The 144,179-nt window shown below is 41.0% G+C and overlaps 1 protein-coding gene across 1 annotated transcript; it reads left to right on the top strand.

The window, feature by feature from the left end:
• The first annotated feature begins 640 nt into the window (after positions 1 to 640).
• On the top strand, positions 641 to 5,550 carry LOC308473998 (uncharacterized protein). Its single transcript, XM_080999927.1, has 2 exons — positions 641 to 959; positions 4,345 to 5,550. The coding sequence occupies exons 1-2, from the start codon at positions 842 to 844 to the stop codon at positions 4,917 to 4,919; spliced, it is 693 nt and encodes a 230-aa protein (XP_080856053.1). The 5' UTR covers positions 641 to 841; the 3' UTR covers positions 4,920 to 5,550.
• The last annotated feature ends 138,629 nt before the right edge of the window (positions 5,551 to 144,179 follow it).

The following is a 144,179-nucleotide window of genomic DNA, read 5'->3' as shown; positions in this document are numbered from 1 at the left end:
GCCGGGACATTGCATTCAATTTATATAAATAATAATTTAAATAGCTTGCTGTTTTGCAATTGATTTTATTTCTTTAGGGTTTTGATCATCGGCTGCTTGGATAAGGGGACACTTCCGCTAACTGGGCCTGTGCTAGCTGCCTCCCCTGCTGGCGGCTCTGAGGAAGTGCAATTGAAGTTCAATCTCTTTCTTAATTTATTTAATTGCTAAATTCTGGTTCCTCAAGGGACAAAGTGGTGGTCGTTTCTGGGCTTTTGTGGAGCACTAATTTCATTTAATTTTCCCAACTAGCAGGTATGGCCCCGAAGAAAGCTTCGGCCCGAACTGGCCAGTCTACCACTGCAAAACGGCCTATCAGGGGTCCATCCCAGGCACTGCGCTCACCTGCCCCGAGTCAATCGGCGGGGCGGGTTCAGTCATTGGTGGCAAGCATGGCTGGTGATCCAGCGGCCTTGTCTCGTTTTGCGGCTGAAATGGATGGTTTTCTCCAACGTTGTTCCAATCGGCCTTCTACGTCTGCAAGGCCACCTCAGCCGCTGGTGCCATCGTCGCCAGCCTCATCACCGTCTAGCGGGAATGAGGGAGAAGGGCTGTTAGTTGGTGGTGCGCGGGTGGGTTTACCCAACCCTCCTACTTACCTGCCACTCGTGCACGTCCGCGAAGGACAAGGCTGTCTTCCAGGAGGGCCTCTCGGGGAAAGACCCCTTCGGCACCTGCTTCCCGTCGGAGCGGGGCTGTCCAGCCTTTAGCTGGGGTGGCTTCGGGTTCGGGCACCTCACATGTTGTATCTTCTTCTGTGGCTGCAGGACCTTCACAGCCGGACCTTGACTCGGGATCCTCCATGGAGGACAGCCTACCAGTTCCTGCCAGGAGATCTTTGGGCGGAAAACGTCGCCGCAAAAGATCTTCCCGGAAGCATGACAAACGCAGAAGGGGGGACTCTTCTTCCTCTTATACCGGTACGTCTTCTAGTTCTGACGATGAGGTGGTTGGCTCAATGGAACTTTACTGGGGTTTCGGCGAAACGGCTTCGGGGCTCCCGAGGTGGGCTTGGGAAAGGAGAGCCAATGCTCACCGGGCGAAGTACGGGGCAGTACAAGAGTGTAGGGACGGCGTGCTGGTACCAGACGTTAAGGTCTCTACCAACTCAGCCAGAGATATCATCCCAGGTTCACACCTGGCGACGAAGCTGCGGTCTAGGATATTGAACGGCCGTTATGTAGATATGTTTAAATTGGCCCCACCTTCCGAGGACCAGGAGAAAGGAAATTTCTCCAAAAAGCGCTCGGGTGCCCCTTTAATTGACAGAACATTCGAACACTGGCTTGATTGTTTCCAAGTCTTCGCCGGCGTAGTGGTGGCAGCTTATCCACGGAGATCTCTTCATTTGTTTGTTTATTTATCCATCGTTCGCTCCGCCTTCACCAAAGCTGGTGAAAAGGCGGCAATAAAATACGATGAGAATTTCAGGCGTCGGGCGGCCAGGATTCCGTCAGCTCGCTGGGATCGTAAGGATCTCGATGTGTGGACCACCCACGTGGCCCCATTCATCGACAAAAAAGTGCTGGAACAGCAGAAGTCCAAGCCGGCGGCTTTTAGAACTAGCCGCCGTATGCTATGCTGGGATTTTAATAAGGGCTCATGTCAGCGCCAAGGGTGTAAGTACGCCCACATTTGCGAGAGATGCGGTGGCGCGCATGCAGCTTCCGCTTGCTTTGGTGGCCGGCGGCCCTTTCGTGGAGGCAGAGGGGGTTCTCAGCAGAGCCCAAAACCAACCCCCTCTCCTGCAACTCCAGCACCAGGAAAGTAATGTATTGACATCCTTGGCTTACACTCCTATTCGCTTACAGGTCCTACAATTCTGGCTCCAGTCTTACCCCAACAGGGAGGCTGCGGTTTATTTGAGCAATGGTTTCTCTGTTGGCTTTAGGATTCCGGTAGCCATGACTCCCGTGGCACGGAATCCTGCTAACCAGAAATCAATTCGTGAGCTGCCTCAGGTCGCCCGCAAGAAAATAGCAAAGGAGGTGGCTATGCATCGCATGGCTGGTCCCTTTGACGCACCCCCCTTTCACAATTTGCATGTATCCCCATTGGGTATCGTGCCAAAAAAGGCCCCAGGTGAATTTCGTTTAATTCATAACCTATCACACCCCGAGGGTACGTCAGTTAATGACGTTATTCCAGCGGAGCTCTGCTCCGTGAAGTATGCTTCTCTTGATCAAGCGATCAAGATGATTCGGAAGTTCGGTCACGGCGCCTTATTGGCAAAATGTGATATTGAATCGGCATTTCGCCTTTTGCCAATCCATCCAGATGATTTTTGGCTGCTAGGTTTCCAGTTTGAGGGCAATTATTACTTTGACAAAGCTATGCCTATGGGCTGTTCAATAGCGTGTGCCGCTTTTGAATCTTTTAGCACATTTTTGGAATGGGCCCTGAAGTTTAACACTGGACTGGGTGGAGTCACGCATTATCTCGATGATTTTTTACTGGCTTCTGCGAACAATACCGGCGATTGCTTGGTGCTGTTGCAAGCCTTTGCCGACCTTACGCAAGAATTGGGGGTCCCGCTCGCTGCTGACAAGACAGAGGGTCCTTCGACCCAGCTCACTTACCTGGGTATCCTTTTGGATACGGTGGAGCAAACATCTAGCCTCCCTGCGGACAAGTTAGCAGCCTTGAGGAAGGTTATAGAGGAACTGCTTCCTCTGAGAAAAGTGTCTCTCAGGCAACTCCAGTCGCTTTTGGGGCACTTGAATTTCGCCTGCAGGGTGGTGGCTCCTGGGCGCCCCTTCTGTTCACGCCTAGCGCGTCTCACTGCTGGGTTGAAGTTTCCGCATCATCGGGTTCGCCTCTCCAGTGAGGTGAAGGCTGATCTTCGCATCTGGTTGGAATTCCTGGAGGAATTCAACGGAGTTTCATTATGGCAAGACACCTTGAACTTGCATAATGATTTCCAGGTGCAATCAGATGCCGCCGGTTCCTTAGGTTTCGGCCTTTATTGGAAAGGTCGCTGGTGTGCTCAGCGTTGGCCACCTGGGTGGCAGGGAGGCGAGATCACGCGTGACCTAACTTTTCTCGAGTTTTTTCCAATTGCAGTGGCAGTGCATTTGTGGGTCGAGGAGTTCAGGAACCGTCGTGTCTGCTTCTGGACTGATAACCAAGCAGTGGTGAATGTCCTGGCCAAATTGTCATCGCGCTCCCCCAGGGTCTCTGCCCTGTTGCGGGCCTTTGTGTTGCATTGTTTACGTTGTAATATAGTTTTTTCGGCACGTTTTATTCCTGGGGTGTCTAACGAAATTGCTGATGCTCTGTCCCGTTTTCAGATGGAGCGGTTCAGGTTCCTGGTTCCAGAGGCGCGGATACGTCCGGAATATTTCCCGGATCATCTCTGGAACCTTGGCAGCAATTAGTTTTTCAGGGAGTAGCGGCATCGGTTTCCCCTTCTACCCTGAGATCTTATAAAAAAGCTTGGGCAGATTTCCTGGCATTTATCCGCCAGCCAGACTGTATATCGTCTGGGGTCCCACCCACCTCTTCACAGGTGTTGAAATACTTGGCACATTTATTTCAATTGGGGCGTGCAGCCAGGACACTTAGAATGCAAGCAGCTGCTATAGCCTTTTTCTGTAAGACATATTTTGATAAGGACCCTTGCGCGAAGTTTGTGATTCGCAGGGCACTGGAAGGTTGGGGTAGAATTTGCCCCTCTCGGCCGGCTAACCGGCGCCCCATTTCTTTCGACTTACTGAGCAGGTTACGTAAAAAGCTCCGGGTGGTTTGTTGGTCAAGGTATGAGGCTCGCCTGTTCTCGGCCGCCTTTTCCATCGCATTTTTTGGAGCGTTGAGAGTGGGTGAGCTAGTAGTAGAAGATCTCGGAGATGGTCGTTCAAGGGGCCTTCTACTCCAGGACATACAGCTATCCCCTGCCGAATTGAGAATTACTATTAGGCATTCAAAGACGGATCAGGGGGGCAGGGGTGCCCTAATTCGTCTCCCTGCCACGGGGGAGGCGGGCCCTTGCTCGGTAAAAGATGTCAACAAATACCTGGCGTTGCGAACGCAAGGGGATGGGCCGCTGCTTCGGCATGAGAATGGGTTGCCATTATCTAGGCACCAATTTGCAAGGGTATTGCGTAAAGCTATTGTGGCCTGTGGTGGCACGGCTCGCGATTTTGCCCCCCATTCCTTTAGGATAGGGGCTGCCACGACGGCTGCTCATTGGGGCTTGTCAGCTGCCAGAATAAAGGACTTGGGTCGTTGGAAGTCGAATGCCTATAGGGGATATGTTCGTTAATGGTTTGGTATCTTACGCTATTTCTTTTGTTCGTTTTGTCCCAGGTCTAGCTACTGTGCGCATATGGATGGTGGGGCACAGCATCATCCACTGGGCTGGTGTCGCAGCACGGCAGTCGGGAATGGGTCCAGGTCTCGGTCTTCCTTCCCACATACGGTTGTCCTGGCTATCCAGAAGGGGAATGCGCTGGGCAGAGTTTTTGCCACGGATGCGGAGCCAGCTGCTCTTGGAAGGGCCGCCAGCTGCTATCGTGGTGCAGCTGGGGGAGAACGACCTGGTTTCAATGGACTGTTTCTCACTACGTGCTGCTATCCTGGGTGACCTGGAGACGCTGCGGGCAATGGTGCCCACAGCGAAATTGTTTTGGTCCAAGCTTTTGCAACGACGTGCCTGGGTGGGTAGTCGTTGCCCAGCAGCCATTGAAAGGGCTAGAAAACGCATCAATGCTGCTGTTTCCAAAAGGATTTTGGAGTTGGGTGGAGAGGTGATTTTTCATCCCGAAATCACCTTTCAAGCGGCAGCCCTTTTTAGGGCTGATGGGGTGCACCTGTCGGCTTCTGGGAATGAGGCTTGGATAGGTGCGGTGGTGGCCAAGCTGAGGTCTTGGCTGGGGCTGTGAGTGGTTGGCGGGGAGCTGAGGGCTCCATGGCGGTTAGGCATTGGTTAAATGGTGCTTGGAGGGGTAAGTGCCTACCCCTCCAAATGATGCGAATGGGAATTCCGTTAAAGGAAATCCAGGGGCTTGCCATTCTTTCGTCCTTGTCCCCGGAGTCGGACTTGGGCCGGGCAAGCCCCACCGGAACATGAGGGTGAGAGGTGTTAGTCTGATACCCAGCTTCATCCTCACCCAATACTTGTTTCCCACGCTGGCTTCCGTTGGTGTCCGGAAGGCCAGCTCTGTCCCTGAGGGCAAGGACAGATAGTCATAACCAATGCCTAAGCAACCACTCACGTATTTTGTATTTGAATAAAGTTGTGGCCAAAATTATGCCAAAAACCTTAAACAAAAATTGAAGTGTGAAGTGTGAGTTATTTGGTGGGTGGCTTGTGGGACTCAACACGCAAAGCGTGTTCTCCTTAACAGAGAGCACGTGTTGCGGTTGGGGAAACAGGCCACCCTACAGTGACTCGGCAAATTGTCAGCAACCCAGGCACTAAAAGGTTAATTGGGTTGCTGGGGAGTTCTAATTTGGCAATTTGGAGGAGGGGCCAGAGGCTATAAATACAGGGGCCAGACGAGGGAACGTCCTCCTGGCCGTTTTGAACCGGATCACCCGCCCTCCCGCCCTTTTATAGGGTGGTTTTGATCGCTTGACCTTGCTATGCCTGTCATGGGGTCATTCGCCTTTGAGCGGGGGCCTGGTAGGAATTTTGCCATTTGGCTGATTGGCTGGTGCCATTTGGTTTTCGCCTACTGCGTAGCAAATCGTCACAACTTGTAAGGTTGGCGGTTAGGCATTGGTTAAATGGTGCTTGGAGGGGTAAGTGCCTACCCCTCCAAATGATGCGAATGGGAATTCCGTTAAAGGAAATCCAGGGGCTTGCCATTCTTTCGTCCTTGTCCCCGGAGTCGGACTTGGGCCGGGCAAGCCCCACCGGAACATGAGGGTGAGAGGTGTTAGTCTGATACCCAGCTTCATCCTCACCCAATACTTGTTTCCCACGCTGGCTTCCGTTGGTGTCCGGAAGGCCAGCTCTGTCCCTGAGGGCAAGGACAGATAGTCATAACCAATGCCTAAGCAACCACTCACGTATTTTGTATTTGAATAAAGTTGTGGCCAAAATTATGCCAAAAACCTTAAACAAAAATTGAAGTGTGAAGTGTGAGTTATTTGGTGGGTGGCTTGTGGGACTCAACACGCAAAGATTACAAGCTTGGCAAAATAACATGATGAACCTCCCTAGGGAACTACATGCTAATGGTGGGATGGATGCACACTACATTCCAGGAAGCTCCATTAAGTCCTTCAGGGCAAAAGTGATGTTACCAGCCACAGAAGGGCAAGCACTAGGTTAAATCCAAGTGATGTTACCAGTGATTGACCCCATTAAAAGTTATGGCCATTATATGCCTCACAGCAAAGTTGCTTGACAAGTGTCAAAGGGACACAGTTACTTCTGATGTTATTTGGATCAGGGTCAATAATGAGCTACATTTCTGTTCCAGATAATGTGACACTTACAATACTTGATCCTCATGAGCAGCCTGAAGCACTTTTTCACATGGTTTGTCCACACACTTTCCTCCCACACCCATGAGTATTTAAAAGTGTACTAGTTTCTGGCACAAGTTATATTAAGATGGAGTTTGTTTCCAAAGGCCATTTGTGGAAATACAGGTTTAATACAAGGGAACACAGAAACTACCTCCAACATCTGCCCACCAAACCAATGGTGGGTCTGTCCTTTTTCCAACATGAAATACGGCACATATCTACAGCACAGTCCTGTGCATGTTTACTCAGAAGTATATTCTAGTGAACTGAACAAGACCTACTGCAATTAAATATTGTAGCCTTGACTTTATTTCAGCCTGTGTGTTAAGCGCATGGTATCAATGACAATAAAATATAATCACATCAGAGGGTGCTGAGAACTAACAAAAAAAAGAAGAAAATGTGGGTGGATGTGGAGACAAATATCTGGCATTGCAGAAAATTGTTCTTTTGATGTATCCACCTTTATCCTCAAGATTTGAGATTTTGCCAGAATGTAGCAGGTGCACTACAAGTTGTGGGGGAAATCATGTGGTTACGAATGTACACTGCAGGAAAATGTGGCTGTGTGTGCACGCCTGTGTTTTGTCCCCACATATAATCCCAAATTAACCTGAAAAGGTCTGAAATTAGGCCTCTTAACATTAGCAGTATTAAATTTTAATTTAGCTCCTCATTGTATAAATACACTGCTGGCAGTGTTATACAAATGCACAGCAGCACATTAGTACTCAATACAAGATCTAATTTAAAAGCAAAATGCTTTTTAAAAAAAGACTTCAAGTCAGCAACTTTTTGTGGAGGCAGGATCAGTTCACTTATGTAAATGTGGCATTTATACCACTTCATAAGACTGAAGTTTCTTTTCAGAGGCTTCTTAAGACTGCTGCTTCTCTTTTGTGTGCATCATGCATCCAAGAGTGAGCCTGGACTGGTACTGTACTTTTATCATAATATGGTGCCTGCAGTGCACTATTCCTTTCTTGTCTTGTCTTGCTTTACTGCATCTCTGCTTCTTTTGACTCCTTGCCATCACTTTGTTAGTTCATTTCAGAGCCAAATAAGTGCATTTAGCACATGGGGATAGGCTTTGCTAGATGCAGTCTGTTCACAACTCAGGATGCTTAATATAGGACAAAGCCTTGACTCCAACACTTTCTGGTACTCTATGAACCAAGCTCCATGTTATACTTAAAGCACAAAATAACCAGACACTGGCTGGCTCTACTCCCCTGCCATCTGCGTATGGATTGCCCTAACACAGGACTAGGGAACCTGTGGCCCCCCAGAAGTTGTTGGGCTACAATTCGCTTCTTCCCTGACCACTGGCTATGTTGGTTGGGGTTAATGAGAGTTGGAGTCCAACATATATTTAGCTGGTTAGTGAATTTATATACCACTTCACGTTTCAACATACATCTCTATGCAACTTACAATCCCACCAATATGGAATCAATAAAAGACATACAAAACACTTTCAAAACTGAACAATACTACAACTACTACTATTACTACAAATTCCACATTTTAAGTAACACAATTAAATGCACCTCCCTTCCAGTTTGGCAGTTCTGTAATTCTATGAAACAATGTAAAACAGTTAAGTACCACAAAAACAAATCATATACAAAATATAAAAACCTATTATGAACCACCAAAATGCAACTGAAAGCATCATAAAACTTTCATATATGTTACAAAAAGTACATAATACAATGACCCAAATCATTTATCTACATGTTCACACTACACAAAATTAATTTCAACACACAATGCTCACATACATAATTACTCAATTCCCTTACACCCACCATAGTCTAGCGACTCAATTCTCGCTTCAGTAAAACACTCCAGTGTTGAACATACTATAATAATGTCTTCCAAAATAATCCTTCCATACTACCTTTCCTGTGGCACCCTTCTGATCATGAAACATGCCCAGAGGCTGTGGGTTGCACCAGCTAGTGAAACTCCACAGTTACCTTTTTTTCTTTAATTAGTTATCGATGCAGGGCTTGAATATTATTGGGATCAAAGCAGACAGGGAGGGAGGTTTCATTCTTTTCCTCCCTAGCCTTGTGTAGATGTCGGGTTTGCAGCCACCAGTGTGCTAGTTCTCCTGACAATGGTGGTTATTTATATATATAGCGGCAGATATGCATAATCAAAGAGCAGGAAACCTGGCAAAGATAAGGAACCAGTAATCCTCTTTTTTTTCTCCTGGACTCCAGTTTTGATCAGCCACACAGCCAGCATAACAAATTGTTATTTGTTTAAGATCCATGACAGGCATGAGGCAGGAGTATTCTTTTAGAAATAAAAATGGTGTGAGGTACTTTTTCCTACAGAATGTGCCAAAGTGCATTATAAGAAGTTGGATCCAACCCATCGTATAAGGGTATGTGTACAGTCTAAAGACATCTGACGGCTAATTATATGACAGAGTATTGAAGGAAGGCTTGGAGAGGTCACATAATCCTATTTTGCTTTGGTCTTTCACCCCTCCCCTTGAATGGTAGAGGAAACCTCTAACTGATTGTTTCATTTTGTCAAACCACTTTTCATAATCATCCATAAGCAGAATAGAGATGGTGTTGTGCTATTGAGGCAAAAAGGGGAAAGAAAGAGAGAAACTAAGACAAAGGAGGGGGAAAGACAGATGGGATGGTGTAGGCTGCAATGAACAACAACAAACGCATCCAAAGTAACAATTACATATACTGATGAGGCGGATCTTCTGTCTCTTCAACCTGGCAAGTCAATGAAGGGAAAACATCTTCCTCCCTGGAGATGAGGAGTTGCTCGCCTTCTCCTTCTCATCAGGGACCACAAAAGCTATTACCATCTTTCTGGTGTCATTGTAATCATGCCCAGTGATATCATTATTCTGACTGCAAATGCTGTGACAGCATCTATAAATATGAAGTGACAGCCCCGTCCTTCTTCCTTTTTTCATTCATTTGGTTCCCACAACACTTTACAATACAGTGAACCCACTCTCATTTGTGAAATTCTGCAGGGTTGTTTCTTTTCCATTTAATTTTTAATCAGCTTTTTGTGGATTAGTAAAGAAAACCGAAAGGCCTGATCAACACGTCAACTGACAATTATAACTTGGCATGCCTTCGGCTAAAATGATTTAACCCCAGTGAAGTCAAACAGGGTGAATGAACTATAAATCCAAGCATTTCAGCTTAACTGGTTTACGCAGCTTTCCCTTCTTCTGCATGTGAGATGCAAATGCAAAAGAGTTGGCACAAATTATTTAGATTGTTCTCCCGAATATTTTAGTATCTATTCATGATGGTACTACTTGTAACATTGTTCCAAAATTCCATGCATATTTTGTTAGGTCCGCTCATGTAAGTTCGCAGAAAGCGACCTTGCAACTACTGGCCCTGCCCTTTAATTCCTATCAATCAACTAATGATGTCACCAGGAACACATCTGAGCCTATCCTGACGGGTGAACCTGAAAGTAAACCGGTTTAATAAATATACAGGTTAGGCCCCAAATATCTGAAAGACCGTCTCCATCCCTATAGACCTTTTCGGGTACTAAGATCTGCAGAATGGGCTCGCTTGGTAATTTGTGGCACAGAAGAGGTGAATCAAGTGAATCACAGGAGAAGTGCATCAAGTATCTTCATTGCACAGCTATTGCCATATGCTGAAAATGTACCTCTTTGCCTTTGAGACATTTAAGGCAATGTATTTTGTGGGACCCACCTCTTTTGCTGAATTTATATTGGGACAATTTTACATGTGTTATAAACTAATTTTTTTATTATTATTAAAAGAACCAATAATTGCATATTCTATTGTTATAACCCTCCCTGGGACCTTATGATGAAGGGCAACTAGTAAATCAAATCAAATCCCACAGCGCTCTTGCTGCAGTGCTAATTGAAACAGAAGATCAAGACTATTACCAAATATGAGAAGCAGGTGGAGCTTCTGGCCTAATTCCTTTCTCACCAATACTGTTGTATAACTCTACAGAGGCACAGTATAATTTGGAGAGACAGTCAGTGCAGTGTAGTGGTCAATGTGTTGGGCTAGGAGATCAGAGTTCGAATCCCCACTTAACCTTGAAGATCACTGGGTGACTCTGGGCCAGTCAAGATCCAACAGCATAACAACATCTATAGTGTGACAGGTTCCACATCCATGCCCCAGACAAAGCAATGGAGAAGCACATCTGTTGCCTAGAGATCTGTTCTGAATGTAGTTGCACATTATAAGCAGTCACGTCTAGCTTTTCTCCAACCTTCTTAGGGAAGAGCTTCTTAAATAGCAGCTAGGGCAGGTTACAGTCAGGAGCAGGTAAAGGGCAGGTCCTTCCAAACCATTATTCACTCAACATCACCCCCACAATGCTTTCCCCACAGCAGCAGAAACAATACAGGTCTGAGTATCTCTTCCTCTTCAAAGATTAATGCAGCTTGTAGAAGAATAATTTGCAATACAAAAAACAAAACAAAGCCAATTGGAGGCGAAAGAGTTAGGCAGCTACTCTGCTGAACTTAAGGTCACTACTTTTCATTAGAGGGGGAAAACCCACAAACATCAGTGTTACCCATAATGTGTGACTTGGCATTGAGCCAAAATTAAACAGACGATGTACTGATTATCAGCCACAGTTAGAGGGGAAATAATTGAAATATATTGTAAAGGAAGAAGCCTAGGCCATCAATTAATGGAACATGAAACATTGTGTGAAAAAAAATTGTTTGTCAGCCTGTGCCATACAGAATTGAAAAAATAAGGACAAAGAAGAGGGAACATCATTTTTAAACATTTTTTTTTTAAAAAAAGACATACAAGTCTGATAAAGCAGAATGAAATGAGGAGAAATCACCTTTGTGAAGAATAGTAAATATTTCTGATAGGAGTAGACTAGTGTTGAGAAAATGTTACTTTGAAGAGTCTTTGAAAATGTTGCTTTGAAACTCATAACAGCTCATCATTCCCACTGGGAAATTGTGCATGTGGTGGCCGTGAGGCAGGGTATGTATTTCAGCGGAGAGTCCATGGCAGAGGAGCCATCTAAGGTAACCACTTACAGTATGTCACCTGATGACAAAAGGACAGTAAGTGCAGGTGTGGGTGGGTGTCAGAGTGTTTGACCCAAAGAGTTGTCCCTGATGGCCCGTCTCAGACTCCACAAGCGTATATGTGAAATTAGAAGAAAAAATCACCCCAATGCACATCAGCCTATGTCTGCTTACACTGAATTGCATCTGCCACCTGTCCATTCACCCAATCTGAAGAGATTCCTTCAAAGCTCATCACAATCTTTTTTTGTTTTAGCCACCCTAAACAACTTAATATCAATTCAATTCATAAACTTTATCACGCTAGCCAAAGGCCATGGCATTGTTCACAGGGGGAACAAAAGGAAAAACAACAATAACCATAAAAACATTTTAAAAAAAATTAGCACTACCGGTGCAATAAACCACGACAAGTCTCCTAGAGATTATTTGTTGCATAAACTAGAATAGCAGAGAAATCTCAGGTAAAATATGCCAGCTTAACTGTCCGAATCCCCTTTGCAGTTGACTGCTATTTTATCTAGCTCTTTTCTCCTGATCTTTTTAGCTGCCAGCGCAAATAATGCTACTTTATAAGTTACAAAGTCATCAGTATCAGCAGCCATTTCACCCTTTCCACCCTGTTAGAGTATGTTCCATTCGTAAGCAGGGGTAATTTAATATCACCAACAAATTTGGCTACCTCACTGTTCACCTCTTATTCTAGATCATTTATGCAAAAGGCCTCTGTGCTGAACCGTTGGGACTCCACTTTCTACATACCTCCATCAAGAGAACTGTCAGTTTAATCCTATTCTTTGCTTCCAGCTAGTCCTGCTCCATAAGAGGACCTCTTCTACTCCTATGAAGCTTACTGTTTGGTAAGGAATATCATCAACTGCTTTTAGAAAGTCAACTGGACACAATGTCAATTGGATTGTCTATGCAGTCCCTTTGGGGGTACTCAAGAGTACGCAGTACCAGCACTGTTTCAGTATCATACTCTGATATTTAAATTGCAAACAGTTTATACTTGCAATTTAAATACCAGAGTAGCTACTTGTATGTGACTATTTCATCTGTTGCCAGAAAGTAGAGACTTCAATCACACACTAAAAAGTAAAAAACTTATCTCTGGCAAAAGGAAAGCAGGCATGGATTGGCACAGTGATATTTTTTATTCCACTCATATGACCTGCAAATGACTGCTTAAAATAAATAACAGTAGACAACAGTTAGCGCTTTTCACTCTATTTCTTTCTGTTCCTACCCCTACTTCTTTTAAAAAGAAACTGAATAGTCAAGAGAGAGAGAGAAATAGCAGGCAAGTAGCTGCTTTTTTATTATGATTGCAACAGCTCTTTTCCCTTAATTTTCTTTTCACAGCCTTTAGAATACTTCTGCTCCCAGTCTTTGCCATTCCTAGAGATCTCCTCAGGCATATGACTGCAATCATCTGGCACACCTCATACACCTTCAAACATTACTTTTTCTGGAGGGTCTTGAGGGAAATATTCTTTTTCTTATTCCACTTCAATCCAAATTGTCAACAGTGCCATATCGATTACAGACATCACAAAGACTAACCATGCAGTGAAATAAGGTAAGTGCCACAGGAATACCTCTCTGGCATGCTGTATTTACTGCTTCATAGCCAAGTCATCGAGAGAAGCCTCATGGTGAACCGTTTAGAGCTTGCTTCAGATATTTACAATGTTTCTACTCAGCAGGCTGGAAAAAGAAAAAGAAACCATTTCATCACTCTTTGTCTGTCTCTCTGTGTGTGCATGTGTTGTTGTTGTTTTTAAAAAGCTGCTATCTCTCACATGACACTTTCCAGTTTTGTTTTTAAAGTTTTTAATTTAAGATTTTGGAATTTTGAATTGCTTAGTGTTAGGAAGAAAGGTGTGGTGGAGAATTAAGAACCTGCATTCTCCTTTTACTAGTATTGTAAGATGCCCACTCCTAAGACGCAGACATGTTATACATGAATGGAAGTGGGGGGAGATGTGAATGAACTCATCATGTGAACACATCTTCTTCAGAAGCTATTGATGTTTAGATCTGAAGAAGTCAGTGAAGTTACAAGCTTTCATCCAGGGATGGGGAATCTACAGCCCTCCAGATGTGGTTGTACTACAGTTCCCATCATTCCTGACCATTGGCTATCTTGCCTGGTTATAAAGGGGGCTGAAGTTGAACAACATCTAGAAGACCACAGGCTCCTCAAAGACGGTTTAAATCCACGAACAAAAGGTTGTGGTTAGGGATGGACAATTCATTCAATGTTCCTTTTGCTCACTTTCTTATTTTTTCAATTTTAATGTCACTTCTCCACATTTCCACATCAGTTTGCTTTTTTTAAAAAAAGTGGTCATGAAAAATCCTCAGCATTTTTTGAAGATATCTCCTAAGATACACATTTTTAAATGCAATTTGCCCAATATAGCCACACACAAGGATCCAAAATGGATCTTCTAGAAAATGCATATTTCCCCCTCAATGGACCCCACCCCAACTACTGTTAAATCACAGATAATTCCTGTGTCCATTGACTGAGCCATTAAAACTATGGACCAAGTTATTTCTAGCACTACTACGGTACAAAAACATGGATTGACAACACATAACACCCAGTGATGCATTTTGCTTCAGGTAGTGCACAGGAAGCAGCTCACAGGTAACAGCAGTAGTCCTAGAATCACAATCTTTCAGCAGTCCAAAGTCTGGACCAAGAGGCAGCACAAGAAGCAGTCTAAGGTTCAAACATGGGGAGTTAAATTAATATCATAACCTATCAGGGAGCCAGTGTGAACCCAGCCACTGTATGAGGGCAGGATAAGGTGATGTTAAGAAGAGTAAGATAATTATTGTTTTATTCTATGACTGGGATTCTGTTTATAAATCTCCACCCTTTTTTCTTGTGTGAAATTCTGTTAGCTCCAGATCTTCCCCTTCCCTCTCTTTTGGTAGTATCTTCATGAGATTTAACCTCTCCATTTAAAGCCATGAGAACCATTTTTGCATGATTGATTGGTGTAATTAGGCGTCTAGAGGAGTGGCGGCAATGCCTTGTTGCTTCCAAGGAGGAGAGGTCTGGGCTTTTGAATGCTGCCTGCCAGGACTGGGTGACAATGGATTTGCCATGGGTAAGACAGGCTTGACCTCTCAAGAAGGTAGTGAACAATGTGTCACTAAAAGTGCAAACCTGCTGACTGTCAACTACTCTGCTGTCTCTACTAGTCGTAAGGAATCGTAAAGCCTAAGAAGAGCTAAACATAACACACACAGAGAGAAATAATGGGACACTGTCCATTAATATAAAGATGAGATAAAGTGTTTTGGATAATGTGGCCTGGGCAAATGGCTCTGCAGAAATGCGTCCAAAATTGTGAACTTCCTAGATGAAGAGATCCTAAAAGAAAAGCCAATCATTTCATAGCATTGAAGCTGAACACAAAATGGTGGAACAGTTGCATTCTTTCACATAATCTCTTTGGGGGATGAAAGACTTCTATTGCAACATTTACAGTGCCAAATCATTTTTGTTAAGTCACAAGAACCAAATCAATTATCTTGGCACTTTAACACACTTGGTTATTTGCAACAACAGACAATCCCTTGGTTTTCTTCATTATAGGCAGCATACAGCCATATTCACTTGTGCCAGAGTCTCTGGATAGGTTATTATGGAACTGGTGGAGATGAATATGTTTGTTCCAACAAAGAGTTTGATGTGCCCAAACACAGGGCTGGTACATCCATTGCACAAATGAGTAATTTGTCCCTAATATGACCAGAACAGCCATGCTGTGTTTATTTCTCTCAACACCTGGAAGTTTAGTGGAAGTTTCTAATGGCTACTAATGCTGCCTGTCAGAGGTAGGAGATGTATCAGAAAGACAGTAAGAAAAATAAGGTAGGAAAGGGAGAGTAGTGCAACAACAGAGCTAACAAAGGGAAGAAAAGTTGTACAGGCCACATAATTAGGGTCTGCAAAGACTTCAGCAATACAGGCCTAGCTCAGAGTATTCATTCAATGTCTATTTTTAGTTGAGCATTATATATATTTTTCCAAATATTATTAAGGAAGTTGGTGAATGTTGCTGAACAGTCAGCCAGCTGTGTCTGAATCCTTAGACATCCCCCTCCATGCACCTTCTGACTCCATGGAGCAAACCTCTGATTCGGGCCATAGTCATAATTAATTTGCATTCAAAGCATTGGGATAGGACTTTGTTATGATGAAGTCTAATCCTACTTAGTCATAACCATCTTGGGCTAGATTGCAATCTATACCTATTAAATTATAATATTAATCTTGCAATTTGCAGGTAAGAAAAGAAAGGTTAGTTGGTCCCTTTTAAAATAATACATTTAAAATACATATTATTCGAAGGATGAAGACTGATTAAATGTTTTCAGACCACTGAGCTCTATTTCAAAGTGCCTTTGTCACACTTAAGGCAAACAAACATTTCATTTTCAAAGTCAAAGTCTACCAGAAAAAAGCCTGCATCTTTAGGGAATCTCTGCACATTACTCCTTGGCCGGTGATTGCAATTTCACACACACAAAAACCCTCTCCCCACTCCCAAGACCCTAGGACAATTTGCCACTTTTAAAAGGTCTCTCTGATTTTTAAAAATTAAGGTAATAAATGAACCTATCTTGGTATAAAGTTACAATGAGTACTTAAAAAGAAAATCAAAACTGAGCAGCCAACATAAAACATAATGAAAAGGCAAGATTGATGGGTGTATGGTGTTCAATTCACAGATGCGCACACCTGTCATTTGCAAAACTGAGAGGAGCCCAAGCTCATTCCAGAGTTGAGGGACTAACTGTAAGTTCATGTCTTCACTCTCTTTCCTGCTTGGAAGGAAAGAGCCAATGGAAATAGCTATGGATCCTGATGAAACAGCAGCTAACAAAGTGTGTGTTTTCATCACACGCTTTGCCCATTAGGTATTAATATATTTGATAAAGAGAAAATAAAAATAAATAAAACCCTGCCTTCTTTATGTGAATGACAATATGGTAGCTTTAAAAAAAAAAAAAATCCCTGCCAAAAACGTCTATATCACAGCTGCCCAGAGAGCATAACAAGGAGAATATTAGCAATGTCCAGATGCACATAAATCTACAGGGATACCTCTTGCCAACAGCAAAAAATGAAAGGGATGACAGTGTCAATCACATCCAATAGTCTATGTTAATGCTTTTCAAACAGGCCTTTCACAGCGGAAAATGGGGCTCATTAATAATGTATGGTCCAGTCGGAAGAAGGAGAGGAATGTGGTCGGAGAGAATGCATTGTTCCTTATCCAGAGACTCTTCCTAACAATGCCAAGCCCATTGCTGAAGGACATTTTTTTTCTTTTCTTTTTTCTTTTGGTCTTTAGGACTGCACTGAAACAATTTCAAACCTATTATCCTAATTGGCCCTTTAGTTTGTAGGCGCATGTTGCAAATGTTGCACTTTTAAGAGCCATTCTTTATTTCCCCCTCCTCTCCACTTCTCTCCGTCCGTCCGCCCCCTCCCTCTCTGACAGGCATCCCCCCCCCCCACTGTATGAGTAACTTACCAAGCTTTCAAAACTGCCGGGTGGGTGATAATGCAGAACAGGGCATCTTTCTCTCCCCCCCTCCCTCTCCATCACCTCCTCTCTGTTATTTGAGCAGCTGTCAAGAAGGTGGCTTGTGGGTTTGCAGGTATGTATTTTGAAGCCAGCAGATTGGAAGCTCACACAGGAGAACGAAGAGAAAGGAAAGGCTTAGGATGTCAAAATATATTTCCCTCCTGGCATGGAGAATCATCTCCCAGCGATTTGGTCAAAAGCACCTAATTGCTTCAAACAAGTCCATTAGTGTTGCCTCCTGGACCATCTGGAGTCTAAAATTGCTTTGTTTAAGAAAAAAAATCATCTTGCCTGCACCTGTACTTACTATGAAATATGTTCTCATTTGTATTTAGCCAGGTGCCGGTTTGGAGTGTGGAAGTAGGGACTGGTAAGAAATAATTGTTTCTTCTTATATACAAGTGAGAGGACATACCGGTAAATATAAAGTGAAGACACTTTTTGTGTCTCATTGGCATGACATTTGACTCATTTGGAGATGAGGACTTGGTTTGGGGGTACGGATTTTTCTGAAATGAAAAACAGTGAGTAAGGTTTGGCACTGTGCGATGTGAGCTCTGTCCAAATTATTTAGTCTATCATTTCAATCCACAGGACCCTGAATTGTCATTGTGTGTCAACTAGGGAGAGGACAGCAGATGCAAGGTGCACAGTTTTTTTATTCTATCAGAAACCAGACGTTTTGGCAAGCCTTGGCAGGAACAAATGGTTGGATAGATATTCCATCTCATGTGGTGGCATTGGAGAGATGTATACCTGCCAGCTCAACTTCTGGTTGGGAAGATGATGTTACAGGATGCTTTATCTTGCCATCCCCTGGGAATGTCATTTCCCCTCCCTCTCAAATCCTATGACTTTCAAGGTCCTTTTTCTAGTAGCGATTCACCACAGCTGGGAGCCAATTCAGATGTAGAATTACTGGCAATAATGTGGGATGGCCTTTCATTGGGAAGCAGTGATATTATACGTAGTTAATCAACTGCAGTAAATGAGATTCCATCTGTAGATACCATTTGTTGTTGTTGTTTAGTTGTTTAGTCGTGTCTGACTCTTCGTGACCCCATGGACCAAAGCACGCCATGAATTAATTAATAAACATCAGTGATAACATTCAATTCTCATGAGTAGGTGTTGCATTCAGGCAAATGTACCCTTTCAAGCTATTGTTCAGTTTGCATGATACCACACATGTGATAATTGCTATTTACAGTGACATAAGCATACGATGAAAAGCCCTAGAATACAGTTGTTTCATCGTTATTGTGAAGTTAATAAAGGGGTTCCTCATTTGAAAGACCATGGAGAAAACTCTTCTATCAACAAGCTAGGTATTTTCTCTCCTACAAGTTAATCTTTGGAATGAAGGACTACTTTGAAATTCTGAAAAATCATTTCTCTAATCAGGCCAGGCACATTCAAAACCAGTGAACAGCATAGCAGTTTAAACTGAGAGACCATCCAGGGGCTTCCTTTCAGGAAACCCTTCATTCTCAGAAAATCATTCTCAGTGTGGCAAAATCACAGTGCATTCTGGCTCCTTCCCAGCAGTGGCGGAGCAACATGCTGCAGCCCCAGGAGCGGAAAACAGGCTGGGGCGTGGCTGGCGTGTCGCCCACGGGGGCGTGCCACGTGTCCCAAGGTTGCTCAGCATGCAGCATGCGTCCCAGGAGGGCGTGGCGTGCATCCTGGGAGGGAGTGGCCACGATGGCACCCTTTCCCCAAATGGTACCCAGTGCAGCATGCTCCCCCCACCCCCCTTCATATGCCAGTGCTTCCCAGAGGCGTCAGCTTGGGCCCCAGATCGTGGGTACCTAGTGCTGCATGCTGCAATGTGAGGTGATGACATCACAATGCAGTGCGACATGATAACCTGATGATGTTACACCATAGTGCAATGTGATGACACCATGGCATGATGCACAATGATGATGCTCTCCACTGCCACTTCTAGGCTTCCAGGCGGGGGCAGGGGACCATGGGTACATGTCCGCGGCCACAGTGAGCCCCAATGGAAGCCCCGCAGTGGAGGCCCAGCTCAGTCATTGCCATGGCAACAGAGAGCCAGAGGTAGGGCAATGGGCAACAGGCAATGGATGCAGGCCAGGCTCCCACAGTTACAATTTTGTATGTGCCTAGGCACCAGGGCCCCCTGCAGTTGGCGCCAGTGCCCCTTCATGTGTCTTGCAAGTTCTGACATAAAACTTGAAGAATATTTTACTCTGGTTATTTTATACAGAATTTTAAACACCAGTTTTTCCTGGCCACATACATACAATAAGCTCAGAGAGGTGTTAAAAAATTCAGCTGCAAAGTAAGCATAAGCAGGAAATCAGAAATAGACTTGTTTAGGTGCATTTTGCACAAACACTTCCGAGTGTTCTACCTGAAATAAAATCGGACTTTAGAAAGACAAGTGAACATGCTTTGAATTAATACTTCTGGCGTGGATTTTTAAGTCTTTAAAAACACACATTTAGGAAGTTCAAGCAGTAGCATAAAAAAAAGTGTTTGTCTGGGTTCTGGTGAGGGTAAACCCTCAGTGGAGTCTGAAGGAAACAAGTCAGATAGGAGTCTGAATTACTGCTAAATAGGAAGCTGTCTTATACTAAGTTAGACCACTGGTCCAATTATGTAAGGATTGTCCACACTGACTGCCAGTCAGTCAACAACAGTGATAACCTGCAGCAGGATTGTTTTAATTGTATTTTAATTTGAATCCCCATGAATATTCATACACCTAGACAAGACTTAACTCCTTGGCACACAGCTTTTAAAAGAAAACCCTCCTGTAGAATTATGTGGATTCCCTCCTCTGCTCCAACCTGCATTTTCCTGGCTTTGTTAGCTCAGGGAAAGAAATTTAACTTGATGCTACATTTCCTCCCAAAGGAGGCGGAGGTATTTGTTTTCCCTGGTACCTGGCTGCCTGAGACAGCAATACCTCAGGTTGCGAGACAGTCTGTGCTGATGGTCCCAACTAATCATAGTTATGTCCAGCAATAACCAGACTATAAAATTGTGTTTAATGTCCCCTGCTGTTGTTTCTAAGCAGCAGCTTCAATTTTGCCATAGCACTGTGGACCGCTTTCTCTAAAAGGTAAAATGAGTTTAGCAGTTTGACTTCAGCTTTGGAAATACTTTTCTGACAAATTGCTGGAAGTATTCTGGAGAAACAAATGTATTGTGTCAGATGCCTTGATCAGTTGTGTTGACAGACTGAATCCTGTCAAATCCATGATTACCACATTGCCCCCATAAGAACATAACAGGAGCTCTGCGCTGACAGACCAAAAGCCCATCTATTCCACCATTATGTTCTCACAGTGGCTAATGAGGTGCCTTTGGGAAGCCCATAAGCAGGACAGGAGATCAATGGCCTTCTCCCACTTGTGATTCCCAGAAATTAGAATTCAGAGGCTTACCATACTGACGGTAGCACTAATAGCCATTGATAATATTTATCCTTCATGAATTTGTCTAATTCCTTTTTGAAGCCATCCAAGTTAGTGACCATCATCACAACTTGTGGAAACAGAGGCGGATTTAGGGGAGTGTGATCAGATTGAGAGACTCAAAGATGCCACAGGCAACACCACAACTATGACATAGAATGAAAGGTGGGAGGTGGGGCCACCGAATTTTGGTGTCTCACAAGGTGTGACTGAAATTTGAGACCCCTAGGACCTCTACTGATGGCAGTGTATTCTGTAGTTTTAAAAAACACAGTCTGTGTTGCCTCTTCCAACCTTCAGCTTCATTGGAGTGAACCTGGTTTCTAATATTATGAAAGAGGGAGGAAAACCTTTCTCTGTCCACATTTTGTGTACCATGACTAATTTTAAGAACCTCCATCATGTCTCCCCTACTCACCCTTTTTCTAAGCTGAAAAGGTCCACGTCATCCAATCCTTCTGATGCTGAAGGCCATCTTCATAAGAGGCATAAGGTGAAATACACTGGCACCGAATCCACTTTAGGATAATGCTTGTATATTGATTACATACTTTTGCATCCTCCTTAAATAAAATTAAAACCTTTTCATCATGGTGAATTATGACCCCCGCACTCCAAGTGTGATTAGGTTTGAAATTACTATCAGTTGCTTCTCAAATTTGTCTGCAAGAATTCTGTCCACTTCTCATGTTACATTTCAAAGGCCTTAATGCCCTTTTATGTGTCACCACAGATAAGCAGAAATTCACCGGGGAAATGAATGCACATTTCTTCCCACTCCTGGCTGGCAACATTTCGACTTGGTAGGGCTGTAAAGTTTAACCTTGCTGTTTTCATCACAAGTACAACACTTATTTAAGAAAGTGTGCCATTACACACATACAGAGTGCCATTGTCTCCTCATGAAAAAACACATCTATGGATAGAATAAGATTTAAAGAAAAAGAAAAAGAAATTAAGCCATACCAATGGAAACTGCTCTGAATATCCTCCAGAACAGATGTATTGATTCCGAAAGGATACCAGAAACTGGTATACCACCGATGGCTGTATCCTCTGGTTGGATTGACCTCATGATAACAGGAGGGAGCAGGAATCTGCACAACTGAGGCTAAGTAGCTAGCAGTCCAACAATATAAAATTTTTACTTCTGTTTGTTGTTGTTGTTGGCCTGGAGACGCATGGAGGGGACCTCTTTGCCATAGCAATACTTTTGGATTGGGATTGGTTGAGTAGTACAGAGAGCTGACTGGACAGAGAACAGAAAATTGACCCAACTGTCTCCATGAGCCTCTCTAACTTCAAATTGAGATTGAACTTGAGAGTCATTCTTTCCTAATTGTCCTTGTTCTTTGAACCAAATCCCTAAACTGTTTTCTTTAAATAGTGTGTGTACCTGTGTGTCTGTGCGTGTATGTGAGAGAGAGAGAGGATTCAAGAACACTATGGAGTGGTTTGTAAGAATGTGTTTTCAGGTGACGGAAAATAGGGGCCTGTAATATCAAAGCCTATACGTTTACAATTTTTGTAGGATAATTAATGCATGTTTATGTGTGCAAGCATATGGATGTGCTCACATCTGTGAATAATATATAGGTAGATGCAAAGTTTGTGAGCATTTACAGGCACTCTCAGCCCCCCCACACACACTTATGCACATCCCACTTGCGTGCAAGCATGTTTACACGGGTCACTGCAACAATCTAAATAAAATAACCACCAAAAATATATACAAAATAGCAAAGTCACAAAGTAGCTGATAGTGGTCTTCCTACATGATGAATCAACCAAAATCTGATGGTGGTTGACTACCCGTTCAGTGTCTTTCATTTCAGTCATTATCCTCCCTTTGCTATGGCAGGGAAAACAAACAAAACACCATGCTTAGTTCATCAATCCACTGGTGGTCCTCCCTCCCCTTATGCTACTACAGGACCTTGACAATCCAGTTTCACAACACAGGAGCCCCAAAATGTCACTATCAAGTCTCAGGTGCTGTATTTAATGGAAATAAACTGAATAATTTAATGACCAGCTAATGTAGTGACTTAGACCGGGTCTATTATTGTTCACATTTACAATGCTCTTCCAGGATGTGGAAATGAAAACTGATATCTTGTAAGCTACAGAGCTTTAGGGACCTAAACAAATGTATATTCCCGGAACCTTTGTCCACAGAGTATGATTTACAAGCAAGTGGATAAAGATGGCCAACATCTGCTGCTAAATTACAGACTTAATGAGACTTCATGAGTGTTTTGATATGTGATTACATTTCATTCCCACAAATTAGGCATGTGTTTGACCAAGACATCACTTATGCAAGCCCAGGAATGAAGGATAAAGAATTCCAGGGTTTAAGGTTAGTCCAGATCAACAATTATTAGGAATGCAGTGACAGATTCTAATTTCAGAATCCATACAAAATGCATGCCATTCATCAAGTATTAGCAGAAGTTTGAACTAGCTACACGCTGAATCATCAACACGCTTATTTCCGACTTTTTGGTCTCAAAAAACTGCAGTTGAAATTTGCCAGGACATTTTCCTAAGAAATTTGCCAGGGCCTTTTTCTCTTCCTATCTTTCTCTCATACCATTGAACAGGAAGAATTTTCCCCTAATATTCCCCTTCTGCTTCTTTTTCTTTTTTGTAGTAGTCACCATTTCCTTCACACAATGCCTCAGAATGATGCTAGGATGATGGAGGATACAAAATGGTGGCTAGGCCTGCCCACACAGTTGTTGATGCTGCAGGGCAGCAGCAGCCACAATGGCAAAAAAACCCAACAACTGAGCAGGCTGTTGCACTGAAGTCCTTCTGAACGTGGTCCAAAAGCACTGTTTCAAAAACACCATAATAGGGCACCAAGTGATCCATGAGATTGACAGTGGGGTGGGCTTGGGGAGTTTGTAACTGTGCACAGTTGTAGCACAATGTGGTGTGACGATGCTGCTTTAGTATAGTGGAATGGGTGGATGTTTCTCCAAGGACTCACATTAAGTATTAACATCTCTGTCTTTCATCCCTACACTGAACAGAGCAGCTGCAATATAATAGAGATAAGGCAAAAAACAGCTGATCAAATGTAGGGTCTGTGTTAAAATGAGATCCCTCCCCCCCCCCACTGTTCAACTATTTATGCTGTTACGGAAGCACTTATAGCCCAAACTAGCCCAAAATTGGTACATAATAAGTGTAATGAAATGCAACAGTCCCTTCTACTCTGATCTTGTCGAGGAAGCCAATCGGTTTTATATCCACCAGCTGAGTTGAATGCAAAGGCATTTACAGCCATAATTTCTTCCTACGTACTGTACAATGGAACGTCATTTAGAAACCCAATAGCCAGGAAAACACACCAGAGGAACTTAATAGGGAAAGCCGTTTGCACTTTAACTATTGCACTATACCTTACAGAAAGATAATTAAGCTGAAACCACCAGCTTCTTAACACAATATAAAGAACATTGAGTGGGCTATGAGCCACAGTGGGTTAGAGGGTTTTTTTTAAGAAAAAAGAAAAAAACCTCACTGCTGCAGTTTCCTTCAGTATAAGCATTAAGTGAAGATGACTTGCTGAAAGCGTTACCTTAGAAGAATGTTTGAAAATGTTTGTTTCCGTTGTTTCAAGATGGTTTTTTTTAAGCAGTTGACTAAGGAGTGCGTTAGGTCAGAACAGCCACTTAAAATGGTGACTCACACCTCCACTTTAAGAAAAATATATATACTTTGTATTTTGCATATGTGTGTGCGCGCACACACACACACACACACACACACACAGAGTCTTGAATAATGGTGTCGAAAGCCAGTCATGCAATATTGAAGATAATGAGGTGCATGTATGCTGCCCTCACAATGCCAGGGGAAAAATGGCAGCAGGAAACAGTGTGGCAGTGGTATCCTTATGGGTCTGCCAATGAGTGGGTGGGCAGTGGCAATGGCTTGCTTCCCTTCAGCTAGGAGCTCAAAGGGGAACTCAAATTGGCTTGGAAGGACCCAATTCCATCACCCCACCCCATCCACATAAAGGACCATGTCCTCTTGCTCACCATCTTTACAAAACTTCCAGCAGGCAATAGGGTTTGACATGGATCAAGCGCAGCTCTGTGACTCAGGTTCAGGGAAGAGGTGGGTAGGAGAGACATGGAACTGGTGAAGGAAGACAGGAAAGGAAATGTTTCAAGGGTAATATCTGGGGGAATGAAGGTGAGTGGAATGAGATTATAGATGAGAGGCAGGAAAAGGGAAACAAACAGGAGCAGATAGAGAAAAGGCAATGGGAGAAGAGCAAAGGTCTTTGCTTCCCCAATTTGCTCGTTATTCCCATACCATCTGAGCTCATTTTCACCACCTCCTAAAAGTACTCTTTAAAAAAAGGAAATTAGCTGTGTATGTTGGATTTTGGTGTGGTGGTGGTATTTTCCCTCCTATAGCATGCAACACACCACAGTACAGGGAGTTTTCTTGTTTGTTGGACCCCATTTGCATTATATCCAGGCATGCACACAGCCAAAGAAATCATTAAGCATTACTGGAAATGAGAAAAAGGCATTTCCCTGTATTGATTATGTAATTCATCTTATAAGGTGGGGGAAAGGGAAGTTGCAGGGCATCATATGTGATTTAAGTAGCTGGAAAGGTTAGACAAATCATGAGCAGGAATTCATTAACTTCTTTGAACAATGAGTGTTCCAAGCAAGAAAATCAAAGGAGATATTAGACACAAAGAAACTATTTGCCTTGGCAGTGCAAGTAAAGCGACAAAGATAATTCTCAAAGCCAATGGTAATGATGCTTTCTTCGGAAATGAACTGGATGCTATCTTCAACAGAAGGCACACAGTGCTGATTTCTTCTTTAGTTAAAAGAGGAGGGGGAGGAGAACAAATGTTAGCAAAAAACCCAAATACATTTTTAGCATCATTCCAGGCTCTGGAGATATGTATTAAAGTTCTGTTTAGGTTTAGGCAGTACACAAAAGGGGTTTGGGGGACTTAGTGAAAGACGAACAGCCAGTGTTACAGTTGAAACTAATTAAGATAAAGATGGTCTGAAAACAGGTCTTATAAATATTCTTTTGGCCTTTGATATGCCAGTGGCTGGGACAAAATATGTCACTTTCTGGCATAGCTTTAATTGAAATATTTGGCCATTACCCACAAAGACATGAAAGAGCCTCAGAAATGCAAGGGTCTCGGTTCCAACACATACCCAGCATACCTATTTTATTTTATTTTATTTTATTTTATTTTATTTTATTTTATTTTATTTTATTTTATTTTATTATTTTAGTGAGTGTTAAGCAGATTTACTCCTTAGCTGTGGCACTTCAGTGGATGATTATGACATCAAAGTGTGACAGACAGTGATTATGTTCTGCAGGGGGAGAAGGAGGATAAAAACAGACAATTAATTCCCATTGCTTAAAGGGACATTATCTTGGGATTGTGCTTTTTTTAAAAAAAAATAATATTCTGAATCCTTAAAAAAAATGAAGAAGAAGTAATTTATCTGTCCTGCCTTGTTTCAAGATTTTTAGAATTAAGCTTCTTTCTTCTGGAAATGACTTTTAATTTGTCTTTTGACTTCAGGTTTTTTTTTATGTAATGAATTTTGTTTTTCTCTTTCAGAACTTTACTTAAATCAGCCCCTGGAATATTTTTCATTCAGGGATTTCAGCACTTTGTGCTTTTCTGCATATCTATCACTTGCTTTCCTTTTACTTAGTCCGTGTACAATTCTGTCCTCCTTCATATGATCTTTCTAGAAGAAATCTATAGCCATTTTATTAAAAGAAATCAGATATTATTTTATTAATTTAAAACTTTTCTTTTATGCTCTTCATTGCAAAATGCATTTCCTGAGAAATGAACATCAAATCTGGATATATAATACAAGTAGCAAAAACAAGGCAGGTAATCACTACCAGTGAACTAAATGAACATTGACACTGGCACACTAAATTCTTCCCAAAGCCTATGCAAATAACTTTGTCTTCAGCTGGTTTCAAAGGGTTAAAAGTGTAGGTGCCAGCCATTATTTCAAAGGACATGCAGTTCCAGAGTTAGGGTGCCACCACTGAGAAGGCTATCCTTCACATTAATGTATTGTCAGTCTTGGCAGAGCTATAAAAACTGGACAATCTTTTGTTTTGTTTTGTTTTGTTTTGTTTTGTTTTGTTTTGTTTTGTTTTGTTTTGTTTTGTTTTGTTTTTAAGGCATACTCTCTGGTATCCAAGCCCAAAACTGTTTAGACCTTTCTGCGTCAACACAAATACCATGAAGCAGGCTCAGTAACATATACACAGCCACTGCAGTTCTTTCAGAACTGGTGTAATATGTTCATGGCAGACACCCCTCAGAGAAACCTAGCTAGCTGCCACATTCTGCACTAGTTGTAGCTTCCAAGCTGACTTCAAGGGCAACCCCATGCGGAATGGATTACAATAGTCCAGTCTTGAGGTTACCAATGAAGAAATCATTGCATCAACATTCTACCTGTCCAGGAACAATTGTACCTGGCAAACCAGCTGGACTGTTTATAGGCTTTCCTTGCCATGGATGCCTCTTGAAACTCCAGTGACAATGCTGGCTCTATGAGCAGCCACATACTGTAGATGTTCCTTCAGAGGAAGTGCAAGCCCATTCACAACAGTTAACCTTTCCATTCCTGGATCTGGGAAACCTCTTCCTTATCAGGATTCAGCTTCAACCTTTTGGCTCTCATCCAGGCCACTACTGAATCTAAGCACTAGTCCAAGAAGAACATTTTATAAAGCGATAGATATAGTTAGTGACAATGGTTTCAGGCCAGAGTAATCCATCCACAAATAGAAAGATTCCTTATGTTTGTAAAAGCGTACTGCAATCTAGCAGAACCACCCTCTCACAGAACAGGGAGAGGAATTGATTTCTTATTTTTCTGTCTGCCTTCAATCTGCCCTATGCCATGTCTCACACTGTTCCAGAGAATTCTTCCAACCCACCAGACAACATTTTCTGGGCTGCAGGTAAAATCAAGACTCTTCACTGTGTAGAACTGTAATCACAGAATCTCTGTATTCAATGCATAATGTACATCTAAGTAACAAATGAAATTCTGAGTCAGGTTGTTGTGGCTCACAAAAATATTAATACCAATTCTGTTTATCCAGTGTCTCCCCAAGCTACCATCACTTTTTAAGAAATAACAAATGCAATCTTACAATTAAACAATGCCAAATGTTAAATTGAAAGCATTTATTTGGTTTTTAATCAGATAATACATTCACTGTCCCATAATAGGTACAACTTTAACTTGGGGAATTTCCTTGGAGGAACAGCCTTGTTCTGATGCCATTTATATGACTACTGAGTGCTAGACATCAAACATGTACAGTTTACAAACATGTAAACATTTATCTTTATTTATCTTTGGGCCAAATTGAAAAGAGAGAAATAGGAATACAATAAGCCTCCAATATTAAATTCTCTCTAATGGTAGAAAGAGGTGGGTGGGAAGATTTATTTAAAAGAAAACCCAGAACTTTGCACAATTGTATCATAAGTAACTATTGTATGCAACATGCAGGTTTTCATCCATTATAGCTAAATGAATGGATGAAAAATGTGCTAATTGTTTTCGGCAGAGTTTTTACAGATGTCTTTAACTAGAGCAATCTTTATATAGAAGAAAAAGAACCATCAACAGTAGCACCTGATATAGCTACCACAAGGGATTATTTTTATCATTTTTGTGTTGACGTTTTCATGTTTTTCAGAAAGACACAATCTTCAAAGAAGATTGGACTTAGGCAGGAAAGAGGAACTATTGATCATTGTCTTGTGCTTGATCATTTGATCCCTAAATATGCCTCTGGCTCTAAAAAGTTTTTATTCTCAGCTCTTGTTGACTTATCGCCGGCTTTTGATTCTGTATATCATGATCAGTTATGGGCAAAATGGCAATCTAACATTGACAGGTGTCTCCTGATTCATATTAGGGGCTTGTACAAGACGGGTCCCAATGCTCAACTTACAAAGGAGATTTCTGTTACAAGAGGTGTTTGCTAATTGTCTATTTGGTTTCTAGATAACAACGCTATTGAGGCGCTCCTGGACAATACAAATTGGGCAGAGATAATCCTGGATGAAAGACAATTTTGTTATGAATGTAAGGAATCATGTAGCTGAAATACAAATCACAGCGTTTCACATGCAGGAAAGGAGGCACTCATATATCCTCAGTGGTTCCAACTAGAGATGTCCCATTTAGGCACACATTTTTTCCACTGTTTTTTTTCCATTCTATTTCATTTGCACACCAATCAGCTGCTTTAAAAAACTGCACTTATAAACCTATGCATGTTTGATATTTGCAAGTGTAGTTCTTTAAATATATGCATTTTCATGCACTGTAATGCATTTTGTGCATTTTTGAAGCAAGAATCACATACAGTGTACACCAGTATGATATTCAATAGATTATTGTGCTGTGTTCCACACATTCATTCAGTGGGAGGGTACTGACTTCCTATGTTAGCAGAGATTTCTGAGATAATCTAATCACAATCTCATCACTTCTCTGTTCTGCAATAAATAGGGGGAGAGAAAAAAAAAGAATTTAAAAACTCCACTACGCCATCCAAAACTTTTTGGAGAGGTAAAGCAGGCCCTGGGAAATCAGTTGCAGCTAATGAACCATGATGTGGAGATGTCTTATATCTATTCTGCATATTTATATTTAAGAAGTAAATTCTGTAGAAATTCAGGTTTATTTTATTTTCTTATTTGCAATGGGCTGACCCAACACCTGACACTCTTGTGGATCAGCACATAATTCCTAGTCAGATTATTCAGTAGATGTTGCAATGATTTTTTGTGCAAAAACAACTGTACCAAAAATGTATATTACATTAAAGACACATAAATATGTATTTTACTGGTGAGTGAATTGAAAAATGTGCATGGTATGTAAAAAGTGTGTGTGATATATTGAAAGTGTGCACAAAATGCATACAACAAGATGGAATGGGACAGAAGGGAATGCAAAGGGATGGACCAGGATGTAATAACAGAACAAGATGGAAGAGACATTTTACTAAGTTTCTGAAATACTGAAATGAAATGGAATTAGCTGCTCAACCCATCCCTATTGATATTGCACAATTAAAGAGGAGGTAGATAAGTTATGGAAAATTCAATGGAAGCCAAAGTGCTTCTTAAGGAGACAGCAGCTGTCACCCCCATCTCAGTAGTGTTTTTACTTGTTCAGATGACATTCTCTGCTTTATTGCAAAAAAATACCCAAATCATCCAGTTGCCTCACAATCTGTTTTTTATATTACAACCCATATCATATACAAAAACCAGACTGTCACACCACACAGGTGGAAAGGTGAGTCTAAAGACTAGTGAATGTTGGGATTACCAACAATAATGAAATCACATAAACATCTGTGCCAGCGGTTTCTGCTGATGAAGTGTGAACATTAGGAGGGGTGCCGCCAGCTGCCTTCAGACAGGCTGCAGCACAGAAATTACTAAAGGCATTCAGTTTGCACCTCTTTGAAGACACGTCCTGCTAAGTGCAAATGCATTGCTTTGCTTTGAGTGAAAGCTTCGGAGGGCTGTGATAAAGCATTAAAATCAAAGGGGTGGAAATGATATCAAGATCCTGGTAGACTGAAAAAATCAATGGACTAATAGGAGACATCATCTGTGTATGTGAAGCAAGGGTGCATACCTCAAAGCACCTTGAAGGCCACTTCCATGTTTGTTTGTTTGTTTTGCAAAAGGGCTGCATCCCAATAGCATTTTTATTACAATTTTAACTCAGTGTTTATATGCAACCTATTCTCTGTTAACCTGTTTTTCTCTTTGTGCCCCACAGAAGTCTTCTCTCTTTCTGAACTATTTTGGGTCTCACAGTAACCCTTTCTCTATTAGCCTTCTTTCCGTATGCCTTTCCACTATGGCAGGGGGAGCCTGGGGCTCTGCTGATTGTTGGACTACAATTCCTATGAATCCCAGCCAGCATGGTCAGGGATGACAGCAGCATCTGGAGGGTCAAGCATCAGCCATCACTGATAGAAGGCTCTTTCCCCTCTCTGCATACTGGAGAATACTGCATGCTATAGCTCATGTTCTTCTTTCTCTCTTTGTTCCACCCTTTCCCACTGGAGTTTAACTGTGGAACTTGCTCCCACAGAAGGCAGTGATGACCACCAACTTGGACTGCTTTAAAAGAAGACTAGACAAATCCATGCAGGAGAGGCCTATGGATGCCTACTGGTCATGTTGGCTTTGCTCTGTCACCACAGTAGGAGGCAGAAATGCTTCTGAATACCAGTTGCTGAAAACTACAGGAGGAGAGAGCACTCTTGTGCTTGATTCCTGCTTGCTGGTTGGCCATTGTAAGAACAGGATGCTGGACAAGATGGACCATTGGCCTGATCCTGCAGGTTCTTGCCATGTACTACTGTACCTATGTTCTGTCTATGCAATCAGACTGATCAGAACTCATAAGGATTGAAGCTTACACAGGATCCTAAGCAGGCTGCTAAGTCGGACAGAACTGCTAAACTAGTTTCTCAGTAGGGAACTGGACATGGGCGTAGCATTGAAAGTAATCAATTATCTGAGGTTCTGCCCCACCACCACCACCACAGAAGCCCACAATGTTGATTTCCTTTTAAAAAGCTCAAAAACTTTGGCTGCCCTCTCCCCCTGGCTACACCCATGAAACGGGCATGATCTAACTGCACCAGCAGGAGCATTGGATTGGCTCCACTGGTGCCTTTGCACTTTTCCAACCTTCCTGTGGCCTCCCCTCTGGTGAGCATCAGCAACCCACCTGCCAAGAATCTAGCTTCACTGCGAGTCACTTGAGATGTTGGTACAATGTAGAACAGTCATGCTTTGGTATGGGTAGGTTTCACTGAGTCCTCTGATTTCTTCAGGCTGAGGAACTTGACAGAGCTGCCTGGGTTTTGTTTGTCAGATCTTACATTTACTTGGGAAACAAGTTCCATTCAGTTCCATTTGCCCCTCTTTAAAATTTTCACCCGTGTCCCAACTTTGAACAAAGAAGCAGCTAGATGACATTTTCCATTTAAGTCTCACTTCTCCCAAGTCGCTTTTCTTTCCCCCTTCTTTTTTTTAGGGTTATGCAATTTTTAGTTTGTGAGAACATCCGAACAGGAAGCAAAATGAAATGTTTCTATCTGAATCGCCTTTGTCCTCCCCACACAATGCCTGCAAAGTCCACCTGCTGGAGGTTGGGTGGCTTATAGAAAGAGATGTCATGGTAATTTGGAAAAATGCTAAATGCGGGAAAGAGACTTTTGCTGTCCCCAAGCTTACCATACCAGTTTGTCTAGCTCATTACATGCCAAAACATTTGATTGATGTACTCCCTTCAGTCACGGGTAATTTTAACTCATATATTTAAATAGCTCTTGCTTCCACTCTATTATAATTCATTGTATGGGGCAAATCAGAGCTCAGGCTTGGCCCACACTGGGTTGACCTGGACACCAGAGTGAGCCTTTGTTTTGTGTTGTGTAGGAGGCAAGCCAATATTTCAAAATCCTCTCGCTTACAGAGTCTCTCCTTGTCTTAATTGTAGAGATCTATCCATATGATAAGTAGCTCTTTATTGCAACTGATTGTAGCTTTTCAAGTCATTCAGAGAAGTTCAGAAATGCAGTTAAAAGCTTCCTAGATAACACTTGCCTTTGAAATGTGGGAGTTTGCTATGAATTAATAACGTGAAAAAGAAGTGGTGCTCTTTTTCTGTTAGCAGCTACAGACATATTCATCAATATTCTTGACCTCCTTGTAATTTGAGTCCAAAATTGCCACACCAATGTTGTAGAATTGTGGAACAATTTGGAGCTACTTAATACCTATTTAGCTATGTGGAGAGAGAGCCCACATACAGATCCTGCCCCTGCCCCTGAGTCTTGCCACTGCCACTATCCCAGAAGTCATTGTAAGGGGAGCTCGTCTGTAAAGGAGAAACACGCTCGGTGTGCATATGTTGTCGCCACAAATGGGAACCCAACAAAATCAGGATTCCCAATTATAGGGAGCACCTATGCACATGCAACAGGCAGTTGTTTAAGTATTTATTTATTGCAGGTATATCCCATCCTACCTCCCAAAGGAGTCCAGAGCAGCAAAGAGCAAGTAATAAAACAATTTTAAAATCTTTTAAAATCTATTCAAAATTATTCCAATACAGATGCAAACCAGGGACGTTTTCAACTTAAAAGTTTTGTTAAATGAGGAAGGTCTCCAGTAGGAATTGAAAAGATGACAGAAATGGCACCTGTTTAATATTTGAGGGCAGATTTTACAGGCTAGCAACGGGTACATGAACCAGCATGAGGTTGGGCCAACAGTAGACCCAACAGCAAGCTTCTCTCTGTGTCTGTCTCTTTCTCTTTTTCTCTCTGTAGCCCTGCTGCCTCTGTTTCCCCTATCCAATTTTAAATCAGGTGAAATGATTATTCACCTTAAAATTCTCATAAGCAAATGGACAGAGAAACCCCAGTGCACTGCTAAACCAGAAAAACTCTGGAGTTTCAAGACCATATGGGTGGTATCGAACTAAACAAATTTGTGATTGGAACAACTGCCACCTTTAGTTATTTGTTAGCTATTAGAGAAAAATTGGAGACTGAAACCTGATTAATATAGCATCTTCTAAAGGTGTCTGTGGACCAATGCATCCATTGGTGATATCAGAATCTGCAGCATTGTTTCTTGGGATCACATAAACTCAATGTGCCTAAGCAATAATGTGTGTCTAAGCATATGTGACATCTTCAACACCTTAAATGGTTTCAGGTTATTCTTTTAACTGAATATACCACATAGTTTTGCAAGGGATATACAAAGAGGTCATCATGCTTCATTGTCCCTTAGCTAACCTGATGTCATGGACTGGCTGGAGGGAGAAGTGTGGTGGGAGGCACCAGCTGGGGAAGCCCCATAGGAACCCCCAAGGGAAGGAGGCTCAGAGCCAGAGGATTGGTGGTGGGATGACGATGAGTGGTCAGAGGGTGAAGTGGGAACAGACTGGGAGGAGGAGGTGTTGGGAGCTGAAGAGGCAACCGGTTTTTAGTGAGCAGGAAGAGGCTAAGGCAGAAAGCAGTACAAATTCGAAGGCAGGAGGGGAGGTGGGCCAGGACACAGAGATGAGGCAGGCTGCTGAGGAAGCCAGGGAGTCTCCCCCTCCTGCTGTGACCAGCTTCCCTCTTTCCTAGTCTCCCAGGGAAGAGGAACACAAAGAGGAATGAAAAGGGTGGAGCAAAAAAAGAGAAGATGAAGGATCCTCAGGTTGGTGGGGAAGGACCCAGGAGAACAGGAGCCTTAGAAAGTGGAGAGAAGGTGGGGAACCTTTAATTCTCGCAACTGCCTCATTGGAACAAGACATACAGGGAAGAGTTGCTATGATCACTAGGCGTAAGCTGTTTTGTTTCTTTGAATAAAGAGATAACTTCACCAAAAGTTATTGTAAATTATTGCTGACTCCCTTCTTGACAGAAAATTATCGGAACGGCTGAAGTCTGATCGTGTGGGAGCCGCTATTTCCCACCGCCAGAAACAGGAAGCTCCTTATTATTATTATTTTTAAAAGAATATATTGTAGCCTTTTGTTGTCACTGATGGTAGGGTATCCTAGCTGATGCCCTAGGAAACATGTGACACAACCACAGGACACACACGTTTTACTCCCCTTCGAAAAGTGCGCCTCCAGTTTGCTCTATATAAAAAAGAATATTTTCACCTAAGCTTCATTTCTCATTAGTAGCAATTCCAAAGAACAGTGGAATGATCCCAGTTGTGATCTCCAGGAGCTGTGTTGTGAGTTAGGTGTATATTTCTTGGTCAAAAGAAATATACATTTTGACCTACTTTGGATTCCATCGTTGTCTTTATTAGGAATGCAGAGCTGTTTTTAAAGGTCTGCCGTCATTAATGCAAATGCAGCTTGAAGCCAGCTTTCTTCCATTAGCGCTTTCCTTCAGGAAAGGGATGTGTGTCACCCTCCTCCCAATCTTAAACATAATGTGATTCAAAAACACCAAGCAACGGATGTACATAAAATGCCTGGCAATAGGCTAGAATTGCATGTCATACATAAAACCCTAGAAGACGGAGCTGCTGCTTTTGCCCTGGCTATGTCGCATTAGTGTTATTTTATTACCATTACTTAATACCTTTTTATGCTACTAAACATATGTGAAAATGCATGCAAGTACCATATTTTGTGGCCATCATTCTGTTTATAGTGAATTATCACACTCTCAAAAAGCTGTTTCAGACTTTACAGGGCAGTTGGACTTGCCATGATTGCCATCTTTGTCGCACTTGGTGCCTGTTGGGATAAAGACATAAAGTGTGAAAGGGAAATGTGCTTTCTCCAAACAAGCTATGGACATGTGTCAGAGAGCCAAATGCAACTCTCCAGCTATGTCCACTGCATGTCCCAGAGTGTCTGGAGATACATATCTCCATTAGATCGCCACAAACAGCCAGTGGGATAGCAATGCAAACTCAACTGCGTCCAAAATGATCTCTCGCAAACACATAAAATTGTAAGCACTGAAACTCTGCAACTGCTCTGAGTACATAGCCCAGAATTCTGATGTCCTAGGGAGCCATGTAATTTAGCATTTTTATTTTACTTGTATTTTTGGGGGGGGGGGCAGTGGCCAGAATATTCAGGTTGTAGCTGTAGCTTTTGGAAGCAACTAGATCTATTTCAGCACTATTCCATGTCTTTCGAATTCAACTCATTATTCAGAATGGAATTAGTTCTGTATTCTATTCACTATAATGGGAAGCATAAAAATAACTATAACCCCTCCACACACACTTTTTGCAGAACTAGATGAAATTTTGTAGGAATCTCAATGTCAAGAGTAGATTGGGCCTGAATACCATAGAAATATACATCAGCAGGTGGTGTTGAAGGTGTTGGGGGCTCTTAACCTTTATCCAAAGGCTGAAAAAAAGATCACACTAATGGTTTTGGTTTTTTGTGTGTGTTTTTTGAGGGGGGTGTTTTTCTACCCCAGTGTGTTTTCCAATATATGTGGGGTGGAGAATGTAGATCCCGAATAATATTTGTGTCTGTAGTGTAAGATGAAGTATGCTTGTCAATACCCAAACAGCCAGTGCCAGAAAACACTTATTCAGAGGAGGGATAATTGGTCTGTGTAGTACAGTAAATGTTGGCTTCTGCCTCTGCAAATTATGTAAACAACAGAATTTCCTGATCTTTTAATAATCTTTGGTTTTTATTTTCAGTTACAACAAGCAAGTACAAACAATGAAAAATATCTTTTACAAGAATGTAATAGAATAGTGTAAACCTTCAAGGAAAACACTGTGCCAACTGAAAACTAATGTTTTGGGAGTGATTTTCTAATCCCAGTAAGAAACCTGCGTGAAAGCTGTTCTTGGTGAGAGAACTGACTTCAGGCGACATTATATAGTTCATGCAAACCTACTGGCACTGTCTAGATGCTTCCCTGACCATTTGTCTATTTTAAAATTGAGGGGGTGTTTTACTATCTGAAACCACTAATATTGGCTGAGGTAATAAACACATTTTAATGAAAACTTCAAAGCATTTCTGGGGTATTTTGTGTTGAATGTGTGTAGATTTTGTTAATGGCAATTGGCAAAGGTTGCCGGAAGCAAAAGGTACGGGGCTGCAATTTTCTACTGCAGGCTCATTTTTTTAAAAAAAAGGGGGGGGGGACCTGGATGTGTATATGAACATGCATAGCATCATTCCAAAATGGTTAATATTATTTTACACAATGAGGTCCTATGAAAAAGGTGTTGATTTGAAGGATAATATCAAGTGTCCTGTCTTACCAGATAGTTCTTTAAAGGACTATATTGAATGCCATTGGAAAGGATTTTTTAAAAAGGATTGCTAGGAATATTTGGATTAAATCATCAAGTATTATTCTTGTTGTTTGTTGGCATCTCGAGCCAGTGCATAAAACTGTTTTTCAAGCAACAAATAAGTTCTTCCCAAGGTTAGCAGCTACACACTGTAGCTGGTTAATTAAGCCATCATGTGCAAAGAATGCTGTAGTAAGCATTCAATTAGGGCACCTCTTGACAGAGCTCTCCTCTCTGTTCTCCTCAATTTACTCCGCTTGCCTCCTTATTATGGTAGAGAAAATAACGGGGAAAATAACGTGTGAAAACCACATCAGGTCTGACAGTCTCCTCTGAGTGCAGCACAGTTTGGCATTTATTTCCTTTGTTTAAAAAGAACAACTGGATACATCCCACACAATTCCTCCTGTAGCAGCCCACATCATTTGCCTTCCTGGCTTCTTTGAAGATTACAGGCAAAGTTTCAATCACGCTGGATGCAAGCTTTGCAAAATATTTGACAGGCAGAGAAAGATATCCTGTGTGGAAAGCTTGTCACCACGGTTTCTAATCTTCCAGTGCCCGATATTAAATATTTACTATGCACAGGTTATCTAAAAAGGTTCCAAATAGGTTTACTGTAATTAGTGATTGTGTATTTGTTTAATAACGGGCTCTCAAGCTGTCCATTTCTTGAGAAGAAAACACTTTCCTTTTGAGAAATGTGTGAAGGTGCCGTCAATTTTAGAAGGGATCGTTTTGATAGGGATATTTTCAAATTTAGTTTTATGCCCCCAAAATTTCAGAGGGTTTACCTCAAGTGCCATCCAGTTACTAGTCAAGCATAGGTATGCATTTTCAGTGTTCAAAATGGGATGATGCCAGGCAGATCATGAAATTTTGCTGATGACATGCTGCTTCAATGGATTTTAAAAGAACATTCGCATGTCAGAAATAGACATAAAAGTTTAACATTTTAACTTGACAATAGAGGCCCCTGATCTCAGAATTGTTTCAAATATCATGTACACCCATGCACACAGCCATGCTTTTCTGAGCAAATGAACTGACTCCTTTCCCTGCACCCTGCCTGTTACATCTCCCATAATAACAAATCACGTTTCTCTCTTTCCACTTACGAAAGCCTGCAGAATACACACGTCTAGCTAAGGTTCCAGCACTCATGGGCTAAGAAGAGCTTTAAAATGTGATATCGAGAAAGATGGTTGAGAGTGAGAAACTGCAGGAAGGGGCAAGCTGGTGAAAGACTGGAAGCAATGCAAGCTAGTGAATCCCAATGAGCCCTGGCAATTAATAGCTTGATTTTTTTTTTTATTTTTTGCATTTTAGCAATAGTTATTATGCTTCCTGAATCGTCATGCTTTTATGGGGTGTTTTTTTTGGTAGCATTAATTAGTTGCTTTTTCAGTTAACTTTGATTTCATGTATTCAGATCTTCAAAGGAAATTGGAGAGAGCAGTGATATATACACAGTTTTTCATTCTGTGAGGCTCTAGTCTAAGCAATTCTTTCCCCATGGCTAATGCCCTGAGTTGCAAGTTGTTTTTAAATCAGTGGCAGAACACTTGTTTTGCCTGCAAAAGGTCCCAGGGTCAATCACTACCATATCCAGGTAGGACTTAGGAGTGAAGTGAGGAAGAGACCTGTCTGAAAGTCAAGAGAGCTGTTATCAATAAATGTAGAAACCACTGAGTTAGAAATATTATTAGCTCTTATTCAAACATACAGCAGTGTTGACTCTGAACGTGAAAGATCCCCCAGTGTCAGGAAATTCAAAGTGTGGTCTTTGACAATTTGCCATCTTTTTGTGAATATTACTATTACTTGTAGTCTGTATTATCAATCATTCACTTTTTCTTTTAAACCACAGGTCATATCAAGGCAGGAAAATGTGAGCGCAGTATTCAATATGGTTTGTCCCCCCACAAAAAAAGATTCATATACAAAATATATACTACAAAAGTCAGTGATTGAAAGGACCATCACTCAAGAGTTTACATTATACATTATTATTATTATTATACATCAAATATTTTTTAAAGGTGCATCTTTTGTTATTCTTGTAAATTTAAGATATTAGTATATAACTTGAGTATGTTAATTGGCACTGCAACATTACATTTTAGTTTTTCTTTCATTACTGCCTAACTCCTCTGAACACACTGAAGATCACAAAAATCTCTTGCCCATCTTTAAAAAGGAGCGTGCTCTTCTGAACGACCTACGTTAAAAGACATTCTTTCACAACACCTAGTTCACCATTTCTGACATCATATAAATGTTAAATAGCAGTAACACTATGCGACTGCAAAAATAAAAGATTTCTGTCCAGTGCTGACTTGTATACATTTCACACCTGAAGTGAAAAATCAAAACGACACTCTGCTCTGGACTGAATATCTTTTCTTTCTTTTTTTAAAATGGAGATCAGAGGCAGTAAAATGCTTCCCCTCTGGAATTGACTGTCTGAAGCGGACTATTTCACACCGCTCGCTTCATGGTAAGTCCAATCCTGCTTTTGTCTCTTAATTTTCATTGTGCTTGGATTTGCTTTTTTTTTTTTTTTTTTTTTGCTTTTTAAAAATATAGATAGCTATTTTCCGCTCAAAAAAAAAAAAAAAAGTTTTCATATTTCAGCTTCAAATAGAATTGCCTATATATGATGCATTGCACCTGAGAAACACAGCAGCTCCTTAACCTCCTGACAATAGTGAAGACGATCGGGCAGAGTTTGTCTCGGGTTTTGACCTCACTCTAACCCTTCTCCTTCCAAATCCCCATCTTATCTCATTGCCCTTACTGGAATTTCTCATTGAAATGATCCGGGAACAGGATGTCACATCCTGGTGGCTGTCGTGCTGAATAAATGCAGCTGCAGCAGCTGTGCAATAACATAACAAAGTATAGTGATTAAAACGGGCAGCTTAGGAAGCTTACATTTTGTGAGATGTTCTCCAATGGAAACAGGAGAGAAAATCCAGTAATTAAATTCTATTCTCAACTGTGTTATTTGAAGTGTGTGTGTGTGTGTGTGTCACCGTCATAGAATTATTCCCATTCATCGATTATTCATGCCTGCAAAATACTTCAGGTCAAATGGCTTCCTTGACACCACATATCTGGGGCAAGGGGAGAGAAGTTTTTCAAAAATAACTGTAAGCTACCAATTGTGTTGAATGCTCACATCAGTGTTGCAGATGGAATTACTAGCTCATCTAAGAAAATTTAGCAACCGTGGTCCCATCATTTGAAAGCATAATACCTCATCTTTGAGAAAACCTTTACATTCACTTTTTCTCTGTGATAAAAATAAGACATAACAGCATTGAGCTTGTCCTTTCCTGTAAGAAACTCTGAATAAATAGCTTTTTTCCACAATAACTGGAGAAGAAAAGTTCATTCCCTTCATCCCCTCCAACTCTGTTCCATTTGTCTTTGAAGTTTACTTTCTGCCTTTAATTACCTTTGATGGAGTGGTAGGAGTCTTTCCCCAGAACACTTTATATACTTAGGCTGATATATCATAAGTGAGAAATCTTCCGCTTGAAGCAGCACTTTAAACTGTACGGACACATCACAGTGACATACACTCAATAATAATGTTTCACAGCTTTTAACTAAGCTGGTAAGAACTCTTCCCCCCCCCCCCAAGAGACAGCTGCCCCCTTCCTGTCCTGCACTGTTCCTTTGCAAATAGACTGACGTCTTTATTTAGGAAGTTAGAAAGAATTGGTTGGAGTCATTGGTGGTTTCAAGAACTAGCCGTCGAAAGAGGGATAAAGTCTATTCAGGAGATGGATGACAGGTTCTCATTTGGGAATTATACAGAACAATACTTTCCCATATAAAAATAGTTACTTCAGTAGCCACATTACCCCAAAGACCATCACTTCCCTACTTTAAAAAAATAAAATGAAACAAAATAAACTGAAATCTATGAGGTCGGCCCACAATTCTCTTTGAGACAAATTGAGATTACATTTTCTTCTTCTGCTTAAAATAAAATAAAATAAAGGAAGACAGCTACTACAGGATTATGATTTTTCATGCAAAATCTCTAAAGGTTTTATGGGGAAGTATTGTTCATCAACTGACATTTAGAATCACGCTTGCCAGTGTATCTTGCCAGTGTACCTTCTCTCTGGAATTTGGACAGAAAAATGAATGGGTTCACTGTTGTCACATTAATACCAGCTCCAGTTAGCTGAATGAAAAGACTGCAAAAATTAGTTGTAGCCATTTGTGTATAGTTTGTATTTTGCATGGCTCACAGTGAATAATTCTTTGGCTCTTGTCATGTTTCACAGACTAATGTACCTAGCAGACTCTGCCCAATCCTGTGAGTCTTGCACTGGCAATTATGTATGCTAACTCCAGCACATGAATGAATGTCCTTGTAGGATATCACAAGTTGTAGGGTGGACTAAAGCAATTTCCACCACCGTAGGAAAAACATCCACATCCCATTATGCCACAGAGCAGCCTTTCTCAACCTTGGATCCCCAGTTGTTGTTGGATTACAACTTCCATCATCCCTAGCTAGCAGGACCAGTGGTCAATGGTGATGGGAGTTGTAGTCCAACTATATCTGGGGACCCAAGGTTGAGAAAGGCTACCAGAGAGGAACAAACAGAGGGGTATGTGGCAGTGAGCAGAGACAGATTTCACATGCCTGTCTCCGAGGTCCTGTAGCCTTTTAGGTCCTGTGCCTGTCTCCAAGATCCTGTAGCCATCCTGAGATCTGTCACAATCTAATGTGAATCAGAAATGCTTATGATACTATACATACAGGAGCAGACTCAGTTTTCAATAAAGCCACATAAATTATAAGGGAGAAACTGAATAGAGTAAGATTCACTCCTCAAAAAAATATTTCTGCCCCTTGCCTCAAATACACCTTCTAACCAGGCAAGTGACCAGTCATTCTCATGGTGCAGGAGAGGACTTCTCTGTGGTGGCCCCCAAGCTGTGCAATGACCATCTGGCTCCATTTCTATATGCTTTTCAACAGCAGGTCAAGATGCATATTTTTTGCCCAGGCTCTTGGGGCTGGAGAATGAAATTCAGGCGCCCCCTATTGCAGTCCTGGCCTAGACTGCTGTTTAATATGGTTTTAATTATTGGATTAATTAAGATATGTATTGTATTCAACCACATGTAACCTGCCCAGGGACTAGTGAAGTGTGGGCTATAAACGCTTATAATAAGCAAGCGAGCAAACAATGTTTCTGAGTACACCTCTTTACATTCCCCACACTGCTGTGTGACAGCTCTTCACTCCTAAGGGGGGAAGAGGTATACCTCAGGACACCATCACCAAGATGGCAAGACTGACCCTGACAGTGGTTGACCCAGTCTCCAGTGAGAGAGACCCATAGCAGCCGTAACAGTAAGTGGAGATTTTTAGTTTGCATTATAGTTCAGAGCTATTATGGGATTTGCAATGCAGGGTGCATTCAGACATGGAAATTATTGTATTAGTTTCCCTGGTTATAACGCTGACACTTCTGTCCTGGTTTCTAATGTCTCTTTTACACTTCAGTAGCTGGTTGTGTTATGGAATTGTGGCATTTTTATTAATTGCTTAATTTTGTTCACATCTGTGAACACGCTACAGCACAGCAATGGACTTTACTGGACCAATTGCTACCTTATAGGCACATGCATGGTGTGAAAATAGATTGGAAGCAATTAACGTGGAAATGAATTCCAAACTTCTGCTAGATTCCACTAGATTTCCAGAAGTAGATTTTACATTATGTGAAAAAACACATAAAATGAGGGAAATAAGCATGTAAGTAAACATCAAGAAAATGGAATAAAGTGGTGTCTGAATGCAGCCATGATTGAAATACCCACTTGCCTTTTCCATGATACTATTTTGTATGTTGCTCTTGTAAATCTCTGGCTCATCACAGATATGTACATTTGTAAAATTCACTGGTGATTTGCTTTGTTAACAGAAGCAGCATTTAATACATTTAATATAAAAACCTGCAACACGGACCTGGCTTGACATACCTGTCAACCTATAGAGGCTGAACTTGGTTGTTTTCGTTTAGTTGTTTAGTCGTGTCCAACTCTTCGTGACCCCATGGACCAGAGCACACCAGGCACTCCTGTCTTCCACTGCCTCCCGCAGTTTGGTCAGACTCATGTTTGTAGCTTCGAGAACACTGTCCAACCATCTCGTCCTCTGTCGTCCCCTTCTTCTTGTGCCCTCAATCTTTCTCAACATCAGGGTCTTTTCCAGGGAACGTGGTACGCAATCTATTTAGAGCTGAATCAAAACAATCCAAGTCAAGTTCCACCTTTATGTAGTGGACTGGGATGTGTAACAAGTAACAGGACATTTCTTTTTCTAAAAAGATGCACCACCTGTTTCATCAATGAAAGTTTTACAGGAATTTTCTTCTTGGGGGAGGGGGAGTTTTCTACAGTGACAGTTACCTTGGCACAAAGCATTTGCAATCATTATTCTTGATGCATTGCTTGTCACAGCTCAGTCTTCAGATAAACAAAATAACGACTCATGTTGCCTCTCACAACAAGGAATAAACCCCAGATAACAATGATCCAGAGGATTTGAAAATTGTGCTAAATTCATATGATAATGAACAGCTGTGATGCATCAGTGACTCACTTGCAAAGCAGGATCCAATCCCCCAGATCCAATACTGCTTTTCTAAAGTTTCAGGATGTCCCAAATGGGCCTCAGTCATATTTTGTGGTAAGGTTCAAAACACTTGTGGGCTATTTCATAATACAGAAAGCATCTGTTCAAATGCAGAACGACCATGATGATTTTGAGTCTTAATGCCACCTTTTGAACACTAACACATGCAAGCCGAATGCTCACTTTGTCCAGTGCTGCAATTTCTCCCTCCCTCCCCTTGATTCAGTTGCTGAACTAGCACAAATTGAGCCATCTGCTAAGGGAAATCTCTTTGGAATTGTTTGATTCCTTTGCCCCTCTGCAGATAAGATTTCTTCGAGTGAGCTCTGAGAATTTGGGAACATTCCTCTCCCCTCCCCCCATCTATATCTAACTGATTGAGAGGCTCAGCTACTGACTCTGGGGATATCACTTTTGTATAATGTGGGAGGCTTCCCTCCCAATCAATTTTGCTACCAAGTTGCACCAACAATATCTCAAGGCACTAGATAAATTCAGTGTAGAGAACAACACTGATAAGGGCTTCAGAACAGAATGGAACACAATGCTTTCTATTCACAGGGCTTATGCAGTGGTGCAGGTCAGAAAATATTAGGGAGCCAGGTGTGTGCTTTCTCTTCAGGGCACAGACGAAAGACAAACCATTTTTAAGCTGTGAAAAACAAGGCTGTGGGTTATTTTTAATACATATTCTGGATGTTATTTTCTTCTTTCCACACAAAGGTATCTGTATGCAAGCATTCTACCTCCAGTGGCATGAATGTTCCACATCTATATCAGAGCCTCTTGTGTTCATAAATTTTTTGGGGGATTGGTCATTTTCCTGTCTACAGTACTTACAACATATTTTAGGATTCAGGGCTTAGCACATTCACTTTATTCCAAATGGTAAATTTCATTTAGCCTTGCTACTAGAGAAGCAGTTGGCAGATCCACAGATCCTCGTGTGCAGGACAGGGTGAATGTCCTGTTATATCTTTGGTAGTTGCTTCTGTAGATAGTTGATGCAGCTAGCTTTCAGAAGGTGCATTCAGACAGCACTTTATTCCATTTCCCCAATGTTTCCTTACATGATGTAAAAGCCATTTCTGGAAGTCTAGTGGAATTCTGAAAGAAAGAAAGAAAAAGTCTTATTCCTTGGTTCCAGAGGGGAAAAAATCCAATTGCAACCCCTTCAACCTGGAAAAATCATGGAAGATTTGCATTGCAGTTTTCATGGGCCATGCAGCCACTGCTCAACTGAAAAAAATATGAGGTGGTATTCTGGCATACAGTTCTTTCCCACCATTTTCATGAGTGAAACATGGGGTAACAGGAGCATGCATGCATATAAAAGGAGGTGACATGTCCAATGGCAGCTGCTGCTGTGAATGAAATTTAGTGCAACATAGTGTTCTACTGATCAAATGCTGCAATTCCATTATGCAACTAGCAGTGTAGTTTAAAAGGAATGTTAGAAGCAGAGACTGAAGCAGAAGCATTATAACCAGGAAAACTAAGGCAATAATCCTCATGTCTGAATACAATCATAGTTAGCATTCTAGTCTCTGATTGTCTCTTAGAATCACAGAGGGTGGAGTGACATTTATAGGAGTGTTCACACATTACATTGAATAAGTGTGTGATCTGTGTACCTGTGTGTGCAGATAGTTGAGCATAAACACTTTTGCATATAACAAACAATCAGGGAGCACACTCTCTGTAAACAGGATTTGAGCTGTGCAAATAAAGCATACCCCTTTTCACGGAAACTCTTGTGCAAGTGTAGAGACAGCTTGTACCTGCCTTCAGTACAATGTGTGAAGAAGGCTGCAGTCTACTGCTGCCACACAAACAACTAGCGGTTGGCACTATCAAAAAGCAGAGTGACAACGTCCCAATTCAGCAGCAGGGTCATGCTTAGAGTCCAGTGTCCTGGAAATGAGGAATCCAGCAAGGGCAAATGCTATGATTTCAACTGCAAAGGACCTAATACAAAAAGGAACCTGCCTGTGGGAATAAACCTATTTCCATGTAGGAATCTTGCCTGATGAATTATTAAAAGAAGTAGAAATCACACTTATAGGTAACATTGGAACATGTTATGAGAAAGCAGCATTACATTTCTATTTTGCTAGTAGTACTTACTTTTTCCTTACTCTAAGCCCGTGTGTGTGTGTGTGTGTGTGTGCATGCGCATGTTTCTTCATCAACCCATGAATCTTGCTTCCAATTTCCTCACTCTCTTCAGCTTAAATTGTTCCAAACATCTTTGGGGGAATTATATTTTTAATTGTGGCGGTACAATGAATATTTGATGATCTACATTCATAGGGTAATCATGGAAAAAAATTATAATCCTAAATAATATGTTGAATAATAATTAAAACTACTGAAGACTTGATTAAGGGTGTTAGGGGATTAGAAATGGGAATTAAAGATGGCCAAGAGCCCTGGGGTAAATTCAAGGACTTCAAACACCTTTTTAAAAAATCATGGTTTTTAAAAAGATTAAGAAAATTATTGGACTAGAGATTTCCCCCTAGGAAACAATCTGTGAAAAAGATGTAACAAATGTCAGAGTGTAGTTTCCTAAATCTATGAATGGAGAGTTCAATCTACAGCCAAGTTAAATCGAAGTGCTTCTATTCAAGCATATATAAGGAAGTAGGGCAGGAGTCAGCTTAAGTTCCTTTGCCCCATTTTACTGGGTCATCAGTCTCCAAAAAGAAGGCAGGACATAAATGGACATAAATTAAGAATGATTTTCAAAATGTGCTTTGATATCTAATTTATACAGTGATACAGGGCAGTAGCCTCACAACATTTTGAATACTGAATAAAGAAAACGAGAAGTTTGCAGTGGATTCCGTAGCACAAGCATAAGAGTGGCTCTGTATGCAGGTTTGGCTTATGATACCTGCTATCCTATGTTCCCTTCTTGATGGCTGCATTTCCAAAATACCTTCAGTTTAATGTGACAAAGAATAATGCAGTGTAAAAGGCTTAACTTTCAGGGCTGTATGTTTCAACATTTATACTGCGGTATACTTTCTTTTTAAAAAACCTCACATTAGTATCTAGCTTCCTACGATTTTAAAGCATATATACTTTGTGGATAAATGCTCTTGTGCAATACAAGTAGGTAAAATATGCTGATGGCACCTTTTCTTCTTCTGAATTTGAATAGTAACTGTAAACCATATCCATCGTAATATTACTTTTGTTTGTTTTGCATAAATGAACAGTCAGATATGTGAAGATTGCAGCAGCAATCATTTTGAAGCTCAGACATAATTTTTCTGTGTTTTATTTTATTTTATCATAGCTTTAGTTCCAGCACTGTCCCTCATGTAAGACAGAGAGAGAGAGAGAGAGAGAGAGAGCATGAGAGAGAGAGAGAAAATGCTTCGTCTAAGAGTAGACAGCCTTTCAAGACTGAAGGGAACACATCTAAGGGAAGGGTTATAAGTCAGTAGAGCAGCTGTATTGTATCAGGTTCAAATCCCCAGCATCTTTCAGAGATGTCCCTCTCTGAAAGCCTGGAGAGCTGTGGAGCTAGCTGGGCCAATAGTCTTATAGAAAACAGTTTCCAATTATCCTATGTAGGCAAGAGTGGTATCACGCATGGTGACCCAAACCCCACATAGCCATGTAAAGGTCCTACATAGGATCATTGGAAACTGTTTTCTATAAGACCATTGGCCCAGCAAGCGCCCCGGCTCTCCAGGGTTTCAGACAAGCTATGCTGATATAATTTCAGGGATCCTGATTATGAAAGAGTCTCTAATCAGTCCATATATGGGCCTTCCGGGGGTTGGGAATCTTTTCCAGCAACCTTCTGGAGGCCAGAAGCAAAAGTGGGTGGAGTAAATAATATTAATTTTACCTAATTTTACATCCTAACCAGGCCAAAGTCATCAAGGAAGGTGCCACTGGAGGGTTCTAGAGCAGGATGGCTTGCAGCTTATGTAGAGTCCCAAGAAACACATTAGTTTCTGGGCCCAATTCAAAGTGCTGGCTTTGACCTATAATGCCTTAAATGGCTCAGGACTGCAATACCTCACGTACTGCTTCTTCTCATATGAACTGACCCAGACCCTGTGCTCATCATCTGAGGCTCTTCTTTGTGAGCTTCCTCCACGAGAGGCCTGGAGGGTGGCAACAGAAGAACGGGCCTTTTCTGCCGTGGCTTCCCATTTGAGGAATGCCCTCACCAGGAAGGCTTACCTTGCGCCTTCATTACATGTCTTTAGGTGCCAGGCCTTTGGCTTATTAAACAATCTATGACCTTTTCAATTGTGTTTGCGGTGGTATTCTTTTACTTTATTTGATCAAGTTTCGTTGCCCCTTTAATTGGCATAAGATTTACAACAACCTTCTTCAGTCCAAATGCGCTAATGGAATCACATTAGTGTCATGGTAGGCTGAGAAAATCAACACTCCCATGCTAACTAAAGTCCAAGTCGCTGGAAGTGTTGCTTAGAGAGAAACCCATGTTTGCCATTATTGGTAGTGAGCTCTTTGATTGCAAAATTGGATGCAGAGTTATTTATTTATTGTTTTCTTTAAAAATCACTTCCCATGAGACATCATGAAGCAATTTAAGGATGAAAAGAACAACATATATAAAAACCACAATTTTTAGTTCAACAATATTGTACAAAGCATTGCAGTTGGAAATTAAAATTCAGCAGAATCCTGCCATCAGTTGAGAACCCTGACATTGGCTGTGATTGAAAAGAAGGAGTCTCAGGCACCCATTAAGCAACACCTGAGGTGTCTATTCAAATAAGGCCTTAAAAAATAATTCTGTATAAATGATTTATTCATTATTTTCTTCTCTTCCCACCCAGCAACACTTGTGTGTTTGCCTATATTAGTTTCATAATTACTTGTTTTTTTCCGTGCATCATCAACTCAAGCATGGTTATTCTTGTAATGCCTAATATGCAGAAAAATAGATGCTCATTGTGGACCATTTAAATCAATTGATAATACTTGCATAAAGCAATTATCCCAACATTATTATCTCTGAGAATTTCCAACAGCTCTTTCACAACCAGATGACTAAATTTTGGCTCAGGAAAAGCAAAACAAAAACCATACACGTCCTGTCCCATCTTTTCTGAGATCAGCTATTATCTATGTGTACCAACAGGTGTCTGCAGATGTGATATTACAAACGAGCTGTAATCTGCTATGCAAGTGGCTCTAAAGTTAGCAATTTGAAGGCTTCAAGTAAATTTATGAATCCAAAAAAATTGTAGGAGCGGGAAACAACAGTGACCTTACTGTGGGTGTCTGCTATACAGTCTGCCTAAGCCAGACTGAAGACTTAGATGATGCCTTCCTACAGCAGATTACCAAGCATTCAAAAAGTTAAGACATTGTAGTCATGGGAGAGTTCATCTACACCAATATCTCTTGGAACTCCAACTCTGCCAAGAGTGTAAGGTCCAACAAATTCATTAATTGCTGTGCCAACAATTTCATTTCCCAGAAGGTGGAAGAAGCAACAAGGGGGTCATCTCTCTTGGACCTGGTCCTCACCAACTGTGGGAGAAACTAATCGACGAAGTGGCAGTCCAGAGAACCTTAAAATGAGGTTTGATTTTGTGGCAGTGAATTCTATACATGATGTGACATTTATAAGTCATGATCAACCACCACCACTTTGAAAGAAACCTAGTGATTTGGACAAAAGGAAGGGGGAAGCTGTGCAACCCTTCTTTTTTTTCATCTGGCAATTCTGGCAGTCGTAAAAACAAGCAGAGAGCAAATACTCCATATAACAGGAGTGGGGAAACATTCTTTTTTCAGCCCAAGGGCTACATTTACTTGTAAGCAACCTTCCAGCAACTGCTTTGTAAGAGTCTAAGTTGTACCCTCTGCTGCCTAGTGGTGGGTATAGTCAGAGACAAACATGCATAGAACAACAGGTATAACTCTCGCTTTTGTGCAGCAGGCTACATACTACCCTGTCAGAAGTCAGTGGTTTCTACACAGAGGTGCTTATATCCATTCAGGCAGGCAAGAGGCATGATGATATCTCAAGGGCACATGCCAGGCAGGTAAAAGTTCTCATGGAGAGTGCAGAGCAGGGCCCTTGAGGGACATGGTCCGGAGAGGAATGTGGTATGGGGAGAATCTTGAGGGTCAGACAGAGAGGACTAGGAGTCCACATTTGACCCCTGGCCCCGGGGTTTCCCATTTTCAGGCATGTTCAGTGATGAGTGCTCCCCCTTGCAGTGCAGAATGCCCAGGAAGATGGCCTTTGATCTTATCCAGCAGGGATCTTATTCCATTATTCTCCACACTGGAGTTTCGATTGTACCCACAAATTATCATTCAGAAGCTGCCACTGAATTCCTCTCTAGAAATAGAATTTCCAAAATATGTATTTTTTAATATGTAAAGATCTGTGTTAACAGCACCTATGCATGACCTTGCATGCAGGATTTGATGCAACAACACAGAAAATGTCATTAAAAGAATTCCAGATCTAGAAATCACTTTGACCTAGCCTCTACATTATCTTTCAAAGCTGTGTTGTGTAAAGAGCTGGGCATCTCTTAGGAAGTATCTGTCAACAATAAATTTAAAAAGAGGCAAGAACCACAATAATATTGTTATGAGTTGAAAGGGTAGACTGTATGCCTGTGACCCCTTTAATTCCCGGCTCCAGCAAGATTCAATTCCTGGAATAGCCAGGCTAGCTTCCTGGTCAGGTAATGGCCCTCAGCTCACGGGTAGTTAGAAAGACTAAGGCCAGAGTTGAGAGTTGAGGTTTATAGGAAGGCTGCAGAACCATGCCTGCTTTTTACTGGAATCCAAGGCTGTGGCTATGGGAGAAGCAATACCTTCTTCCAGTGTGAATGCTGTGAGCCCCTCCACTGTAGACTCAGGTTGTATATATGTACAGTATAAATAAACCATATTTTCATAAGGACACCATAGTCTCCACTGTCGCTCATTCTGAGGAAACTGCACCACTTGGAGATTGGGTTGGCATGCCACAGTATATATCAGTGTGGCCTTTTAAATCTAACTTTATTCTTTTCCCAGCTAGAGAGCTATTTCACAGGGAGTACCGATCAGTGTAACCTATAAAATTAGTATCAGCTTTACCTCTCAGACGACAACTATACGCCCACAGCTCCATTTCTCCTGCAAAATGTTTGAGTGTGATTAACTTGAATTCAGAGAGCAGATGTACACATTTCCAGAACATTTTGAATACCTTTGTCACCTGGCTCATAAAATATGTATGTAAAAGTATTACTATTTGCAGTGATGTAAAACTTCCCCTCTGCTTCACATTGTGAAGTCAGCGAGAATTAGTTCGTTTTATGTGAGAGACTACCCCTGTAATTGCAGCCTGCGGTCATCTCCTTGTTCTGATGAATCACAATTTCAGAGGTCCCTCCAAAAGCAAAGTTTTCATGGAGAGCCAAATAGGCCTGTTTCCTCACCACTATCACAGCTGCCCATTCACTTACCTTCTTCATCTGGGTCTGTTTGCACTACTGCCCAGAGGGAGAATACAAAGGAAGGCAAGGGGAAGATGCTCCTCCTTTTCCCTCTCACCATTGTCACATTTTTAATGCTCTGAAAGGGTAGCTGAGTAGGGGGCAAAAAGGAGGAGGAAGAGGACCAGGATGCTCTGAGGGTCAGCAGTGCACCCCTTTGGAAGGTGTGGGATTTGGTAGCTATTCAGCCATGTCAACCACAAGGGTGCTGTTGAGCTCCGGTCCTGCTGGGGGCCTCCCCTAGGCCTCTGGTTGGCCACTGTGAGAAAAGGATGGTAGACTAGACAGTCTTTCGTCTCATCAAGCAGAGCACTTGCTAGGGCCTGATGAACTTAATAACCTGATGGTCCAGGGGTAGGAAAACTGTTGGAGCTTGAGGGCCACACTCCTTCTTGGGGAACTTTTTGGGTGGGAGCACATGCCAGTGGCAAGTTTGGTCAGTGCAAAAGTGGATTGAACAATGAATGAGACTGTACCCTTTGGGTAGCACAAATTAGAGGCTTATACACACACACACACCATCCAGATGAGCATGCAACATCATCACAGTTCAAGGACACCCTTCAGCCAGCCAAAAGCACTCAAGAAGGGTGTGGAGCAGGATAGGGGAGGGGCATGTTCTAGGAATGGAGTGTCGCCTAAGGAGATTCATAAGGACTAGGTAGAGAAGCATGGAGGGCTGTATTGGGTCCCTGAGCCTGAGGTTCCACACTGCTGCCCTAGAGGATAGTACATCTCCTCACCTAGGCCTTTTGGATCCAAACTTAGGCGCTACTGGTATAAAGAAACAGGAGCCCACATGCTTCATTTGTCAGATTTGGGAACATTAAGGTTGCAATCGCTGAATTCAAAGTAGGCTAGTCTCCTGAACTAACAACTATATAAAGTACCTATCATGAAGCGGAGCGAGTATGTTTTAACAATTAGCAGATTTCCAGAGAGAAGTGATATCTGATGACATTAAGGACTGTGACATGAGATTATGACAATTTAAGTATTTAATGAGCTGATTAGTAATCTTAGAAGAGTGCACTTTTAAAACTTCAGAGTACCGCTGCAGCCACCAGTCATTATTGCCACAAGTTACAAACAGCTAGCGTATATTACTGCACCCAAGTCAGGAGTGGAAAATTTTGGGGTGTGGGGTAGTTAATAGTATTAGTATTGGGGATTGGTTGTTGTTACTGCTGAAAATGATTCTAGAGAGCTGGATTTAGTAGCAAGCTATGATAGCCATTTTTCAAAAAGTCCCACTTCTCAGAATTGTGCATCCTCTTGCTGTCTAACATAGGGTGATTTCAGCCATGGCTGTGGCTGGCCAAAAAGTTTGAATCTCACTCCCTGGAAATGACCTCCCTTTCTTGTCCCAGTACATAAATCCTAAAATGAGAAAATGATCCCAAAAGATGCCCAATGGTTGCAGCTTCTTCTATCCTGGGTCAAATCACCTTTAGAATCATTTTCAGCAATAAAAATTATTTCGATTTGAAACGATTCTAGCCCATTTTTGCTAACTCTAAGCAAAAAAATATCCTCCTCCCCAGTTCTTTGCATTGCTCAGAACATAATGGAGGCAATTCTGCTGAATGTAGACACATGTAGACATAATATGGAGAAAGAGAAAGAGAAGGATGGGCAGGGGAGTTGTGTATACATTAGCAGCTTAGAATGCCGCAATGCTGTTTTTCCTCACTGTTTCAAGTAGGATTTTTATGTTGCTGTAAACAGTAATGAAAGGGTACAGATGTCTTCACCCAATGCATATTACCTGATTTGCTTCCCCACACCTGCAACCCACCTAACCTCCTTTGGTTAAAGGACAAGCCCCTCTTGAATCCCCCTAAAGCAAGATCAGATTCAGTTTGCAGCTGATTCTGATTCTAAATGTTCTTGCAGCATACCTTAAGATAATTTGAGGAGGCCGTCTCTAGGCTGTCTGAAGCACAGCATGAGACTTGGCATCTTCACTATGGCATCTTCTGGGATGGTTCTTCACAGTCGTTGTCCAACCCATCTGCCCCATGGTCCTGATCTGCGGCCCACAAATCAGGCTTATTTATCCTGTGCCATGCTAAGGACCACCTGCTGTGTCTTGGATTTGTGCCTGAAGCAATTCAATGGTTGGGCTAAGGGTTTTGAAGGTTTTTATTGTTGTTATCCAGAAAAACCACTGAATTTTGAGCCAGTTCTTAATCACTGCTGGCTGATTTGTTGTTGTTTCATATAGAGGAGGCCGAGAAGTGTTTTATAACATTGGTGTTAGAAACACTATTGGCTTTGCTGATTTATAACGGATGTTTTTAAATTTATGGGCATGTTTTTTGTATTTATTCTGTGCTTACTCTGCAGTTTAATAACAATTGCATATGCTGCAAAAAAGAGAGAGTAAAAAATGGGCAAGTCCACTAAGATCAACGACAACCAATGTTCTAATTATTTGCAAACAATGCAACTGTAGAGAGATGCTACCAATTGCACTTTATGGCTATTGACTGGATAAACACTAGAGAAATGATACTGCAATTCCTAAACTACAAGGCTCTCTAAGGAGAACCAAAGCAAAGATGAGTCCATACCAATTAAATGAATTATATCTGCTCCATTTGTGCAAATTGAGAAACAGTAAATACAAGCTGGTGTTTAAATAAATCGTTAGAGGTCATTTTTGTTTGCTGTATCCGTAGTATCAAAGACTCCAGAGTTAGTCACTGTTGGGCCATAGAGGAAGACGTGCTTAGTTCAATATCCCTATTACACTAACAAAAGTGTTATTTGCAGAATGATTTTGCCCATTAATTTGGTAGTGTGGCCGAAGTTCAGCTGGTTTAGCGGCTCCTGCTGTTGTTGGGGGAATTCAGCGGACATTTTATGCTGACATTAAGTTGGCAATAAATGCTGCGAGCACATCCTGATGACTGGCTTGAGTTTGCTAATGAACAAATTCTGCTCTAGAGTTGGCAGGCTGGCTGGTCAGCTGGATACTTAGAGACGGAGCAGTTGTCTCCCTTATAACTGGTTACTCTGAATATCACAGGAGGCTCATAAGGATGGCAAATTGTCAGACAGTTCATTAAACGTTTCTCTGTGTCATCGGTATAGGACACCACATCGAGTTCTCAGCTTCTATAAGAATATAGAAATCTGGCACGTCCTGACTCTGGCGATGCCCGCTTTGCATGCAATAAATCTCCATGGTGAGGTTTTAGACCAAGACGGTACAACTTGGGACCCAACAAACTGAACACAATACATCAACCACATCCACTTTGCCTACAGATGAGAAAGGTGAGAAAGGGGTTAGGGGAGGTGTGCTTTTCTTGGAAAGAATGGTCTACAGGGGTTAAGCACAAACACCAGCACTAGCACGTGAGGGGAAGGGCAGTGTGGCAGTGGTGACACCTTGGTTGTTGCCAGCCAGGATGGAGGTGTGAAGAAATACTTTGTTTTGTCTTGATTTAAACATTGAAGAGTACAAGGCATCTGTACCTACTGTTACAGTCTGTGTGTGTGTGTGTGTGTGTGTGAGAGAGAGAGAGAGAGAGAATGGGGGAGGTACGTAAAATGTGAAAGGGCTCTTTCTCCAATCCAGGCAACCATGAGCTATCTGTAGAAAATTGTGCAACAACTGTTATAAAGACCAGGCTATTGTGGAAAAGGAAATAGCCAGAACCCAGTCACAAACCACTGCTTGCCACTGCTGCTGTTCATAGAATCATAGAACTGTAGAGTTGGAAGGGGTCCTTTGGGTCATCTAGTCCAACCCCCTGCAGGTGAAGCAGAGGAAGCCTGCCAAAGCAGGAGGGTGCCTGTCGGGGTGGCATTCTGCCAATAGGCCCATCAACACTGGAACAAGCCCTGGCATTTATGCTTTGAACTTTGTGCTCAACTACTTAGACTGCAAAAAGCAGAAGGTTCTCAACGTTCCATTCAATTGACAAGCGTGTTGTGATTTGGGGAAAGTGATCTGACTAGACCCAGTTATGCAGTCCCTGTGTGTTGGATCAGTGGTGGAATTTGTGAGTGATACCCCTCATAACTGTACAGATCTGAAAGTCCTGTCCTTTCACAATCACAGGCAATGAAACTGAGTGAAGAGACTCGGGTTCCAGACATTGGGGAAAGGACCAGAAAGCTTTGAAAGGAAGACTAGAGGAGGACTCCCTTCCTTCCTATATTCCTGCACCATGCTGAACTGAAGGCAAAAGAACTCAATACTGTAAGGGTTTTCTCCTAAGTACCTAAGGAGCACCAAGCTGGATTTGGCCAAAGATTGATCAAGTCCAACATCCTGTTTCTTACAGATGCATCTGCAAAACCCACTGGCTCTAACATGATATGTGTATGCACTTTAACTAAATATAACAGGATAATGCAGAGACTGTTTTCCCCTACATTTTGTTCCAAGCATGATGGCAGACTGAAGGATTTTGTTTTCCAGGCTCCCCAAACTAATACAGAGCCATACGTGGAAGCCTCGTCCCATGTGTGAATTGGTCTATTTTGACTGTGCCTTGGCTTAAAACACTCAATGCAGCCAAAATGTAGACGTACAAATGCAGACATGGATTAACATATAATTAACCGCATTTTGACTTCTAGTAAATTGGCTTTTGCTCCATATTTCTGTGATTACACTTGAACTAATTTTGAACCCAGCTCTTAAAAAAAAAAAAAAGCATTATAATGTACGAGCATCTGTACCATTCTGAGGTTCATTTGGGACTCGAGGCATCAAAATGACAATATCTTTTCCTTGTGATGTTCCTAAACCCAAGTGCAATATTTTTTTAAAAGCAGATAATTACCTGCTAATCTTCAGAAAAAGCATCCAGACATCTGAAAGAATCCATTATGCCTTTAGGGTCTTTTCTTCCCATACTGTAAATACGATAAATGGCAGTGCAAATTCTTTCCCTACAATTCATGTTAAATAGTGAGTGCCATGGAAATTATTATCTTGCTATATTGGAAATCCTTCTTATCTTTACATATAATTGGTAGATAGTTTGGTTTAAAATGAATTAAGAATGTAGGGGGAAATAGTTAATTCTAGCTAAAATAAAGAAGAAAGAGGAATAACTCTTACAAACTCAGAGGTTTGCTTATAAACTAGGTATTTCTACATGTCCCTGTTGTGCTTTAGAATCTGTGGATTATCCTGTGTTGCATTTGGCAGCATGTATTTGTATTTTTGATCACTCAAAGTATTTCAAAATGACACATTCCGATTGGGACATATCCATCCTTATAAAATACATATCCTTTATTGAGCAAGTTTTTAAAAGAGAAGTAATTTGATTGCAAGCGAAAGAGAAGTATTTTGATTCCTTATTACCCACCCAAATAATATTTTATTCTTTAAGAGTGCAGATAGAATAATAAAATAAAAGTAGCTACATTTTTTCTTGATTTATTTAGCATCCATCTTGCCTTCCAGCAATAATCATCCATTAGTCCTGATACGTTGTATTCAGTCAAACAGATGACATCTTGATTCATCCTTTCTAATGAAACTAGGAGAAAATGTCCTTTTAAAAATGGAGTTGGGGGGGAGGGACTGGTTTTGCTTAAAATGTTATTGACTAGAAAAGTGTGTCCTACAGAAGAAGAAAAATGTACATCCTATATAAAAATGAAAATGAACAATTTCTACATTAAAAAATTGTATTTTTTATTTTATTTTTTTGTTCTCCAGAAATTCTGGAGAATTTTGTTCTCCAGAAATTTATTTCTTTATTTTAACAATGATTACATACCACTTAATGAGAAAAAACCTTGAAGCTGTTTACATAGAACCATAGACAATGCAATAAAATTAGCAGACATACTGAAATGCAATGTAGTTAAAAATCAACAATTTTAAAACAATTTTAATGAATGTAATAACATTGCAGGACTTTGTAGGTGTGCCTAAATGGAAAAGTTCTTGGTAGATGTCGAAAATAATACAATGAGGGTACATGCCTAATGTTAATAGGCAGGAAATTCTTCCATCTTATTTAAGGTGGAATTGAACTTTCAAAAATCATCTGCTGGTTCTTTACAAAGCTTTCCACATAATTTGTTTTTATTCATTCATTTCTTACCCTCCTCACCTTTAATCCCCTCACTAAAACCAACCAGCAAGAGGTATGATCAATTCTTCTTTTCTGGCCCCAGTCAGGACCTGGCCTCACTGCCTGATTTGTAACTCACACCTTGTTGTCCGCATGTTTCTTTTTCTGCCTTGCTGGTTGTCATTACAATTCTGCATTATATTGCTATATTGTGTTCATTTCACAATTGCGCATTCTCATTTTGTGATGGCACCTGCTTCCATTCGGAATCCAAATAAAGAATTCTGTATTGTGTGTGTATATATAATATTCTGCCATGGACTTCATGGAATTTCTTGTAAGGAGAGAGACAGATGACAGGGACAGGTATAAAGATAAAAAACAACAACACAGATTCCCAATCCAGGAGTTGTTTTGAAATGGGGACCCTAGGGAAAGCCATCAAAGCTACATTAAAAAATCCAACATAGACATTTCTGTTAAAGCGCCAAAGCACACTAATTTATTTAGCTATTTTACATGATTTATCCGTTCCCCTTTTTAGTCCAAATTCCCAAAGTGCTGTTCAAATAATTATGATATTTCAACATAAAATATTTTGATTAAACAGCAGCGCATAAACCATAAATAAAAATCAAATAAAATTGCAAAATGCAATAAACAACACAGAAGGACTCGTTCCCAAAGCAGAACAGAATTGTTTTGCTAATTTCCCAGATGCCATTAAAGAGAGAGACTTTTTTTAAAAAAAGAAAACCTAGCAGCCCAACTTTGGGCATGTCTACCCAGAAATATGTCCAGTTGAGTTTAATGGGAACCACTCCCTAGTAACTGTATTTAGGATGGAGCCAAAAGCTCTAGAGTTACCTCTCCAAAGACCACACTTTGTATGGAAGTTGTTTTGGTTTCCACAGAAGTTTGAACTTGCAAGCTGGACCTCATTACCTGGAATATGGATCGATCACGGAATCTCTGCGGATAGTGAATCCCTTCTGCTAAACCAGGCCCTAAATTTATATAAGCCTTCCTGATCCACTCTGCAGTGGTACCTCAGGTTACAACACCTCGGGTTACAGACTCAGATAACCCATAAGTAGTACCTCAGGTTAAGAACTTTACCTCAGGATGAGAACAGAAATTGCACGGCAGTAGCAGCGGGAGGCCCCATTAGCCAAAGTGGTACCTCAGGTTAAGAACGGTTTCAGGTTAAGAACAGACCTCCGGAACGAATTAAGTTCATAACCAGAGGTACCACTTTATATACATTAATGAAATTCCCCATGGTCAACTATTATCTCTCCCATTGGCTCTCTACGCTGCTTTTTTGCACAAATAAAATTGCTTCTTCCCCACCCAGAAGGGCAGCTTGGGGGGAAAGAAAGGACAAATGTGCTTTTATCTTGGAATCTTCCATACAAATTAAAGTGCCCATTACCCATATGACAGTAATAAGTAGTCCTTCGTTTTCTATTGACTGGAGCATAACTTCCCTTGTTACCAGGAGTGATGTGCATATGCTCCCTGCACAGGCACTTGGCTCTGATGGGATTCTGCTGTGGAGAAATGAACTCAGTTAATATTCTTGCAGAAAAGAAAAATTACAATACTCCGCTATGCTACTAGAGCATGACTACACTCAGACATGGAATCCAATGCTAGACCTCGGAGTTTAGACTTTTTGATCTTCAGTGGAAGTGCTGGTTGTTCTTTCAAGTTCCTTGCAGCAGCTGAAGCAAACCTTTGAAAGTCCTATTTGCCCTGCATGAAAGGATTGCCTGTAACAAACGCTGTTGAATTCTGCATGTGCTCGTTTCTTGTAGTGGAACTGTCACACTCTTTTGTTTACTCCCTTCAAAAGTAACCATTTCAAAAGTAGTACATCCAAGTATCTGTTGCTGCCCTCTCCTTAAGAAATTTTAAAGTGCATTGCCTTTTTTTATGTTAGGGAAAATGTGATTGCAAAACGCGCTTCTCTCATTTATCAGTATTTCTGTGTTTTCCACAATACACAGCATTAAGGGGAGAGAACTCTAAAGTTACTTAGACATGGAATTAGTCACGCCATTCCTGTGTTGTAAGTCATTATCCAGTGAAGCATCAGAACCCATATCATAGCCTACTGCTATATTAAAAAGAGGGATGAATCAGGCTGTTTTACAGTCTGTGTCTGTTTCACATGTATTTTTCCATCCCATTTCTGCATTACTGTAAATTTTTATTTAATTCATACAAATTTTTCTCAATATGTATTTCAATAAATGTTTTCAAATGTATTTTATGTCACAAAATACACTTTCATATTTCCCCTCTAAAATGTGAATTGTTATAAACATTCTGGGGTGTGCACCTCTCTCTCTCTGTATGTGTGGTGTCTGTGTGTGTATATGGTTTGCAAATAATGAATTCCGCAAGTATCACTAATCAAATGCCATAGGACAAACTATCATGGCTTCCTACATCATAGCAATAAATTACTCTATCAACATCCTAAAATGCACCTACCCCCATTCCCAATTATCTGTGCAGGTTTGAGGATACGTTAGGGAAAGGAGGCGATTTTCATTCCCATTTTTAAATAACTGATCACAAAGAAATCAGAAAAGCACAGTAATGAAACTGTAAAACTTTTCTTGAATTGTCTTGAAATAAATGCTGATTTCATCGAAATATTTGTTCCTGTTGAATTTTTTTTTAAGTCTTCCATTGCTTTATTGAATTTTAATTCAACTATCAGTCGTTTCATATAATAGCTTTCACTGGAATTTTCTGTTTGGCTGAATGCAGTGCTTACATAAAATGTACTGCACAATATACCAATCACAAAACATTAGCCTTTTGTCATTACAAAGTACCATGAAATGTTTATTTTGGGGTGGATGAAACACGTTTCTTTAATTGACAGGTATCTTTACTTTCACTAAAAGAAATGAAATCTCAGATTTTAACCACTGTAACACAGAGCAATATCTGAGGCTTGCCTTATCTAATCTCCATAACATCCCACATCTGCACCACATATTTATTTCCTCTCCTACTGACTATTTCTCTTCATAATATTTTTTCCCCTGTTCTCTAACCAGTACTTGAGCAAAACAATTATTTTCCTGGCCAACTTGTAAAAACAGCAGGATATAGATACAGAGATAGAGATAGGAAGGCTCTTCTTCATTTCACCTTCGTAGAATACAAATGTGTCTATTCTGGATTTCTTTTCCTCAGCGGTAGGCTCACTGGTCATTTTGTCCAAATCCATGCCTGAAAATGTACATCTGTACACCAGGGAAGGGAATACAGAAATGGTGACTGGAGGAAAGGAGTCGTGGTTTCATTTTCTTTTTCTTTTTTACTGGAGCAAATAAAATACACCGAAAGTGGAGCAATAGGTGGGTGAAAGCCTGGCTAAACAGCTTTAAATAAGTTTCTTTTTTTTAAATGTTCAGCGTTGTGTGTGAGCAAACAACAAAATTCACCTCACATATGTATGGGAAACGCTTTTAATAAAGGACTTTGTTCAAGCTTATTTCATTACTTCTTTCTCTCTTTTTTTGGTGATGGTGTGAAGTGTGAATTAAGTTGAATACAAAAGACTTCCACTGCACTGAATTACCTGTTTCACCTTGAAAAGCCACACAAAATGAAGCTCTTAAAGCCTTTTGAAAATGACCTTTTTCCTCAGCAATGATTTATCTTTCCCCCCTCAAAATCCCTTTTACAAAAGGGAGTATGATTAAAGGAAGCCAAGCAGCACAAACACTGGCTGAAGATCCCGCTTATCAGGAACTCACTTGACAATGTATGTTTGGGGGTCGGGAATGCTGCAGGTTCAAGGGATAATTCAGCCTTTCAAGCACTTCAATTTATTTCATGCCTGAGCACTGTCATTGTGCGCAGACAAGATGAAACGCATCGTTGTGTAAAGAAATTGAAATGAAATCCTACTTGACCCAGCAGGATGGGGCATTATGTTTGACTCACTAGTGATTCCTGGGATAATATCTAATTCCAGGAGGAAAATTTCTTGATATGGCCACCTGCTGCGAGGGGCTTTGTCCAGGGATCACAAGTTGTTCTGGGTGACTGGGCTCAGGACATGCTTAAAAGAAAGCAGCCGGCCTCCTGCTGTCGTTAAGATCGCTTCATTTTCTCCCTGCTCTCTATTCACTGGGAACAAGTGAATGAAGACTTGGGGAATAGGGAAAGGCGGAGAGGGGGAGTCATTCAGGAAAGGGACCTGAAGCACTTCCACAAGGAGATATGTGCTCCAAGTCAAGGCCTGCTTGACCTGAGTTTCTCATGAAGGGCTGAGTTTATTTTTTAAGTGAGGACATATTATTATTATTATTATTATTATTATTATTATTATTATTATATTAAAAAAGAGAGAGGCTAGAGCTCTCTTAAAAAAAAAAAAAAAACATGATGGCAGACCTGTCATTGGTATGTCTTTCTGCCTTGGGTCCCTGTGAAGTGTTTACTTTGAAAAGGCAGCACACCAGCCGATTAAATAAAACGGGAGCACTCCTTGTCTCACAAGGGGGAATCGTGGAGACAGCTTTATTACTTCTGTCAGAGAACAAAGGTTTTTCCCAGCATGCAGGGGATTATTAGGCCAGCAGCAAATAAACGGAATTCACAACGTCAAAGCTTCAGATGTGTCTAAGGAGCAGATGAGGGGCGAATCCATAATTGATTTCTCTGCTGATATATATGTGTGTGTGTGTGTGTGTGTGTGTGTGTGCGCACGCACGCGCGCATACACACACACACACACACACACACACACGTATTTAAAAAATAAAACTATGTGGCCATTATTACAGAATCTGGTTTTACTCTTGCCAGCAAGCGCGGTTTCATTTAGATGCTAATGTTATGACTGAATAAGATCACTCATTTGGAAAGGCTATGGCTTGTCCATGTGTTGCCCATATTATACATCTATACTACGCAGGTTTGAAAGAGCTTATTTCCTTTCAGGAAATAAAAGAAATGCTGCTTACCTTGTTTTGTGATGAAAGATGGCAGCTTATTGGGTGGTGAAGGGTGGAGGGAAGCATAAGAGGAAATGACAGTGTATGGTCAAGATCAAAAGAAGGACTTGGGCATGCCCAGTCAGATTGTAATGGTTATTCCCTTCCAGCTTTTCTTTAAGGAGCAGGCAATCCACTCACCCCGTGTCATACCAAAACCACTTTGAAAGTTTTAAAAGTAGATTGCCACGTGATGTGGAAAGAGCACCTATTTAACAAATACAAGCCCATAGAACTCCTGGGCGTACAGAACAATTTGAGAAGTTTCTTGGATCCCATCTCACAAATTTAATTAATTGGCTACTTATTTATTGCTATTTATTGTTCCATTTTGGCAATGGTTCTATTTCCCTATTTTGAGACACATATCCCTTGCTTTTAATATATTCCCCAATCCTATTAATCTTTTTTGCAACGTGTATGACACACTCGGCTTATTATTGTTGTTGATGTTGACGTTAAGCTTCAGTTCTGTAACAACTTACGCGGAAGAAAACTCCACTGAATTCAGTGGGTAGATGTGTGTAGGTGTGTAATGATTGCACTGTAAGTATTCCAGTAATTTCAAACAAATACACCTGCATGTGAATTCAACAATGAAATGGGATGCAAAGCAAGAGAGATGGTGAATGCAATGAAACAGTTGGGAGAGGGAATACCGTAGTCTTAGGCAAGTGGCATAGCCCATGACTGGTATGCAGAATATTGCAGAACAGCATCTCCAGATAAAGGAGCTGAGAAAAATTCCTGCCAGAGACCCTGCATTGTGGCTGCCAGTCAGAGCAATGTTGGGGTAGCTGGACCAATTATCCACACATCATATATTCAAAATATTCTTCTCCTTTAACAGGTAAAAATGCAGTACCCCACGGGAAGGAGTGAGCTAAAAGGGATTTGCATATACTCATTTTGTTCAGAGCTACCATATCTATTGTTATGATTCTTATTTTTTAATCTGCTTTTAAGTCTGTGACTGTGGGGGACACTCCTTCCATGACCAAGAGAGCTAAGTGAATAGGCATGTCCTTCTATTTCACTGCAGGAGTGACATTGTGGAGTGGTGGGAAATGAAACCGTTTGTGCCTCGTCCTCACCTCTGAGATGTTCCCAAACTTATCCTCCCAGTGAGTTGCAAGGGTGTGAAATGACCTCCGCAAGGTATCCGTTGGGCCATTTAACTATCCCCATTTCCCACCCGCCCATCGCATTAATGATATTCACGGGCAGGAGGTCAGATGGGGAAAAGAAGTATTAAGAGAGATTTATTGGCCAGTTAAGTACACATTTTTGTCCTTAACCGCACTTACTCACTGAAGCGAACAAGAGCACCTGGCAGAAAGCGATGGCAGGCTGTTTCGCTGAGAACACATGCAAGTTACTGAGTAACCAGGGCTGCTAATGAATTGGTTTGCCTTTACAGTGTAGCTGTGGTGCATGTCAGATTCTACGCGGTGCCTACTAATAGATCTGATTTTCTTGCACTGGGGATCACAACACGCAGAAGCGCAGGCAATAGGTTGGAATTTCTCAAGCTCCAATTTTGCAAAGGTCATCGGCTGTTTAGAGCTGCCAGTGCGCTAAGCTGTAAAGTAATCCCAGCATTCATAATGAGCAGCGCTTGCTAGTCAACAGCATGTCAATATACATTTTTTTAAAAATAAAAAAGGACCTTGGTTGCTGTTACAAGGCTGAATTACTTGGACCTGATCCTGCTTTGTCAGATCAATGGACGTTTTGCTTTTCACTTGAATAGGTGGAGCGGGATAAGCCCTGAGGGCCTGGCATTGGTGCCAACGTCTTTTGTTTCGCCCAAGATTTGCACCCATGATGGAATTTGCCTGTCTTTGACACCTGCAATTAATTGTCAGCCTCAAAGACACCCAGTTAAAGAGCCCTTAAAACCCAGCCTCTGACATGTAATTTAAATCATCATCATCATCATAATGAGCTTTTGCTGCTCGCTCAAGCAATCTTACATCCCGTTCCTTTCTGTTCTCTGTGTTACGACAACTTTCAAGGAGCTTGCCATTTGAACAGAATAGACGACATCTTGCAATTCTTAGTCATGTTGGAGAAAGGCACATTTGATCTCTAAGCAGATCTCTAACTGCTTTGTGCACGCAGAGTCACAGACCCAGGGGGAACCTGCTTTTCCCAAGCAAACAATTCCATCCCTTTTACCCAAGTTGCTGTTTTAACTACTGCCAATGCCTCTTACTGTTCTCAACACTCCATTGCATTTTTACAAGTGCCAGGAGACCTGAGCCTGAGATTACGCAAGGGCACAAAGGAGAAGCAGAACCATTGAGAGTATGCTTGTTAGGGCAAGTATTTGGAGCTGGGATATACAGTGGACGCTCACAGGCTACATTGCACCTGTGCAGTCTTCTTGGACTCCACTCTTAGCAGAAGCAGCAAATCTTATCTGTGTCTCTCCCAGTCCCCACTGATAAAAGAAATGGCAGTGCCATGCAAGACCCTGCCACATCGCACCTGCTTGGAACATGAGCTGCTTCCTGCACTTCCTTTTGCACACCAAAGTGGGCATAGTTCCACTTTGGTCCTGTTTATAATTTGATGTGTCTGCAGCTCACACGGTTAAAATAAAGCAAGGATGGGATTGCTGAGCTCTAGATTGATACTTTTCTCCTTCTCAGCAAACGTCTGCTTTTGGTAACGATCTGTGGAGGGCTGGTTTCAGGCTTGCGTGAGCCCTCAGCATGATGCTGTTGATTACCTCCCTCTGGTGCCACCACTGATCAGGCACAACACCACAAGAGGCCTCTGCAAGCCAGTGATTGTAACCTTCCCCACGTGAACTTTGCTGGCACAGCATCAACTCTGATCAGCGCAGGGTGGCTACAAGTTTTGAGTTCTCCCGAGGCAATGCTGTCTTGATGCTGTGAGACGTTGCATTGTGGGAAACTGAAAGTGGTGACCTTCCAGCATTGGCAGTGTCCTAGAAGCAGCGGAAGCACAGGAGACCTGCCAACTACGCTGGTCAGCAACACAGCTGGAAGGAGGCTGATTGGCAGTGCCCACAGATGGATGATCTGTCAAGGCAGATGTCAGTACCGCTGGATGTTGCCAAGGCACTTGAGAATGCTGAGTACTGATGGTAGGCCTGATTCCTTCCTCACTTTAGATCACAGATTTTGCTAATGTTGTAGATTTAAAAAAATTAAAATAAAAGACTGCAACATTTTTATTTAATTTTATATAAATTTATAACTTTAAAAGGTGGAACATTTGATAGATATACACATTCATTTTGAAGCTTTTTTAGTGTCCATTTAAGTTTCCTTTTTTTACAGAGGGAGTGGGGTTGGCTCATTGTGTGACAAAGATTTCCCTAAGTAAAGTCTCTAAATAAAAATCACCAATATAGACTATGCAACGTATGAAAGCAAAAGTATAAATGTATATACCAGGGATGTCTAACAGGTCAATCGCGATCTACTGGTAGATCCTCATGAGGTTTTGGTAGATTGTGGTCGATCTCTGGCTCCCTTTCCTTAGTGTCACTAAAACTGACTCCTGCCCCGCCCACTCGCCCCTCCCTCCATTGTTGTATGATCTCTGGAAGGGAAGACGGAGTTTTCTCTGCGCTGCTGTTTTGATCCATAGCAATCTTTTTGTGAGTGACTTTACCCCTTTGTCCCTTGCCTTTAACCCCCTCAGAAATGGAACTCTCCCCCTAAAGCTTTTTTTAACCCCTAAAAAGGGGGTTGATCACTGCCGCTTTTTAATTCTGAAAGTAGATCACAGTCTCTTGAGAGTTGGCCACCCCTGGTCTATACTGAGGGCATTTCTGTGAAACCTCTTCAGAGAAGCACTGGGGAAATTGTGGACTTACAGCCCACCAGTTCCTCCCTCTATATCCACTCCATATACCCTTTCTTCCTGCATCTGGAATTTGGGGCAAGGTGGGGAGAGCTGCTGAGATTGGCAACTGGGAAAGCAGTGGCCAGAGAAAGAAGATAGCATAGCCCTATCTTAGCTGTCCCTCTAAAAGCTGCTTAAAATACCACTGGTGTAAGATTCTTTCAGCAGCAAATAACTTCTAGATTGGTTCTAAACCTCAATTACCTCTCTATAAAATGGGAACACAGGTGACCTTGCAAGATTGCTGTCAAGATAAAGAATGCACAGAATGCTCACTAGCATATGAATTTTGTAACTTGACATATGCCTCAGTGGCATTGATTGTGTTCCTAGTTATATTAAAAGTATCCATTCTGTGGGCAAAGTCAGCTGCTCCTGTGTAAAAGAGACCCTGTTGCTAATAGACATGCTGTTGGCCACCCACTCTTCACCTCTGCAGTTCCTATGGGCCAAAAATGTTGGAATGGTAGGAAGATGACTCTGCCCTAACTTCTCAGAACTATCTAAAGCTTTGGACAGCATTTCTGCTGTGTGTGGAGACAACAGAGGGGAAGAAGATGGAAGAAGCTGGCATTTGGGTAGGCCATGGCTGCATTACAAAGAATTGCCTTTGTTTTCGTTGCCTGTCTACCTCTTGTCACCTTGGCCACCCCTTTCCATCTTCTTCTTCCATAATCTCTGCAATTTAGAATGCATTCTAGATCATAAGCTCTTTGGGGCAGGGACCTACCTGGGCCACTGATGTTATTTTGCCACCTACATTGATGGAGCTACATAAATAAAATAAAGATCATAGTAAGAACAATTTGAGACAAGCATTGTAACACATACATGAATACCTGGGGAACTGCTGCCTCAGTGCGGTGATAGAATTGCACTCAATGGTCTAGAAGTGGTTAACAATATGCTTTCTTCTTCAGACAGCCCAAGGGCTGCAGAGCTGCTAAGAAACCACAGCACAGAGAATGAATATTCCGCATTGTTTAATTGAAACGGTTATACCAATCTGTGCTACTGCAGACACCTCAGTTCACTAATGGACTGGCACCTGTATCTTTCAGGCTGCAGTCCTATACATAAGCCTCACGCTGAACTCAGTGGGACAGGCTTCTGAGTGCATATGTAAAGGATTGTCCTGCCAGCAGCTGAAGCGTTAATGTGCCTAGGGCATCCAATATACCCTCCCCTTTTCAAATTTGTTTCCCCTATGGATGATTTCAGATGTTTCTTTGACTTGGATGCCTAGTCCAGGGCTATTACTGCCAGTTCTTTCTCCTTGTGTACAGCTAGGCATAGCTCTAGCCTCCTTTTTGTCAGTTTCCTTGCAAATGAGATAAGAGTATATGGCCTCTGGGTTGATGAAGCAACAAACACCAGCTCCTTGAAAAGAAAAGAAGGGGAAAGAGGGAGAGACCCCAGTTCAAACTACTATGGCTATAGATGATAATTAGACCATCTCCGGCAAGGTCCTGGGTGAACGTTTCTTTCTTTCTTTTTAATTGCACCTTCCCCTCCCCCCTTCAGTCCACCAGAAAAGAAAAGGTTGCATAGGTTTAATCACTGAGCTGAGAATAAGATTACCCCATGTCGGAGCCTGAAAGGAACAGCAGTATTGCAGCTAAAATGTGTTCAGCATGCTAACAAGCCTTCAGCCTCAGTGCGCAGTGTCTGTGCATATAGACGACACAAGGAGCCTCAAGGAGTTGATGTTAAAAGGATTCTCACTTGGTGTTTCTCCCCATGCTGTTGATTAGATTTTAATTAGACCACTCTGCCGTAGTAGTCCAAATTATATCCCAGTTTATCCCTGGCTGATGTTCACAAGAGCGATATATCACGGGCAGTAAGTAAACAAATCTTTCAAAGTGACTGGAGGTGAAAACGGAAACCTAAATCTCAGAAGCAATTCACGTTGGATAAGCACAATTGATAGAAAGCATTTTATTGTTATTCTTACATTAAAATTCCTGAGTGAGACAGTTGGCTGATTTTTATACATGGAAATTATTGTACGTGCAGATCCAGAAATCTCAAAGCAGTTTACAGTCTTGCCCTAGCCAAGTTACTTTACACTACTGGGAAGAAATGTGTCATCTGGAACCATTTTAGAATGCCAGGGAGATTGCTTATATGAAAAGTGTCAAGAGTTCCATGCATGTGGAAAGTTTACATGTCAGAAAGATTTTGACATGGACCACTTTCCAATAAGTGATTTGCACGCATGCACATACAGTGATCAATGGTGCCCAATGGATGGTTGGTGGGACTGCTAGGAGATCTCTAGGGGGCTGGGCCAGTGAGAGGCCACAGAGGTGTAGCCAAGTTGTTCTGGTTTTCTCCCCATCCTCCTCCCTTGCAAAAATACGTAAGCTGCAACACTTAAGCATTGCAGTTTTACAAATGGTTAGCACCTAACTAAACTGAAAAGTGTCTTACTTTGGTTCAGAAGGTGTCCCTATTGTCACAGCTGCTTCTCTGCTGGGAGAAAAGTTATGTGTCCCTTGACCTGTTCTGGTTTTTCCCCTATCCTCCTCCTTTGCAAAGAAACAGTGGACACTTAAACACTTCAGTTTTTTCAATACTAAGCACGTTAAGTGTCTTGCGATGGAGGGGTGCCTGCTGCCACAATTTCTAAATGGGCTCATGCCACAATAATGACGTGTTGCTCAGAAGTAAGCCCCACTGAATTCTATAGGGATTGCTCCATGGTAAGTATGAATGTGGCTGCAGCCTGAATTGGATGCTCTTAAAGGTGACATGCAGGGTAGTTAAAAAGGAACCCCATGAATTTCCAGACCAATGGGAGATAATTATTCCTTTCCATCAGCTTATCCATTTCTGCAACTTTTTCCCCCCTCTAGAGTGTAGAATAAGCTAGAGGGATACTCAGTGGACTAAGATTTGGGACAGCAGAGTTAAAATCAGGCATGGAATTCACTGTGTAACTTGGGCCAGGTGCCATCTCTCAGCCTAATCTACCTCAAGATGGCATGAATGCCATCTTGAGTTATTTTAGGGAAAAGTGGAATGGATATAAATATAATATTTATAAATAAGAAACAATAAAACAGACTCTCCAGATTCCCTGCCCCTGGTTTTTTTCAGGGGCTGGAATCACAAAAACCAGTTCGTCAAATAAAAAAAATGACACACACCAAGGATATTCAGGCCTCCCACAATTGTAGAAGACATTGCAGAGCTTTCACTTGCAGAACCAGTTAATTGAATCTGGCCCTATGTGGTTGAAGAATTGCATCACAATATTCAGACAAGTGCGAATTTTGTGTGGCAGCTGTGTTTCAGTTCGCATATTATTGCAGGAACTGAAAATTAAGTAGATTTGCATTAAAATGCAAATCAAACCAATTTTCTCCCCCATCCCTAAGTCAGTAACATTGGAGTTCTTCATCCACCTTATCCCCCCTCAAGCCTGGCATCTTCCTTCAACTAAGAGATGTACGTTTTTCTCTTGCTGAGCTACTGCCTCTCCAAATCATTCCCACGAATGCTAAGTAGACCTACTAGTCCCAAAGGATCTCCTCCCCCCTCCTTCTGAACTTGGCATGTTTTTTAAGCTAAACATAAGTTGCAATGTCGCAAAGGTCTTCCCTTTCCCTCCACACCTTTTTGTTTTCCTTATTTGGTAAGCTTAGAAACATTTTAGTAGATGCTTGATTCTATCATCTTTTTTAAACGTCTGTATTTACTAAGGTGCTGTGAAGTGCTCAGTGGTCCTTGCTTTGGCTCTTGCAGTAGCTCTGTAAAGATCCTACTTCTCTTTGAATAAGCACCCAAACAGGGCTGTCTTAAGCATATGCGGCACCAGGGTGCAAAGATCCGCCCGACGCCCCCCTCCCCAGTTGCCCAGTCCCAGGCGTGCAGGAGGGCAGAGCCAGCCAGCCACTTCATCATCTCGCTGGCTCAGTTGCCCCCGAACTTGCGGTGCAGAGCCGCCTGCGGCGCTCCGACTGATGGACTTCCCCGGACTCAACTCTCGGGCCCCGGACTCTCAGCCTATGGATAAGCACCTATGGATAAGATGGCCCTGCACCCAAATCCCGCAAGGCACTTTGCCTCAGCTTGGGAGTTGTCCAACTCAAATTCTGACCTGGGGACTGATAGAGCAGTTGGGCTTTGAATTCTTGAAAGATCAGGCTTAATCACAGGCTTTACCTAAGAAGAAACATCACACACACAAAAACTGGTTAAGCGAAGCAAATGTTTATGGACCAATGACAGCAAAGAGCACTGTATCACATTTTAGTACGCTTTAGTATTAATGGCTTATTCACCTAACATCTGATCTTCCTCTCTCTAACTGGCAGGTGGAACAGCTATAAAAGTACAGGTCCCTTCTCCCTTGTCTTCCTTCCCACTGTGGAGATGCAACTCGTCATCTCAGGTGTCATGTTTGTGACAAATGCTGGAGGTTGATCATCAGCTTGGATTCCCTACTGGGCAAGAGGGCAGCACATATTGCAACATGTAGGAAGAGAGAGAGAATATGTGATTGTGGAGTTTAGGGAGCAAAAAATGTAAATCTGTGCCACAACGCCATAGCAATTCTCTCTCTCTTTTTACTATGTATTCAGATCCAGACTGTGCAAATAACAACTTTTCTGAAGTCACAGGTGTGGAAATTGCATGTTATTTCCACACTATGGGAAATAATTGGATTATCATAGTGTAGCACTGTGAATATCAACCATTATTTGTTTTATCCTTTCGTTGTTGCAAGATCTATGGACGATCTGCAGTTCTGTTCAGCACAGAGAAGGAGCAGGGGGAAATACTGTTGATTATCACATAGTCCACACCACTAATTGTATATTCGTTTCAACGAATGGTTCCAGTTTTAGAATTTTGCAGTTATTTGATAACAAAAGCAGGTCAATATTATCTTTTCTCCTTGCACAGTTCATAAATGCTGTCATTGTGTAGAGTTACACATAAGCCCTGCTGGAAACTGCACATAAATAAATCTAATGTGCTATTTAAAAATATGAGGTATGCTGCAATTTTTATCATCTAAAAAATAAATAAATACCAAAAGGTCTAGCAGCATGTAAAATTAAATCTGCTGTTTGCAAATATTAAACAACAATTTGGCACCAAAAATGGGGAAAGAAGAAATCTATAGATGTGTGATAAAATGAGGATTATTTCTAACCAATGAGCTTTCAATTTATTACTTAACTAAACAGGGCAATGAAGCATCCACATTTTACACCTGGAGCTATCCTACTTTCAATTTTCTGTACTGCTGCTGGCATTAATCAGCTGAACTGTTAAAATCACCAGAGAAAAACAGATTAAATGGTTCTTTAAATAGATGATAAATGTATAATTCATATGCTAAAACATTTTGTGCCACACCCAGTAATATCACCTTCAGAAGGAGCTGCATTCAAAAAAATCTCCCTCCAGTTTCCAATTTGCTATTAGAATAAAGCCACATTTTTTGTTGTATCATTGCTCTAGAGAACCAAGAGATTCCCAAATGGTGTTTTCTTTCAGCTATAGTGGTGTTAGTTGTCTAGAAAGCATCCAGGATCCTACCTCATTTGTCCAGCACTTGCATTGTTATTTGTTTAGCTCCTTGGCATCAGGAACCAGAATTTTATTTTCTAGAAGCAGCACAGAAATACTCTGATGGTTAAAAATCAACCATATCTAGCAAGCAATTTAATTAAACTCCCTTAAAAGGGAGGAGGACGGAAGAGAGAAAGATTTTCCTAACCGTAAACTATCACAGCAGAGATGATGATCTTTATTGTGCTGAGTTCATCACTGATATGTCAGCAATAATGATGCTGCCTCTTTTCTTGAGCCCAGTGTGCTTAGAAGAGTTGGCCTGGATGTGGGAAACCTGGGTTCGAATCCAGACACAGACACACTTGAGCAAGTCACATTCTCTTAACGTAATGGACACTGCGGAGTTGTCATGAAGCTCTAAAATGGCTCTCCAAAGCAGGAGGGTATTAGAACTGCTTCCAAATTTTCCCCAAAGTGAAATGTGATGTGAGTTAGGAGCTTCCAGTTTGGGAAAACATTCCAGGAATTATTAATGAGTTTTAGTGAAGAATGCTGCTCTCAAGACTATTTTCAAAACATATTAAGTGATATAAATCAATAAAAAAAAAGTTGTTCATGATACATCAAAACTTGAGTAACTGAAATACAAAGACAATATATTTTTTGTCCCTGATGTGGTGGTATCCCCAACTGCAGCATTGTCCGGGGACACCACCACATCAGGGACAAAAATTATATTGTTTATGTGATCTTCCACATAAAAAACTACTTTTGGAAATATAGTGGAATCTAGTGGAAGGTGTACCCTCATGTCCATGTTAATTGCTTCCAGGTAGAAATCTGTTTGCAACCCCAATTAGCTCAGGAAATCAAAGGAGTTTTGTGCTGTAATTTCACACGACGAAATTGGGGGTGGTGCTCTGGCATACAATTTTTTCCAGCATGTAAAAGTCCTTCCCTGATGGCTCCAAGCCATGTGGAAACATATAGTCCCACCTGAATGAGCTGTGGTCCTTGTAAGCAGGGAGAGATAATGTAGGAACTGATGGGGATCATAAGAACTCACCCTTGGCATGGCCTTTTAAATACCTTCTCTGATGGCTTTAGCAACTTTTTTTATCCACTGTTGGATTGGCATCGATATATCTGACTCCCAGGCATAAGAACAGTAGATCCAATTATTTGGCAATGTGTGCTTCACATCTATCAAACCTCTCATGTTTGTTTTTGCTTTTGCTTTAACTGTGATGGGTTTCCAATTGAGAGTCTGGCATGCTATTTTGGCAATGATACTCTTTGTCTAAAGATGGTATTTACAGCCTGCATTAGTATGAGATAATCACTGCTTGCTTGAATTGACAGCGGATCCCCACCTTGTTGCTGAGTCATATTTAGCCATCTGTATATGTTTTATGGTGCCATTTATTATCTGTTTAGCTGCACCAGCAGGGTGCTACTATTCTGTTTTGTCAATATGCTGACTCTTACCATGTCTCAGTCTTAGGATGCAAACACAATTGCAGAAAGTGTTGGAATAAACTTCTTGAAATCAATCCCCTCCCCCCGACTCATGCAAAATCTTTCGTAGGTGTCTTGCTCATTATTGATCTGTCATCGTACATTTCTGCGTAACGCTTAACACTGCTGTGGTTCATTTCATTTTTGTGTTTAGTCTTCATTCATGGTCAGTTCCTGCTGTTCTCTGTACGTCTAAACCGTGTTGACTTTGCAGAATAAAATAAAGTACAAGGGAAAATTGGCCATCAGCTGAACACCATAGGGGGTCAGGAGTCACTGCTCATCCTAGGTCAAACAACTTCAGATTACAGTCACTGGGGCTGGCAGTAAAGAATGTCTGTGCAAGCAGGATAATCTTTAACAGTGTCCCTCCAGCATGGATTCCTTTGCCAAGCTGAACACAGGGTCAAAACAAGGCTCATGGAAATGCAACCCTTTCTCAAAAAGCTCAGATAAATAGCTTGGTTTATTGGGACTACAATTCCAAACCAAATTCTGATTTTGTAAAAAAAAAAAACAACCCACCAAAAAAAACCCCATGATTGGGAAGACAACTGTGTCTTCAGTCTCTGCGTATCTTCAATCCCGACCCCCACCTCCATCATCAATCTAAAAATCCCTCTTTCCTGTCCACCCCCACCTGCTTCCCTCCCCATCACTCCACGCCTTACTTTCCCCTCTGCTGTAACAAATGGTAGCAGGAGGAAGGAAGAAGGGTCTCTTCATATCTTCACCAGTAATGGTTGACATACCATTTCCCAAGTCCTGAAATCTATGTCAGATAAGAATTTTGGGCCCACAATTCTAGTCTTGTATTTGAATATCTAACTCTGAAACTAGACATGTCACTATCTCTAGCTTAGAGTAATAAACTAGACAACTGAGTAGAAACAGACTGGAACCCTCAACCTCTTATTTTGCAGAGACAACCAATTATCTTCTTTATCTTATAAATTACACAGGTTTCTCCTGCCATATGAGGATAGAAAAGGTTTTCTGTCACCAGCAGTGCATCGACATCTCAGATCTAATTGTATGTCTAGCAACCAACACTTCTCATAACCAGGACCATGGACATAGCCAGTATTTTTGTTAGGGGGCAGGCTTTTGTGGGGGGCGGGGCGGCACAGAACCTCAGATTTGTATTGATTTGCATTTATTTTTATTGATTGGGAGGGCAGCATGCCCAGGACAGAAGCAAAGACAGATGTGCTAAACAGACCTGGAAGCAGAGGGTCAGGAATGCATGTCAGTATTCAGAAGGGCACAGGATGCAGTACAACTACATCATATATACATTTCCAGCATTTGGTAGGCAAACTTAGTTGCTGCTGAGGATACACTGGGTATCATTAGAAATTCTCTGAGACTAATTTGCCTGTTAAAATATTAATTTTCCTATCCGACAGGCTGGCTGTGAAAAATCACATTAGATAAACCCAGGAATACTGTGCCAGACTCATATAACAACTATGGGTTTTGGCACCAGTTGGCACCAGATACAGTGTGTTAAATCAGTGGTGCAATCTATGTTAGTGCTATGATGGTAGTAACAGCCAAAACTGCCAGATACAACTCCATAGAAAGTGAGTTGACATGGAACACAACAGGCTTAAAGAAAGGGGCAAAAATGGAGATGACTCACCCACAGAAACAACCCTTAAAACCCCCCACAAAGTTTCAGCACCAGAGTACAGTACCAGCTTTGTTTCTTCAACCTTTTTTATATGCCTTGTAGTGCTGTATTAGAGTCTAATAATGACGAGACTGTACAAATGAATGTGAAACTGACCAGCCGCTTGCAGGAATTTGCCCATCTTTCCTTACGACCAATGCTATTGTAGCCATACCACCGTGAACCCGATGATGCTCTGTTAAAGCTGTGTGTAGATCTTTTTATTCATTCATTCATTCATTCATTCAAAACAGGCATGTCCAACTCCCAAGAGACTGTGATCTACTCCCAGTATTAAAAAAAACCTGGCAGTGATCTACCCATTGTGGAGATCTACCCATTGTCATTGGAGGGAGAAGGAGCGTGGGTGGAGTGGGTGGATTGCCCAGAGTTGTTGAGCTTTTTGGGAGGCGGATTGCACAAAGTTTTTTAGCTTTCCCCCCATAAATTTTGTACACGATAAGGATCCCGCAATCCACCAGGATCAGCTGGGGATCTACCGGTAGTTCACAATCTACTGGTTGGACATCCCTGATTTAAAATATTTATATACCTCATTTCACGTAAGTACCAGAGCAGTGCACCATGATAAAATACACCAAATTAACAAGAGGGGATTAGTGTCAAATAAATGCTTTGGTAAGGGGCTATGTCTTTAATTGGTGGAGGTACTGGTCATATCTTGCTCGCAGGCAGAGTGGGAGAAACTGTTCCTCAAGGCAAGTGCCACCACTGCAGAGAATGCCTTATTCCTGGATGCCACCAGATGGACCATTGAAGGCTGTGGCACCACCAAGAGGTGCTCTCCTGAAGAATGGCCAAGTTAATATGCAAGAAGACACTGTCTCAGATACCCAGGTCCCAAGTTGTTTAGGGCTTCATAAATGGGTAGCAAATCTATGGGCTTGGGAGGTTCATAAAACTGTTCTTCTTGCAAAAACATTTTTTACTACTGGTGCCTGGGGAGATGAATCCTGAATTCTTAGAAGTAGTGGTTGAAGAAAAATGCTCACTAGCATATGTGCTGTGCAGATTAGTTTTTACAGTAATTGAGAGACCAGTCTACAAAGACACTCATATATTTTACAGTAGGCCATTTCAACTCTGCCGCTCCACACCTGTCTTTGGAGAAAACTATTTTCATTACTCCAGTTGAATAATCAGATGATATTCTGAAATATAAGAATTATTGCTTCCTTCTCTTTGTAATATCAGTGTGTTTAAGGTTTTCTGAATTCTATGAAGCAAAACCACACCTGTTTTCTTTTAAAATGCCCTGTCTTCTGAATTATATGCACTAAATGAAAATGAATGGAATTAATTAGGCTTTGCAAAAAAATATTCATAATAATAATCAATTATTTTTTTATGGAAAGAATGATCTGCTTCTAAATGTTTCCTTTTTAAATGTAAGAGTAACCTATATTTCATATAGCACAGAAATGGATGAATTAGCTCATCCATTATACCTTTTCAGCTAAATTATCTTTTTAATCTCTGGTCTTTACCAGAATTTTAATCTTTCCTTGTAATACCTGTAGCCACATGTCTTCAATCATTTTTGCTCCCTTTCTTTCTCTGAGCTGTGTCTATATTTTGCAGTCTCGTTTTAAAATGAGATGGGCCAACTCTGAAAATGGCATTCAAGGACATACGGTTATCATTGATTTATATTATGGCAGTATATTATTATCCATATTGTTCCCTCTCGCCTGCATTTATTACTTTTTGACTGTCATTATGTTCCCAGGAGACATCTTCATTCACCAGTCCACCGTGACACCTAAAACTTGCTAGAAAGTCCAATATCTAACATTTCCCATTTTTTTCAAGATCAAAAATGTGCTGCTTTTACCCGGCACAGATCCAGGGCTGAGTAATCCTTTCATAGCCCAGAACTTTGAATCTGAAACCAAGTCTTCAGTGTTTAATTAGAAACATATAAAACTACCTAGTTCACTTAAAGAGAAATAATACATGAAAGATGATAGTTTTAGATCCGCAATTATTTCATCACTCTACCAACCTTCAGCTAAGTCTTGCTGAGATTAAAGTGCTGTAACCTATAAATATGTCTTAGTTACAGCCATCCTGCTGATATATCTACATTTTAACCAAGTGACTAGAGAGGTTTTTCTTCCTCACTCCTGATTTGCTCAGCCATAAATATACAAAGTGGCTTCAGGCAAAACGTCTTTTGACCTCAGTTCACTTGTCTCCGAAACAGGAACAAGTGGGGGAATAGTTGTGACACCGAGTTCTGTCCCTCCATACCATCCGAATGAGATGAGGCTGTACAGATCTTGGATCATTGTTTGAAGACCACCACTGGCTGAGGGCCTGCTCTAGATGAAGTCACACTCTCCTCTGCAGTAGTGGGTTCAGTTTCTACTAGGTGTGTGTGTGTGTGTGTTACTTCTTGGTTCAACATTGTCACTGGACAAATCACTTGGCACTGTTTACAGGTAGGAAGTGAAAGGGCCCTTAGTTTATACAGTCGCACCTTGGAATTCGAACGGCTTAGTTGCCAAACGTTTTGGCTCCCGAACGATCAAAAACCGGAAGTGAGCATTCCAGTTGCACAGGGCAGCATTTTACCAAAGTCTGCCCCTGCTCTGGGGATCTCACATTCATGACTAAAATACCGGTTTTTTTGCTCTATAAGACTCACTTTTTCCCTCCTAAAAAGTAAGGGGAAATGTGTGTGTGTGTTTTATGGAGCGAATGCAGGCTGCGCAGCTATCACAGAAGCCAGAACAGCAAGAGGGATTGCTGCTTTCACTGCACAGCGATCCCTCTTGCTGTTCTGGCTTCTGAGATTCAGAATATTTTTTTTCTTGTTTTCCTCCTCCAAAAACTAGGTGCGTCTTGTGTTCTGGTGCGTCTTATAGAGTGAAAAATATGGTAATTTCAAATCATTTGGGAGTCATGCCCCTGAAACAACTTCTTTCCTCATCTTCTTTGGTTTCTACTTTGGGGTCTGTGACTGTGGGTCAGTGATTTAGAAGACTTCTGAAGGCAGCCCTGTTTAGAGAAGTTTTTAATGTTTAATAGGTTATTGTATTTTTGTGTTTTGTTGGAAGCTGCCCAGGGTGGCTGGGGAAACCCAGCCAGATGGGTGGTGTATAAATTATTATTATTATTATTATTATTATTATTATTATTATTTGCTCATGGAGTAATGAGAACCAAAGTATATAGTCTGGGTTGAAGTAGAGTATTGGTAAATACCAGGCTCATATGCAGCCACATCCCTACTCAACTGGGCCAGACACCATCTCTCAGTCTACCCTACCTCTCAAGAAATGTTGTGACAGAATGGAAAGTGGTGTGAAGAGAACCATGAACAATTTGGAGGAAGGGCAGGATATAAATGTACTAAAGCAAATATAAAGTTGCTTTGTTTTTGCTGGTTTTCCCCTTGGCTGCCAGGAAGGATAGTTTCACTTTGCTTGCAAAGTAGCCTGTTTATATTAGCCTTAATGAAAAATGCTATGACACCCATTCACATTACAGTCAGAGTATAATGGTAATATTCAGCATTGGTTATGAGATGTTATGAGTAATGGGCCTTGCCTAAATCCATTTTGTGCTGCTCCATTGACTTCAAAGATGCTTTAGACAAACAGACGAGAGTCCTGCCAAGATTGTAAACGCCTCAGAAGCTGGCATGGATTTCTTTCTTCTTCTTCTTTGGCCAGACCCTGCTCACCCTCTGAAACTGTCAGTGCTGATGACAAGACATGCAACTGAGACGATTCTAATGGAAACCCCTAGAGCTTAGAAATAATTTGTGTGCACTCTTACAGCGAACTATACTGCTTTTGGCTTCCCCCCTCCCCTGGAAAAAGAAACAAAATGCTAATTAGAAGCACAACTATAGCAACAGTGAAAATTTTCTTACCTATTATGTACATTGTGCAGTGTGCATAATACTTTACATAGTTTAAGATCGCTGTACCCTGCCCCAAGGAAATTACCATCTCAAATTGGGTATGTTGAGGCTGTTGGAAGGGGAGCAATTTGCAGTTGTTCACATGCTTAGGTTTAGTTACAGACCGGGCTATAGTAGGGTTGGAAAAGCTATAGGGATTCTGTCAAAAGCCCCATGGAAATGGTGGGGTGCTGCTGCTGCTGCTAAGTAAATATTTGAATGAGGTAAAAGATCAAGACTCAAATGCCTCATCCTCTAATAAGAAAACCCTTAATGGAAAGATCCCCAAACTGTGGATGTCTTCTCAACAAAGAAAACTAACAATAATAATACTAATAATTATTTTTACCAGATCTGCATCCTATATGCAGGACAAACTACAAATCTATCTTAATCTGCTGAACTCTAGAAATCTTATAGAAAAATGATTGCTATACGTTTTTATAAAGTTTTCATGGTTTTAGTTATCAGCTATTTGCCAAAGAAACTACAGAGAGTGGTTGAGCAACTTAACACACTCTCTCTCTCTCTCTCTCTCTCTCTCTCTCTCTGTCCCCTTTATAGATGAAGACAACATCTGGATATGTCCCAAAGACTTGACAATCAGGCTGCAGCACAAATGGCCAGCAGGTGGTGCCTGAGAGCCAATGGAACAAGGTTGATCTATTTGGGGACAGTTACAGATAGGTAGCCGTGTTGGTCTGCCATAGTCAAAATAAAAAAATCCTTCCAGTAGCACCTTTAAGACCAACTAAGTTAGTTCTTGGTATGAGCTTTCGTGTGCAAGCACGACAGTATTGGATGTGGAGGATAGATCAAACCTTGTGGGAAATAAAGTGCATCTACACTCCTAACACGGGCAATATAAGCTGCAGCTTTTGCAAGAAAAACAAAGTTTAATCCGCCCAGCAAAAGTAGATCAAGGACACAAATCAGTTTAGTTAACTGACACATTTAGAATTTCTATGTCACAGCAGCAGAACTTCTGATACAGACCCAGTTCATTGCTCACATTTAGAGAAATAGCAAAATTACGATCCGAAGTTTGTTGCATTTTTAGGTAACATCTGCTGCCATCAGACAATAGTTGCCTTCAAACGATTCTCACTTCCTCAGATGCAGTTTTCCTGTTGCTGCAGTTAATTGCCATTGTCTGATATCTTCTCCTTTTTTTCTTGGAGTGACTCACTATGTCATTATATATTTTGGGAGATAATGGTAAAAGCATCTTTTCTCAGAAGCCTGGAAAACTGGGGCTGTCAATTGCTGTGTGTGGAAAGATGCTGGTGATACGTTCTCACCCCTAACTTCCAGCTGCTGCAGCAGATGATCTTTCCTTCTAAGGCTTCCCTCCCAGAAGTATGCCTTACCCAAAATGAGCTTTAGGGTCTTTCTCAGGAGAGATCAGTAACTGTTATAGTTGTATTGGTTATTGCTCAAGTACAATAACCCAAGGTTACTTAATATAGATAGGATATCCTTTTCATGCCCTTTTAAGTAGTAATCGGCCAGGCCAGCCCTCTCATTAGGCAAAGTGAGATGATGCTGAGGGGTTCAACATGGAGAGAGCTGTGAGTGTCACATGACCTGCCTTAAACCCTCCAAATCTGCCGGCTTTTCTCAACTCTGGTACAATAGAGGGTGCTGTCCCATCACCATTTCTAAAAAAGGATTCATTGCATTGTAGGGGGTTGCACTAGATTATCTTTGGGGCCTCTTACAACTCTACAGTTCTATGATCCAACTGCTAATTTGGTTGGGTTTTGCACATGTAATAGGGAGAGCTATCATCTTGCCCTTCGCCTCAGGCAGCAAAATGTATTGGGCCAGTCCTGCTAACCAGGGTGGTTTAACATAAGGAAAAGGGTACATTTGGCCACTTTTCCAAAGTGGACATTCTAGTTGTGTTCGGCCGGAACCAAGAGAGAGCTGTTATTCCAGAGTGAGTTATGCATTATCCAGTTCATTTTGTGTAAAAGCCCAGATAATTGGTCCTGCAAAGCTGCTCACTTTTTAACGACTTTTAAAGAACCCATTACACTTGTGAAACACTGATTTAAATGGCTGTATGTTAAACTACTGTTGCATCACTTCATGTCTTTTAAATGATGGATGCTTGAAAGGCCTCTAAATTAAAGCTCAGCTATAGTTGTCTCTATGGCTGTAATCCAAGAAAGCTATATGTGTGCACATGGAAGAAAACTTGCACATCCTGGGTTTTTCTCAGGAATTCCAGTGCATCTGCGAAAGACTGCAAAGGCTGCAGTCCTATACACACTTACCTGGGAGTAGGTCCCATTGAATTCAATTAGTAGACATCCATGGGATTGCACTGTAAATCAACTTTTCAGTTTGTGGCATAAATTGAAATATACATTTGTTATTGAGCAATATGTACAAATTTGGAAGAAGTGAGAGAATTCTATGCTGTCATAGTGCACCAGAGAGCTTGGCTTTCTCCAGACCATCATTTAAGAGCTCCTGTCTCAGCATACATTAACTGGCTTAACGGTGTTTTTCAGTTCAATAAAGCAAGGTTCATGCCTTCTTCGCAGTTCTTCTCTATTAATCCCGTTACACAATTATGTAATGTTTCCCAACTTTTATTCAACAGCAAGGAAAGAGGTAGCAACCAGGATTCTTTGCATAGCCCTCTGTGGTAAAAATACACAGCATTCAATAGTCCTCTTAACTAAGATCAATGGAAGTTCCACCCATTGGAAGAGAAGTAGATCCATTGATCTGCTTAACATCCCACAGACAATAGCTAATTAATTGAAACCAATAAACAGAAAGGGAGTAAATCCTATATATTGATCCTAAACTATGGGAAAAAATCCAAGTCTTCTTTCTCAGTTTCCTTTTCTTTCAGGTTGCTCTTAGGGGGGAAAAATATGACAAAACCAAACTTGTCCTGATTTTAATTAAGTTTTCTTGAGGAAATAGCAGATGTTGCATTACCTGTATGTAAACTCCTTCTGGATCTGTAAAGGAAACATTTCTAACAGTAGGCTCCATAGAACCACTGTAGGAGCTGTATGTAAACCATTTTGTGGGTAGAAGATGCAAGGAAACTTCTCACTTTTTATCTTTTCCTACCATACCCTCTAACACATACTACCCTTTCCTTCCTAATCAGTCACATATTTGATATAACACGTAATGGGATGGATTGAAAATCTCTGCTGCCATGGATTAGCAACCACCCACCCACAGACAACCATTCCACATCCATCTTCAAGATGAAGACAGTGCAGATTAACCACGGTGAAAGACAATAGATGGCATCCTTAGGAAATGAGAACAAAAGCCATGTCATAAATTACTGGGATTCTGGAGGGCTACACCTGGAGGGCCACACCATTATGCTTGAGATTGCAAAGTAATTTTACAGCACATTGACATGAGTAATCTAATGATAACTGCTCTACACAGACTTTGATGTGATAAGGGAGAGGAAGGACACACTGACCATGCAGGGTTCTAAGCCACATGAATACAGAAGACAACTTATCCTGCAGTACATAGTAGAGGGTGACAGCAATGTGATGGAGGGGGAAGAACCAGCAAGCATGTGCCTGCTCTTCTCTTACACGGTTCTAATTCCATGCACCTGTATGGGGCTTTCGTTTCCTTTGTTCTGTGATTGTGGTACATTCTCTCACGAGCCTTTCAGCACTAAACATCACAGAATGTGCGGGGAGAATTAGGAACCAACGTGACCAGGGATTCTCCGAGGACTGGAAGAAATTTACAGAATATATCAAAAATTTCTGTGATGAGCAAATAACGTTCGTTGGCTTTCAAGAAGCTCTGTGAAATTACTGTTAGAAATATTGTTTAAAAAATATGATGTGATTAAGAGTATTTGAGTGCAATATAATATTGGGAAATGTGAGACAAGGATAAAAAAAAATAAACGGAAAATTATCAGACAAGCTGAGGGAAGTTCTGAAAAAAAGGGTTTAAGTTAAAAATGAATGTATAATTTTGTAAAAAAAAAATTTTGATGGAAAATCTAATAAAAAATATTTATTTAAAAAAACAAAACATCACAGAATGTGTGGCCTCAGAGTGCTTCATAGATAGTCAATGGCTATCTATGGCTTCCAGAAAGTGACCCCAGCCTCTGAAGCTGGATGCTGTATCTCAATGAAAAGGAGCATGAGGGCCATGTGGACTATCTTCCAAGGGCCACATTCCAGTGTTGGGCAGGACCAGAGGGGAAATCATTAGAACAATGGATGTGACTCTTACCTTTGTATATTAAGCTACATTTTAGCCACACAAAAGCCCATCATCATTGGCCATGTTTGCTGAGATTGATGTGTGTTAGAGTCCAGAACACGTGTGGGGCCTTGTTGCCTATCTCTGGAATAACCCAACAAGACTAGTTTGTCAGTGATTCAAGGAAAAATGGTTACATTCCCAGGCACACTTTTCTTTTCCCTTCCTAGTTGACACAAATAGTACATATTTGGAAAACATGACCAGACAATACCCGACAGCTATCACAGGCAGACCTTGAAGTTTATGAACCAAAGAGAACAATTAACAACCTTGTCAGCTCTAATAAATTAGTAACACACTGACTTATCTTCATATTATATGAGAGTCCATAATTCTTAACCCTGTCTCCCTGCAAAAAAACCCCCACAAAAACTTGCAATATTTACAATACATGACTTTGTTCCAGAACTGTAATCACATTTTATAACAGAGTAATAAAGCTTTTTAAAAAAATGAATAATATCAATTTCAAAAGAGAGCAAGAAGTTCATGTATAGGAATTGAGCTGGTCTGTTGCACTGCATGCTGAAATATATCGCCTGTGCCCTTAGAATACATCAAAGGGAGGAGAGACTTTTATGGCCTCATGCACGTCTCATGGTGATATACACTGTATCAGATAAATCAACATTATGTTTCTGTGATAAAGCCAATAACCATGGATAGTCAATTAAGCAAGAAGACATGTCACACTGTGTGTTACACATGCTTATTAAGTTTAGAAGCTCCTGAGACCAGCCTCGGCTGCTGAGGGCTTAAACGAGAGATTGAACAAGTCCTTGAAACAATTGGCCCACATGGTTTGATTTTAATTTGAGACAGACTATACAACTCTGGAAAGTGTCAAATAAAATGCAGAGTGATATCCAATATAACAGGTAGATCTTCAGGGAGATGATTAAAAAAAAGGTATTTCTGCACCTGATCAGAAATCTGGGAAGGCAAGCGAGTGGCAGATTTCTTCTTCCTATGTCATGGGACAAAACTGATGACTAGTGGACCAAGTGGCTATCAAGTGGGCAGCCAATGATGTGTTTCCCATTTGGTGGATGGTTGTTGGTAGTCACCCAGTGTTGAATGCCCTGCTAAAGTAAAACTCCACCTTGGCCTGAGCTGCATCATGATGATTCATCACAGTCTTATGTAAATACAGGTGAATATGTGATCGTCAGGCATTCAAAGATAATGATGAGGCATTGTGATCTTTCAAAAAACATTCCCATGTGACATTAATGTCCCAGTAGTACTGCCTTAAACTGGCAAACCAAGGGCCAATATTGGTGGACAGAAGCAATTGGATTATAACCCTGCAGTTAAGTTTCCCCCACTATCTCAAACCCTATGATCAAACTAGACAAAATGTGAAGTGTGTAAATGCATTTAACATATCTGTTGTTGTGTTTTGTTTTAATGTACTTTTGTTTTAATGTACTAATTGATGCTTTTGAATTGTGGTGCTGGAGGAAACTCTTGAGAGTCCCATGGACTGCAAAAAGATCAAACCTATCCATTCTGAAGGAAATCAGCCCTGAGTACTCACTGGAAGGCCCAAATACTTTGGCCACCTCATGGGAAGAGAAGACTCTCTGGAAAAAAACTCTGATGTTGGGAAAGATTGAGAGCACAAGGAGAAAGACGACGACAGAGGACGAGATGGTTGGATGGCATTATAGAAGCTCCCAACATGAATTTGACCAAACTGCGGGAGGCAGTGGAAGACCGGAGTGCCTGGCGTGCTCTGGTCCATGGGGTCACGAAGAGTCGAACACAACTAATCGACTAAACAACAACAACACTAAACAGCAACTGCAGGAGGGTCTTGATGAAGATTGAGACTTTGCTGCAAAGAGAGAGAGGTGATTTATCCTTCCATACAGCAGCTATCAAAAGCCACCCCACACCCACCCGAATCAAGATGGCTGCTGTTCTTAGGAGGAAAGCTGGGGGGGGGGGGAACATGAAGAATGAAAAAAAGAGCTAGAGATACAAATATGTTGAGAATGCTGGATGCTGGGAAAATGCATATTTATTTAGAAACAGTTTTTTTCAAAGCAGATTGAAAAATTTTAAAACATAGATCAGTCTTCAAAAAAAAAAGAGTAATGAAAAGGAAGGCAAAATAGAGATGCACAGAAGAAAGATGACTTGAAAAAGGCCAGAGCAAGATATTTCTTTTCCACCGGGCAATGTATTTAATGATCTGCAGTAAGACAGTGAAACCACCCACCTATACATTTAATAAAAAATATTGTAAGTAGGATATTCATTGCCCCAAACAGAGTCAAATGGAGACTGTATTCCTGAAAGAAATGGTTGCAGAAACAGGCACCTAGAAAAGTTTGTTAAAAGAGTGAGGGGGGACCAGATGGGTGATGAGAGCTATGCAGAAACAGCTTGCACATAATGTGCAATTTGAAGATGCATCATCTGAGTCAATAAAAAGGATTTGCCATTCTTCTTTGTGAACAGTGAAGGAGATCTGTATTCGAAACCACCTCTCTGTCACTGTAGAAAGGTCTACCAGCATTGCTCCTCCACCACTGATGCTCCAATGGTAGAGAAGACAAAAAGGGGGCATGCTAGGGTGGATCCACAAAATCCTCCATTGCCCTCATGGACACCTCATAAAAATACATAGAACCAGAGGCTGGTATACTTCTTCTTCTTTCCACTGAGACCACTCGAAAATGTTAAAAAAGAGAGATCTACTGGTGGAAGGATTCACTTTTCAGACTGTAATTCTATATGCACTTACTTGAGAGTAATCTCCATTGAACTCAAGGAGCCTTTCTTCTGAGAAAACAGACCAGGGATTGCTCTTTGATTTGTGTGGATAACTAAGGACATAACTTAGAGTCAGATTAAACATGGTTTACGCAATTCTTTCCTCAAATATTTATTTTTAAGCAGTCTTGTAGGCTGAATTTGAGAGCACGAAGCGGGGCAGGATGAGGATTTCATTGCCTGCTGCCATCCTGCCTGCTGCCATTTAGTTAAAATCATCCTCCTTTAGCTGTCCCCACACAGCGCCTGCCTTCAATTGATGTTTTTTGTAACTCAGTATCAAATCTGGGTCAAATATCTCAATCTCTTTCACATGCAAACACTGATACAGTGGTACCTCGGGTTACATACGCTTCAGGTTACATACGCTTCAGGTTACAGACTCCGCCAACCCAGAAATAGTGCTTCAGGTTAAGAACTTTGCTTCAGGATGAGAACAGAAATAGTGCTCCGGAGGCGCGGCAGCAGCGGGAGGCCCCATTAGCTAAAGTGGTGCTTCAGGTTAAGAAGAGTTTCAGGTTAAGATCAGACCTCCGGAACGAATTAAGTACTTAACCCAAGGTACCACTGTACAATAATGCACACACACATACTACCTAGATTGGTGTCAGCAATCCTTTCCCATTTAGTTTAAGTCACAAGTTGATTGATGCGATGATATTCCTAAGCAAAAGAGTAAAGAGACTCCCATGCTGGCATTCTTGAGAATGGAAATCCTCTGAAATCAATGTGTTGTGTGGATGGGCCCTGCTTGCTTAGTTTTCTCTCTGAGGAAAAGAAAATTGCTAGTGCCACCTGCTGGGCTGCTGTTGGTCTGAGGAATAATTCATGGTGAACGAACCATGCAATCATAGAATTGTAGAGTTGGAAGGGACCACAGGGGTTATCTAGTCCAACCCCCTGCAATGCAGAAATCTTTTGCCCAAAGTGGGGCACAAATCCATGGTCCTGAGCTAAAGAGTCTCATGCACTGCTGACTGAGCTATCTGTTATGTGAGGAGCATAACAATAAAAAATATTTGCTTTCAATATTATTTTGACATTTTTCCATTAGTGAACTTACTACTGCTATGACAAAAGGGGAAAGGTAGCATTATTACTAGTTTGTCTTACAGGATGTTGCTTGCATCCATGGGGAGACTGATTGGCCGACAGACAAAGGGGCTTTCAGGCTAGCAAATATTTGCAGAGTTACCAGTAACAACTATCTTATAGGCAGTGATAAGAAGAAACGGAAAACAAAGCAAAGCAAAAGTTTCCATTTCAGTATCTTTATACTTCCCCCAACATTCCTAAAAAATAAATCAAAATGAAAATAGGCCCACTGTGGGTACTTCTAGATGTTAGGATCATCAATTGCTTTCAGCCAATATGGCTTGGGAATGGAGAAAAAGTCTTCCCTCTGGTGTCTCAAAGCATTTGCCTGTTTGAAGCAGGTAGCCAACCATGGGGGACTGACAATTCCATATACCTTCAAAACTTTGCTCGTGGTTTATGCAATCCCTTTGTAGCCTGCAGTACAGGCCACTTGTCAGGGGAAAGATGGAGAGTTAAGTTGAATCATTGGTCTATTGGATCAAGTAAAGGGTGTGTGTGTTTTTCTGTGGGATATCAGGGGGAGGGGTAGTCAAGGTCAAAGCTGCAGGCTATCCTCATATGCTTATGAGTCATTAGGTACCTGGATCTTTCATCCAGAAGCAGTGAGCCTAAATAGTAGCTCTGACATAACAGCTATTCACTACACTTTCTTGTTCATCCAAAAGAAAAGAGGGGGACCCTCTTCATTCTCATCTAATTTTTTCCATCTGGATTTCTCCTTGGTACTAACTGTTACTAAGCTGATTTTAGATGAGCCCATGCTTGAGTAGTTGAAGAAGAATTGTTGGGTTTTTGTTTTTTCTCTCTCCCCTCTCTCTCCTCCCCCTCCCTCCGAAGTTGGGCTGTGACAGAGGCTGCATCATTTAAGGGTTATTATTTCAGTCTGTTCTGCTCTTTCTGAGCTCAGGCATTTTCAAGTGGCTCTAATGAAGTAAATCCAAATGACTGCTTTGAGACAAGGAAAGTACCTGATGTGCACACAAAATATATTTTTCCCCTCGTGGTGGCTTGCAGCAATCATTTGAAGAGAGTTTCAGTTTCATTCATGGGCACATGTCAGGCTGAGTGGCTGTCTTCCCAGCCTGCCTTATTGTTCCATGGCAGGTTTGCCCCAATCATGCTCCACCTGATTTCCAGGGTAATGTAGAGAATTTCCAAAAATAATTTATCAATGGGCACAGTCCAGATATGTCAAGTTTGTGGCAGCTGCAAGGAAAGCATAGAATCACTGAATTGTAGATTTGGAAGGGCTGCCAAGGGTTCAAAGGGTTATCTAGTCCAACTCCCTTGCAATGCAAGTATCACAACTAAATAATCCCTGACAGATGACCATCCAACCTTCATTTAAAAATCTCCAATAAAGAAGAGTCCCCCACCTTCCGTTCCATGATGCAGAGTGTCCCAAAATTGGGTTTCTAACAGCTTTTGGACTACAATTCCCATCATCCCTAGCTAAAAGGACCAGTAGTCAGGGATGATGGGAACTGTAGTCCAAAAACAGCTGGAGACCCAACTTTGGGAAACCCTGAGCTAGAGAAACCAAGGTTCAAACCCTGACTCAAATTGCAATCCTACTACTTTTATTATGTATTTATTAATACCAAAATATGTCTCCGAGCAGTATGCAAGTATAAGAACCAATCACACAAGGATTTAGATATAAAAATCCTTTACTAAAACACACAGTTCAACAATTCCTTTAGAATGTTAAATATAAACATCCACCATTAAGATTTGCAATAAAACAATCACATTTAAACAAACTGGAAATTAAAACAGGAGAGCCAGGTCAAAAGGTCAAAGGACTGGCTGAGTAAACCGGAGAGTCTTCCAAAGCTGATGGAATGCCAGTACTCATGGGACCTCTAGTATTTCAGCATGGTGTGCATTTCAGAACACTGATGCTACCAGTGAAAAGGCCCTGGAGTTAGTCCCATTCAACTCTGTGATGCTTACTTTAGAGTAGACACATATAATGTTTTTTTTCCTGGCTGTATTCACATGGAAGTTTATTCCATTTCTGTGATAATGCTCCCTTAAATGTTACTTTCCACATTGTATTTGAGCTTCCACATGGTGTAAGAACTACTTCTGAAACTATAGTGGAGTTTAGCAAATGGATTGTTTCTGGAGGCAAATAAGACAGGAATGAGCACTAAATACGCATATGCTCTCATTCTCATCAGTAACTTATAATGTGAGTTTGGGAAAGGGAGGAGTAGCAAAGATGCATACTGAATCAAACTGTATGCACAGCAATCCGAACAAAGTTTGGAAACCAAACAAACTCCTTAATATTTCATTGTCAGTCTGCAAACAAGATCAGATCATTCTGAACACCAAAATCTAAGGAACATTTCATAAAGATTACCAAGGTTTTCTCATATAAAACTGTCCTTCCACATTAAAAAGAAAAAGAAAAAAGAAACTTAGAAAGTACTGGCAAAGCCTTGGAAGCACATTAAAATCTCAGCAACTTGGTGTCCTTGGAAATCACACAGGAACCGTACTTTCTGATAGCTTGTGCCTTACAACTACCAAACAGTGCTGCAGATGTTTCCATCAATCTCTGGGACTTTAGAATCCATTGTTGCTCTTCACCCACCTCAGCAGATTCATATCAGATATCACTTGCTCTTTTTATAAACACATACTCCACAATACAAACATTCATCCCACTTTTTCATGTCACGTGAACATGAAACTCATCAAAGAACAAACTTGCTGTGGGAAAATTAAGCTTTGCCCAATGCTACTTCTTTTGTGACTAAAGGGAACACGAAGCTGTTTTAGTGCTTTTTTTTTTTAAAGGCACCTTCCTCCTCCTCAAACACATTATCCCACTCATTTCCGCTTTCCTATTGTTGTCCACTTCAGATTCATTTTCCTGTTTGTCCTTTTGACCAGCTGACATTTGAAAGCGTTCTCTTTGGGATGGAAAAAATGCTTGGCTGAAGGATGGGGTGTCAGATATTCAGCCCATGCTTCTTCCGTGCCCACATTAAAACAAAAACAGAAAAGAATTATTTATGATTTAAACAGTTTGTCGAGTCAAATTTTGATACAAACAAAAGTTTCAAATTAATCTAGTGGTGCCCATGGCTGCTTTTTTTACTTTTTATTTCGGATTCAAGGGTGAATAACTATGTACATAACACACATAGGTAAAGGTAAAGGGACCCCTGGCCTTTAGGTCCAGTCGCGGATGACTCTGGGTTGCGGCTCTCATCTCACTTTACTGGCCAAGGGAGCCGGCGTTCAGCTTCCAGGTCATGTGGCCAGCATGACTAAGCTGCTTCTGGCAAAGCAGAGCAGCACATGGAAACACCGTTTACCTTCCTGCTGGAGTGGTACCTATTTATTTACTTGCACTGCGTGCTTTCGAACTGCTAGGTTGGCAGGAGCAGGGACCGAGCAATGGGAGGTCACCATGGGTCTCACGAGACCTGGTACCAAAGGGGCAACCAACATGGCATCCTCCAGGTGTCATTGGACTCCAACCCAGCCAGTCTGGCCAATGATCAGGTGAAAATATGGGAGCTAGAATTCAGCAACATCTAGAAGTTACCGCATTGGCCATTCCCTTCATGTGGATGTTGCTTCCCGCCACTTAACTCAGAATACCACAAGAAGGGTTTCTCTCAGTGACATATCAGGATCAGTTTCTGTCAGTTTATCACTTTCCTTTAGTTCACCACATTTCCACATTCAGGGATATCCCTGTTGAATAGAGCTACAGTAACACTGGGGAAACACGTATTTGTCAATATTGCATGCAGTTTCGTCCTTAGCAACCATCAAGATTTGACATTTTAATGTACATTACATAATATTTGGTTGATTAACATTACATAATATTTGGCTGATTAACATTCTATGGATTTTTAAATATGTTTCTGGGAGGGGGGTTATTGGTTTGTTTTTGTTTTATTATGTATTTTCTATTCTCATTTTGTATTGTACGTACTGGTGAAGGGCAATAAACAAATTTAATAAATAAAAATTAATAATAATCTATGGCTGGGGACATCAGCAAAACTTACAGCGCCGAATGAGCTGCTGAGGCCTGTTTAAATTCCTGAAGGGTGCACCAGAGTGAAGCCAGGGGTCAAAGTCTTCACTCTGGTCCACACTGCAAGTCACACTTCCAGGCATGGGCAGACCCCGGCAACCTGCATGGCCAGCGAAAGAAGAAGTCACGTCCTCCAGAAGCCATACAGGAACCAGAAGACCTCCTCCAACCAAGCTGCAATAACTGCTCAGCCCCTCTGAGCAGACATGTATAGCATTGTGCTGCATGCTTCCCAGGTGGTACTGTGGTCTAAACCACTGAGACTCTTGCACTTGCCAATTGGAAGGTTAGCGGTTCGAATCCGCGTAATGGGGTGAGCTCTCGTTGCTCTGTCCCAGCTTCTGCCAACCTAGCTGTTAGAAAGCATACCAGTGCAAGTAGATAAATAGGTACAGCTGCTGCAGAAAAGTAAACATTTCCATGTGCTTCGGCACTCATCACGGTCCTCCGTGCACCAGTAGTGATTTAGTCATGCTAGCCACATGACCCGGAAAGCTGTCTGTGAACAAACGCCAGCTCCCTCAGCCTAAAAAGTGAGATGAGCGCCGCACCCCATAGTCACCTTTGACTGGACTTAACTGTCCAGGAGACCTTTATCTTTCCCTTTCCCTTAAATGTTGCTCTAAAAATCAGCACAATTTAAATTGAAATAAGGCTTTGCAGTTTAAAAATGCAGACTTCCAGCAGAAACAATAGTGACTTCATTTGACAATGCATTTCATTTTCAAAATAGTAAAGTGGGAGGCATAGCACAAAGACAAGAGTGTGTAAATTAAGCAATGTTTTGCTTATTAGGAGAGGTATGAGGTTATTCATTTATGTTAGAAACTTGATTTTTTTTCTTACAATCTGGGAAGAAGAAGAATCCATCTCAAGATTGTATTAGCCTGTCTGAATTATTCCTGATGGATATCAGTGTAAATGAAAAGAGCATCAGGCCAGTGATTATCATCTAGCATGTGACACTTTAACAATGAGGTTAAAGTAATTTGTACTTCAAAGGAGAAAATATTTTACTGCCTCTGACCTTTTTCAGTATTTTGTTTTTGCTGGCAATTCCACTTATTCCCTGTAGATTTCTGGAAATGTTAACAAGGAGAAGAGCCGTATCAGATATTAAGCAAACCAACATAATCAACATTGGAGATTTAGGGTCCAAACATCTGCGCTTTACATGAATGCCAGAGAATACATTCAGTCAGTGAAAAAATCCCTCAGACTTGGATATAGTGAGGTTTTCAGAATATGAACAATAATATGAACAATACTAGTAAATACAGAATTTCTGTTGGCTTGAGTCATCAAACACCTCTCTGCAATGAAAGTTTTTCACTACTTGAACAGCTGCAAAATGTTTGATTTTAGAAAAAAGTTTTGATGATGACTGAGACCAATTTAAGAACATTCCATTTTCCCAGAAAAGTGCAGGAAAAATGCTGTATCACAAACTTCCACAACATTTTAATACTTATTTTATATAAAACACATGCAATACTCTACACATCTCATGATCTGCCATCCTTGAGCATGGTGATCTAATAACTGGTGGCCATGCAGTTCCAAGCATATTTTACAAGGCTGATTATGAAGAGAGTTTCAGCCCTGGTTATGGCCCTTAAATGGCTTTGGTCATCCTGATAGATGATCCATGCTGGGAAACACAGGGAGAGCATATGCTCACTGTAATTCTCCATGACCTCTTGGTGGTTTTTGATAGGATATACTTCCAGGCTACCATGTGTGGGTTTGAGGATGGAGGGACTATGTTGCAGTGCAAACTCAACTTCACTCCAGATCAGATGGTGATAATGGTGATAATGAACTCTTAGTTCATCTATTCCAGGTGCTGCTCCATTCTCCCTTAAGGATAAAGCTTACTTTTGAATGTGCTCTGGAACCCAACCTGGATATCTAGATTGCAGCTATGTCTAAGAGTGCTTTATATTAGCTTAGGTTGGAATGCCAGCCATATCAACCTAGAGGACAAAGGCATAATGACTATGTCATACATGCTGTCAGGGAACTGCCATCGGAGCTAGAGGCGGAGGGAAGGCTCCAGAGGGATGCTGGAGAGGGTCCCAGTAGGGAGAGAGGCAGCCCATCTGCTGGGGAAGGAAATCAGTGTAACACCAGTAGAGAAGGGGGGCAGATGGGGGAATCGGAGAGGAGGCTCCAAGACTCCTCACCGGAGACCAGTGGAGAGAGTACGGGTACTCCGCTGCCCACACCCTCCCTGCGCAGAAGACTTCCGCGCAGGGAAAGGAGGAGGAGACTTGGCGTCAAAGAACTTCTGTGCTGGAAGAAGTTCAAGAAACGCCCACTGACGGATTCTGCCAGCGACTGAGATAGCCACAAAGCTAGAGGCTGTCCAGTTAGAAAGGGTTCAACCAGGTAACCTAGCCAGGAGTGGCGGCAACTTACGCACGAGCAACCCCTAAACCCATTACACATGCCTTGGTAATTTCTCAGCTTGATCACTGATGTGCTTTGTGATGTGTTCATTCAGAATCTGCTGCTGGTCTAGAATACAGCTTTCCATCTATCTATCATCTATCATCTATCTATCCATCTATCTATCATCTATCTATCTATCATTTGTTGCCATCTGCCTGTCTCCATAGACAATGGAAGATCATTGTTTTGTTTTTAACCTGATATTGTATGAGATCAGTAATCCAGTACTTAAGTAACAACACTAATTACCAGGTAATTCATGGGCTTGGTACAAAACTGCTTTAAAGCCATAAATATTTTGGAGACACCAACCTCTTAACCCATAATCTACTGACCCAATAAAACTTGTATTTAAATTATGTTAGTATGTAGTTTTGCAAAGTTTGTGTGGATAAGCTGAGCAGACAGTCATGTAAATACAGTATGGACTATGTTGACCTGGGATTGGGGGAATCAGGATAATTTCTAGAGGGACTTTTGCTGGATTTTTGTTGTATAGATATAAAAATGCCCCTGTTGCTGATGACAGGGTGTGTGAAAGTATCCACTGACAGCTGAAGCTGAGAGAAAATATATTCCTTTTGTCTGCTTACTCTTGGAAAAGTTTAAATAATTCCATACGGAAGGAGCTGGGGGTGTTGTTTTCATTGGGAGTGAGCTGATTTAAAACTGCTTGGTGTACTAGATTCAGGTAGGTAGCCGTGTTGGTCTGACACAGTCAAAAAAAAAAAAAAAAAAGGGCCAGTAGCACCTTAGAGACCAACTAAGTTTGTTCTGGGTATAAGCTTTCGTGTGCATGCACACTTCTTCAGATGGTGCACTGGAGTTCTTTTTATAGCATTCAAAACATTATATTCTGCTCAGATAAACTGTTTGTTAATGGACAACAAACCACCAGATAATTCCCAAAAGGGCAGAAGCAGATATTGTATAATCAATATTCAAGTAGAGATATGCTGGTTCCCAATTTTCTGCTTCTATTTGTGCCTTGTGGAGTTATAAAAAACAGATGCAGCTACACTGCTTGGGCAAGAAGAGCTAAATATATTTTGCCTCCAATGAAAATGAAGTGCAAAGGCATCATCATCATCATGGTGCCTTAGGTGAGCAATAATCATTGCATTCTGAGATATGGGACTAGGATGATGCTATAAAAGCCAATTCCTCGTAGCTACTATATCTCTTTGTCACACTGTGGTATGACCAAGAAACAAAACTTAGCATGGGCCTACACTTATGAAGAGAAAGGGCTATAGATGTTCTTGGCTCTTTCTGGCTCCCACTGTAATGTCCAAAGTGGGGCACATTTGGAAGTCCCAACCCCCACCACAATAAAAGAAAGCAGTATAGAATACACAGAAGATAAAGATGATAAAGTGACTGGAATGGTTGAGGGAGTTGGGTATGTTTAGCCTGGAGAAGAGATGACTGAGAGGTGATATGATATCCATCTTCAGATATCTGAAGGGCTGCGATGTGGATGATGGAGCAAGCTTGTTTTCTGTTACTACTCCAGAGGGTAGGACTCAAACAAATGAATTCATCTTACAAGAAAGGAGATTCCAGCTAAACATTAGGAAGCACTTGCTGACAGTAAGAGCTATTTGATAGTGGAACAGAAAACCTTGCAAGGTGGTGGACTCTCCTTCATTGGAGATTTTTAAACAGAGGTTGGATGGCAGTCTGCCAGGGATTCTTTAGCTGTGATTTCTGCACTGGAGGATGTTGGCCTAGATGACCTTTGGGTCCTTTCCAACTCTACAATTCTATTATACTTTGAGCACTCTTCCCTAAGGTTCCCTGCAAGATGCAGGCTGCCCAATCAGATCTCGAGGGCCTCACCTGCAGATTTCATCCACTTATGTGAAATGGGGGGGGGGGGGGATTTATAGACTTTTTAGGTTCTCCATTTTAATCAATAAGGGTGAAACGGAGCTTTGCATTTAACAGATCAGAGTTGAACAATAAATTGAATCAGAACAACACAGAGGTGATTCCAAACATGTATGAGCTGCTTCCCCGTACTGCTGATACAGATAGAAGGGAAATATTATGGTTGTTGCACACCCAAAATACTTTTGATCCAACATTTTACTTGTAGTGAATGGAGTGGACTGTGCTACAAGGGGATTGATTGGAAATATTTGCCATTTACAGAGCTCTAGAACCATGTCTCTGAACTGTATTCAATGGATATGACTGATATGGTCATGTCCACTTGATGTACAACTCTCTGCAGTAGCCACTGCATGAAAGGTGCACTGAAAGTCTTTTGTGTGATGCTTCAGTTGACCAAATGGATGAGAGAATAAGGCACAGAACAACTCTCCATAGACTTCCTTGCAGATGATGTTGTTAAACTAGAAGAGGGTTGTGGAGTCACCTAGGGAGGCTTTACCAGCAGCTGAGTGTAGTTATTTATAGTAAGAGGAAATTGGCTCTTTATATGCCTTTGTTCCTTATTTTTCCCCCAGGGCTGAACTCAGCCATGAAAACTCAGAATGTGTCAATCTGGTTGATATGCTCAATCAGAGAAGTAATATGGGCATTTTTGCTATAGCTGAATATTTGTAAGGTGAAGTTATTGCGCCCTGCTTGATTTTAAATTGTGGCAGGTTACTAAGGGACACTCATAAGTTGGTTTGTCCCAGTCTATTAGTAATATATTAGGTTTCTTTATTTTTAACAGAAAGTAAAACACACGTGACCATGGGATTTAATTTTATATACAAGGCAAATGACTGAAATCCCCCGTTCAGTGGCATTTAAGCAGCCAGGTTTGGGTTTGAGATGGTTTTTCAGCTCTTCACCAGTTCAGTCCTAAAGCACTACAACAGATTTTATTTCACAGTTCCCAGAGTAATCTACTTCTGTTAGTTCTACTTTTAAATGAAAAAAAAGAAAAGAAAGAGAGTCTGGGGGAAGAAAGATTAATGAAGCCAAAGATTATTAGGATAAAATAAATAATATCTATGTAGATGGCTCTTAATTATGGAAGCTATCTTGGGAAATATTTTGCAAGTGAACATACTCCCCAATGAACACAGCTTTGCAGCTGTGAAATACATTGTTTAAGGTATTAAACATTTGTCAGAAAGTGCCATTCAAAATTATTATTATTAGTAGTAGTAGTAGTAGTAGTAGTAGTATATCACTTTGATGTTCAAAGTGTTTTATATACATCAGGGTAGGCACAAGGGAGGCCTGGATCTACATCCTACTGATTGATTTCTGGGTGGTTTGCTGTTAACCAACAAAGATTTCTGATTTGTTTAACAACAACAGCAACAGCAAAAGCACTGGGTGGAATACAGTGTAGTGCCAAGGAAATTATTCCACCAGCAACAATATTTTTGCCTGCCCTGCAGAAATACCTTACCTCTCCCCACCGTGCACTGCTTTAGGAGATCTTATAGAGCACTTTCCCCAAATGTTCAAAGTGCTTTACATCATCTTGAAATCTTTATAACATCCCCGTAAGGCAGGGAAGGATTGTTATTCCAAAAATTAGAGAAAAGAGAGAGGGCTTCCAAGACTGAAAGACAGTAGCTCACCAAATGACAACCAGTAAATTCACAGTTCATTTCAGATTTGAACAAGGGACTTCTGGCTCATAGCTCATGTTCTGAACCATTATGCCTGAGCACAAACTTATGGGGAGAGATGGAAAATGCAGTGCAGAACTGCTTTGCTAGAAATCAGGTTCTCTTGGCACTTCCTGGATCCTCTTGAGTAGACCGAATCCATAGAAAAATTATATTTGACAAAAAAAGAATGTTGCCTTTTTCTCTCTTTTTCCTGCACCATGAAATAACTGCTGCCAGGATTTTAACACAGTTCTGCTCTAACTTATACCATGGAGCTACCTTTGAGACATTCAGCCATTGAGCTATTACTTTTAGAAGTGAAGCTTTATAATAATCTACTATATTGGGAAATTTTATTCCTCCTTCATTGTGGCTTTTTCCCAAGGTTGCCATGGGAACGCAAGCTTTTTTATTATTCCACACAAAGTTTGTAAGTAGTTTTTGCCAGCTCAATGATACCCTTTCGTCAATCTTTATCCTTACATTTTCAAATAGAAAAAGTATCTCGATATTAATTGTATTTTTAATGCCACATCTTTGACTATACATGAGAGTCCAGCCTGGAACCTTTAAAAAAATATTTTGCCACTGCAACCATAACTAGTTCATAATTTAATTTAAACAGCACTTCTACGCTTGAAGACAATGAGATTAATAGATTGTAACACATTCCTTCGCATAATTTCAGATTCTGTGTCTAGATATCAAATATCAGGACAATATGGGATGCAAGTAAAGCTTTCATAAGAGGCTTTTATATACAACAAAGTGCAATAAAGAAAAGAAATAGAGAGCAAAAACTAGAACAAATAAGGAAAGCTATAGGAATAAATGAAAAAAAATATTATCAAAACAACCAAAAAATGAATTAATAAGGCAAAATTTAAAAATACTACAAACCCAGGCATCAGCAATATTATATAGTGAAATTGAAGATAATATAAAATGGATGAAACAAAGGTTATTCGAATTCACAAATAAACCAGGAAAGATGTTGGCCTGGCAATTGGAAAAGAGACAGAAGGAAAAATTAATTGATAAAATAGTGGGAGAAGGGAGAACTTTAGACAATCCTGAGGAAGTTAAAAAGTGCTTTATAAAATATTATACAAAGTTATACAAAGCAGGAACTGAGACAGACGGAGAAATAACAGAGTATCTATGTGGAAAGAATATACCTGAAATCAGGAAAGAAAAGATTCAAGATCTAAACTCCCCAATAACCATGACGGAGCTACAACAAGCAATAATTAAGATGAAACTGGGAAAATCCCCAGGCCTGGATGGCCTTACCGCAACACATTGCAAACAATTAGAAGAATCACTATTGTCACCCATGAAAACACTCATATAGAATAGAATAGAATAGAATAGAATAGAATAGAATAGAAGATGGGAAGACTCCCAATACTTGGAAGCAGGCTCATATAGTAGTAATCCCAAAACAAGGATGGAATAAAGAGTTTATAAATAATTATAGACCAATATCACTACTTAATAATGATTACAAAATCTATGCATAAATATTGGCAACAAGATTAAAGACAGTTTTGCAGGATTGTATAAACAAAGAGCAGGCAGGGTTCTTGCCGGGGAGGAAAATGAGTGATAATGTAAGAATAGTGATTGATATGATCGAGTACTTAGACATGAAACCGAATAAGAAGGTAGCTTTTATATTTGTAGACGCAGAAAAGGCGTTTGATAAAGTTCCATGGAAATTCCTAAAAACAATATTAGACCAGATGGAAATGGGAGATCAAATTACAAGAGGCCTAAAAGTAATCTATGAACAACAGGAAGCAAACATCATAATAAATAATGATATGACTGATTTTTTAAAAATACAGAAGGGCACTAGACAAGGGTGCCCACTTTCACCATTATTATTCATTCTGGTCATGGAAATATTAAATCAAGAAATTAGACTAGATGAAGAAATAAAAGGAATATCCTAGGGGAGAAATCATATAAAATAAGGGCATTTGCAGATGATTTAGGGCTAATGGTTGAAAACCCAAAGGAAGCATCGCAAAGGCTCTAGAAAAAATGGAAAACTTTGGAAAGGTTTCAGGTTTTGCTTTGAATAAGGAGAAAATGAAACTAATGGTTAAAAACATGGAAGATCAGGAGAAAAAGGAACTGGTAGAAAAATTTGGACTACAAATTGTAAAAAAAAAAGTTAAATATTTAGGAATTCAAATAACAATGAAAAATATAAATTTGTTCGAAGATCATTATGAAAAAAATTGGGAAGAAATAAAAAGAGAAATGGAAATTTGGACAAGACTGAATTTAACACTTTGGGGTAGAATTTCGGCTATTAAAATGAATATCTTACCCAAACTCCTGTTCCTTTTTTAAATGATCCCCATAATAGGTAAAGAAGAATGTTTTAAAAAATGGAAATTGGACCTAACAAAATTTATTTGGCAAGGTAAAAAGCCACAGATCAAACATAAATTATTAACAGACATAAAAGAGCGGGATGGCTTTGGACTCCCAGACCTGAGAATATATTATGATGCTGCATGTTTTAGTTGGATCAGAGACTGGATTACACTAGATAATAATGATACTTCTCGCAAAACACTGGAAAACTCAAGATCTACCCACACTGGAAGAATGGCAGATGCAACTGATAGACTACATGGAACTGGCTGAAATGACCGGCAGAATTCGTGACCTGGGAGAAGAGAGGATTGAGGAGGATTGGAAGAAATTTAAGAATTATTTACAAAAGCATTGTAATTTGAGTGAATGCTAAATAAGATGCTAGACTAAAATAACTGAGCACCACTAAATTTAGAAGTTTTTAAGAAAATAAGTAAGACTGTGAAAATTTAACTCCTTTCGAGAATTATAAGATTATGAAATATAGAAGGGATATAAGAATTTAAATAAGATGATAAATTGCTGACAAAATGTTATAACGATGAAAGTGGGAGCGGGAGATGTGAGGAAGTCCAAAGAAAATGTGAAACTATGTTAAGACAAATGTTATATTGTTTATTATGTCTACTTCTATTGTAAAACCCAATAAATTGCTTTAAAAAAAATAATAATAATGATATCTTAGTTTTAGAGCTGGAACAACAGATATGGCTGGCATGCCTATCTAATTTACAGTTCCCTCCACCTCTCTGCCCTGAGCCTCTGCAGCTCAGGAGAGGCTGGAGGGTTACCGGACCCAGAGGCAACCTCAGCTTCCTCTGACGGGGCTGAGAGTGGAGCACCTGCAGGCAATGGGTCCATTACCTCAGGAGCCAGAGCAGACTCAGCTGGTGCCTGCACCCGAGGAGCCAGCACAGGTGAGGACCCTTCAGGCTCATGCCCCAGCCCTAGCTCAGCTGGTTCTGGAGGTGGGGAATCCTGTGCAGGCTGGGATTCCTCAGGTTCAGCCTCTGAGTCCGAATCCCAGGCCATCACAGCTATATTGCATGCTAACCTGCCTCCGACGGTTGTTATGGGGATGAAATAGACAGCGGAGGGAGAGAACCATTTGTGCCACCTTGGGCTCCTTTGAGGAAAATTAGGATTGAAATGTATAAATAAATAAATTTAAAAACTACAGCCACCTGGACAAGTGGCTAGCTAGCAAGAAGGCCTCTTACTGGCACATATGTAGTAATGCCCCCTGTGAGCAGCAGAAGTTCATGACGTTCCACAATTCTCAGGGAGATTTAGACATAAAAACATGGCTGGCTGCCTCTGGAAGATCAATGCAGAAGTAGAACAGGGTTCCATTCAGTCCCATTAGGAAACAGGATGGAATGGATTTACAAGTGAGTGGTGCATGTATCCCTGTTTTGGATATTTCTTTTCTTTTCCTGGGAAATTATCCTGTGTCTCCGAGTTTGTGTGTGGGATAAATATATTCCAGTTCCAGCACATTGGGTTTCTTTGCTACATTTTTCACACACTTGTAATTGTTGTTAGCAAGCCTGACAGTCATCCATCTTTGCCATGCAGCCAGTTCCTTTAAAATAAAAAATAAAAACCTGCCTGCTCGCAAACTAGTATTCACTCAGGAACACCTGCACACGAGTCATACACAGCTGTACATTTGTCAATACCAAGCCAGCTGTAGATGATTCCATATGGCATTTACCCTCCATTTAAATCAGGCTCAGAAACAAACACAACATAACAAAAAGCTGCTGCAGTATGATAATTAGGCTTTATCATACCTACAGTCTTCAGACCATCAGATTGGTGTAGCGTGTGCAGAGATGGGGAGATGGTTGTACTTAAAACTGGTATAAATGATCCAGAGCACAGTAGCTCAGTCTGGATTTCAGCAGACATCAGAAGGTACTATTTGATTTCCTGTGCACCTCTCTGTGGTGAGTGACTCCAATGAAAAGGGACAAGAGTAAAAGCAGGAGTAATTCAAGAAACACCAGAAAAAGTTATCTAGGAAAACATGGGAGAATTAAATAGCCTTCATCTGGCATCAGAAACAGCAGCAAGGTCATCTGCACCAATCAAGTGCTCATTGTAGAAAATATTATGTTACTAGGGTGCCACCACTGAAGAGGCCCTATTTTTGTTTGTCACCTATTGAAGGCACCTAGCACCTTGAGATGGGGGTTCATGGGAATAGGTAGTTCCCTGAGGAAAATGGGGGGGGGGGCAGCATATTGAATTGTACCTATGAGCAAATTAGGAAACTCCAAAGAACTTAAAAAATGGGCAGGATATGTTAAGGTACCAGTAAAATGTGCATGGATAAACCCCCAATGCCAGCACATTGCTTTGTTGCAATAACAGCTTATCCACAGTTATTCTTCATGGACAAGTAGTAATGAGAGAAAGAAGCTATAGTATGTGTGTTGGTATCAGTTTTCTGTGTCAAAAGGCAATGAGGCCACATCTCTGATAGAGGTAGATCAATTTATCTTTGTCCCATTCTCATTTCAAGTGTCACATCAAAATGTGTGCATCTCTTCCCATTTAGGTCCAGATTCCACTTGTGCGGCATCACACATTTAGCTGCCCCAAGATGCTTTAGGACATTTTTAAAAGAAAGAAGGGGACATCTGCTGTGGGTGCGAGAGGTACGGTCCCATTGTGTATAGGGTCTGTGTACTGTCACTTTATGGATGTTCCTGGGTATGTTTTCAGTTGCAGCAGGTCTATAAGCTGTGACATGATGGAGGGCATACTGTTTTTCTCCCTCTTCTCTATTATTCCACTGCTGTTTTATCATATTCTAACTGCAAGACTGATGCTCTGCAAAGGGGCAGTGCTGCATTTTTAACCTGCATCAGGAGCACGGGAAGGTTTCTCATCACCAGAGAGCTCCAAGCAATGTCTTCCCCTCCTCCTCCTCCTCTTTTCCCCCAGCTCAATTAAGAAACAACATCCTCCCCCCCCTTTTCTTTTCAGTGCCTTCCTTTTATCTACTCCTCTTCTCATGTTTCTGTTATTTCCCCACCCCACCCCTTTACCCTTCATCCCATGGCCGTGGTGCTGAATGCTGATGAGCTCCTGCTCCATTTAACCCAAGACATTCCTTTAACATTTTCTCTTCCTTTCAAGCGTTGGAAACATGAGATGAACTTTTACAGGTTCGGTACATGGCAGGTAATCGGATGAGAAGTTTGCGCTCTTTGCATTTCCCCCATGGGCTGAAAAAGGAAAAGGAAAGGGGGAAGGGAGAGGAAAGGAGGAAAAAGAGTTGGGGTCTCTCAGTCCAGCTCATCTCTCCTGATGAGTAGCTGGTGGGGGAATCGGCTGCTGCATCAAAAGCAGGTGGTAGAGACTGCTAGCTGTTTTATTACTTTCTAAGGCTGGCTGTACCGGCAAATAATTGCTTAGGAGGATGAAGCATGCTGACTTTGACTCCTGCGCAACAGCAGAATTGTGTCACAATGGAAGCAAAGGCTGATGTTGCTTATGGTGTACAGATATTTAGTACAAATGTTTAGACGGTTGATCCAGGTCGACTCACAAAACTTTCTCCCTCATCACAAAAAACAGCTCTGGGGCAGGGGCTAGGCTGAAGTACCAGCAGGCCAAGACTAATTCAGGAAGCTTCCCCGAACTCAGCTTGTTTCATTTATCTTGTCAATTCTACCTGGAATCTTTAGAAGGGGGTGTTGCTGCAGTTCAACAATGCTCCAGTCCCTGCAGTAAATTTGCTGTTCTGTGGGACCTGCTGAAAAATGCAGACTGTTTCCCTCCACTCTGCGGGGTAGCATTTAAACATGCAATCTCCCACCTGTAGTCTGAAACACAGGAAGGGCTGCATACATTACAGACTGCTTTGATAATGTGTTTTGCTAAGTGATATAACCACCTCTTTCTTGTTGGATCAAACTTACATATCAATGAAAACTGCCAACCGTTATGCATTAATCAAAACAGTAGTTCTATGAATGGGGGGGGGGGATGACAACAGTGGTAATACGTTAATGGGGCATTTTGTCTATTTTCTGTGTTACTTCAGTACGCATTGGAAATATGGAATTTGGTGTCATTACGATAGCATAGGATAACTGCCTGATAAACTTATTAACATGAGAATATTGATCATGCAGGGTGTTGAATTCAGAAACAGGAAACCCAGTCTGCAAACCAGATGTGTTGTGAAGGAGGCTCCTACACTTTAGCCTCCACAGCTCCAGAAAGCCCTAGACATGTATTAGGAAACCACAAGGTTAAGGTGCCAGGGCCAGAAACTATGCCACTCAGTAGCTGCAGCAACTGTGGGTTGTTGGTTTTTTTGTGGGGTTTTTTGCATTTTTTTTGGGGGGGGGAGCTCATCAACTTTGGGGTTTGTCTAAGAAAAGCTCAACAATTTTGTGGTGTCCTGGTTTTTACTTTTTGAAACACGGCAACCCTACCTTAGCTACGCCTTTAAGAAAGCTGCAGGAAGAGCATAACATGGCTAAAACTGATGGAGTAGGAATAGAATCAAAGAAATGTAGAGTTGGAAGGGACCTCGAGTGTCATCTAGTCCAACCCCCTGCATAGAGGAATCTCAACTAGATCATACATAACATGCAACCTCTGCTTAAAAATTCCCAAGGAAGGAGAGTCCACCACCTCCGGTAGAAGTCTGTTCTACCGTCCAGTCCTAGTATGAGCCACAGCCAATGGTGCCTGGATTCAGGCATCAAAAGGGCCACCGCTCGGGGGTGGAACAGCTGCCTTGCCTGCAGAAGGTTCCATGTTCAATCCCTGACATCTCCAGGTAGGGCCATGAATGTCCTCTGCCATTGACAGCCAGTGCAGCCAATCCTGAACTAGATTAACCAACAGCCTGAGTCTAAATATTAGGCATTTCCTTATGTTTCTAAAAGTGTATTTGATGGAAACTGGGCTCTTCCAAATCCAGCTATCCAGCTAATTTGCTGCCATAGCTGGTACCCTTACCTCTATGTCCCTGCACCCTTTCGTTGATATGGCAGGTTGGGGTCTCAAAAATAGCCTGAAGGTTTAAGCCTGAAGGTTGAAATAAAACTTTTGAAGGATTATGTAAGTATTTGGTATCTGCAGGGGGAAATGGGGAGAAAAGGCAAGCAAATATACTGTTGATAGTGAAGCTATTAGTATGGCGGAGTCAAACATTACAGTATCGATCATATATAAGGAGAAAATGCAGGGACTTTTTTTTTTTGGTAGAGTTTAACAATTTAGCTATTCCAGTTGCCTGGACATGGTGTGTGTGTCCATGCACACAGTCCCCCCCCCCCCCCCACACACACACATTGGAAAAGTAGGTATCAGGTTTGCCTTTCTTAAGAAAAGAATTATTCTGCCTTTTTCTAATTAACAAAAGGAAATAGGTGTACTGGATGATTGCAGTGAGCATATTCATTCCATTCGCACTGCTGTGTGGTATAAAGTGGGAATAATTTAACACCAAATTGTGATGTAAGCTCCAATAGACAAGGTGCTTGCATTATGCATGAGAGGGGGCTTTCATCATGTGATTCCCCCCCCCATTTGGTGCCACAATGTACCTCTTGGATCAATCCATGTGGGGGTGGGAGTAGGATATCTTTGGGAGTTTTCTCTGTACTGAATGTGTTGTGTTCATATTGTCCACATATATTCTCAGCTGTTATCTTGTTGCCGAAAATACATTCCAAAAATTCTGAAAGCACATTTATTTTGTGGCAGAGCTTGCAGAGTTCTTGAATCTCCCCCCCCCCTTCTTCCCTCCCCATCCAATTAGAAGCCTCTGAACTCACTGGATATAATTTTTTATGTTTCTGCTAGTGGTATAAAGTTTTAAGATTAGTACCTTTGGAAATTGAATCTGATTTTTAATGATTATAGTGTCACATTTCCAGCCCAAAATACTTTTAAAATGTCATTAGCAGACATACCATTAATCATTTTGATATTTTTACCATTAAAATATCTTTCTTTTTTCATTAAAGAAATAATGAATTTGAAAGTAAAGATAGAATCTATAGCGTATTAATGGCAGGAGTGGAGACCAGATTAATATGCTTAATTCTCCTTTGCTCATGACATTTTTGGTTACGTGTGGCTTCTGTGCAAGATAACAGGAGCTAAGAAACAAATGGCTAAGCCTCAGTATTTTTATATTTCAGCCCTAAACACTTCCCCTCTATTCCGTAAGACTTTGCACATATGGCTTCTCCATTAATTTCAACAAAGGGATCAGCTCTACATTAACAAAGAATGACTCCACCCCACCCCCACCCCAATGAATGAGATAGTATTTTATATGCAAAAGCCATTCACCACAAAGTCACTGTACTCAACAGTGACCATTAGAGAAGGACTGTTGTGACATTTATGGGGAATTAATTACCACTGATCTTGATGCAACCGGCCTTCATGAATACACTCAGCTGCATGGGAACCATTTTGCGTGGGAGAATATCATGTGAGCAGCAGTGAGTAAGGTGACAATGCAAATAATATGGTGTGCATAATGCAATCGGGTGGGCAGGGCTAATCACATGAAACTTGGGGTGCCAATCATGTGGGAAAGACCCAGTCATGCAGGAAAGCTGAGGTATTTCCCACATGACACAAGCACATGGGATAGCTCTAGTGATGCACACGGCGCTCTCTCTTTCTCTGTGTCTCTCTCTGAAAGGAGTTTTTCTTCTAAATATTCATTCTGATCCAAAGCTCTTTGGAAACTTTGAATATGCTGTGCCATCCAAATTCTGTGCTTGCTATTAAAGGCCCGCCTGAAACAGAGCCCCAATGGTGGAACCACAGAGGTTATGTGGATTTCTGTTATGTGCCTAAATCTTAACATGCATGCTTAAAAATGGCTTCCTTGTTACTAAGTTCTATGAAACTTTTTATTGTCTAGAAGAGGTGTCAGAGTTCATCTTTCACGCAGCTGATTTGCTTAACAGCTCAAGGTCAAAGCTATCCATATTTGCCTTTTCAAGTATTGCCTCATATTCAGGCACAGAAACAGAACCTTCTATTATGTTGGTGCAAAATTTGCAGAATCAACTGGATCGAAGTGCCTTTGACTTATTATTTTCCCTCAACTTTTCTGTTGATAGACACGCAAAGTGCCTTACACGAGTTTAAAAAAATAAAACATAAACAACAATCAAAGTAATCATTACATGTTGGTTTAAGACAGCGGCAGGTCAAAGCCAGTCAACTATTCTCCACCTGAGGAGTTTAATTGCATGGTCAAAATCATCCCAAATCAAGCGAGACCCAAGCAGCACCTTTCACACAAAACTATAAACAGCAAAGACCTGATTTGCGTCCTTGGTGATAGCTGTTGGGATAGTATACTGTCGTTTTAAGAAGAACAATTTATATTACCACACAGAACTGGTTCCAGCTAGAAGATGGTGATCAGAGACGTTTTGTTATCCTAAAGCCAGTTTAAGTTAAAGTTTAATCTGTTTAAGTGAAGCAGAGCCTCACATGGCACCAGGAGTGGGGTTCCAAAGAGAAGTTGATTCAAAGGCAGGCCTCTTGCTGTGAGGAACAGAGGGAACTGCACAGATGGAAAATGTGAAGGGCCTTAGAGAGCTAGTGCTGTCAGATAATGCTGCTGCATCCTGTGAAAGACTGTGAGATATATATATATTGGGAGGCAGCTGGTTATGGTGAAAACAAGTAGAAATGAACAGAACTGTATTCTTGGGTATTGCAGGGCCAGAAATAATGGCATTCATAATAACATGAAAATTAGACACTCACTTATGATATGGTTCATCTTATCAATGGTTCATCTAGGGGTTTTGGGGTTGTTCCCAAATTAGCAGCATAATTTCAGGAAGGAAGATGAAACTATTCATATGGCAGCAGCAATGACTTCTTTTGGCAGCTGATTTCTACTGTGGTTGAATATGCTATCTCCTTAGTGCAGGCATAGGCAAACTTGGCTCTCCAGATGTTTTGGAACTACAACTTCCATCATCCCTAGCTAACAGGGCCAGTGGTCAAGGATGATGGGAATTGTAGTCTCAAAACATCTGGAGGGCTGAGTTTGCCTATGCCTGCCTTAGTGAGTGTCTGCCTGTCTTTCCTTCCTTCCTTAAACACTACCTGTGGCCAGCAAAGCTGGAACATAGTTCCAGCCACCATGTTCCAAATTCACCCACACGCTCGGATGCTAGTGTCATATAGTTAACATTATTCCAGGGGCATTCTAGGAAGGAAGAACCAAAGGCGGCCCTACCATTTTGCAGAATGGAGTGGCTGCCTCAGGCAGCAGATGCTGGGTGGTAATGAGTGGTGCTGTAGGGCAAAACTGTGAGTGCTGTGCAGATTGCCCTGGGCTGTCAGCGGAGAATTCTGTGCCAGCATCAGTGTTGAAGTAAGATTTAGCTGCCAGCCTAGAGCTTGGAATATGAAAGCTGCCCTGTCCTTCAACAGGGAAAATGACTTAGGCTGACCCTGGGATGAACATAGTAGTTGTAGCTGCTGCTGCTACCACTGTCATTACAGAATATATTTTGAAAAAGTAAAGCCTTCTTCAGGCATTCAGAATAATGCATTAGAGGTCAAACTAGGCAGTGGGTGCAGGTACACTTGCTGCCATTGCCCTCAAGCATCCTCATACATGCTGTTCCTGTTCCTCCTTTCTTAACTTTCACATGTCTGAAGGGGGATTTTTCATTGAGTTGGTTGAGAATCAGCATTCCCAAACTAAGAGAGGATTCTAACCATGTTCAGCAGAATGCAGTTTGAATCTCCTTCCAAACCTTTGTCCTCGGCGCAGAAGAGGATGAGATGGGGACAGAACAAACAGGGATTTGGGGGTCAGAGCGCAGCATGCGTATCCACGACCCCTGCCCACTTTAAGCCCAGACATATTCTGCTGAAAGCCTGAATAGGACTTATAAGAAAGGAGGGAGGAAAGAGCTGTCACTGCAGCAAGTAATATATTTTGAATCAGGGAACTGGATGTGGTTGCCGGGCCAGATCCTACCTTCCTGCCCACCGCAGGCCGATTTTAACAGGAGGGTGGGGCTAGCCACCTATCAATCACCCGACCTTTGTATGCCATCAAGTGGCAACATGAAAGGGGCTCACCTTCAAAGTCCATCTTCAAGCAGTTTCAACACAAACTGCTTCAGTAGTGATGCCTCTTGGTGCTCATCTGCTGATAGGCATTGAGAGATATTGCCTTAGAAGTCTGATTGCAAGTGGTTTGTTTTGAAGCTGCTTCCAAACACACTTCAAAGCTGATGCCTTTCAATGCCAATCAGCTGATAAGCTCTGAAAAACATCATTCTAAGTCCATGTGCAAATGGTCTCAACGCAAGCTACTTGCAAACTGGCTTCGAAGTGCTGGGCGCCACACCTTTACCTGTCTCACACTGGATGTTGCCTACCTGTTTTAAATTAAGGAAAAGAAAGGAATCAGCCAAAACTTCAATGGTAAGCAAACACTCCTGGAAATCATTTCAACCATTTTACTGCCCCACCTAAGATCATCAAAGTGTCCCATCCCCTGCCCCCTATTTGTCATTGGCAAATAAGGTCATTAATTTGGGGGTCTGGGGCTATTATATACCAAAGAAAAGTGAACTTGAAGAGACATTTCACGAGAATATTAAGAGGAAAGGCAAGTGATTTGAAGATTTTTTTACAGAGCTGAAGTTGAACAGTCAGAGCTGCAACTGTGAACAGCTAGCAACCTCTATCATAAGAGATTGACTTGTGATTAGCATTAGAGAAGGGGGGGGGGTGCAAAAAAGATCTGCTTTTAGACAGAACATTTAGAATGTGCCAAGCATCCAAAATTACCTGCAGCATGGTTGCTGCTTTGGATCCAGATGCTGCTGTAACTTCAAGCAGAATGGAAAGCAAACAGGAAGTGAAAAGGGCAAGAAGAGAGTAGGAAGTCAAAAGACCAGAGCTGACCTCCCAGTAGTGGCATCATTGCCGCTTCTTCCGATGCTCCCAAACCGTGGCTGGGGAGACCTGAAGAGAAGCGTTTCCAAGTGGGGCTGGACGTGCACTGTTGCTTTCTACTCTGGCCCCCACTTTTCATTTTTAATACTGAGTTTGTTTCTGTATCTTTGAAGTTCAGGGGTACTAATCACTTTCTTAATTAAAATAGCTATCACATGGACCGCTAGTCAAATCCAAAAAAAGGCAACTCTTCATTCCTTGTTAGAAAATGCAAACAATGGACTATTCACTAAAACTATATTTGCCAGATTTTCTCAGCCATTTGTCTAGAGGCCTAATAATCAATTTTGAATCATTCAAATGTAGTCAAACCGAAATGAATATGAATCATTTCAAATCCCTATGTTTGGAACCTGCAGAATAAATCTTTCCACTCTCCAAGGTGCCGGATGTCTTTGTCTTTTCAGAGAGGTTTTATTGGTTGTAGCTAAGAGATTAAAAAAAAGGAGGAGGGGGGAGAGAGGGGAAAACATAGAGCAGTAAAAGTGAAAACAGCTGGAAATATTTGAGGCTGCCTCATGTTACTTTGGGAAACATGGGGTGGCAACCTACCCATGGGCATTTGCCTAACTACTAGATATCTGCCAGAATATACAGTAGCAGCACTAGATAATTACACACTGATCTCACCTTCTCAGATACTTTTCATATGTAATGCACAGAGCACACATCTCACCAAGGCTGACTAAGTAATTGATAGGTTAGGTTACCTATAGAGAGCTGATCTTTTTCAGACACCGTATGCACTTTATGAAAATCTGAGCAATGTTACAGAGTCTGAAAATTGTTTTGTTTTGGGGTTTTTTTGAACAAATCCTGTTATTTATTATCAAGGTGTGCTTTGGTTCACTGCTGTCAAGCACTTCTGACAGAAATCCTCATTTTTTATATTAAAAGGGTTTAGGAACTAGGAAAACTGTGGGATTAACATGCAAGCACATTCATGTTGTCCTGCTCGGTGTTTACTGGGTAAATGGGGATGCTCCAATCTGATTATTCATGTTTTCCAGCTTCCTCAATACAAATAAATAATAAGGCCTGCATATTTGCTATTGAGAGTTTATGGATTATTTAATTGACAACATGCTTTAGAATGATTGTTTACATTGTTCTGCCACTCTCTCCTATTCCATTCTCTTCTGTTTTTCTGCTGTATTCGGCTCATCACTATTGTCATAATCTTCTGTTTGCTGACACAAACCAGACAGAGCTGGTTCCAAGCAGCTGCTGAAACAGAGATGAACTGGAACAACTTTACACAATGCTAAACTTGTACCGTACAAGAAAAAGAAATTACTGATTTAGAACACATTTCTGTTTCTGTCTTGATCAGTGGTGCAGCTAAGATAATTTCCAGATCCCCGGTGGGTGTGGCTTCAGATGATCATACATATCACTTCAGATGTGAAGTGCACAACTAATATTTCCCTCCTCTCATGCCCATTTCCTGCTTCACGACAACTTGATACACTATGTCCAAGGCATTCCCCTGATCCACCAAGCTTGTAACTCTATAACAAATGAGATTTGTCTGGCATAATTGTTTTTGAGAAATCTGTGGTGGTTCTTAGAGTAATCACAGTATTCTTTTCTAAGTGCTCACAGAGCGATTGTTTAATTATCTGTTCTAGGACCTTTTCTAGTATCAATGTCAAGCTGATCGGTCAGTAGTTACCTCGATCTTCTCCCCTCCCCCTCCTTTTGAAGATGGGGACAACATTTGCCTGCCTCCAGTGCACAGGGACCCCACAATCCCCCAAGAATATGTGTTGTACCAGTGGGCTATGAGTACAAATCAGCCCTCGGGGTATGAGTGTTTGTGTTTGTCTGCAAGGAGGGATATTATTCCATTTCATGAATAAAACATGGTTGTTGCGACTGCTGCCCCCGTGAGTAAATCATGGATTTCATTCTCAGCATGTTAGCTAAAAAGGTTGCTGATACACCAGATGTCCCACAGGATGCCACTGCAATTTGTTGTGCTGAAACCTACAGTCAAGCCAAGCTATTAAGCCACCAGGGGCATTTTAAGTGCACTGCTGCACAGGAGCAGATAGGGGGAAAATTGAAAGCAGAAAACTGGATTGCCTGTACACTGCTGATGTACTGGCTACAGTTAACATCGTCTTTAGAGATTACCTAGACTAGTAGTTTTCAACTTGTTCATATGATCTAGAAATCAACTTTAGCCTCAACCTGCATTATGAGCCCTGCTTGATGTATAATGTATAAAACATACTTTTCAAAGGCTGTGCGAATCCCATTTTCTGTTTTCTCTCCTGCACTAGAGAACAGCTGCCAATCTGAAGAGACAGTGCTGGACTATGGTCTATCTCTTTATAGCCTTAAAATATAAACTTAAAATATAAACCTGGCAGTGCAACAGATATAAGCTATATTCAGTTCAAGACACAAGACATTTGTGGGCCCTGTCCATCAGTTGAAGATCCATGATATACACCAAGGATGCCCAACATGGCACCCTCCAAAAATGGTTGGATTAAAGTTCCTTCATCCCTGACCATTGCCCATGCTGGCTGAAGAGTGCAACAACATATAGTGGGCCCCATGTTGGCTACCCCTGATACAGACTACAAAAAAGTCAAAGATAAATGGCCAGTTTGGAAATTCACCTAGTATGCAATATGTTGGAAGTGATACCACAGTGTTATGAAAATTATTTTAAATATCTTAAAATAAAAGCCTACTGAAGTCTGAATATATGCTTGACTATAATGTGTGTTTTTAAAATAGCTAATGCAATTCATTTCCTATGCAGCATGCAGAATGTGTTCTATAATAAATAACCAGTATGCAGCTACAGATACCACAAATTTTGACCCATCTCTCAGCATTAGAAGTTACTCAAAACTGATTTATTGATGGCTTGTGTTGGAAGAAAAATGGAGGTAAATTACATTATTAATATGATTAGCATATTATCTTCTAGCCACCAGGGCATTCACTATTAAAATAATAAAAGAGAACTTTTTATGAAGCATAATAATTTGGCATAATATTAAGCATAAACTATGTATGCTTTTTCTCTAGACTACTTCTGATGTGGCTTAAAGCCCCCACAAAAAAAGAGTCATATACTAATTTAGTTATTCTGAGTAAAGCTAGCAGACAGTGAAAACAGCATGGATCCGCTGAAGGTAGAAAAGGGATTGAGGTACAAACTAGATGGATAATACTTGAGTTCTTCTAAAAACAGCTGCAGGGGGTCCTGATTTGCATCAGGGCTAAAGCACAAGGAAGATGGGTTGTTAACAAAGCACTTGCTGTTGTATCTCCATGTATTTATCTTCATGGCTAATTATAACTATTTGAGGGGCAGGGAATTTTCAGCAGAGACCCCTGAGCAGACAAGCCAACTTGCCCCTGCGATTGAGGGGGAGCACACCGCACGGAATGCTGACATCACGTATGCACGCCATGCAGTGTGCCAACATCACAGATGCCACATAGTGTGCTGATTCGTTACGCAGGCGGCGGGCATAGAGAGGCAGAGTGTGGCCACTGGGCTTTGCGCTCAGCCTCCTTCTCCCCACATGACATTTCCACAGGATTTGGGGAATGGCCACCTCCTTGAAATTTTTGGGAGGGGCTCAAGACCCCTCAGCCCGACTAGTTGGCATGCCTGCCCCTGAGGCATGGAGGAAACAGTTGTACCTCCTTACCCTCTGGCATGGCCTTGAGCCAAATTGAGGTCTCCCGTGGCTGCTTTTAGAAGACAATTATCCAATCAAAGGTCTACCATGGAACATCTAGTTAGGCCCTCTGAGGAAGTCACACCTTTCAGCAGTTCAGTTTGTTTATCTAACAGCAGCATATTTACAGAAAAGACGTGGTTTATCACTGAACCTTTCAAAATTTTGCTTTTTTATTTTGCTATGTTACTACATGTTACTCTTAGCTTAAGGTTACCAAACGTCCCCATTTCCCGGGGACAGTCCCCGGATTTACAAATTAGTCCCCATACAAAATCCATTGAAGCTGAAAAGTGCCTCCTGATTCATTAAAAAAAATCTGGTAACCTTATCTTAGTTATGTGTCAAGATTTACAGAGTTTTCTGTTACAAAGGCTGTCCAGTCTCAGTAAAGTTTAAAGAATCATAAAAAGGGAAGAGAAGGGGCCTTGAAGTTACTCATCAACAGTCAGAACCTCAACAGCAGACAGACCTGGCATACAGATTATATGCTCAATTCCACAGCAATATGATGAGGTATATTGTATTTCTATTTAAATTATAGCAACGACTTCTAAATGTGCATCTATACATGCAAATTTGTTGCTGTTGTTTAGTCGTTTAGTCATGTCTGACTCTTCGTGACACCATGGACCAGAGCACACCAGGCACTCTTTTATATGCCTGTTGTCTTTGTCCATGGAGTTTTCTTGGCAGGGATACTGGAGTGGCTTGCCGGTTCCTCCTCCAGGTGGATCACGTTTGGTCAAAACTCTCCACTATGACCTGTCCATCTTGGGTGGCCCTGCACGGCACAGCTCATAGCTTCTCTGAGTTATTCAAGCCCCTTCACCACGGCAAGGCAGTGATCCATGCAGGGGACATGCAAATTAGCATAGATAAATTTTACTCAAATGTGTGTCCTCTTTCCCCCTCCTTTTTAGGTGATGTATTTTCTGTTTTTAAGTATTGTTCTGACAAAGCATATGTGATCACCCTATTTATCATTAACTATCCCAGTAATGGGCTTTTATGGTAACCACAATCAAGCTTGGACCTCTCCTGGGTGGGCAGATTCATAAATGGTAAAGTCTGAGAGAAGCATTAGTCCTACATTTTATGGAAATAGACCACATTTTATGTATGCTGCTTTTCCCTACTATATAGGGCATTATATATATATATATATATATATATATATGGAGATTGTTGCCCTGGCGACCCAGGAATATATATACAAACGTGTCCTTATTTCTAGTCATTTCCTGTAAAATGTTTAAAGTAACAAGCCAACAGTTGTATCCAATGTTAGTCATATAAACTCAGAGTAGACCCAGTGAAATTTATGGGCATGGCTTGAGTCAATTCATTTCAATGGATTTACTCTGAGTAGAACTTAGGTGGCTACAGCTCTGAATGTCCAACCTTGAGTTGCTTTTTTTCTCCTAGAGAAGAGGAGCTTTAATTAGCAGCAAGGAGACTACCAACCACTTCAATTATAAAAGACATTCTAGTCAAATAATTGGAGCTTGGGGTGGATTTTGTGTAGATTTATTGGTTTGTTGGTTACCTTGACTTACTTTCTTTCTTTCTCTCTCTCTCTCTCTCTCTCTCTCTCTCTCTCTCTCGCAACTGATGTATATATTTGATGCTTTTGCACAGAGAATGAGGAAATGGCTCTCGTTATATTAAAACAATTATTTAGAATTATTAGTAATTAATGCATATTTAAAATTATGAACACTCATGGCACAGTAGCCTAAGTATCTCATTTAGAGATAATTACACTCTAGCCAATGGTTCTTCATTATGTGCTGCCTGGGTTACTTTATCTTATTTCCACCCACAAACATCATGAATGTTTCGCCTGAGCCTTAAAAAAAATCAAGGGGAAAAAATAAAGAAATGGATCAGAGATTACAACAAGCTTCTAATGTCAAATGGGCAGGCAGACAATCTAGATAGATGTCAGTTGGCACTAAGTGACAGTAAGCTGCCTTATGCTGTTCCCTGAATGATGGATGACAAATCTTATTGTTATACAGATGCTTAACTCACTGATGTGCATTATAATTTTGAAGATGCCAGCTGATTTGCACAGATTAGTATGCTATACAGCTAGAAATACAGTGCAGGGAATAGGAAGCTCGAATTGGTTTATTTTTCCTCTTGTTTGTTGCCTGACAGCTTTAACTCTGAGACCCATTCATTATGACAAAGTGAATTTATAGAGGTCTGGGACTGGGCTGGGACTTTTCCCCCCTGTTAAAAGTGGGAAGGTTTGCCTGGAGCTGATTTGCATTTTAGATAGGCTGATCACTTTGACTGAAATGTCTTTAATAAAAGGGGGGGAGGGGATCAGAGATGGAATTCTAGAGCTATTAAGGTCAATGGAAAGTGGTCCACATAGTTGTGTGGTGCCAGAATTTAATCCCAGCAGCAGACGATAGTGTGGCAGTGTTAACTGAGCATGGGAGGCAGGTCTGGGCAATGTGATATGAGAATTATTGTTCCCTCATGCGTGCCAGAATATGTATATACCTTCATGTGTTCTGATATTCCCAGTTCACCTTGATTCGGAGCTTAGAAGCACTCTATAATGGGGATAAATTCCCAAACAATGTGGGAAAGAACATCTGCTGAGGGGTTTATGTAATTTTCCAGTCAATTAGTTCTGTCAGGAAGATAAAGTATTTCATTCCTTTGAAGAGGCCAATAGTATAGTTTGGGGGAAGGAAAGCCCTAAGATGGTAGAATGCAGCATAAAGCAAAGTGGTGTGTGTGTGTGTGTGTGTGTGTGTGTGTGTAGGGGGGTGATGTATCCAGGTTGTGTGTTTTCATCTTATCACTCACTTCTTGTGTTTCAGACTATTCATTCCTGCATTTTTCCGGCAAAGTTTGGTATGTAGAAAACTCAAAAGGACAGGAGTGTTATATCATCTGCGCAAAAAAATCCCATTCCAAATAACTAGGAGTATATATCTGCTGAAAGTTTTTCCCCAATATAGATGGGACACATATTTTCTAGCTTTTAAAAATATTATTATTATTATTATTATTATTATTATTATTATTGAATTGTGTGAGATGCATTGCATGTCCTCTAGGCCCAAATAGCTCAGTAAAACTGCACAGTAACAGCTTAGAAATGCATACCACGGAGTGGGGAAAGTTTGTGCTTTGCGTTCTTTTCCCTCACAGCAGATCGAGTACAGCCATTAAATGAATAAAACTGAAAGGCTTCTAATGCATTATAGGCTTTCAATCTGGTACACTTAGGGGCTCCCCAAACACTGCAATATGATTTATAAACTGCACTGAAAGGTTTCTCCGGCGCTGTGCTGGTTCTTATCATGGGTCTCCTTATTAATATATCCTGTGGAGGAAATAGCTTTGTATCAAGGAGGAGAAATATTAAATAATATCAAATGGTAAGTCCTTTCATGCCTTTGAATGTTAATTCATCATCCTTTATCTGGGGTTTCTTTGATTTGTGCCTTATTTACTTTGTCTGTGCAATGATAACAGAAAGGGTCAATTTTGGAACTGGATATTAAAAGCAGACCATGGAGATACAAACAACTGTCCCATCAGACGCATCTCATTTTACAGGGCGAAAGGCCACTTTTTATCTGCTCATTTCCAGTAAACAGTACAACAATGTTGGGAGACATAGGAGGTGAATAAGATATGCGCAGGTTTTTGTCTGAGTTCTCAGATATTTTCACCTTCATGGAGCTGCATTTGATCAAGGTTGGGGCATCAATGCAGAAATCAAGCAGGGTAAAGTTTTTCCTGCTAAGTGAATGAACTGATGGGATGCTCTTAAAAGCACAAGAGCAAGACCAGTTTAAAAGTTGACAACCTCAGTCAGAGAAACAAAAGCTTGACTTTATCATTGTGGTCAGGCTATTCCTTAATGTTAATCATGTATAGTATCATTTACAGGATCAGAACCCAAACACTGAATAACCTGAACTATTTTTTCTCCCCAAAAGCAGATATTTCAATTGAAGCTTCAAACAATCTCTGTTAGATTTTTTAAAAAGCAGCAGGCTGGAGAGATAGTGTTGACCCACTCACTCAGATAATAGCCACATTCCCACCCCTTTATGGACATCTCACTACCATCAAGTATTAATGCGCTTTAGAAGCATTGAGTCATACCCAGTGGTTTTGTGCTGTTCATGGAGAGCTCTTATATCCAGCAGAGGTTTCCACAAATGCAGGGGCGGCCCAATAAATTTTGAGGCCTGAAGTGAAAAACAAAATGGTGTACCCTCTGCCAACTCCCCACCAAGGAAGAAGGTGTGAGTGAGAAGCTATGTCAGGAACAAGATCCACATCAGGATCAACTGCCCCTGTAGACTCTGCTGCTTGAGGCAGTCACCTCACCTTGCCTCATGGGTGGGCCGGCCCTGTAGGAATGTAAGTGGAGGAGCTTGCTTACTTCCCCTTACTTACAAGTTCAGCAGCCCCCAATGACCCCCCATGAGAGAACATGAGAGTGGCTTGGGTGTAGGGCTTCAGGAGTAGGGCAAATTTGCAAATGCCACTTTCCTCCTCCTCCCATTCATGAAAGCCTCTATGGGATCAAACAGCCTTCTGTTAATAGAAGGACAGAACTTGATGCCTTCATAATATATACAGTATCACCCTGATTCTCTATGTTTTTATGCAGCAAAATATTGGTGAGATCACACAAAACCATGGCACGTTTGTGCTGCTAATGAGCTTTAAGAGCCAATTAACATCATCTGTTTCATGAGTCTCTGTAGTGAAATGTAAGATGACAAATTAAGATCTATGTTTATGCTCAAAGCAAAATGTTGGAACTGTATAGAACTCAGCAGAGGTTTGTGCATTTATTCATTCAGTTCTTCATTTATTTAGAACTTGTATATCCTGCATTTTCTGTAATTTGAAACAAGCTAAAAACAAATAATGTGAAACAATAGCAATGACCCCAAAAGAGAGAAAAGCCTAAAAGCAACAAAATAAGGCATGAATAGATAGCAATAAAGAAAACCCCAGTTAAAATATGGCCAAGAGGCAAAATGGAATAGGCACATATTTCCCTTCAGTTTCATTCACTCATTATGTTCCATATTTCAGATAGTTTCCCATAGATTTGCTCCAATTCATACAAAAATTTAAAGTCACACCCCTGATCAATGCAATGCCTAGAAATGGCTAGTTTCTTAATATGAATGTGCCTCATAGGCATCTTGATCTTATTGAAAGGTGTTCTATAAATGCTACTAATTTCTCCATTCATTTTATGTGCTACCAAACTACAATTAGAAGCAGCACTTGAAGAGAGCAGTGGGGATTGGTATCTTGTGTTGCTATCACATGCAGTTGTAATATGTGTGAATAAACCATATATCATAAAGACATCACAGACTCCGCTGTGCCTCTTTGTTCCAAAAGGAAACACAGCTCCTGGTAAACACACCTGGTACCCCTGGAATTTCACACCACTCAGAGACTGGGATGGTGTGTAACATTATAAACAGCACTGAGTCTTGTATTACCCGCATGCAGGGTCATGTGACAAAGTCTTGCTTAATAAATCACGTGTACCAGTAAGTTTAACAGGGCAGCTACTGAGATTCCATTGCTGTTACATTACGTTACATTACATTACATTACCATCAAATCCTTCTCACATTTGCATCAGATGAAGTAGAACAGAGCAGATTGCAAACCAGTATTGGCACTATGGTACCAGCTTACAGAGGGAGAGGCCTGTTTCACATGTTACTTTAAACCATAGTTAAGCTTAACTATGGTTTAAAAGCATATATACAGCACACTGGCCCATAGAGCAAAATTAAGAGCTACTTCAATTCTCTGCTGCTACAACTGTTGCCATAGTACCAGGAGCTAAACCATAGTTTGGCTTAGCATTTTGTCCAAATCCAAGGTCATAGTTTTGTCTCTCCACAAATAATTCAGGAGGTTTGTTATTAGTTTACCACTCCAGCAGTGCAACAGCTTCAGAAGTTAGGAGGAGTGAAACAGCCATAATTTTTGCTCCATGCACCAGGATGCTATATGTTTGCCTTAAAACCTTTAAACTAAACTATAGTTTAAAGCATGGGTAGGCAAACCAAATCCAGCCCACGGACGGTCCGGGAATCAGCATGTTTTTACATGAGTAGAATGTGTCCATTTATTTAAAATGCATCTCTAGGTTATTTGTGGGGCCTGCCTGGTGTTTTTACATGAGTAGAATGTGTCCTTTTATTTAAAATGCATCTCTGGGTTATTTGTGGGGCATAGGAATTCTTTCTCTTTTTTTTTCTTTTCAAAATATAGTCCAGCCCCACACAAGGTCTGAGGGACAGTGGACCGGCCCCCTGCTGAAAAAGTTTGCTGACCCCAGTTTAAAGTGAGTTGTGAATGCGGTCAGAGAATTCTAGGTCAGTTTGTAATGCATTACCTATGTAACAGTTCATTCGCCTGATAAATGTAAACATGAAAATGTAAAGCTTAAACATGCAAATATAAAATGGAAGCTGCACCTTAATGCAAGACCCTTTACCTAAAGACCTCATTGCACTGTTTTATAACAAAGTATTTTGTGATCAGGCGTGTTTCCTGATTATAATGGTTTAGCCAACTCTGTTGTAGCCAGCACATAGTAAATACAAAATAATCTGGTGTTTTGATTGCTGAACTTCTTTTTGAAAAGAAAACTGTATTTATTGAGTTTCCTTAAAGGAACATGCCAAGAAATGTAGCAAATGTAGACGGGTGGGAGTGGGAGTACAGCAATGGACTAAATTTTAAAAATAAATCCAAAACAAAACATAAAAACATATAACCCAAGGTATAGGTTAAGAAAACAGAGTTAGATGGCAATAGAAAAACTCCAGTCAGCAAGATACAATATATAACGGATCAATAAAGCATTAGTCTTTCTCACTGAACACTCACCGCCTTCCAGCTTCTTTAACTTATGAACCTAGAACTTGATCTTTCAATAAAGACTAGGGCTTTTATGTTGCAGGAGTTAAACATATATATATTGAATGAGTTAAACTTCTGGGCCTTACATGTTCTGCACCTCCTGTATTCCTTCCTTATGGCCTCCACCTATTTTATTCCCAAACATCTCACTTATTTTGCATGCTGTCTTGCCTCCTGCTACAAAACTGAGAAGAACTGAAAACCAATAAGGTCTAACTTGCCAGCATATATACAATGTTGTATGTCTCCCGTGTGAATGTTGATTCCTGTGTACCTAGATCACCACAATCTCGGAAGAGAGTCTCGAAAGATCAGGGCTGATACAATACCATGTTGCTATCTAAGCCCAAGGAAGAGGTCTGCCCTCTTCTCTTCAGTGCGCAGAAGCCAACCAGACAGGCAGTACACATAACATTTCCACAACACCCAAGGGCAGCAGGTTTGCTTGTGGGACAGAGACCAGACCACATGTCACACACAGATGCCCTCTAATAGCTTGCCACTCCCTATTCCTCCAGTGTCTGCTGCTTGACATAGCAGCCTCATTCTGTCCAATGACAGGATCAGCTCTGAGAATCCCTCTTTCATAGTACATGTCTCACTGGCCCTGCTCCATGCCCTCTCTGAATGCTTTTGCTTGGCTGCAGTGTGTTCTTAATTGTGATAATAGATCTTGCTTGCCTAGTTTGAAGTGGGAGGTGTGTGGATAGAAGAATCTGATTCTTACATAGCTAACATCTGTCACGTATTTTGCTCCATCTACTTTTGCCTCTGGCCACACCCACTTTTTGCTCTGGAGGGTAAGACCCGAACCAATGGTTTCAAGCTACAAGAAAGGAGATTCCAACTAAACGTCAGGAAGAACTTTTTGATGGTAAGAGTTGTTTGACAGTGCAATGGACTCCCGCAAGAGCATGGGCATAGCCAGGGGGGGGGCAGGGAGCAGCTGTCCCCCCATCAGTAAAAATCAATACAAATCTGAGATTGCCCCCCAACTAAAGCCTGCTCCCCTAACAATAATCCTTAATCTTAATACTATTATGTATATAGTACATTAACTGACTTACCCCATGAAATAATAATATATACATTATCCTATATATGACCTAATACATGTATGTTTAATTATGCCCATGCTTAGGAAGTTGTAGACTCTCCTTCCTTGGAGGTTTTTAAGCAGAGGTTGGACTACATGACCCTTGTACTACATGACCCTCGGGGTCCCTTCCAACTCTACAATTCTTTCATTCTCTGACTTCCCCTTGTGTATAAGTATTTATATAAACAAGTAATTGTGTGCTATATGACTTCCTAATGCCTTATCAAAAAGTCAATGCGGATGTAATGAGAGAAAATAGAACAATGAATCGGCAATAAAATATCTCACCCTAACCGTTGAATACAGCAATGTGGTTGATTAAAGGTAGTTTACACATGCAAAGATGTTTAACTGAAAAGGGGGGAAATGCAGCTTCTCCTGCAGTTTAGAACAGAATGGAATGGTGTGAATGAATGGAAAGATTTTCTGTCCAGCAATGGATCAATAGAAAAGAGGGAGATTGGTTTTTTTGCTGACTCTCCTTACCCCTGTAGAGGCTCTCCCAATTCGCCAAGGCAGAGTTTCAGTCAGTGGAAGAGGCTGCAAGAAGAGGCACAAATCATTTCTGCATATCAAACAGAGATGTAGTGTCCTTTCTGCGAGTAGAATTCTGTTCACAGACTCTTGGGATCCAAGCCATTGCTGCAAGGTGGATAAGAGAACCTTTCTATCTGTGGTGCAAAGTATCCTAGCTATAAATACCAATACTTTTCTTTCCCAGTATGGATGATTAAAAAGGAAGCAACTGGCTTCCCATTTGAAGAGTCAGTCAAACATGGCAGGACATGAAGGTGACATTTGAACACTAAGTGCCAGTAAGCAGAAAGCTGTACCTGAGTGAGAATGACTCATTCATCACAGGAAAGGGGATATTCATTTTACTAAGTGTAATTGGGGGCACACAGCTGAAGTCCTAAGTCACAAAACTGAATTTGGAACTCTACAGAATGAACGATTATTAAAGTCCTAAGTAAATACTGCATTTTTTTTGAAGTTGAGGTGACTTTATTGGAGGGGCATACTAAAAAGAATGATGCCCAATTGCTAATGGAGTGCATAGTTTCTGTGGATATCCTTTTTGGTAGAGCTTCAAAGGGGCCTGATATAAAGCAAGTTGTGTTGCTCCCCAGTCTGATGATTTCAATTCATTCCCCCTGCTGTGTAGTTGCATATCATAGAGATGCCAGATGTCCCTTCGATTTAAGGACATCTCTCATTTTAATGGGGATTGTCTCTTAATCCAGAACACCATTGCCTGGTACAATATGATGGATGTCTCTCATTTCAGAAGGCTATATATAGCTCAAAATTCTGTCGAAGAAACATCTCAGCTCTGCAGCATCCCTTATTTGGGGGGGGGGGATTTGATATGGCAATTCTGCCATGTCATGACAAGGCCACGGATGACATTTACTGGAGCTTGTACAACTGGTATTGCATGCCAGCATCTCCTTCCACTCTTGAAAACCAGCCATCAGTTGATGAGCCTTCTGCCACAATGAATTGCTGCCTGGGGGAATCATTGCCAGACTGCAACAAGCCTGTATGGGAATACAGATACTACAAAATGAACCAGAGCAAACAAGATGCAGAGGTTCTATGTTACTGAACATTTCCATCAATGAAGTTATGTGGTGTCTTTCCTTTGTGGTGAATAATTTGCCTAAACCTTCAGTTGCTACAGGTCAATAGGGTTGCTAGATCTGACTCCAAGGTCCTTAGGTCCATTCTAATCAACAGTGCTCTTTAAAGTATATTTTCTCTATCCAATCCATTGAATGGATGAAGCAGACACTCCTTAGCATAATTCTAGAAAAGCAGAAGGACTTTGGGACTGTTTCATTTTAAAGATTACAAATTCTTAATGGAATTTGTTTCAGTTGTTGGGAATGTTCCTGCCTGAAGCCACAGAACTGCAGTTTTACTTCTCTGGTACACTGAAGATCCTGTGTTGAGCAGAGGACTGGATCACTGCCAAAGCCCTTTCCTAGTCCTTTATTTCATTATCAAATTGAATTTGGTGGTGTGCAGAATATGACATTAGTGCTGTGCCAAAAGCTATTCTCTAATTTATTTAAAAAAAATATTCCTATGCAAAAGAGGTGTTTCCGCCTCTTTCTCAGGGCACTTCACAATTTCTGAATAATTTCACTGTGAGCTGGTTGAGTTTACCTTATCGTTGCAAAGTGGCCATGAGTAGTGTGTGTGTGCATTCTTCTTTTCAGCACTCTGCAGCCTCTCCAACCGCCTTTATCTCCTGATCTGAAAAGCCCCATGAATGGATCACATGCCATTCAGGTGATCGTTGGTTTCCCCATACCCTGCAATGCAAGTGCAACAAAAACATTCCTCTCTTAACTTTTACACAGCCTGGTTGGTTACAATTTTGGCATTGTTTTCTGCCTGGATAACTGTGTTGTCCCAGCCAATCAGATGCAGCTGCATCGTGAGATCTCAGAGTATAAATGAAGCTAGTGCAGAATGAAAGCAATGCCTTTTCAGGAAGCACCACCCTCACTCTGAACAGCTTTGTCTGCTACTCAGTGATATAGACACATAGCTGAATTTGATTCTGCATGGCACCATTGCTACTAGGAAGAAGAAGTGGAGAGCTAATTTCCAATTCCAATCCAAAATGGCACTGAAGCTGCACCTAACTGGGCCTGTGAACTGTTCCAAATCAGCATGAGAAAGAGGTGCTTTAGATAGCCTTTCAGGAAACTTTTTAATGTAAGTTAAAATGTAAAGTGGGGAACAGTGCTAGTATTTGGTTTATAATTGGTTTAATATTGAGAATAAAAAAAAAAGTTGAGAAAGAAGGGCAAAGAGTGTGGGAGTGAGGCATTTCCCCCCGCCCCCGGCATCTCACAATTCACATTTGACCAAGCTGTGACAAACCAGTAGTGACAGTATGCACAGTGGTAAGGGAAACAGCCTGGTACCCACACACAATGATGATGAATCATTAACGCTCATTCAGAATCCACAGGCACTTTCTGGATTTTTCAAAGAAACCTCAAGGCAACAAAAAGCAATGCAATACTCCTTGGTGTCAGTCATTCTTTTCTTCTCTACTGTTCAGTAATAGGGCTTATTTTATATATTTGAAAAACCTTGTAAGTACCTCCAACCAATTAGTAATACTAATAGAGTTCCATTTTCCACTAGGCTCTGTAATACTGCAATCCTACACCCACTTACTTGGGAGTAAGCCTCCCAGAACTCACTTGCATAGTATTGCATTGCAAGTATAATAAAAGAGAGAAAGTGATTGTGATATATCTTAAAGTGCACATCTACTTAGCGAACTTACTCCCATGTAATTGTGTATAGAACTGCCTGCATGCAGGGCAATCCTAACTCTGAGTGGGGGATGATTGGAGTAGTAGAGCTGCTACCACATTTGAAACCTTGCCAGCTCCTACTGGTCAGGCCAACTGGTAAAGGGCAAACATAGGATCTGTAAGATCCTTTGTCAGCTGAGACCCACCTTGCCCCAATATGTCCTGTTTTGAGGCCCTACCCCAGCTATCACCAGAATGGGAGGCCTGTCTAATATAGTTTTCCACCCATGCAGGTGGAGGTCATGTATCATTCTAACCTCCCTCCCTTCATATTTATTAATCTTAATCTTTGGCAATGTGGCCACATGCAACCCCCCGAATATATTCTTTTAATGGAGGGTTATTAATTACCTGAACCCCATTACTATCACAATCCTATGCACATGTACTTGGGCATAAGAGTACAACTGAAACCAGCATTTGAGCTGAGCAAAATGCCCTGTATCTAACAGACCACATCAATATCCTGGACTTTAGCACCAGCAGGTGACAACAGAGAGTATATTTCCCTCCACAGCTAAACCAAGATACCATCTTCCTTTGTCTTGGAAGCAAGATAATTTTTTATTATTTTTTAAACCATGCCATCACTTTGAGTCTACTAAAGAGAGAGGTGAACATATTGCCATACCTGTTGTAGACATTGGCAGTCTCTGTGCATCCAACACTTATCAAAATTAAAAGGGAAGCCAACTCTATTACTGATGTCATCTGAGCCCCTGAGCACCGACTCAACATTATTTGGATGCTTTCTTGTTTATGAATGGACAGCCACTTTGCTCTAGTGGACCAAGCTGGAGTGCAGAATATCTGCACATTTAACATCCAATAACATTTGCCTCCTTATTTTCTTTAGGGTTTGCAGCAATACACTAATAGCTCTTGTGCAAGGATCCTGTCAAAATCAGGCTTCCAGATCCCAACATGGAATCATTGTCTTCTCCATAAAATCAGATAGCTTTACTTTATCTTAAAGAATATGTTTTAAGATGCTGAATCGTCACATCCAATTCCAGAAAGTCATACAGAAGCTTTGCTGATCCCTTCTAGTCCACATAGTGCAGTGACGGCCCAACTTGGACCTCCAGCTGTTTTGGGACTACAATTCCCATCATCCCTGACCACTGGTCCTGTTAGCTAGGGATGATGGGAGTTGTCCCAAAACAGCTGGAAGGCCAAGTTTGGCCATCACTAACATAGTGGAACAATGAGATCAATGGAAGCAGAATGGACAACACAAGAATGGACAACGCAAGGACATCTTTTCAGATTCTAATTCCTAATATTAGGAAACTATTGAAGACATATTCCAACATACTTTCCCAGATGGATAAATAGGTCTTTACAACAAATGTCTACTTTTCATTTTGTTTAAAATATATTTGCTGTTTTTGTGTTCTTAATGGCTTTTAATTATCTTTAGTGTGCATAGCCTCAAGGTGGTTGTTTAGAAAGCAATTACTAAATCAATTATATTATTATTGTTGTTATCATGATCATGTAATCCATAGCATAATGTAGATTCCAATAAATGCATGAAAGTTTTCTGCTTACAAGAGTTAGCCTATGAAAAGATCAGTTCCACACACGCAAAGAGAATTGTGCAACTAGATGGGCTTCCCACAGCAAAGTGCAGCCATTGTAAGGGGCGGGGGGGTCAACCTTTGCTTCAAAAACCTGGCAGTAAATTGCTAGGTGAGTAGGACAGTGGCCTAGAACCTCCTTAAACAGTTACAAAACATTCCCATGGCTTTGGAAACCTGAGCAATTCATAACATTGTTTCTGGTAATGGGTAAGAACCAGTTCAATAGCTGTCATACTTATTATACCCAAAGCCGAGCTTTGTTGCAATGTGCAAACCAAATCACCAAGCACAATAGAATAATGTCTGCTAGTGTCTGTGGGCGATGAGTCTAATAATGATGAGAGAAAAAGTCCTTTTCATACAGTTGATGCTCCTTTCAGTTGGCTTATTGGCCATATCAAGTTAAATGTTAATTGCAGGCTACAGAGAGGTTACTTATCCCTTTGTAATCAAATATCTCTTTCATTAACTACCTGTGCAACAGTATACCTGCTATTCAACGTCTGACTGGCCCTTTTGTTTCCAGAGCACCAGAAAGCAAATGGGCAGGAGCTGAGATGTCTTAAAAGCCATGCCAGGATTGGGCGGAGGATGGCAAGGCACGAAAATTCATTTTAAGCTTTGACTACAACAAACTAAACATTACACGGAAGGGTAAAAGGCCAAGATGTAAGAAAAATGTAAAGATTTTAGTCTTCGGGAAAGACTATTGGAGCCAGAGAACTCACAGAAATGAAATACAGCCTCTTTCTCATAATTACTTTCTCATTACTTGCTGACCTCCAGAGTGACCTTGGTCAGTTCATTTTCCTCCTCCTGGCCAAAGCATTCCAATTGTGATTTTTCAAACGAGGCACCAATTTTTCTTCTTAGATGCCATAGGAGAGAGAGGGGGAAGGAGGGTGTATATATTTAATGGGATTGCCACCCCACTTGAATTTTATTTTATTTTGTCGTAATTTTGTTCTTTGGCCATTTGCCAGAACTAAAGGAGGAAGAGGCTGTGAGCCATAGCACACACCTCTGCTGAGGACATTACATAATTGGATAGTGGTGGTGGAAAGTTCTGCACTGAAAGTTGTGTGTTGTGCAGGAGAACACAGACACACTATGCTGCCATGTGATGCTCTTCCCCACCCTCCCATACACCCACGTTCATGGAAAATGCAAGTGTATGTGGTGTGTGTGGTCATTTACCAGCTCTGGCTGGTAAGACAGCTACAGCCATTCCCATATTGGGATAGCTTGACAACAGTAGCCCGTGCATTGGAAACCTCAAGGTTGGATTACTGCAATGTGCACTGTGTGGTGCTAACCTTCACACTTTCCAGGCACAACCCTTATTTTCTGCCTCCTGTCCCTGGTCAATCTTTGTCCCTATTTTGTATTTTGGAGATATTTTTAAATTGCAGCGCGCTTTTTTAAAACGTTCCTTGTTCAAATTGCTAATTGTCTACCTGAATTCCCCTCACCCAGTTTACCTAGAAATTAAAATCACTAGGAAAGTAACTCCCTTGCACAAATATGTAAATATAAGCTACTTCACTTTGGTACAGATATGCCATTACCTATTAGCATTATACAGAGAAGGCTAAAACTAGTGACTGGCAAATTCACATAAGCATGATCTGAAATCACTTTTATATTTATAGATAATTGGGGAGAGGAGATTGTTTTGAGAGTTTTCTTCCAGTTGTAGGCTTGCCTCTGCTGAATAGCAGAGTGCAGTGCAAAAATGTGTCCTCACTAATGGCCACACATTGGTCATGATGCATTATGTCTTCCCCTTCTTTCCCTCACACACACACACTATCCCTGGATGCTAATAACCTCAGATTCAGAGGCAACTTGCAAGGTAAGCAGGTGTGCTTAGTTGCTGAGCTGTGTTGATGTTCCAGGGGTCATTTTTTTGGTGCCTATCTTGCATTTTAGATGCAAATTGACCACATAATATAAGCCTGGAAGCTTATATTAGAAAAGGATGTTATTTTGTAAGTGGTAAGAACTTGACAAACACACACACACACTGCTCTGCATAATAAATCTTAGTTATTTCATAGTTCACCTATATTTGCTCCTGCTGCTTGGCCTTAGGATAACTATAAACATCTTCCAGTTCACTAGTGGACTGTATGATTTTTAAGCTGCTGCTTTCCCAAAACGATGTTGCAGCCAGATCTATCTAAGATCCATCTCCATTGGCTTATGCACTGGAGGGAAATGCACAGGGCAGTTTTGAAGTCCCCTAATTTGTTATTGTTACTATATCTTTCATTTATGAATCACTCCCTATGAAGTATCTCAAAGAGATATTACAATACAATTGGAATACAATTGAAAAAAAACTTTTACAAAGAGTTGCATATCTAAAAACAATTGAAACAACTTCCTATGCAAAAAGTTGTGGTATTGCTACAGCAACAAAAATAAGATGCCTTGATGCAGCTACACTAATAGATCCTAGTCTGCCTGCAGCAGTCACTGCCCCAGATGTGGCTTAATGGAATGACTGAAAACAGATGACACCCAGCTGTTCCATCTGAATTGGGAAAGAATGGTCAGAATTGGAAGAAATTTTCAGATATGGTAACTCATTCTGGATATATGACGCCTGCCACGATTCAGACAAATAGGTGCAGGGGCTTCTGTGCTAGGGAACACTTATAAGTTTGTTTTATCTTCCAGCCTCCGATAAGATTCACAGGAATACTTACCCCTTTTGCCAAATTTCAGGAGGATAGGATCAGAAGGGGCTTTTGCAAGGCAAATCTTTAAAGTTTGGAATAAGAGATTTGCATCACCTGTGGTTTTTTGTACAAAAATAACACATATCACAGATGCTGCTAGGCAAATACCTTGCAACATATTGTAAGGGTAGGTGCAGGGGTTAGAAAGTCAGGATGAATCAAACACAGTTTTAGAGTTTGTTTTAATTTCTGCTCCACTGACAAGTTCTTGCTTCTACACTGTGATGGGAATCTAAAAGGAAAGCCTTGGTAAAGTCATTCGCTGGTTAGAAGCTAAAGCTGTCGCTCACAACACTACAGTTCTCTTCTCCCTCCCAGGCCCCCCTCCCACCTACCTGTTGCCTTTTATGATCAGCTTCGAGGGAAAATATAACTATTTCAAACAGATAGTCTGAGAGGGCCTTTCACAAAAGAACTTGTTTGCATTAGGGGATGTCTTGAAGTAGAGGACCTCATGCATTATGTCTTGCACTGCCCCTTATATAATGAAGCAAGAGAACGATTTTTAGCACCTATAATGACAAGGTCCCCTGGCCAGAACCCCTCTGACATGATTTTATATCTCTTCGCAGACATAGATAAGTATGTGACCTGGTGTGTAGCACTCTTTGCAACTGCTGCTAGGAAAATTAGAGCAAATATATAGCCAAGATAGCCACCAACTGTAAAGGAGATGAATTTATTTGACCCTATCTACATCAAGCTATATTCTATCTTTATCACCAAACTCCAAATATAATTGCACATTGTTGAATGGTTCTGTGTACATTGTGGCAGCCTTTGGTTGTGTGCAATAAAACTGACTGACTGACAGTCAGAACTCTCTTCCATAGGAGGTTTGTCCTGCAGCTTCACTTTTGTCTTCTGCCATCTGCTAGGTCTACTGTGGATGTAGGCCAGTTGATTTACATGTCTAACTAGCTCTATGCAGGAGTTATAGAATTCCACAAATGGAGGGGAGATGAACTACAGGTACCATCCTGCTTCCAGTTTTTGAGTTGCCACAAGCTTTATCCCCAGCCTTTATTCAATGACCTGAACATATGTGAGTACATGAGTGGGAATCCTTTTACAAAATTATACTTTGGTCAGCAGATCAGACCTCCAAGTCTCCTGGGCTAATTATGTCTGGGCAAGAGAAGACATAAAGCACTATAGCTGCATAACCAAACTTGCTAACATTAAGGACTGATACCCCCCCCCCCCTTCTTTTTTTGCAGGAAAAGTTTTCTTCTAAACAGCGTGCTTCTGAGAAAGGGCCTAGTCAAAGAAAAGGTATAACAAGCAGAGGAAATACAACTTGCATTCCTGTTCTGTAGAACTGAATGATTTGCCGGCTCCCAAATCTGACTTCAGCCCCTATAAAATGGCGATAGTCATATCAAGTAGCTGGCACTCGTTGTGTTGTGCATTCTCAGTCCTAGTAAGCCTACACCAGTAACATCTATTACTTTAATGGAAAAGAACAGAAACAATATTTGGTTTTCCAATACAAGTACAAAATCCAGGTTTTATTCCATTGGCCTTTATGGAGTTATTAATCTTTTACATTGATAATAGAATTTTAGACCCACTTTAAATGCATTGTTAAAGTTACGTACTTTGATGTCCTCTTGGAAAACAACTTAAGAGCTGAGGTTTTTCTAGACCTGTACTGAAACTGTTTCAACCCATTAGTTTTTATGCTTTACTCATGCATGACATCCTTTAAACTTGAAATTAGAAAAACAAATGTTAGGTTTTTCTTCCACCATCTGTTACTTGTTACATGACCCACAGAGAAAGCCAAACATTGTTAAAATTATATTACTTCTATGGATTCTTCTTGCTGTCTTCCACGTTCTGAATCACTCTGCAATATGTGCAACATATAGGCAGATATATACGCCTTTTATGAGATCGCTGGCCTTAGCTTCTGCTAACATACCCACAAGCTGGCAGGTGTTTTTGGTGGCTGTAATTAACTTGCCGAAGCCATTATAGCAATTTGTCTGCTTTAAAGAGTTGATATATAGCTGATCCAGGTACTTACATACAGTACTCCACAGCTCTTAAATGCACCCCTGCATTGGTATCTTGGCGGGGTGAGAGAGGGAATCACCATTAGAGGATGCACATACACATGCATGTACTAATATTAAAGGAGAGACAGAATAACTTTAAGTGCAGCTGTAACCTGATTAAATAGGTCAACTGTATGAATTCTAGGCTGCAGTTCTGTACATACTTATCTGGGAGTCAAGCCCAATGGACTTAGTGGGTCTTATCCTGAATACACATGCATAGGCTTACATTTCAGTCAATTAATCTAGCAGTTAAATCTGTGTGTATTGAGTTGTATATGAGTAAAGGCAAAGGCAAGGATCGTCCTAACCTTCTTTTCTTAATGAAACCAAGTTCATGTTCATGGAACAGGATTTCTATATTCCTGGACCTCCCTCTGTGTCCTTTAAAGTCTGCTCCTGTGGGTTGGGAGACCTTTGGGAAGAGATATGGTGGCAGGAATTCATCAAAATCATTCGTTCCTTAAATCAGGGGTGGGGAACTTTTTTCCTATTGAAGCGCAGCGTTTCCTAGGGATAACCTAATGCCGAACATAATAGTTTTGAGGCCCCAGAGCTACACTCTTCTCTCTACAGTCACACAATGCTTAGGTCTCAGCCTAGGTCTCAGTGAGGTCTCAGCCTCACATTAATGGGCTTCTGCACATATAGCACTTGATGGATTAGGAACCAGGAACGTAAATACGATGTGGCTCCAAATTATGTGTCTTCTATCTTGGCTGGTTTTCCTTAAATCAAGACTGAGAAACCTCAGGCCCTGGAGCCATATGCTGCTCCCCTGGTCTCTATATCTCACCTTCAGGACTCAGCTCAGGCCACTCACCCTCTCCTGGCCACATCCCTCACTGGTGTATATTTTGCTCTAGGAGGCTTAGTTTGGTCAGAATCGAGTATACAGAATGCTAAATAACATTACTTCTGGTACATGAGCCACCAAAACCTCTAGAGGGCCACGAAAATTTGTGTCCAGGACTTTTTAGACTCATCTACCCTTGTACTATCTGAAATCAAAGGGGCGTATTGGTTGCCAGATGTGATTTCCCCCCCAGCTCTCGTATCCTACTAGCTTAAATCACACTGCATGCTCTACTTTTCACATAATTACTTGATTGTTTTAGGACAAGTTGAGGAGTGATGCATATGTTTCTGTTAACAAAATATGAAGTTTTTGAAGGAAGCCCCTTCAAAAATGCATAAGATCCTCAGAAATCCATATAGAGTTGACTCAAAATATCCAGTGAAAAAAGCTGACTCAAATATAGCCCTGTTAACACCTGAAAAGAGAACATGCTAAAGTTTTTCCTTCTTCTTCTGCCAATCACTTAACTGACACACACAAAGGAGAATCGGAACCTCTAAACTACAGAGTCTTGGTGCTTAGCAGAATGTTCTGGTATGTGGCAAGTCCTGGTACATGGCAAGATCATTAACTGTACAGAGGGGGTGTGCTTTTCATCAGTGCTTAAAAGGTCTATTTTGACCTGAGAAGGTCAGGTTGGCTTTCTCAAATGCCTGAAAATGAATAACTCACACCTGGAATCTAAGTGGCTTTGTGAGCTGAAGGTAGCTAAGGAGTTACACCGGAGAATAGTTTCAGTGGGAATGTTAGAGTTATCCAGAAGTACACTGAGACAGAGTGTTCTCTGGTTTATTGTGAAAACTTTCCAAAAGTATCTACTTAAGTATCTGTTTGGAAAGTAATTGACCCACTTTTTCTAGGGTCAGGACACGTAAAAAGAGAAACTACCAAAGACAATGATGAATCTCAGATTTGAGCTTGATTTTAGAGCTGTATACAGTGGTGCCTCGCAAGACGAAATTAATCCGTTCCGCGAGTCTCTTCGTCTTGCGGTTTTTTCATCTTGCGAAGCATGGCTATTAGCGGCTTAGCGGCTTAGCAGCGATTAGCGGCTTAGCGGCTATTAACGGCTTAGTGGCTTAGCGGCTATTAACGGCTTAGTGGCTTAGCGGCTATTAACGGCTTAGTGGCTTAGCGGCTTTAAGAAAAAGGAAACAAACTTGCAAGAACTCGCAAGACGTTTCGTCTTGCGAAGCAAGCCCATAGGGAAATTCGTCTTGCTTAACGACTCAAAAAACGCAAAACCCTTTCATCTAGCGAGTTTTTCGTCTTGCGAGGCAGTCGTCTTGCGGGGCACCACTGTATAACTACAGACTAAAGAAAGTCTGAAGGAAACCACTACCTGAATAGTTAGCAAGTTTGCCACTTTTTCTGTGCCTTTTACAATTGAGTGGCATATCAAGCTTTCTCTGTATTGAAGTATGGTGAGAAGGAAGCTCCATCTATTGGATTTCTGGCTGTCAAAGAACACTTAGGCACAGAGCATTCTAACCCCGATACTGTCAACGGAAAGGAATGCAGGGATAACCATAGATCATGTGCACACGCAAAAATGGCAGAGTTACAAATGTGTAATGAGATTCCAGTAAGAATCTAGCTAATTAGATGACAGTTGCTATTAATTTTCCATGTTACTGGAAACGGCACAAGACCCTATTTTTGTAATAATGACTTGGAAAACTGTCACCACGTGATCAAATTTCAACACAATGTCAAAATGTGTTCCATCTCGTATGCAATGCCATTAGCTTGGCTAAAGTCAGGAGCTCTCTGAAGAAAGAGTTCAGCAGTAATTTTTGGAAAACTTTGAGCCTCTCTTAGAAGTACATTGGCAGGTGGATGAAAAGATTCTTAAGAATTTGGACTTTAAGAAAGGAAAAAAGGAACATTTCAACCCTTCTCCCCCCGAACTTTAAAAAATAATGATGACAGGGCCCTGGAAAGTAAATGAAATGTATTAAATGACCATTGCTCTCAAATAAAGTCAAGAATTAAGTACAGCTATAACCAAGGTAAAAAATGTACTTAAGATAAATGAAAAGAAAAGTAGTCCACTCCTCTGATTAAACTCTGCTGAGAAGTATTATATTTTACTTAATGAAAGTATTTATAATGCGTCCTTCAAACAAAGGGCAGAACTATACATAGTTGAAACCTAAAATGAAAAATAAAATTAAAGCAGCATAAAACAAAATAGCAAGATTAAGTTACAAATAAAAGCAGTTGCAACAAAAATTCAAGCGCTAGCATATCTGGCCCCTTCCCAAGAACCTGGGCAAAGAGATGCTGCTGGCAAAGTGATATTAATTTTGTGGTTAGGCACACCTCAAAAGGTTGATATTTCCGAAGCACTTCCTGGTGGTATGGATATTACAACACTGTGCAGACAGTGTTTCTGCAAAAATGCAAGCATTTCTCCCCAAGCAAGTCCTTCAGCCTCTGTGCCACATGCCCACACATCCTGTCAAATTAGGTTTGCATTTTCTTTCTGCAACTTTTGATGTCAATTGAACAGAAACAAGCTTGAAGCTTTTTTCCTTTCATTTATCAGAATGCCCTAGCCCCTAGCCCCATCCATCTGAATTTTTGCAGGTTCCTTCCTGGGGCACATCTACAGTGTATGCCATTTTCTTTCTTTCTTTCTTTCTTTCTTTCTTTCTTTCTTTCTTTCTTTATCTTTCTTTTTTAAATGTTGACCACAAAATCCCAGGGAGGGGTGCAAATGACATTTAGTTCTGTGCCACCAAAATCACATTTAAAAGTGCCTAGTCCCTAGTATAAACCCTATTTGTTGGTAAAATGGCAAGTTTCTTACCTAGTGGTACATCTTGTGTGTCTTACAAATTACTTATAAAACAAAATGATAGTTTAAGTGAATCCTTTAAGCAGTCCCAAACTAGACATGCTGCCCTTGAAGAAAAGCCACTGCAGCAATCCTTCTGGAAATTGCCAGGCTTTTCAGAGGCTACCATGCCTGCATCCCCCCCTCCCAATTTGGACAAAACAACAACAACCCAGACCTATTCAGAGGTTCATTGGAGTCAGGCTGAGATAGCTGTCATACAGATAGCTGCAGGTTGGGTTGCACCGCTCAAGCTATTTGGGGCTTTCAGGGGGCAGGGCATCAGACAGGAAGCAGAGGCAAGAGTGAGCAAGAAGAATGGGAGACTCAAGGCAGGACCTACTGGATTCTTCATTCCACCAGATCTCTCCTCTTTCTGTTCCCCAGAAGCAGCAATGTACTGTATAGGATGGAATCTTCCAGCTGAACAACTGCTGATCTAGTTCATCTGATTTTTGTGTGTTGCTTTTCCTTTGTGAGCAGCTTCCCTTCCATTTAGCTATTAAGTGGAGGATCCAATCCTGCACAGTACTGGCCATGGCTCTTTCACAAGTGGATTTCCTGCATGCAAGCACTTCCCTTGCATGCCGGGAAGCTGATCATGAAGGATGAACAACTTGCACTACACAGAATCATATTCTCCTGCTAAGCAGGAGGATCTGATCCTGCATGGGGCTGGGGCACCCCCACCTAGCCACATTTTTAAACCCTACTTTAACTATACTGTTATGTTATAGGATTTTAACAGCTCTTAGACCAACATCCAGATTGCTTTGGGGGGAAATCTGGGGCAGGACAGGTGCCCTCCAGGGCAGCACAGGGCAGATCAACCTGATCCAGGGACCACAGATCAGAGCAGATCAGGGGGTCCATGCAGAGCCCTAATAAGGGCCATTTGCTTAGATGATGAAAGAGGAGTAGGCACACTAATGTAGGATACGTAAGACTGCAATTAGGCATAACAGCTATATGGAGCTTCCAGAATGAGACAGAATGCCACAGAATACCAGTTCCTACGGAGCAACAATGAGTGGTCTATTACCTTCAAGCCCTATTTGTGAGATTTCTGCATGGCACCTTGTACAGTGGTACCTCGCAAGACGAATGCCTCTCAAGACGAAAAACTCGCAAGACGAAAGAGTTTTTCGTTTTTTGAGTTGCTTCGCGAGACGAATTTCCCTATGGGCTTGCTTCGCAAGACGGAAACGTCTTGCAAGTTTGTTTCCTTTTTCTTAAAACCGTTACAGTAATACAGGGTGCATTGCTTGAAGAGGTGCAGTTGCGACTTGACTTCGGGGAGCAACTCATAGCACGCGGTGTGGTAGCCTTTTTTGAGGTTTGTGAAGATTTTTTTGAAAAAATTGAAACCGTGCTTCGCAAGACGAAAAAACTCGCAAGACGAAAAAACTCGCAGAACGAATTAATTTCGTCTTGCGAGGCACCACTGTACTGGACTTAGATGGGTGGGCTATTGGTCTGATCCAGTAGGTCTCATCATCTGTTCAGAACTGAGCCATTACTGCAGAAGAAAAAGACAATATTTCATTTTCTGTATGTGTGGTGTGTGTTTTTAGCAGTCAAATCCATCCTATTCTTTTCGCCCCTTGTGTGTCATTTATTTGAATATCCTTTAGCTATGCCATTGCTTCAGAGCTGCTTTGTTTCTCTCTCTCTCTCTCTCTCTCTTTTAATCAGACTGCAATTCCAAGGTGGATGCAACTTTTAATCAGCGTATTTGTTTAAAGTGCATTGCCTTGACCAGAACATGTCTTTCCCACCCCCCACTGTATTATTTCATCTGGGATATGGCTGTCATTTTATCATGTTTATTTGCTTTAGGCGTGCCTGCCTGAACCACAGGCAGTTTCTGCAATGTGCCTAGAGGCGCATTCTCAAATCCCCACGTCCCTTTTGCTGAGTCTTGAAACGAGCTGCATCGCTGGGTGTTTATACATATCACCGAGATGGCACCAGGAGCTGAAATCATGCCCTTAGGGTTGAGTTCTATTTGGAGGTGCCAAAATGGTTTCTCTGCTCTCACTCAGCAGCGTGACACGCGGTCACTCATTTCATGAGCTGCAAATGAAGGCATTGAAGTGACTTTGGTATAGCAGACGGTCCAGGCAGCATTTTTTGGCAACCGTATGTGTCATAACGCCTTAAAGAATAGAGGGGCTGGGAGGTTCGGAAATTCACAAAGAGTGACACCTAAGAGCATGCTAATGCTTTCGCCATCCTGCTGCATATTGTCTTGTCGGCTGAGTCCAGGAAATGAACGTGTAACTCAAACCTACCCTTGTAGCTCTCCAACTTATTAAAGCAGAAATCTGAAATATTTTTTATTTATTTTTCTGAATCTAGGGTGGTATTATTAATAATATTCCAACCAATGCCTCTGGCCATATGCTTTGACCTTTGATAAGTCCTTTGTGAAGCTCGATCCTGAAACCACTTATTCCAGCAGGGGACTCATTGAAGTCAACAGAGCTCCTGTCAGCATACATGCTTGGGGCACTAGAGCTTTATTATCTAATCAATGTCACTGCAGATATTCATACCAGTTGAAACCAACCGGGGATCACAAACTTTTTATATTACGATTCCAGAATAAAGTTCTTTATTGAACAGTTTGGAGTGAAATGAGCATGGATAACAAGCATGGATGTTTCTGAAAGGCTTTATAATTTAAAGCAGGTCTGGGGAACCAGCAGCCCTCCCGTCATTGTTGGACTCTTAATCTCAGGATCGTAACTTCGAGCCCCATGCTGGGCAAAAAAAATTCCTGCATTGCAGGAGGTTGGACTCCAAGTCCCATCAACACCCGCCAGCAAGGCCAACATGATCAGAAATTATGGGAGCTGGAGTCCAGCAACATCTGAAGGGCCACAGAATTCCCACCCCTGATTTAAAAAGACTAGGAAAATGTCCATTCCCATTCTGGGTAGGTGGGTGGCCTAAGAAAGAGAATCTCTCAGTCACCTTATCTGCAATGCTAAGCCAATACCCCCAATTTATTTATTTTTAAAATTTGCCCCCCAAGAAAGTGTGGAGAGATATTCAGCCCAGCTTGAAAATAAATCCAGATATATGATATATCAAAATATCAACCACTCAAACTTATCCAATTTTCATCACTTGTCAGAGCTCTCTTTTGTCAGTGGAAATATAGGCTTGCCACTGAGAACTCAACTGGCAAACATATTTGGGGAGAGAGGAGTAAAATGAACAAGGGCAAATCAGCAAACTTATTTGTGAAAGAAACGAGAAGACATATCTTCAGTGGACAGCTGACATTTCTCATAGGAGGGTAAATGCAGGAGGGAGTGATCCCATTTATACAACCAGCTCTAGATTCCATTTCATGCTTTACAAATATACAGTATAGGGTGCTTCCTCCTTTTGTGTTCTCTCAGAGACCGAACATGCTCCCCAGGGCAACCCTCACCATTCCTTGTCATTCAGAGAACACAGCCAGCTGCTGAAGCTAGGGCTCCCATTGCACTGTTACCAAGCCACCAGATCAGACTGGAAAAACATGTGTTAGTGCCCTGTATATTATCTTTGGAGCTCACGGGTGCCACACTAGCACAGCAACATTTGCTTTTCAAAATGCCATTCAAAGTTGTCACTGGTACACATCAGGACACCACAAGAAAATGACTTTCAATAGGGAGACTGAAAAGGCACATTCTTATGAAGGTAATCAACTTTTTGTGGTGGCGATGGTGGGGTGTTTCTTTTCATATTATTTTACTCAGTAAGGTTTTGGAATGTTTATCCTTTTTCCACCCCCCTTTCTTCCTAAGGCTGTCTCATCCAAATGTTTTTGTAACTTCATGAACGTGTCAAAGGTCCTCTGCGGGAATTCTGTGGGAAATATGCGGAATGACCTGCACATAAGAAACAAGGAAAACATCACAGCATGAGATACCATGGAAGTTAAAATGAAGCATCTGCAGCTCTGCACATGGCACTACAGAGATCTGTAACAGGACATTCATATTCAAAGGACAGCCAGAATGTTAGGCTCACATACTGATTGAGAACCTTGCATTATTATAATCAGCATGTAGAATGTGGATCAGTATTTCTAAATGAGGAGTGTTGATACAAAAGAGGGGTTTATTGCTTTTTTTGTAGACTCTTTGGTCTTTCTTAAAACACACATGGAATCAAAAATCTGTTTTCAAAAAGTCCATGTGATGAAATCTCCTGAGCCTTTTGGTTATTTGCTAGAAATATTGTCAACAATTATTATCCTTAGCAGTCAAATTTCCAGAGATGACCAATGTTTTCCCATGCTAATGAAATGAATGAATCTATTGCATGCTCAACAAATAACTTCTTAAGAACAGCCAAATAAAAAATTAGCTGTAAACTCAGAATTGTAGTTCATTGTTTTCATATTTTCAGATGAAACAGACACAGAGCGAAGAACACAAAGGATGGAAAGATTGTTCACTGTATATGTAAAATAACAAACAATGCTTAGCTCCAGTTGAAACTAGTATAACTGCTCTCCTTGTTTGTTTGTTTGTTTAATGTTAATCATCTAAATGCTAACAGTCCAGAATGTCAAAGAAACATAGGCCACTCACTGCCTCTAACAACTCATGCCGTCATATTTATCAGATGGCATATTTGCTGCCTTCGATGAGAGAGAGCTGTTTTTCATATTGTGGAACTGAAGGCAATCTAATGGCTAGAAAACAAACAATGGAAACATTGAGTTGGATTCAGACTAAGACTGCAATCATACATCCATTTACTAGGGAGAAAGCCCCCTTGACCTAAGCAGGGCTGACTTATGAGTCGTCTTATGAGTCTGATGCAGGAAAAGCTTGAGTAGGTCAGAATTACCAAATTCCACAGAATCATTCTCCATGTCTAATTGCTGGAAGTTGATTCTTAGTCAAATAGAATAAACAGTGGGATACAAATTGTCATGAACACTTTTGGTGATATTGTTTTGTGTTGAACGTGCCAATCTGTTATGAGAAGATATGGAGACAGTCAGGGCTTTTTTTTCAGCTGGAACTCATCAGAACTCAGTTCCAGCACCTCTCAGGTGGACACCATTGCCATTCTAAGAGAACAATAGTGGTCTTCATGGTGAGTTCTGGCCCCTCTTTTTCTATAAAAAGAGCACTGGAGATAGTAAATTTGTTGGGGGGGGGGAATGGCTATCAGGTGTACTAGGGCGTTGGGGAAAAGAATCTGCCATAAGTGACTGATAGGCTGTTGTGAATTTAGATTCTGTTGACTCATATTGTCAAGGTAAGAGAAGGAAGGCATAGAGAAGATAAATTTGTTCAGGCATTTGTTTATAATACATAAGAAAGCAGAAGTACAGGATGCCCTTCAACAGTAAGGTTTACTTGGAGAGATTTGATATTTTTTAATTGGTATAGTCTTTTTATATTGATAGTTCTTAAGTATAGCATTTATGTATTCACATAACTTTTATGAACAATGTTAATCTACCTTTCAAGGCCAAAAAACCGGAATAATAGAAGATTCACAGAGCTTATAAATTGATGGGCTTTGTGTGTGTGGTGTACAGCGGTGGGAGGGGAGAGCATAGACACTATAGCAAAGATTGTTATATTTGGTACCAAAGCAAGAACATTGAGATTATAACCAGCAAACTAGGTCTAGTTTGATGATATGCTGTGCTCAAGTATGAGGTCCAAATTTACTACACACTAGTAAATGGCACACATAGTGAGACAATAAGTAGGCAGCTAATAAAGGAAGGTACATCAAGCACAGCAGCAGAAAGAAATGTAGCAGGAAGAACAACAATCTCTTTTCCTTGCCATGAATTTATTCTGTAGCAACAGAAAGGTATTGATATGGGATCTTTTCTCTCTCTCTTTCTTTTGGTAGACTGAGTCTCAATGATAACAGCTTCCGATGCAAAGTGTTCTGTCACTGCCACAAGTTTTATGACCTTCCCTTCTTCCCCATGAAGTCTCCCGACTCAGCCAGTGGTCTGGAACAGATGACAACACTGTTTCTTTGTTCTCTTAGCCTGTGGCTGGGTGTATCGAGGGGGTTTCTCGGCACAGTTGGTCAGCATTGTGCATTTTGTTCTTTACCCAGCAGATACTAAAGAAACACAGGAGCACAGCAGGGCCCAAATGACAGTGCTTAATAATATAAACAGACATGCAAGTGCTAAAGACATGTGCCTGGTAAAGCAACTATTCTGGAAGCTTACAAAGCACACACAGTAATTTACAGAGCTACCACCTTCTTCGTGTCCACTTCAGAAGGATATGATCTAGTCAGTACCTGGTCCTGTACTACTGGATCTAGGCAGTGGGTGATCTCTTGCTAGGAAAAGCTACAAGACAAAGCTGGTGCAGAAGCCCCAGAAAGCCCCAGGAGTCCTTAGCTTGCTAACAATTTCAATTGAGAATTTAAAAATTCCAGTCTTTAACTATTAAAATGTAACTTAAAAAACAACAACAATCAAATGCTTGTGATCTTCCTGATGTCTTTACAATGATTGCCCAAAATTTCACAAGCAGAAGCAGGATTATTTTTATATCTGTAGTTTTTACTTCTTTTAACACAGTTAAATATATATGGGCATTATCACGACAATATAAGCAATGGGACACAATTAGCATTAGCTTTATCGTTTGTGCCCTTACTTTTTAAATGAAAGCTGAAAAGTCGAGAGGCAGGTCTAGAATATCAGTGAGGGGGAAAGTGAAGCCCTACCAACCTACCACTACAATGGATTCAAAAATGTTAATTAAAAAAAAAAAGATTTGGGCAGATGCGAGAAGAAAATCAATCACCCAACTAGCCTCACCCCAGACATGATCCTGCTCCAGTCTGCAGCACTCCTACAGATCCGGCTATCTATGTGAATAGAGAATGATGGAGAGAATTTGAAGAGGTGGAATCCAAAGAATGGATGTGAGATGCTGAAGAAGAAAGACTCTTACTTTCAGATCATGCCACTTTAAGAAGAGAAAGTTTCAGTTCTTGCAAAGTAAGAATGACATTTTTCTTTTACTTAAGGGAGCCCCTTTAACAAACTAGCTGGGATCATGGCCTTTATGAATTATGGACCCTTCACACCATGGATAGAAACCATAATACTCACTCCTTGCCAGTGAAGTATATTAATAGTAGATTTGGCTTGACATTATGGTCATTAGGGCCCTCTGGAGTTCTACTATAAATGTCAGTAGTTGTTGTCAGAAAGTTAAAGGTTTTGTTTCCTACAGGCTATAATAGCTGTGTGCGTGTGTATGTGTGTGTGTGCATGTTGCCTACTTGCAAATAAATCTTATATCAAATAAGGTGCACTGCATTATGAAAACAAAACTAGCCATTTAGTGGACAGTGAAATGTGTGACTACCAGTTGGTGTTCTCCAGCTTGTGGGAGCGGGCACAAGAATTACCAGTAAAATAGAATAATCAATAACATGTGGTAAAATACATGTCCTTAAAGAATTAGTTTTACTACTGATCGTGTTCCCAGGTATTTTATAAAGATGTGCTCTTGGCTATGCCATTTAGAAATTGCATCAAGCTGCCTGCTGAGTGCAAAACCAGAGAATAAGAAGCAGTCTGATATTATAGCAAACTGGAGCCAAACCTGAATGTCCAATTCATCACAAACACTTGTATAAATGTATATGCTTTATTTAAATGCGCTTATTTCCTAATGGGAATCTCAGGGTTTAGTGTGAGCCAAGGCTTTAATATGGGATGCTGTTTTCAATGCCAGATCATTCACAGTGGAATTTTGATGAATTTGCATGGGCAACACACACAAAAAGGCAATCATTTCAGATCCCTGTTAAGTCCTTGTGTCTAAAGACTGGGACTCCTCTTTAGATGAACACACTGAAATATATAAAGTAATCTACCTATTTTATGGGTTGATTCCCAAAAGAAATGGGATTTGCTCACCACTATGGTCAGATTTTCTTCATAATTAGAACAAAACGATGTTTGATTTCATCAAGGTGGGGTTGAGCTAGATTTGCTCTTTTATGTGTATTATTTTGAGTATTATAGGTTATTTTATATCTGTTTTGAATTTTTGTTTTTCTAAGTCACTGTGATTTCATTCTTGGGGATGGGGGGAGTCTGGTAAATAATAAATAAATCTTAATGATGTAATCAAAAGGAATATTTTGATACAAAGCCATTGTCTGCTGTTTGTGTGTGAAGACACTGAGAACCAATTCACACACTATTCTGTTAATGAAAGGAGAAAACTAAGATGCTTCCTGTGAAAACTAAGATGCTTCTCAAGAGTCTTTCTCAGGGCGGTCACTAAGGTCAGTCATTCAACCACTTCACCATGTTCAGACTTCGCTTTAAACACCTGCTCTCAGCATCTACTGGCAAAAAGAGCCTTGGGAATCTCACTTTATTATTACTCAAGTACATCACTACCAGTCATGTGGGGTAAGAATTGTTCTTCTTATAATCCACCCAGATCAGAACAAAGAATGCTAAACATATTTCATTATGGAGCATAATATCCAGAACAAGTAGTAATTATATGCAGCATTTTTATAGTTCTGGTTTCCTAACTAGATGGTTTCCTAACCTAGCATAACTGATTATCATGAGCTCTCATAACAGCTCTTCTAACTCATACGCTCATTATCCTTCTCCTCTAATTCCCTCTCAATCTCTTTCTCATTCGCAGAAACTCCTTCCCCACTTCAACTGCCATTCCTCAAGCAACGCTCTGTACCTGCAGCTCACTCTAACTCCACCCAGCATTCCACTCCCCTCCCCTCCCCTCCAGTCAATCATTCCTCTACTAGCACCTTTGCCATAAACACCCTAAGAATTTTGCCGCCCGCCCCCCACTGCTCCATCACTTGAGCATTTAAGTGGCTGGTAGTGGTGGCACAGGAGCAGACGAAGGAAGTGAGCAATTCCAACTGCTAGAACAATGAATAAACACTCATTTGAATCCCTAGACATTGCAACCAATCTTCTTCTAATGACGATCAACACAAGCTTTAATAGAGAGGTGATGCTTAGTTGGAGACTACATTGAGGCTGGGGGTAGTCCGTGCCTCACGACCAGTAACTGAAAATAGACCACATGATTTCTTGGACCGGGGATGGGGGGGGGGCAGAAATATAATAATAAGGTGTTGTGGTAGATAATATTTTCTTCCATTGTATCATGGAATTTGTGTGCTCTTGCATCACAGGTAGAAAGGTTCTCATGGAAATCCTTCCTATAAAACAAAATCTATCCTAAGAAATTGCCACGTTTTAACTGCTGCAAGGTGTTGCCTGATGCTGTCATGGCAGAATCTGTCTGGTGCATGTTGAAAATAAATCAGAGCACAAATGGAAAGTGCAATAAATGGCATAAAAGAATATACACTAACATTTATGGCAGTTGGTAGGGAATCTGGAAGGGCCCTGGTGAAGATTAACAGCAGGGATAAAGTTTCCAGTTGGAGAACACATTATGCTGAATTAACAGTCATGAGGCGGAGGAAATAAAATTGAAAAATCATCATTTGATTTCTTTACAAAGGACTTAGAAAAGTAAACTTGAAAAGCTGAAATAAAGTATATGTTGGTTCAGATATGTATCTGTAATAACTTAAATTACAGATACTCATCTGAACTATCATATACTTTATTTATTTCAGAGAACACAGAGAAATATCAATAGAGGTATCTTCAAATATAGCAATCTGCCTTCCCACACTTACAATTTTTGTAATATTTTCTCTTTGTTTTGTGGTTGTAGATACCAAGGAGATGGATGGATGGATGGACAGACGTAAAGTAGGTGTGTATTTTCAATTGTAATTTTAGCTTAGAATTTATATTTTGAACTGTTGATATTATTCATTTTTCTTTGTATAAACTTGTTTTTAACATTGATTTTTA

This window comes from Podarcis pityusensis, assembly GCF_964106645.2.
Source record: "Podarcis pityusensis genome assembly, chromosome: 3".
Classification (NCBI taxonomy): Eukaryota; Metazoa; Chordata; class Lepidosauria; order Squamata; family Lacertidae; genus Podarcis; species Podarcis pityusensis.
Note: the sequence above shows the minus strand (reverse complement) of the source record. Positions and strands in the feature narration are given on the sequence as shown.

What these genes read in the sequence shown, in the direction of transcription:
- LOC308473998 (XM_080999927.1), top strand. Translation starts at nt 842, where the DNA reads ATGGAGGACAGCCTACCAGTTCCTGCCAGGAGATCTTTGGGCGGAAAA. An exon ending in CTCTTCTTCCTCTTATACCG is followed by an intron (nt 960 to 4,344) that starts GTACGTCTTCTA and finishes GTTTTGTCCCAG; the next exon opens with GTCTAGCTACTGTGCGCATA.